Source organism: Euprymna scolopes, chromosome 41, assembly GCF_053919585.1.
Source record: "Euprymna scolopes isolate OS-2025 chromosome 41, ASM5391958v1, whole genome shotgun sequence".
In the NCBI taxonomy this organism is placed as follows: domain Eukaryota; kingdom Metazoa; phylum Mollusca; class Cephalopoda; order Sepiida; family Sepiolidae; genus Euprymna; species Euprymna scolopes.
Window position 1 is genome coordinate 45,163,979 of NC_136522.1, and position 144,179 is coordinate 45,308,157.

Genomic DNA, 144,179 nt, shown 5'->3' on the forward strand with positions numbered 1-144,179 from the left:
TCACCAGACCAATCACCACGCCATTCCGGGGAATTTCTGATGCCTTACACGGCCTGAAAATCTGGGATCAAAACCTCTCTGAATGTGTGAATGGAATTGAGTTGACACTGGCCTTGTACTCAGAAGCCAGGCGTACTTGAGTTGAGTTTCGCAAAGCCAAGAACGAGATATTTCGTTCTAGCTTTCAAAATGACATCACTTGTCATCTTTCCCAAACAATAAAATGTATGTTTTGTAAAACAATTCATAACTTAACTCTTCCTTTCAGTCAAGTTACTCACCGCTGCCCACTGTTTGGGGGGGGAGCCCTATCACATCCAGAGGCGGTCACGCCACACTTGAACTGTTTTGAACATGTTTTGTTTTTTTCATTTTATTTATTTACAACAAATAAATTGATTGCTTGTTGCTTAACCATGGGAGGACTCATTCCTGAAAAATGTAAAAAAAATTTATAACAACCACTAAAAGTAAATCTATGACTACCACTCTAAATTTAAGAATGCACCTCGTATTTATTTATTTATTTTTTTTATTACATTTTCACCCCAAACAAGGCACATTGCCACTTTGGTGTAGGGGGCTACTATCAGGGGAACCATCTACTGGGGTACTATGTAGGGATTTGGGCAGCGAGATGTTGGTTCGCGTTGCACTTGAACTTATGCATGTCAATACAGTTGGGGAAGCAGTGACCTGGAATGGAATTCCAAAGTCTAGCAGTTCTGGGGAAGAAACTACTGGAGTAGAAAGATCTTTTACATCTAGGGATCTCTACAGTGTGGGGGTGGGATTTTGCAGCTTGTCGGGTCTGTCGAGGGTGTTTACGTCGTGGGGGCACAAGTGCTTGCAGTTCATCAGAGCATTCACCATTATAATACTTGTAGAACAGGCAGAGGGATACAACGTTTCGACGATGGGACAGAGGCTGAAGCTTAGATGCCAGTTTAGGGCCTATCAGATTTGCGACTCTTTTGAACCCTGTCAAGGAGCGAGAGACTAGTAGCCGATGCACCAGCCCAAATATGACAGCAATACTCCATACATGGGCGAATAGTGGCCTTGTAGAGGTACAGGATACTTTCGGGTGTTAGAAGTTTTCTAGCACGGTAGAGAGAGCCCACCTTCCTCGCAGCGGCCCTGGCAATGCTCTCGATGTAATTGTTCCAGCTCATGTTTCCTGTGAACGTTAGGCCAAGGAGCTTGAGAGACGTACTCTCAGATAAAGAGTCGTTGGCCATTGCTATAGGTGGTAGAGAAGGTTTCTTGTAATTATTGAATGAAACCAGTTTTGTCTTGGCGGCATTGAACATGACCATCCATTTTTGTCCCCATTCCACTACTGATTGGAGGTCATCCTCTAGTGTTTCTGCCATTACTTTAGATATATGTTCATTTGTTTTCCTGTCGTGCCTGCTATAGAGTGTGGTGTCATCAACATATATACCCATCTTAGAGGCAATTTTGTCGGGGAGGTCATTTATGAATATCAGGAACAACAGAGGTCCAAGGATAGATCCCTGGGGCACTCCCGCATTTATATCATTGTTTAGATGTACGACCATCGAGGACAACCTGGATTTTTCTCTTATCTAAGAAGGATTTAATTATGTTAAGTATTCTACCAGTGATACCGTATGATCTAATCTTCCTGAGGAGACCCTCATGCCATACCCTGTCAAAAGCCTTGGATATATCTAGAGCTACCGTTCTGCCCTCTCCCGCTTTGTCCAGTGAATGGTATATGCGTTCAGAGATTACAGTGAGGATGTCTGCCGTGGAACGGGCTTGTCTAAATCCATATTGTTGGTTGGTCAGAAGTTTACCATCTGTAAGGTGCTGGACTAGAGCATGGTTAATTAAGGTCTCAAATATTTTGGCAAAAAGTGGGAGGAGGCTAATAGGGTGATAATTTAATGGGTCAGTTCTTTCGCCAGAATTCTTGAATACTGGTACCACAGAAGCAGTTATCCAACAGCCCGGAAAGCAAGTTAGTGGTAGAATAAGTTATCTTATTAACATCTTTTCATGAATTAGTCCCATCATCCCATTAAGCCATACGAGCTTATTTGTTTTTATTATTCAGTGTGTAACTTTGAACAATATTTCTGAAAAAAAAAAAAAAAAATTAAAAAAAAACAAAAAAAAAAAACACACTAATTGGCTTCACTGATGCAAATTTTCTAACAAATTTTAAATACAATACCTTATTCTTGTAATCCAACCGATGCATTTTTATGAACTTTTTAATACTTGTAAATGAAATAGGTTTAAGACAAATGGGATCAATGACAGTTAATGTTAATGTGAAAAAAAAAAATTGCCTCATTCTAGAAGGACTTCTGTTCTGGAACTCGCGGCAGTTATTCCTCAGAATCTTGCTTTCATGTACCTACAATACCGTCTAGCAGTCAAACTTCAGAAAGCGTGCGTTGGGCAGACAGATAAACTCAAATTAACATAAAAACAACTATTACGTTGAAAACGCTTTATTAATTATGTAAAAAAATCTGAAACAAAACAAATAGTTAAAGGAGAAAACATAATTAAACAAAGGGAAATAATACATGAAAATAATTATGTTTTGGACAGGTTTCCAAATTAACAAATTCTGGGATATATTATCTTTTTCACTCAACTGTTAGGTGAAAGTCCGTAACAGTTAGAAAAGTGTATTTTCTCCATTAAATCGTTAGGTGAAAGTATGGAGCGGTTAGAAAATGTCTTTTTTTTCTTTTTTACGAAGGTTGCTATTCTAGTACGGCGCATAAACTACACCAGCGCCCACGAAATAAAAATAGGAATAGAAGTCTGAGAAAAGATATAAGTTCTGTGCGAGCGAAGAAGGAAAGAATAAATTAGAATTTCTCCAATTGAATATAGAAGTCACACACTAGATTAATTAAACATAAATAGGGTTTCAAGTTCTTCATAGAAGGAATAGGCAGGTAAAGGAATAATGGGATGTTCTGAACGTACCTCATGATTTAGAACGGGGAAAGCCCAGTTCATGGAGTCGAGTAAGTCCGTGCGTATCGTTTCAAATTCCGGTGAAAAGGAGGAAGGACAGAATCGCAAAACGAGACTAAGACGAGATCGCATGGGAACTCAGAGTTCTCAAAAGATGGCGACATGGAATTTTTCCTTTTCTTTTTTTTTTGTTTGGAATGTCTAAACGGCTAAGTTTTTTCGATAAAGAAAGATCAGGAAGGGAAGAAATAAGAAAGAAAACTATAAGAAAAAACTCGCACAGAGATGAATGAGAACGAGGCATGAGACACCGGTGCTCTTAAAGCATGTGTCCCTTGTTAAAAAAGGGAACACGATCTGGAGACACAACAACTATTAACTGACTGAGGACAAAAATTAAATGCAGCGTCAGAACAGATACTACACTCCATTATTTTTTGCACAAAATATAAATTTATATTTTCAAAATCGTAAAAACCATTGTTTTCCGATTTGTTCAGATTCAAAGACTAACAAGTTAATCTCTAAATAGAAGTAGGTTCTAAGCGGGAGGAAAAATAAAACAGGGTTCAGTTTGGAGAAGGATGTCCTTTAATATATGAGGTGCATTCAATAAGTTTTCAGCCTTTTCGTACAGGCATTTAAAATTATTGCAGCCTCTTGAAAATTCAGTTATTGCTATACATACTTAAAAGATGACTGGCCAAGTTTGGATTTCAGGTTCAAATGAACAGCTACAGCAGGAATCGAAATACACCTGACTAAAGCCGGATTGTTACAGCTGGCGAATTTCAAAAATGCAATCTTGATGCAAAGGCACTTTAGAAGAAATATATGCAATAAAATTTTTTTAAATTTGGAAAAAATGCCACAGAAATGTATGGAATGCTTATACAGCTTTTGGACCATCTTGCATGAATCGAACATTAGTTTTTGAGTGGCATAAGCGATTCAAGGAAGGCAGAAGGATGATGCGGTTTGAGAGGAGTAAGGAAGTAAGAACAATAGAGTTGATTATCCATGAAATTCTTTATTTGGCTAAAGACCGTCATCTGTCTAGAGACAATAAATGCAGTTTGATGTGAGTGGGAATTGTACACGAAATTATTCATGAGGAACTGAAGATGCAGAAGATTTGTGCGAAGTTTGTCCCGAACGTACCCAGAAAAGATCAGAAAGAAAGACGTCATAACAAGGAGATAGTTCTTGATGCTCTGGCGACCTGTAATCAGTGGCATAGCATCAGTTTTTGCCACCCAAGGCAGTTGTAAAATTTGCCGTCCCCATATAATTATCCCCCACGCTGGCATATGACAACCTGTTAAAACCTTCAAAATTCCAAAATCCTTCAATATACTTATTTTCATTGAACTAATGTTTATACAATTCCTTCTGATTAATGTTTACACAATTCCCCTTTTTTTTAATTTAATGTTAAATTAATTGGCTACACAAATATAAATGAGAACATTTGGACACCTGAAAATGTTATGAAATGATAAAATCATTTTTATTTACTTTTTTGTTGTTAAAGTCCGAATTTTCACAAAAAACATAATTGTATCAAAGAGAGGATAGTCCGATGTAGTTTTATTTTTTTCATAAGGTTATAATTAAGTGGTCTAGCTTCTCAAGGAGAAAAAAAAACGTCTTGTATCTGCGCATTTTGAAATTCTTGTGTAATCACTCGGTATAGACGCCACATTTTAGAAAATGTTTTATAAATTTAAATGAGGATATTTGAAAACATGAAAAGGTTAAGAAATGATAAAAAAATTTACTTTTTGGTTATTTCAGAATTTTCACAAAAACAAAAATTTTTTAAATAAATAAAAAAACAAACACACATGGCTGTATCAAGGAGAGGTTCTCCGATGTAGTTTTCTTTTATGTTATTAAGTGGTCGAGTCTCCCGAAGAGAAAAATAGGTCTTGCATCCATGCTTTTTAAAATACGTGGGAAATTTAAATTTGTTATGGTTTCAATCCTTTTAAAAATAGTTTAAAAAATTTTTCTAAATAAATGTATTTATGAATTGAAAATAAGGCTATAAATTTGTTTTTGTGAGAACTATTGCAAGGCATCAAGTGGGTTGAAAATTTAGCAGTGTCAGAAACCAACATTAAAAATGCAATAAAAAAATTGAATTTGCCTTATCTTTCCAAGGTTATAACTACTTGAAAAATGGAATTCAAACTAATTTTTTCTTCAATTAAAAGAGCAAAAACCATATTTTTAAAAATAACAGGTTTAATAGCAAATTATGCAATATTTGTTTTTTTAAACCGGTTTTCTTTAAAAAAGATTTAAAGAAAATCAACAAATTTTAACTGGCTTCGATAAATATATGTATATAAATTCCAAAAAATCATTTACCTATATAAAAAAACATTGAATGTAATAGAAATAAGTGTTGTAATTAAAAGAAACTTTCTGTGCAGTATAAGAACATAAGGTTTCACTTTAAAACCTTCTTTAAAGAAAAATTTAATGTGGTTTTTAAACTTTGGACTTTACAGGTAAATTTGCAAATAACTTTTTTGTTTTAAATTAACACTTTAAAAAATAGAAATATTTTACTTTTTAAACGACTATTTTTTTTTATGGAATATACTTTGAAAAACTATTAAACAACCCACTTTAAAGAGAAATTACGAGTTTTTTTTATATTTTATTCGCAGTTTTTTGTCAGGGGTGTCAAAAATTTCAAAAATTCTGACACCTGTTGAAAATTTACAAACATGGCTTTTTTTTTTTTTTTTTTTTCCAAGCAAAGTTATCAATAACTATCAAAATTCACTATCGACAAGTTCCCTATCTATGGAGAGGATTGCCAAGTCTGTAAACCTTGTCTGGTTCATTTTTGATCAAAAGGAAGGTTTTTTTTATGAACTTCAGTGTCAAGAAGGTGCGCTCACAGATGGCAATGCTAATAGCTCGGGTAAGGAAAATGCACAGCAAAATCACAATATTATTGATGGAATCCCTAAAGTGATATCTGTATAACGTTCAAGAGGTCCATTGATTTTATCTTTTCCTGAAACTTTCACAAATACTGTAATCTCTTCATTTCAGCAAAGAATTTATCTTTATATCTTCGTCAACTTCAAGTTGACAATCAATTATCATCAAGCAGATTTGACAGTGTAAGAAAAGCGTGCTTATTTGCAAGATTGTGAACTTGTAATCTGCAAGATATTTCTTCAGTCAACCCGTCTCAACTTAGTATGAAACCCCAGTACTGCATCAGTCAATCGTTCACCACCCATTCGTTTCTTTTTGCGGATATGATGCTCCATGCTTATCCCCATTTCAGAGCAGTTTTTTTTGACTCGTCTATTGCAGTATCCACCATCTTTACTTTATTTTGGAGAAAGCAATCTTTTAATGCCGTCAGCCTGACAGAACTTTGTTGCAGATCCAGCCCCTTTTTTTAAAAATACTTCTGGGCATCATTGGTTTCTAGGAGAATAGTTTTTCAAGGGCTCAGAAATAAAAGAAACAGAAACGACAATACAGAGTTGAGAATTAAAGATGAATCTGATATTGTGGTTACATTTTCTCCTGTGAGCTGCTCCAGAACAATGACGATTCCCAATAATTCTTTTATCACAACATTTACAGCATCTGCTCGACTACTCCAAAGTTTCCACAGTCTGATTGATACTTAGACCGGTCAACTGAATAAAGACGTCCCAGCGATGTGTAGATTCAGAAAAGAACAAGAACAACCAGTCTAATATGAAAAAAAAATTAAAAAAAATTAACAGAGTTAACAACTACAGAAGCGGTATGTACACAAGGCAAAGTTAATGAATAGTCAGTGCATGGCACTAATAGAGCTTTTGGGTTGATTTCGGATATTCGTTTCTGCACACCCGATCGGATCTGATTGTAAAATTAAGCTTTCTTGGGTATAGAAGCAATAACATCGGGACTACTAGTAAATTCTTGAAACCTTTGGGTGGTTTGTTTCCACTGAAAGATATGGACATTTTGCCAACATTAAAATGTAATTGGATTTCTACAAATACTTTCTTAAAATATGGCGATTTAAAATGTTTATCGAAAGTTTTGAGTGCACTCAAAAGTGGAATGCGTTTTTTTTTTTTGTTTTTTTTTGTTTTACATATTGAAAAAGTGTAACATCTACTTGCATCACCAGGAGAACAATTAGGCATAAGTCCAGTTTTTCATGTGGGGAAAATTCACCTTCCTAAATGAGACACTATAACAGTGAGAAAATATTAGCATCAGCCATTAAAGCATGTATGCAAATTAGCAAAGAAAAATACAGCATGTAACCGAGCAAAGGATGAAATGGGATGTTTGGGGGGGGGGGCAAGAGGAAAAAATGCACCACGTGGCAAGGAGCAGAAAGAAAAACGCCTGCAGAGTGAGATGTTCATGTGCCCACCGTGGTGGCAGTGACAGACTTAAGCTGATGCCCAAGCGGCACGGTTTTGTTAATCTCATGGCAGACGAAATGAAGAGAAAAAAAAGAAATTTGTTTGGAAAGTAAAAGTAATAAATGCCTTTTGTTAAAAAAGAAGTCGGATTTCAGATTTTTTTTGTGCCAGACAGCATATAGTTCCAAGATGTTTGAAGTGTAACAGTTTAAAAAGTAACAACCACATTACACCAACCTGGATTGGAAAAAAATTAATTGACTCAGTCTAGAACGATTTTTCTTTCACCGACCGAAAACAAAGATAAATCATAATATCAGAACACAGGTTAATTCTATTTTAAAATTAAAAAAAAAAGTTGAAAAGAAATAAAAATATTGTAAATCAGCAAATATTTGATTTATGGCAGGCAGTGATGGAGGATAAAAAGAAAAAAAAGTGTTACTCAGTTTCAAATAATCCCATATTTCTAAGCCACTGTAACGTTTTAGGACTTAACCATTTTATTTTGATATGGGAAATAAATTCTGTACATTTATCTTAAAGGGATTTCGCTGGTTTTACAGATTTGGCAGTTTGATTTAAGATTTGCTCTTAGCAAAAGGGCCTTGTTAAGGTTTAAAATATTTATACTTAGCAAGAGATAATATGCATTGCCCCAAGCTAATAGCATGAAAACTGAAATTATAAGCATAGATACATACACATCAGGTCAGCGGCCATATGTACAGAATTCACTTCTGAACAAATCGATCAATCATTAGGAATTTTAAAATCGAGCTGTTAGGTGTAAGGGATCGTAATGTGGGTTATATTTGGTTTTATAGTGAGCAAAGAGGATGGAAGCCCTTCCTGAAAGGGCAGATTTCCACTTTTCGTTAATTTAACAATAAGTATACATAAATATTATCCAAATTTGTATTAAACAACTTTCTATTTGAAGATTCGAATATTTCAGATTTGCATTAATTTTAATCCATATTCATTAGATTAATTAAACAAAATCCCATAAATTTCAATTTTTTTAAGTTTAGGCCTTAAATTTAAAAGGTTTTCTAGAATGTGTAGTCGATTTAGCAATGTTAGAATAAGGATTCCATGCATTATATAGATTTTAAACTTACAGGGTGGTGCAAAATTGTTCAGTTTCAGGAAGTTAACAGTACCCGTTTTAGTTTATACTAGCAAGGAGATTCGGCGTTGCCCGGGATTGAATGATGATCAAATGCTTCACACTTTCATATTTTTATTGTTATTGAAATGGGCAATTTCACTGATTTTGATGACAAAAATATTGGAGTTTGAAACACTTGATCATTCAATCCCGAGCAACGTCGGGTTTCCAGACTAGTGTATGTTAGCAGGCTGCCCCGGCATTGCCCGGTCGTAAAATATGCTTAAATATGTTTATACTATGCGGGACCCAATATATAATAAGGATTTAAGTAAAGACTTTTGCACCACCACTAAGAATCAAAACCAAAACGTTCAGCTTATGATTTAATTTGATCGTAATGCCCGAGCTATGAAGACATGTTTGCTGCAAGTTAAAACATGAACTAAAAGCTATTACATTACGCATGCATATTCGTAATGCCGTCGTCCAACCATCACCTGGCAATTCCAGTTTTGTGTTTTATTGTATTGTAAAATTAAATACCTTAAAATAAAATTTTTGAATTAAAAAAAATAAGTACTTTGAGACTGGCTAACAAATGTAACTTGGAAAAAGAAATTAAATCTTTCTACAGAAATATATGAAGACTTGAAAGTTAGATTAAACTGTTTTTATTTTATCGCAATTAATAGATTTATTGACAAGTTTATAGTACAAATATGTGGAGAGTTTTTCTTAAAATAAATTAATGCACCAAATTATGCTTTGAATTGTCTATTAAAAAAAATTCTATTTCGTTTGAAAGAAAAATCCATAGTTTCATTTTCTTTTTAAAGATTTTTTATAGAGCTTGCAAATTCACAGCTTCAATATTTCTTAAATAGTGACATTTTAGTCAACCAATCTTTAATTAAACCCATACAAATCAAATTATGCAAACACAAAATTTCTTTAAATGTAATATTAAGGAATGGAAATAGAGCTCCTTACATTAAAAAAAAAAAATCTGTATCCTACCACCAATCAGAGGCCCTCAAAGAAATCAAGGAAACAGGACGATCAGAGAAAGACTTCAGAGACCTAGTCATCAATAGGACTCAGGATAATAAAAACCCATACCAGCCTCTTATGAACAGCCGCCTAGGGAATAATGCTTATGGTAGAACCTATTCTGGGGCTTATGGATGGACTGGTTACAAGTTTTTGCTCTAACGTCAACAGAAACACCTTGATATTTTGGCTTGCTCAGCCGACAAAATATATTGCCAGTTGCACCAAAGGGTCTACTAGGTAAAATAAATAACCCCAGAGACCACTCACTATATGTTGAGAATAAAATGGGCCAGATACAGGAGGAGTTGAGAGACCTTAAACTCAACTTATGAAAGAGGCAACAAAGTCATAAACAGATTCAAAGCTGTACCCACCGTTCTAGTCATGATTGTAAAACCAACTGATGTTGATTTCGTTAGCATTTTGGGGACCAGGCCTACAAGTGCCAACCTCTTTGCAGACACAAAGCCCAGTTGGTATTTGTTCAGCCTAATGTGTGGGACCATAATGGCCTTAATTCTTTGGCACAAGTGTAGTTATCAGCATGAACAGATTTACCTTGAATACCATGACATTTCAGCTTCAAGCAGTTCATGGTTCAATAAGACAGAGCTAATTCAATATTAATCAGACTGGATCTCAAATATTAAGTTGGTGCAAAAATGTTTGACTAGGTTGAACGTCAAAAAAACATGTTTGCACCAACCTAATAGTTCATAGTTATTAGAACCACCTTGCTTGATGCTATCCTCTTCGCCCACTAATCTGGCCGTCCACATGAAGACATCACAACCACTATCAAAGTCACAGGGACTTAGTGTCTAAATGGAACTGGGATTAGCGTTGCAACTTCATCTACACTATACGGAAAAACTGCATCAGCCTATAAAGGCTCATGCAAGCGAACAGACCCAAAACCACATTATGACCACTGGACAACCAGCATTTTCATAGCAATCTCTCCACAAAATTTGGCAAGAGTTCTTGTAAATCATTTGCAGTTTGTTATAAGCAAATTGATTGAGCCTACTAAAGGTTATAAAAAAAAAAAAAAATTAAAAAAAAAGCAGCATAAGGTGCACTGCAATTGCAGCCGGACCCAGGAAAAAAAAAAAAAAAAAAAAAATTAAAATTTGGTGTATTGGTAACAATGGATTAATTTACAAAAAAATTAGAGACTCTTAAGAAAGAAAAAAAAAAAAAAAAAAAAAAACCAGCGAATGGAGTTTATGGAGAGGGTTTCCCTAGTTATTTATTATGCCCCTTGCCATACTTCAATTGAAGTTGGGGGGGGGGGATTTCGCAACACCAAATTTTAAGACTTGCTCCCCTATAGTTCAATATTAAGTCCTATTGAAAAGGTTTGGTCAGTTATAAAAGCTGACATAAAAAGTATAGCAGACTCAATTGAATTTTAAGGGGTGATAGCCAGAGATCTTTAACTAAAAATTTCACCTCAGCAAGTTAGAAGCAACTATCTCCAAGGCTATTTCCGCTGAGTCTTGCACTTATTTCATATCTGGAATACAATTGCAATTAATTTAGATATTTAATTTTAAATTTCTAAGGAACGTTTATGTTATTTTGTATCCCTTTGAAGTAAAAAATTATGAATTTATTTGTATTATTATTAGTTGATCGATCCACAAAAAAAAAAAAAAAAAAATCCATTTTGAAGTTGATTATTATTTTGAACTTGAAATGATGGAGTCGTCGACATGGGGAGGGGGAACAAAAAAACAGCATGAACATTTTGTGGCTATTTTTTTTTTTTTTTTATAAATAGATATTTTATAGACAGTTCTGTGCTTTCTCACTCGTTATTATGGTTGATGTTATCGTTTTTTGCTGTCTATTGTGGATTTTGTTCTGGTGATGGAAGCTAAAGAACTAAGCATGACGAAGGGATCGGATGAATCTCCTCCACCCCCAAAATTGTAAAAAAAAAATAAAATAAATAAAATCATTGTCAAGGAATATTTAAAAAGAGCAGAATCATAACCGCTTCGTGATGGAGAAACAACTTGACTTTCCAAAACTGGAAGCATTCAAAATTTTATCATTGGCAAAAAAAAAAAAATAAATAAAAAATAAAAAATAATCACTGCATCAAGATGTTAAAGTTAATTCATACAACCGGAATAGAACCCCTTAGAATTGTTAAATACAAACAATTCCATACATGGAGCATACTTTTGCAAGCCAAGAGTGCATGAAGTTGTCTCAAAAAGAAATCACGGAAGAACACATGATATAAGCAGATTCCTGTTAGCATCACACGAAAGAGGCCATGTTGTCCTGTGGAATAGTGAGGCACCTGATCAGCGCATGCTCACCCAAAATTAAGATAGCAAATCTAATAGTGATCAAAAAATAAATAAAATAAAAAATTTTAAAATAAGACGGGCTGACTAGGGTATTAAGGTTGGGGTTCAAATATCACTTGCATCATCAACCATAAGCACCCCTAACATATTCCAACCTAACCAGAGGCAATGAACAATGAAAGACGGTGGTTGCTAGTTACTGAGGGGGACAAAATCATTTGGACGAGTTTCTCTTTCAGAAAATGAGGGAAGAGGAAAAAAAAATCAGCAAAATGAAAGACTAAGGAAAGAAATTCCTGGAGCTAAGAAACTTGAAAAGGATCCTCAAGAACCAGCACTCCCTCCTCTAAAAAGCCCAGGCCCAAGTTCCATGCCATCTCCCTGAAAAATTACAGACCCATTTAATTAAGTAATTGCTTTCAAAGTAATTAAAATTTGTCCATCTTGAGTAGTTATGTATTTGGAGATAAACCTTGGCAAATAAAACCTTCCACCTATTGCCATACCTAAATATAAAGTGGAAAAAAAATTCCATCTATTAGTGAATTTCTTTGATTAGACAAAAATCAATGCAATAAAAACTTGCTGTTATTTCTTCCTCCAAAATAAAATTTCATAGTACTTTTGAACTGACCCTAGGAGAAAAAAAATTGTATTAAGTACAGAAGTAATGGGTTGATAGGTTGTTCATTTCGCTTTTCACATCTACCGATTAATCATAACGACGACAGAAAAATAGAATAGGGTAGATCACAAGGACAATAATTCATGTCTGGAGAATTTTTTGGCTTTTCAATTTTATAGAAAAGCCTTTGTATATCATTAGCCAGTAAAATTCATACAAAATTATAACTTATTTTTGCTACCCTATATAAATTTAAGGTGGAATGATTACCCACTTACGGTCCATGGAGGTTACATTTTATTTAAAAAATTAATCAAATTGCCGTTTTTAATTCAATTGGTTATATGTGATTTATACTAGCCTTACCACACTGCATTAGTTATATTCTCTACCGTTCTCCCTTGAATCAACCACGTTTGACAGTATAGGTGTAGCATTTGTCTATCTGCAAACAAAATGAAGGGCTTACCTGTGTCGCTCCATGTGGAAGAAAAAAATGACCGACTCATTAATCACTTCGAGTGCATGGTGGGAAAAGCAGTGCATGATGGGAAAGACAGTAATAGGAATCTAATTCTGTTTTGTGTGTGTGGGGTGGGGGTGGGGAGATGTCCATACGAACTTCTGCCTACACGAAAGATGCTTTGTTAAATATGCAAACAATACAATTACTGGAGGTAGAGTTTCCACGGGATTTATATAATCCCAGGGTTAAAACAAAGAAATTTAAAATTTATCAAATGCAAGTCCCCACACAATTGTACTTCCATACATTCTCAAGGAGTACAATGCGAAAATGGATGTGCATTAATGAAAGTATTACTTTGTTTTGAGACAATTTTAGTTTACCAGTGCAGATGAGACTCAAGGCAGATAATTAAAATCGTCTTGCAAAATAAAATTTAAAGTGAATTAAAAAGTCTCATTGTACAAATCCTAATAATCATATTGTATGTTCAATTTTTAGGTGAGGGCTAAATATTTTGTACTGGCAAATTAAAAAAAAAGCTTTTGGTTGGTCTCTGTACAAAATTGTAATAAGATATCAGACCATGTAATTAAAATTATACATAAATGCATGACATTTTCACAGTGCAAAAAAAAAATGTTTAATTTTTAGGTGAGGGCTAAGTACTTGTAAACTAAAAAGAACACTTCAGTTTTTAACTACCCCATACAACTTGATTAGAAGGAATCACTACTTTTAGAAAATATAGAAATTCCATTTTTACTGGCAAACTAAGGAGCCTTTTATTTTTGTACCCAATTCTAATAGGAACCATATTTATGTTTAGTAAAGCTTGCACTAAAAATCTGAGGAAACCTACAGATGTATTAATATAAATGATCCAAGTGAACACCGGTTTTTTTTGTCTAAACCTCAGGAATTCTGAACAAAAACTGCAATCTTTGCAAGGTGTTTGACCAAACATGGTCAAGCAACATCCAGCTGAGTATGCAGCAAAAATTGTCCACGTGTCCATGCAGAATTGACACTGTCTCATTCCAAGATTTAAAAGGTCATTAAATCGTTGAGGTGTATGGAAAAGAGAAGTGAAAGTTATAGTAATAGAAAAAAAAAAAATAATAATTATGGGCAAAAAGGTTAGGATGTACAGTTTAAAAAGAAAAGATCATACGTACTGTATCTAAGTTTCCATGTAAGGTCCAGGAGGGGAGGGGCTCTGTTGCACTCAAAGAGAAGTTTAGGCATTGTTTGAGTCACATGGAGTTGACATACTGTTTCTGACCAAGAGGAACAAAGCTACACGTTAAACCCTCTCATGTGCTCAGCTTGCCGAGAGATGTCCTCTAACTGGGCAAGCCAGAATGGAAGTTAAATGTTTGCACCAATCAGCGCTGAGCTTATAAATCAAACTGATTCAAATACAAACTAGTCATTTGTAATGACTTCTGTTGATGAAAAGGAGCATTTTCAATTAAATTATTGTGAACAGTTTTATTAACTAGAATAAATTTGAGTTTCTTTGAAGGAAAAAAAGAAAAAAGTCGTTTTAACAAAATACTTAGAATTTATCATTTCTCCATTTATTTGCTAGTTCTCATGTATTGAATGTAACTCCAGAAAATGCTGGTCACGAATCAACTCTTGAAATTATGCAGTTCTTCCTTACAAAAATTGGTTTGGCTGGTTAAGTTGCCTAGGAAAGGCATACATAAAAAAAATGTTTAAGGCGACTTAAATATAGTCGTCAAGACCACGAAGCTACTTCAAACAAATGCATCCCTTTTGCTGTAGACACTAAATGAATAAATATAAAAGTTGAGCAGATTTCTTGCACAAACATTAATGTCAAAATGACTACTTAAAATTAATTAAACTTTGCATCGAAAGGTACACCAATTGAATATACAAAAATTTTAACCATTTCTTGCATTAAAGTCAAAATGACAATTCAACTTTTCATTAACGACTTTATGATTTTGCTAAAGTTAATATTAGCAATTAACTTATTGCATCTTAATTCAGTGATCATGTTATTTTGGAGAAATTTGTTTAAAAATGTTCTTTTCTTTAGAGGGTCCAACTTGATTTTTCTAAAAAATATGACCTAATTACTTTTCCTTTCGATACAATCACAATATTTATCTATGAATTCATGCTAAATATTTTGTTGCATCTTTACAAAGTTATGAAATGCTTACTGTAAAATATTGTTTATAAAATGGCATTCACATACAATGCAGTTAAATCTGACGATATATGAAACCGGAACCTAGTATGATCATGTTATGTTTTATTTCAGTCAAAGAACTGGAGGAAATATTTTCAGGTCAAGAGAGACTGTTGCCCTCCTCCTTGCTGGAGAAATGCAAGAGTCCAAATATTTTTTTGCCTATTGTGGCATTTCGTACTCTAACGAAGTAGAATATGATGACCATTGCCGACAAATGACCACTATAGGCATATCACCAATGATGAGGAGCAACAGTGGAACTGCAGGGAACCACCCTTATTACAAAAATCTAAAAAGCACCTCATATGCATGGAAAGTGGAATGAAAATTGAATTATGTGACGCATAAATTGTAAATTTTGTGCATTTTTTAGTGAAGATTGGATTATAAATGATATTTTTACTTTTAATTTTAGTGAATTTTATTTGAGGTTTAGTCTATTAATGCGATTGTTTAATATTCCTTGTTAGATGTTCCTTCGTGTTCTTTGTTTTTGTTTTTTATAAATTAGCTTGTTAGAGGTTGAGTTATTCTTTGTTTAATATAACAAGTCTTGGCAAAACAATACAAGTCAACCATGGACAATTTGTTACAGACTAACACAGCCAGAGATATAAAAAAACTTTCTTTGAATTCTAATTAAGTACTAACTATTCTTCTGGATCTTGCAATGTCTGAACTCTCATAACTTGAAAGAGTGGAAGCATAATTTAGGTTTAATTCACATATAACAAGCTTGCTAGTATATAAGATGTATAACATGATCATATAATGCTTTATTTCATTCAAAAACCTGGAGAAAATATTTTTATGTCAACAGACGGTTAACAGCGTCCAATGAATAAGTTGCCCGCCCCCCCTTGCCACTGAAGAAATGCAAGAGTCCAAATATTCTTGTGCCTAGTATATAAGATGTATAACATAATCATGTTATGCTTCGTTTCAGTCAAAGAACTGGAGGAAATATTTTTAGGTCAAGAGACGGATTTTCAGGTCAAGAGAAATGGTTGACCCCTCCCCTTGCTGCTGAAATGTCAGAGCCCAAATATTGTGTCTATTGTGGCATTTTGTACTGACAACGCAGAATATAATGACTATTGTCTGACAAATCACCACTATAGACATATCACCAATGAGGAGCAACAGTGGAACTGCAGGAAACCGCCCTTGCTACAAAAATCTAGAAATCACCTCATATTGGAAAGTGGAATGAAAATTGAATTATGTGACGCATAAGTTATAAATTTTGTGCAATTTTTAGTGCAGATTGGATTATAAATGGTTTTCTTTTAGTTTTAATCTCAGTAAATTTTTTTTAAGATGGCTTGAGGTTAACAGTCTATTAATGTGATTGTTTAATATTCCTTGTTAGATGTTCATTCGTGTTTGTGCGAGTTAGCTTGTTAGAGGTTGAGTTAAACCGAGTAACTTTCTTTGAATCCTAATTAAACTAGGATTCTGGATCTTTCAATGTCTAAACTCTCAACCTTAAAATGTGAAAGTCATTGTGAAAGGTTGAATTGCTGAGTTCTATGCCAAAGCAAAAATTAGGTTTAATTCACATAGCAAGCTTGCTAGTATATAAGTATAACATGCTTCATTTCAGTCAAAGAACTGAAAATATTTTTAGTCAAAGAACTGAAGAAAATACTTGTAAGACGGTTAACAGCGTCCAATGAAAAAGTTTCCCCCCTCCCATCCTTGCTGCTGAAATGCAAGAGTCCAAATTGTGGCATTTGGTACTCTGACAAAGTCGAATATAATGAACATTGCATTACAAACCATCACCACTATAGACGTGCGACTAATGATGAGGGGCAACAATGGAACTACAGAAAATCACCTTTTTTACAAGAATGTAAAAGCATTACAGAGTTGTGAAACTTGGCATAAGACATGATCATGTTACGCTTTATTTCAGTCAAAGAACTAGGAGTAATTTTAGGTAAAGCGAAACGGTTGAAAACAGTGTCCAATATTCAAGAGTTGCCCCCTCCCACTCCTTGCTGCTAAAGAAATGCCAGAGTTCTATTCCTATGCTTATTGTAGCATTTGGTATTCTGGTAAAATTCAATATGACGAGCATTGTGCTACAAATCATTGGTATAGATGCATCACCAACGATGAGGAACAATGGAATTACAAATCAGCCATGGACAAAGTTTGAGGAAATTGGTTAAGAAAAAGAAAAGCCGTTTCACATTTGGGCAAGTTATTAGTTAATAATACAAATTTAACTTGTTTTATAATTTGTTTCCATTTTATTTTTTAACCGCTATAAGACAATGGACTCCAGATATTAATGTGCCCGAATACTCATGTGCTTAATTGAAAGAATTAAGAAACGGTTCGAATTATACTTTTTAAAATTAAGTGTGGGCAAGACACTGCATATTCCATACATTGAGCTGCAAAAAATGTTTCTGGATTCTTTAGTACTTTTTAATATGGTAAGAAACTTAGAAAAACTTACACTACATCGTTGAACTAAAAATAATTCTAGATTTTTCTATATCTGAACTCTAAAGTTTGGCAGGGATTGTGAAAGGGTAAATTGTCAAGTTTCACGCCAAAGCAAAATGGCTGCAGCAATCTGTTCTTATATAGTCCTAAATGCAGATAACTTACCCATATAAGTACCTTCTGGCCGTTCTACATATTTGGGCATTTGAGTAGTTGATTACTACAAATTTAACTTACAATTTATTTTTATTAACTTCAGACATAAAACAAGATGCTGAAGACATTAACAATGTACCCGAATGCTCTTGGGCTTGGAAAAATGAGGAAAATATTTTATTCCTTAAAACTAAATATGAGCAAAATGGCACACATTATCGAACTGCAAAAAACTTTTCTGGATTCTAATACTTTTTAATGTGGCAAGAAACTTTTAGAAAAACTTTCTAGTACATCGTTCAAGTTTTAGGTTGAAATTCAGGTTAGAACGCTTTAAAAACTTTCCATGAAATTCATTTCACTCACCTATTAAAAGGGCAACCTCAATTCAACAGCAGCAACATTGCCCAACCAACATCATCGAAAGAAAATATGGATTATTCAAAGGAAGGAAATACCTGAAAAGTTTGCCCACGATCAAATAAAGAAAGAGGAGTAGAAACTGACAAATGATCCAGAGATAATAGAAACAGGTTGACATAATCATTAAGAATTTTGATCTGGACAAATCACACCATGCAAATATGACAAAAATTGTTAATTGCTCACAATACGGTCGAGCAGGTGCTGTGGAATGCTGATAAAGCAAAATTAGATTTGTCCAGATTCATATAAAGTGTTAGAACTGGGTTTAATTAATCAAACCCCATTTCCATCTTTTATAATATAAATCTCACCGGCTTGTTTAAATGTTTGTATCTATCTTTAGGTCTGCCAAAACTTCCAACAGGTGACGGATTTAAATATAGGAAGGAAGATTTGATCTGACAATTTCTGTGGAATGCTTATAAAGACTAAATTATCAAATCTTTATCCAATGTTGAATGCTGAGGACTAATTTGATAAAGATTTGATAATTTAATGTAAACATAAAAATTTCCAATTGTCAGAAAATATGGAATCATGTCACAGATCCTGTGTTTACTTCAAATCAAATCAATTTCTACATAAAATTACAGGTGCTAACATTTGTGAGCATTTAAAACTCGTTACAATTCTAACAAAACTCTTATGGTGCAAATAAAATGCTTATTAAAAAGCATTGAGCACTATTTCCTTTGATAGGGAAGATTTCAAGAATTGTAGACAAATCTGTTCACGGGGGCACAGGACTGTTAAATGAGAAGTGTAGATGTTATGAGGTTTCAAATTCACAATATACAGGTCTTTGAGAAATAGCATATGCCAATATGAGGGCCAATGCCGTTCTGCAGTCAAGAAATGTTAAAAATGGATGCGTTTTACAAAGTGAAAAATGTCAACTCTTCATATTTTACTAATCTAATTAGATATAAAAGCATGTAATTAAAAAGTACAAATGCACTTTTTCATAATCAAGCTGGAAAGTTTGGTTAAAATTTAAGAAAACGAAATATTTTGTACAAATAAATCTCTATCTGTATAATAGGTTTGCCAAATTAAGTCGCAGCACCATTTTTGCAAATAATCTTAAAGAAAAATGGTCAGCAATTCAGAGATAACATTTCATTAAAATCATTTTGTACAAATTCAATGACTAAAAGGTCATCTCTTAAAGATTTCAAATCTATTGCAAATAATCTGCATGCATGTATCAATTTTATATTAATTTGTGAATAAATTCCCCGAAAACAATTCACATGTTTTCAGAGGTGCTCTAGAGTGAAAAAGGTTTATCCAGAGAAGTTTACTTAGACCTCATTTAATCAGAATCCTTTAAATAATATTAAATATCCTGAAAATTATTTCAGTCAGTATAACCCCAGAAAAGAGTTATTCAAGTGACCAATCTAGCAAAGACACCCAATGATATCTGGGATTGAATGAAGATCAAATATTCTACCCTTTCATACTTTATCAAAGTTCATGAAATCGTCCATTTTTCAAAGGATTGCCGGCTCTAGTTGAGAATAACCCCTCTACGGAAGCTTCACATATCTTCCCATAGCGCGTTTACAATACATTGTAGTCTATATCGCACTGTTAAAAAAAAATGTTTAAAATTATTTTTGTATAAAAGGCTCAAATTAAATTCTTTAAAATATAAGTCAAATATCATGGTTCAATTATGCTATAAACAAATATTTCGAATGCACCCCTGTCTTTTCAAAGATCATACTGTTAATTCTATTCGTTTGGACTTTCTACTTGTGAGGTAATAAAAACTCAAATTCTTTTGTAATATTAAGTTGTGCAAAAGAGATGAACTTTGGTCAAAAGTGAATTTTTTTTTTTTAATCGGATTTTTAATTATCGATACTTATCAGGGGAATTCCAATACAAGATTTAGCTAAGAACACTCCCAGACATTAAGTGCATTAGTGTGAAATTTCCAAAAAGTTTCAAATCGGCCCAGCTTTTTTAGAGTTAGTATTGAACACAAAAATGATAAAGTAGTAACCCAAAACTGAATATCTCACAAATATGTCAAAAACCGCACAAGAAAGGTGAAGAGGGAAATCTAACAATGAACGAAAGAATTCATGACAACTTGTCTGATTAAGTTAAAAGATGCTGGAGAGAGACTGAACTAGAAAATATAGCTACTATTGCATGTGTGTGCATGCACACGTATTTATGTGTGTGCACGCACATGTTAAGTAGGATATTCTTATATGTAAACACTTTTGATTTATGGAGCGTAAATATTAAAGTATAAATAAAGGATTTTGGTGAATGTTTATGAATAAAACTAGTCATGCGAGATTAGAGTTAGTGATGACAGACTTGTCACCATCTCGCATTTAGGTCTGTGCCATTTTCTATTCCATTTTGAAGTATTTTTTATTGTTGAGAATTCATTTCATGATTGGTCCCATATTTTTATTTAGGTCTGTGCCATTTTCTATTCCATTTTGAAGTATTTTTTATTGTTGAGAATTCATTTCTGAACTCGAGATTCAAAGATCGGTCAAATTTTGACAAAGGTAACAAGTTTTTTATTTTGTTTTTTTAATTCAGTGAAATTCATGATTGGTCCCATTGAAGTCAAAGTGAAAACGCTTCCGATATTTTCCATTTGCTTTATTCTTCTAGATCTACAAAAATATAAAAGCACCTCATATTGGAAAGTGGAATGAAAATTGAATTATGTGAAGTGCAAGTTGTAAATTGTGCAAATTTTATAGAAGATTGGATTATAAATGGTATTCTTAGTTTTACTCCCAGTAAATTTTTTTTTTTTTCAATTTTGTTTTATTTCATTAAGATGTCTTGAGGGTTACAGTCTATTATGTGATTGTTTAATATTCCTTGTTAGATGTTCATTTGCGTTTTGTTTTTTGTAAATTAGCTTATTTGAGGTGGAGTTATTCTTTGTTCAATATAACATGTCTTGGCAAAACAATGCAAGTCAATTCGCTTTATTCTTCTAAATCTGTCAATATGTCTCAACTCTCATAACTTTAAAGTGTGGAAGTCATTGTGAAAGGTTGAATTGCTGAGTTCCACCCCAAAGCAAAAATTAGGTTTGATTTGATTTTATAGATATATGGATATACAAGTCACAAGTCTTTATTTTTTAATTTACATGTTATTGGAGAAATTTGTGTAAAATGTTGCTTTAGAGGGTCCAACTTGATTTTTCAAAAACAAATTATGACCTAATTACTTTTCCTTTCGGTAGAATCACAATTAAAATATTTATCTTATTTAATGATAAATGTTTTGTTTCATCTTTACTAAGTTATGAAATGTTTATTGTAAAATATTTCAAAGAAAATAGTATTCACATACAATGCAGTTGAATCCGACGATATATGAAACCGGGACCTGAGTGACTGGAGTCGACTATTACTGGGTTGTGAAAGCTTGCTAGTATATAAGATGTATAACATGATCATGTTATGCTTCGTCTCAGTCAAAGAACTGGAGGAAATATTTTCAGGTCAAGAGACGGTTGCTCCCCCCCCCCTCCTTGCTGCTGAAATGTCAGAGACAAATATTGTGTCTATTGTGTCATTTTGTACTCTAAAAAAGCAGAATATAATGACAATTGTCTGACGAATTACCACTATAGGCATGTAAAAGATAAGGAGCAACAGTGGAATGATAGAGAAGCACCCTTTCTACAAAAATATAAAAAGCACCTCATATTGGAAAGTGGAATGAAGATTGAACTATGTGAAGCATAAGTTGCAAATTTTGTGCAATTTTTAGTGCAGATTGGATTATAAATGGTAGTTTTTTAATTTTAATCTCGGTAAAGGTAAAGGCCCTGTTATGCAACTACACTTTTTGCACTGATCTTCTCAGCGAGTCACAAACATGGCTGTTTATGAGGAAACAGGAAAGTTTCATTTTTCAATTACAGGTGTTTTTTAAAACCATATTTAAATCCAGAACAATTCTATGGGAGGCCACCCTACACTTCGCTTTGTGGATCATACAGCTCTAACTGCAAGGTCTTTGATGCTCAGCACCTTTGTTTTTGCTGGATTTTACAGCATATCAGCCCGTTGGGTCATTTTGTGCCAATTGTCTACAAGTTTAGGAAGCCTTTACTCCCTGCTCTCAACATTTTAAGTTTTTAACTATTCAAGGCTTCTAGCCTCACCAATTTTAAGAGGACAGGTAATCCAACCTCGTCCTACAATCGAAACTGAAGCAAAGACAACTACCACAACTTTCTGAAGTCACTCAAGTTAAATAGTTAAAAACAGCAAAGTTATGTAAAAATGTTCACTTGGAAGCAAAGTTATCCCTTTTGGATCTTTCAGTAAGATCTTCAACTGAATTCCCAAAATGCCAATGCATTTTTGAAAGCTCAGTCTTTTAGAAATAGATATTTGGTTATGCATTAAAATATAAGTATGAAAGGCTATAATATTGACAAATGTCTAGATCAGAATCGTGGACACCTTACCAGTGTTATATATATTTTGTACAAGTAAATTGATATCTCCATAATAGGTTTGCCAAATTAAGTCGGCACCATTTTAGCAAGTAATCTTAAGGAAAGAAAGATTTATCTCTGCTTTAGTTCAGTCACCATATTCTACAGCCCTTGCTGTAAAAAGCATAAAACCTTATTTTAAATTCATGACATTCATTTAACTTCTGTCAAAATTGGACTTCTTTAATCGGATTTTTTATCGATACTTATCAGAGGCATTACGATACAAAACTTACCTAAGAATGCTCCCAGACATTAAGTGTGTGAAGTTTCAAAAAAAAAAAAAAAGTCAAATCGGCTCAAAATTTTTAGTTTGTATTGAACAAAGTAGTAACCCAAAACTGAATTTTAGAAAGCTCAGTCTTTAAAAGGAGACGTATTCAATTAGATCCCAAAGTAAAAGTTATACAAGGCCATAAATTTACAGAGTCATAGACACCTCACCATTATTATAATTAACCGAGTATTCCACAAGAGCATTCAGAAAGTTACTAATATTGACCTTTTCAACACCAGCAAGATTGGTTTGATAAACAGTAAAAAAAAAAAAAGTTAGTCTTAGTTATGCTGACTGGTCATGTTAGTGATGAGAGAAGAATATTAAAAACTCGTTTACAATAAGTTGGCTTGTGGTCATAGAAAGCAAGGTTGCTGCTAGTAAAGATACAAAGATCTTGAAAGATGCTCAAATAGCAATCGAAAGATCTCGCAAAGATGTCAAAAACTGCACAAGATGAAAAGTGAAATCTAACAATTAATGTGAATTAATTCATGACAACTTATCTGAGTAACTTAAGATACACTGGAGAGAAAATATTCCAACTTTATACATCAGATAATACACAGGATTTAAATTTTTACGAAAGTTCAATGTGAAATTGTGGGAGTCATGTCGAAACTGTACACTATATCCCCCTTCCATCACACACATTGTTCCTGTTCCAAGATGAAGAGTTGCCCAAATATGAATGAAACTTAATTGTATATCAGGAGTTAGGAGGTAAAGTCAAAGACTACATATATTCCTCAGCTGTCACAAATTCGATGGCTTCTTCAAAATGTCTGACCCAAATATCGAAAGAGGCTTCAGCCACCATTCCAACAGGTCTGACTGATAAAGAAATCAATGTAATCAAAGGTAAACACTTTCCAACCATCTCTTCACTCAAATAAGTTGGACGATTTGCTACCCTTTTCCTTTTGAAGCCATAAGGAAATCATCCTAACTTTTCAAACCTTCATACCATGAAGGATTCAAATCTCACAGCAAAAAAAAACAACTGACAATTATTCAGTAGTTGCTCAATCAAAAAGGGAGCCATCAGATTAATCTCTGATGTTGAATTTTGGCCATTCAATTAAGGACATGATTTTCGATTATTCTGTGACAAAAATCGTAAGCAAACATGTTCCTTGATGGTCAGCATTGTCGAAAGGGTTGATTTTGTTGCACGTGGTAAACAGGAAAAGTAAATGGAGATGAAAATTTGTTTTGTGGGGAGAAAAAAAAAAATGTTCATACAAACATTCGTCCATGTAAAAGAGGTTACATGAAATATTCAAACAAAACGCTGTACTTACTGAAGGAAATATAATTCTGGCATTTGAAATATAGTTCTGGCATTTATGTAACAATCCCAGGGCTAAAACGGGTTCATAGATTATCATCTACGAAACCAAAGAAAATAATCCCAGAAGTCAGCAGTAGGTCCTAATAAGCTGTACAAAGTTTTTCTAAAGCAATTACTAGAATAATCAATCGAGTCTAAGAATCCGTAATAGTATAATGGACAAATAACCTATTCCCAGAAACAGAAAAATGATATCTCAATGCCTAAAACAAGTTACCGACAAAACTAGAACCATTACTTTAACAATGAGGAAACAGGACAGTTTCATTTGTGAACTACAGGCGATTTTTTATAGCTATTTTTTAAATTCTGTCAACTGAATTTCCAAAATGCCAATGCATTTTTGAAAGCTTAGTCCTTTAGAAAAAGATACTTGGTTATACACTAAAGTAAAAGTATGAAAGGCTATAGTATTTATAAATGTCTATACATTAGATTCGTAAACTCCTTACCAGTATTACATCCATCAACTGGATGTATTCCACAAGGGTGGTTGTAGAGATATAAAGTCACTAATAATCATTTCAACACCAGCAAGATTGGTTGGATAGAAAACTTTCTGATACAGTCTTAATTATGCTGGCCTGGTCATACTAGAAGTGATGAAGAACAAAAACTCGTTTACAAAAAGTTGACTTGTGGTCATAGAAAGGTCGAAACCACTTGTCGAGATACCAAGACAAATTGAAAGATGCTCAATCAGAAAACGAAAATGTCAAAAACTGTTACAATGAATTGAAGAATTCATCAATACAAAAAGGGACTAACTTTATGCATCAGGTTATTCACTTGAATAATCTGGACTTTGCAAGTCTCACAGGATTTGGGTTTCATGAGGGAATTAAACAAAGGAGAAATTGTAAGAGCCTCATACGTCGAAACTGTATAGTACACCCATCTATAAGTACCTATATCTAGATATTTACCTGGCACAAATCATTTTTCCGGTGATAAGATAAGATCAACAAACATTTCACTATACTTTTATAGTCGAAACCCATGAAATCACCCAGGAGGAAGCTTCACATGCCTTGATGCATTAACTTAGTCCAAAATGTTATTCTACATTGCACTTTATAGAAAATACTCTTATATAAAGTACTTTCCAGTTAACAAGAAACTGGAAAAGAATTTACATGCGTAGTTGGAACCTACAGGCCACATGGAAAAAAAAAAAAATGAAAAACGCTATCGATTTACCCACAGTAGAATTTTCACAGCCCGTTCTATCATTGTTGCTAAGCGACAACATGAAAAAAATGGCTTTACCAATAGATAAATTCAAATAACGGCTTCGATTATCGCTAATTATTGGGGATATTCTGAGAATTCAACTAACATCACTCCCAGAATTATACACTAAAGTTCTATAAATTTAAAAAATCTGTTCAGCCATTTTAGAGTCCATAAGGAACGAACTCATATAAAGTTGCATTTATCTAATTGTAGAGATAAAGGGACAAAAATAGTAAAACATTCCCTGGCACACATTACTGTCAAAAAAGTAGATTTTGTTTCATGTGGCAAACAGAAAAAGTTAGATGAAAAGTGTTGCTTTGTGGAGAGATGTTCATATGAACTGTCTGTGGAAGGTGCTACGTGAAGTATCCAAGACTATTGGAGGAAAAGTTTAGGGATTTATGCAACAACCCTAGGACTAAAACGGGTTCGTAGATTAGAAATCTATGAATCCAAATAAATTTTGGAATTTATGAATAATTCCCCACAAAATTATGCTTTCCCATTCAAGAGTTTGAGCTGTGGAAATGGATGCACATTCATGAACATTAGTTTTGAAGCAAAGTTAGTTTACCAATGCAGATGTGACCCAACGCTGATAATTGAAGGATCGTATTTGGAAAATATTTAAAATAAAGTTTTAATCAACTGGTTCAAGTTTTAGGTAGAAATTTAAGTTGGCTTTAAAAGCTTATAAAATTTGCAAGATATTTGTATAAAAGTCTTCTCAAATTAAATCATATTTAAGCATAAATTATTAAAATTTGGTTTTTAAAAATCAAAATATAGAAATGAAATTTTACATCTTTAAGTCAGTCAAGAGAAGTCAGATGCATTTGATTGTAAATGCCTTAGATTCTGGAGATGAAATGATGGAGTCAGATGGCAATAGCAGGTAGTACCATTTAAAAAAAAACAAAAAACAAAGTTGAACTTTCATTCCATCAAGCATCATAAGTTAGTAAGTAAACTAAAAGTAACTTGTCATTTTCGTGGTTGCTACAGAGTGTGCATTAAGTGTTTTTTATCAGACATACGGGATGTTTCAAATCGGATTAGGTTTGTTTTCTTTATTTCACTTATGTTGATCTGACCAGTGCCTTTGGCAATGTAGGCAGAGAAGGCTTCTGGAGAATCATGGCAAAGTATTGGTGGCCTAGAAAATGTATCGCCATCATTTGCCAGTTTTATGAGTACAAGATGGTGGGGAGACCCTTTCAAAGTCATAAATGGAGTGAAACAGGGGTGTGTTTTGGCTCCCATCCTGTTCAGCCTCGTGTTCTAATAGACACTTTTGAGGGCATCGGCATGGGCATTGAAATAAGTAGCATTAAAACGCTTTGGATAATCACAGATTTCAAGGGGTTTCTGCTAAAATAGTCATATTTTAAAAACCAAACCACTTTAAGTCTTCAAAATATCACCGTTTTGTTCAGAAATGAATATACTTTCAAATTGATTAGTAAATAATAACATACATTATATATCTTTAGAGTTTTAAGCAAATAAGGTGATAAAAATATGAACATCATAAAATGGCATTTTCGGTAAGATTTTGTAACGCCCCCCCCCCTAATTTCTAAACATTCGTACCGTGTCTCTGCAAAGAATTTTTTATGAAATTTGGAAATTAGTCAAAAGAGATGTCATTCTTAATAATTTCGAGTGTCCGAAATTCATTTCACCACTCGTTTTTTTGTTGTGTTTAAAAAAAGATTTCAAAATGATGAGTATTTTGAAAAACTTTTCTTCAGACACTCACTATTAAATAAAACAATCTTTTTACTATGTTTATTCGTTAAAAAGATGATTGAACAGTGTTTTCTCTAGTGATACGTAGCAATTTAAAAACATAATATCCGAAAAAATCGTTATGAATTTGAATCAAGACTTCTGTAGTATTAGTGATAGCAGCAGCATGGCGTAAACAGACGTTTTGTTTTTTGTTATTTTTTATTCCAAATCGATTTTTTTTTTTAATTGAAAATCTGGTTATAAAAAAAATTCTTACATGTTTAGTTAGAGCTATTTTGTTATCAACCATACAAATATTTAAAAAAATTGGGTAGTAATAAATTTTAAAATATTTTAACAAGCGAAAATGTGAACTATGATTGTTTTGGTTTACGTGTACGAACGGTAACACACACTTCTAATTTTCATCCCTTAAAAAATGTTTTCAGTGAATTATTATCGAATGGAAACTAATCTACCCGATTATTAAAAAAAAATTAAATAAAAAAATAATCAATATTTAAATATTTATAGGAGGTGCTCAGTTAAAAAATAAAAACGGTAGGAAAAGACATGAAATGTAATTAAAAATCAAAATAACATTAATTCAAACTTTTTAACAATTTGTCAGCTTTAGTAAAAACTTGTTTCTTTTTTTATCTCTATATAAATAAAATGAACTCATTTGTTCACGTCTGATTTTGACCTTAATAGGATTAAAAATCAAGATATTTCATGCAAATATAATATGCACAAACGGCAGAACAATATCTGAGGTGTGTTATAGGCTTATTATTTCTCAAATTCCTCGATAATCTTAGATTTCTATACTTTTTCTGCTGAGAAGTCACGGCCAAAATCGGTTAAGATCAATGGAAGTGGTAAAATATTTTCTCTCTAATAAATTCCTCCTCCCCCTGCCACCACTTAACACCGTTTGGGGATCGTTCACAAGGAACAGTTGAGAAGAGAACACCGGTTTGGCTTCGTAGTTCTTTCATGTGAAGTTATTTAAAATCACTAAACTAAGCTGCAGTGCTCTGTGGCGTAGTGGTTAGCGTGCTGGACAATTCACATTATATTTTCACGTTCGCGCCGACCTACCGTAGCCGTTTTTTTTTTTTTTTTTCCTAAACAACTGGAATGGACTTTTCTTGGTGGCCGAACTGTTAACGTTGCAGATGTTTTTTTTTTTTTTTTTTTTTCACACTTTATTTTCCTACTTTTACTCATGACTCCGGGTTTGATCCTTCCTGCTTACCTACCATAACATTTTTTTAAACTCCCCCTCCCCCCGTCCCGGAAACAAACACTCGGGCAACGCCGGGTACCCCCGCTAGTATTTAAATAGAATTTAAATACTTGATATTTTTCCAAGCATCATGTTTTCTTTTAGAGGGACGTCACTTTTTTTAAATAACATTTATTTTTGTCTGTTTGTCATAATTCTTGTAAAGTTTCACAATGCGTATCAAACACCCTCTTAAAAAAAAACAAAAAAACTCACTTAATTCTATGTCTAATCCTAGGTATGAGGGGAAAGCCTCCTCCTAAAACCTTTAGCCTTAACAATAACGCTAAGTACAAGTAGCATAGCTCCCACTAAACAAACTTTCTCTGTGAGCTCATATAAGCATAAAAAAAAAAAAAAGCATAAAAAACGTTTAAAGAAAGTGCGCATGATTAATCTCCCATAAAAAAAGAAATTGGTCAACTATCCTAAAACGCTAGGGTCGTCTTGAAATGGTGAATTATTTTACATTCATGTGAAACCAACCCCCACTCTAAATTTTAAAATTGTTTTTGTTTTGTTTCTATCAAGTCTTCAGGATGTTCACACATAATTTTCCTTAGCCCTATCATTAACCCAAAGTCAGAGTGGCAACCTCCCCACCTTCTCATAATTGCACAAAGACTCTTAAAACCACACATAATCGCCTTTTAGAAAACAAACAAACAAACAAACAAACACCCAGGATTTATCTATCATAGGAAAGGGGGGGCGGATAACTGTTCTAAAACGCTCAAATGATTCAAAATGGGAAATCATTTTACATTAAATTCTAAAATAATTTTTGTTTATCTTTTATTAAAGTTTTTCAAGTTGTTCACATGCAATTGTCAATAAAGGTAGAATCACATATTTTGGAGAGGTGGTCAGATGGGGAGGGGTAGCAGAAGGTATTAATCTACAATAATACCAAAGAAATATTGCGATATATTCATTTTTAACCAATCCTAGATTTCGATTTCAGTTTTTGGCACATAAAATGCATTACAACTAAACTTTGAGTTATCTAACTTCTTTTCTTTTAATGAATTCATGGCATTTTAAGCAATCGCAGCATATTTATGTGCATTTACTGCAGATTATTTGGAAACCATTCATTTCTGGAGATTTTTAGTAGCATATTCAGATTCCTTGCACAAAAATACACTTATATGGCATATGGTCTTAAAGAGAGGCAAATATCCAAACACGCAGGGCATAAAAATAGTCATAACTTCCTTAATTTTAATTGAATTTTAAAAATTTAAAAAGATTCTTTCTTAGCTTATCAAACTCTTTTTATGTATACCAATATTGAAATATTTTAAGCCATTTAAATTTTTTCATGTGTATTGCTAAAATAAGATTTGACCGGTCAGTTTTCAATTTCAAAAAGCTGCAAGCAAAATCCCGGGTTATTCCGGACACTGTCAATGGTTTTCTGTTTGCTGATGACTGTGCCCATTGCAACAGAGTGCAGACATATTCTCGAACACCTGTGACAACTTTGGTCTCACAATCAATAAATAAGGAAGACTGAGGTGATGTACCAATCTGCTTTAGGAAAACAATATGCAGAACCCAACATTTCAATTAAAGGGCAAAGATTCAATATGGTTGACAAGCTCACCCACCTTGGCAGTACACTCCTCCTTCCCAATGAAATCAATTCCAGAATCATTAAAGCAAGTGCTACCTTGGTAATTTTTATAAAAAAACATGGTTGCCACAGGTCAGGAAATAGTCAGGGAAAAAAATATTCTTCAAGGTGAAAAGTCAGGGAATTTCATTTTGAGTCAGGGAAAAATGACATCTTTGAAAAAAAAGTCAGAGAAAAGTGAAATTTTAAGAGTACTAATTTATTTACTGCCATCTCAGTGGTGTTTTTCTATGGTGAATAATGCGAGCTGTCAATGTCAAGGTAACACAAGAATTTCATTCTCATATGTAGCCATTGTATTGCACTGTAGAACAACATTATTTTAACAGTGCACTTACCTTGAAGCCTAGCTGAACTGGATTTCCCATGGTTACTGCTCATGGTGTAGCCTGGCATAAGAGGCTAACTGGTGGTGTTGGTACTCTGATCACTTTGACAAAGAGTCCCCTTAGTCCCATGTTAGTAAATTTAACAGAAAAGTACTTAGATCTCCATTTCAATAATGCTTGTATTTATCTATTTCAGAAATGCTATGATTTGGAAAGATGAGTAAGAAGACAAGTTTTAACCTTCAGTGGCTTGCAGATCCTAGCTTTTCTCAATGGACAGTCACAAAACAAAATGTGTCCCTTGTGGAAAGAACATTGAACTGGGAAATATGGGCAGAAAGGCTCCGTCTTCCCATGCAGCTGGAGATAAGCATAGGCCCAATTGAAATCTTTGCTGAAAGGCAAACAAGAACAACAGTCACTTAAAATGCTTTCGAATAGCGATGCTTGTGTAGCTGCTTCATCCGCAGATGCAGAGGAAAAGGTTGCACCCCTTGCAGATCAGTTCACAATATCTGAACCACCACAAGGAAAACCACTGGGGCAGCGCTCAGAGGCCAAAAACGGGCAAAAAAACCTGGCTTCCTTTATGTTAAAAGATAGTGTTTTAGAAGCAGAAATTGATTGGGCAGTCAAGACAATCATGAAGCATTACTCAACAGCAACACAGACAAACTGTTTCAATGGATGTTCCCAGACTCTGAAATTGCTAAAAAGTTGGAAAAACATTGTGCATACTTGGTGACGTATGGATTAGCTCCCTATTTCTATGAGAAAATGCTCAGTGTCCTTTCTAAAGCAGAAACATTGTTTTCTGTGTCTTTTGATGAGTCCTTTAACAAAGTCATCCAGAAGAGCAGATGGATCTCCTTGTAAGGTATTGGGATGATGAGGTGAAAGAAGTATTTACTTGGTATTTTGGGTCAGAGTTCTTAGGTCACAATTGTGAAGTTGCATAATGAACAGGATTCAGATATTTTCTTGCTACTAAACCTGGGTTCCTGCAGTCTAGATGTCATACATGGAGCTTTCGAAACAGGAGCACAAAAAACAGGTTGGAACATTGATAGTCTTCTCAGATCTGTTTATAATCTGTTTCATGATGCTCCAGCTCACGCTGAAGATTTTGTTTTATTTTGAACACAATTTGACACTGCATCCTCTTCGGCAAAGTTGGTCAATATAGAACTTGAAAAAGAGGACAACTTGCTACCTCCAAAGGATGTTGATGTTGGATTTGTTGTTAAGGCCATCACAAAAAAGCTGCAAAAAGACCGGAAAGTTTCTCAATTGCAGATATTCTCCATTTTCTCTGAGTGCCAAACTTTCTTAATAGCAGCAACAGCAAAGATTCTGAAAAGATGTCCCTTGAAGTACGAACTAGTGAGAAGTTTGTCTTCCCTTGATCCAAGACACATGGCCCTTCAGCCTGATGATGCAACTCGAAAATTTGAGAGACTTAGCAAAATTGCTAGTGTGTCGCCAATTCAAGGCAGATGAGTGTGATGTAGCCAAACGACAGTTTGATGTTCTTCTGACTGAAGTTCAGAAGTATCACAAAGAAGAATTTGAGGCATTCACCACTTGTCAGAGGTTGGACAAATTCTTCTTCAAGTTCCTTGCTGAAAAGCCACACTACAATGTCCTGTGGAAGGTAGTGAAATTGGTTTTAGTGTTGCCGCATGGCCAAGCTAGTATTGAATGTGGTTTCTCGGAGAACAAAGATATCCTTTCCTGTAACATGGGAGAGGATACTGTGAAGGCATTTAAAACTGTCTATGATGGGGTGAAGCACATGAAATGTGAATTTCATGACATCCCAGTCAGCAAGGAATTGCTCAAATCCTACAAGCAGTCATAGCAGAGGTATTCTGCCTTTTCGGAGGACCAGAAAAAGCCAAAAAAATAGTGAGGCTGAAAGTAGTATGCAAAAATTGCTTTCTGAATTAAAGGAATGTCAGAAGAAGGAAAAGAGGCTACAGTCAGAGGCATCAGTATTGTTAGACAAGGCAGACAATCTTTGTGCAGAAGCTGAAAAAAGCTACAAGTGGAATCTGATCATAGAAGCAAATGCATTAAGAGCTAAAGGAAAACAGAAAGGAAGCAGATGAGGCTCCAAAAGTAGATGTAATTGTTTTGAGAGTATGTTTTGAGGACTAAAAGAAACTCTGGGATATAATTTTTTATTTAAATTAAGGAAACACTTTTAAAAGAGCAAATATTAGTTTATTACTGTTTCCATACCGAAAGCAAAGAGTTCCAAAAATGGGAGATAACTGAATACAATTACAGTTAAATTACTTTAATGCAAAGAGTATAATTGAATTTAATTGATTTAAGACCTAGACACTGTTTTTATTATTCTTCATCATCATCTATGGCAACACTTCAAAGGCCATAAATGACTAAGTCCTCTCTGATTCTCTCTCCTCTGATCTTGAACATGTGGTACAATGGGGAAAGAGGTGACTAGCTAATTTTCATGCATCTAAAAGTAAGCTTCTATTTTTACATCATCAACGCTCTGATCCCCATCTGGCATCAATTGAAATGAATGGCTCTCGTCTTGGAGAGGCTCCATGTTTTGACAAGCTTCTGGGTGTGACCTTTACTCCTGATCTGAAATGGAGCACATACATCAAATCCATTGCCAAGGTCACTGGAAAAATAGTGGAATCATTCTACCACTCCAGTAAATATCTCACTGCTGATGCAATTCTCTACCTGTGTAAGAACCAAGTACGTCCAAGGATGGAGTACTGTTGCCATTCATAGCTTTGTGGCAGACAACCTTTTCCCTTTCCTGCAACCTCTTTCCTGCAGAAGAGACATTGCAAGCCAGTCTCTGCTTTATCGTCTGAGATCCAATCTATATCCCCCTCCCCCACTCACCAAACTTTCATGAAAAACACTCGTCTAACTGAAAACACTATCAATAATTCCCCCCACTCTTTATCTGTGCCTAAACGTAAACATAGATTCTATGAACAAAGCTTCTTTCTTAGAATTGCACGCCTGTGCAACTCTTTCGTTTTCCTGCTGACTACAATATGCTTGTCTTCAAGTTCAACATAAACAAATTCTTGATGAGCCATTCTCATTAAGTAATCCAGTTTACCAAATTTCCACTTCTAACGATTACTACGATATTGTCCCATTGACTACTGTACACTTATTAACCCTTATCCTCGAGTGGGTTTCGGGCCTTGATAATTGGTGACTCTTTTGTAAAAAAAATCGTAACCATCGGTTTAATGTCCATTTTGTATGCTGACATGTGTTAGATATTTACTTCTCAGTGAACCTATCTCTGACCAGGTCTTTATTTATCCCTCTTTTTGTCAAGTTCATCCTTATCATTTCCTTTTATGTTTTACCTTACTCTTTCTTTATGTTCTATTCCTTTCAGTTAATAAATTATTATTTTTGTTGGTTTTTTTTATAGTACTTAAGTGTTAGCCATTAAAATTGGTTTGTAAAGGGAAGTAACTTATATATTACCTCCCTTGATGGGAAAAGTTTTATTTTGTTTTGTATTGTTTTGAATTCTTTTTGTTTTGTTTTTGTTGACAGGAATGTATTTTTGACAAAGTCAAAGGACAAGTCACAATCCAAAAGAAAAGTTTATTGCAAAAGTTTCTGCCACTAATGATGAAACAATCTGTGGGTAAGTTCTTTTTTTTTTCATAAAAAAATTTTTCCTTTGTGTCATTAACAGATTTTTCTTCTTGCTACAGGGTGACCCCCCCCCACCCCCCAAAAACGGGCCTCAACTCTAATTAGGCCCCGTTTCTTAGTGTTTTGTCCGAATGAAATGAAACTTTGGTCATAACTAGTTTATTATATTCAAAACATCACATCAATAGGTGTATCAGAATTTTTGTAGGAATTTTTGAGAGTCCTAACACGAAACTGCAAATAAAATATAAAAAAACTCGTAATTTCTCTTTTAAAAGTGAGTTGTTTATTTTCTTTATGGATTATACTTCCAAAATAAACTAATAAAGTTGTTTTAAAAGTAATAGAAATATTTTTTTTTATTTAAAAAAAAAACAGTAATGAAATTAAATGAATTTTACAAGCTCAGTATTTTTCAATTTTTAAACTTTAAAAATCTATCAACATTTTTCTATTGATTCAATTTTTATGACATTTTCAGGGTCAATGTGAAATTTTATGCTCTTTCCAATAAACCGAATATAATATTTTAGACAAACGTTTTTTTTTAATTCACGCCCCCCCCATTTTCAAGTGTTTATTAAAAAGTAAATAATTAATTTACTCACCAAAGTGTTATATATCACAAATTGAAGATGAAAGATCAATAAATAATATATTCAAATTTAAAACAAAAAAAAAGAAGTGTTTTTTAGAAATTTACCTGTAAAGTCCGAAGTTTAAAACCTTTTTTTTAAAAAAAACACACGTTGTTTGTTTGTTTGTTTGTTTGTTTTTTTAATAAAACCTTGGTCCTTGCTCCTTTAATTGAAAAAAAAAATTAGAGCCTGAATTACATTTTTCGAGGAGTTATAAGCTTGGAAAGACGTGGTGGAATTATTCAATATTTTCCACGAAATTTCTGACACGCCTATCACATCAAAACACTAGGGTCTTGGGCCTTTTTTTCTCCGTTGATTGTAAAATGCTGAGAAAAACAATTGAATGTCCTCTGTTTTTTTTTTTGGGGGGGGGTCACCCTGTACTTCAAAATTAGGTTACTATTTTCGGTGACAGGTGATTTATTTTTATTTATATGTTTTCAAATTTGATGTTGTATATCTCTATGCATTTATAATACTTTTACTACTACTACTACTACTACTACTACTACTAATAATAATAATAATAATAATGATGATGATGAAAAAATATATAATGGATCAAAATTAAAACATCTAAAACTGGTAAGTTTAAAAAAAAAACAAAGGGAAAACAAAACATAAATCAATAAAGAAGCAAAAAGAAAAAATGTCTCATTATGATAATAAATTAAAGTTGTCTTAAATCCATTCAATCCATAGTTGTAGTTTGAATACTCCAAATAATACTAATTTTTATTGGTAATTACATTTGACAAAAACAAAACCAATCCAGTGTTCAAATATAGTCAGAAATCTAAATCAGGTTTTTTTTTTTTTAACTTGAGAATCTTTGTCAAACTTAGAATTCCATATAGATGTCCAATTTCAACATAAGCTTTCTAAGTTTCAAAAGATGCACCCAAAGAAGGTCAGAGGTTGAATAAAAACTAACGAAAATAAATGTGCATATAACCATTTCTTTCATCTTTTTTAGTTGTGGCAAATCTTGATAATATCATAGATGTGAGAGTGGAAGAAAAAGAGTTGAAATATTTGGGTAAAGGGTGGCAGGTTGTCCTACACCTCCATACGGGTGCCATCCTTGGGATCACAGAATCTTTTACAATGGAAAATATATTGTAAGTATATTCTTACTTTTCTAATTAAAATTGAACAAGGATTTTTATTGCGTGCACATTTCATTGCAATGGGTTGTGGTTTTTATTGATTTCTTCTCATCGTTGTACTCCTTCTCTCTGACCTCTGTTCTCTCTGAAGTGCCTCAGGGGGTCTATCTATTGCGGGGCCAAATGTCAGCGACAATCGACTCTACAACTAAAAGATGACACAGGCAAGAAAAAGATGAAAAAAACGACAATGGCAAAGAAGAGATGACAAACGCAGCGGGTACCGTCGTGAACGAATATAAATCCGTTCAGGTTTATTTTTGTTAAAGAAACCGAATAGTGGTAGGAGGTCTCAGGCTGAGGATTGAAATCCAGTTGGTGTTGGAATGAGCACGGCTGCGAGGTCGTCACTAGTGGCTACAGGAAACATGTGCTGTCTTGAGAAGCTGGACTGCTGGGAATCAGATGTGTCGACGGTGAGTGGTCACTGCTGCTTCAGCCATTGTCGGGGAGGTAGTCAAAACAGTTCTGCGTGGACATGACTGCTGCTGAATTGGGTTGGGCCGCTGACGGAGGGATCCTTGTTGCCTGATGAGCCGGGCTGGTCTGCCTCTGGTTGGAATAACTCGATGTATTTATACTCGTCCAGCGGACGTAGTTGTAGACATCATGATTTTGCAGCATTGATCATCGTTTTTCGTTCTTGAATTGTGTTTGTTTTTGTTTCTTTAAAGTGCTGTAGGGAGTCATCTGTTTAAGGTTTATATTCGTATGTCATATCTAATTGAAGCTGGGAAAGTTGTGAGCATTATTCTAGCAGGAATCGTGCTATTCAGAGTTCCACGGAAAAATTATTCATATCAAAGTACTTGTCAAAAGGGCTGTTGACTGTGGTTTTTACATTTTGGATGGAGATCCTTTTTTGATGAGCGGTTTCTTTTGGTTAAAACCGCAACACATCTTTAGACCATTATTATACCTGATATTCATAAACGACCTCCCTGATAAACTGTGTTTGAGATGAGTATATTTGCTGATGATACAATGGGCTATAATAGGCAAGAGGGAAAAACGGGTATACATATATCGAAGTCAATGGCAGAATCCTTAGAAAATAACTTCTAATCCATAGTAGAATTTACTGCTACTAAGACTAAACTTCTTTCCTTTAACAATTACAAGAAAACCTTTTCAACCACCGCTAACCATAACACCCTATCTGAGAATGCTTTTTGGTTTAACATTCACAGGTAACAATGAACTGGAACAAATACATAGAGGACATTGCAAAGGCTGCTACAAAGAAGGTGGGCTCCCTCTGCTGTGCTAGAAAATTACTCACAGATGCATCTCTACTAAATCACAATTAACCCCTGCATGGAGTATTGTTGCCACAACTGTGCTAATGCATCTATCACTAGTCTCTCCCTCTTGGGCAGGGTCCAAAAAAGAGTCTCCAATCTAATAGGTTCCATACTGTCAACTAAGCTTCAATTTCTGTCCCATCGCTGCAGTGTTTCATCGTTGTGACTGTTTTACAAGTGTTGTAATAGAATGGGCTCTGATAAACTCATCGCACTTGTACCCCCTCGATGTATATATCCCCCGACAAACCCTTTTAGCAACCAAATCTCATTCCTTCAGTGTAGAGGTCTCTAGATGCCAGAAAGGCTTCTACTCTAATAGATTCTTCTTTTGAACTGCTAGACTTTGGAATTTCCTCCCTGTTTCCTGCTTCTTTGACTGTACTGACATGCAGACGTTTAAATATAATATAAACAACATCTTGTTCTTCTCTTTGCATCATCCCCAATAAACATGGTCCCAAATAATGAACCCTTACATCCAAGTGGTAATATGCCTTCTTTGGAGTGAACATGAGTAAAAAAACAAAAATCCATTGTTTTAGTATTTCAACATTTCAGAACTCACATACACTTATGATAAAGGGATTGAGAACATGAGCAGGTGCTTGTTTACTTTGGCAATCTTTTAAATCAACACATTTCAGGTGTAAACATTATTATATACTCACAAGGCATGGCAAAATTTGTATATTTTCCAATATTACAAATATGATCCAGTAAAAAAATAATTACAAGCAAAAATAGAATTTATTGAGTTTTATCGTATGTTTTAATGTGGAAGAGTTGTGCAACTAATTCATATGACAAACTGACTTATCTCCCTTGACTTAAATTGATTTTAAACCAAAAGTCTGCCATTTTTTTAACCAAACATAATTGGGATTATTTTTTTGTTATGACTAGTGGTGAGATGATTAATCCGATTCGGAATCATTAATTGTAAGAATCGTGTATTTTGAGGGGTATCGGAATTGCATCGTTAAAAAAAATAACTTAGATTTACGATTCTTTCATTACGATTCTCTTATATTTTTAAGTTGAACTGTTTGTTTGAAGTGAGATTTTTCCGTCACATACATAGGTGCTGTCTGTCTGTTTCAAAACTTCGAGGCCATGATTAGAGTGAAGCTGAGAAACATAGGTTCCGCTGACGAGCCTCGTTCTGACATTCGGAAAATTTAGGTTAACAACCGGTGAAGCTACCGAAAAGTAACCCTTTTGAATGAAGATGGATATAAACAATATTTTTAAAATCAATTTCTTAATTTTACTTAAAAACAAAATGTAAACATATATAAACAAAATATTTTAGAAAATAATTTCTTAATTTAAAATAAAAATTGATTGTAAAGAATTTTTTTTTGAATAATTATTGAAAAATATTGCAAAGTGTTTACATAGCTGGTTCTTTGGGATAATAGGGGCGCCTGAAACCTCCCTTCCAAAACAAAAAAAGCTTTAGTGTTTTTACTATTTTAAAACGTTTTTTTTTTTTAATTTTTTTTTAGTTTTAAACACAAGTAGTGGCTAGTTAGAATAAATGTATTGTAATGTTTTTATTGGGGTTGAAAAACTTTTTCAGCCGCCATATTACTGATAAGACACTTCACTATGCCCATTCACACAGGAATGTATCATGTTACCAAAGGCGGTGAAATGGCACAAAATAGTCCCAAGGTCTAGGGGTTCATACCATGCAAACGGTAAATTTGCGGCAGGTTTGATTATTAGATTCGTTGTCAGCGACCTCAAATACCCTTAAAAAACCAAATTAGATCAATGTTCTGTTGTAGCGTAAGGTAACATTTACCAAACCAATTTATTTCGATTTAAAAAATAAAATTATTGTTAAAATTATTTTTAAAAAGTCAAATAAATAAATAGGAATAATTTGAGACGATTGAATATAAAAGGCTAAAAATTTAATCAAAGATTTAGTTATTTTTAAATTTCATTTAGAAATAAGAATATTCTAGAAAGTGGAATAAAAATCAGTTAACGATTGAAGCTGCAAAAAAAAGAAGAAAATAAAGCAAAAAAATGAATATCAAAAGAAAAACAAAACATGTTATTCACCTTGAAATTTGATGTTATTGTATTTTTGTTGAATTAATCATGACTTTTTTTTTTCTTTTTCTTATATTTTTTAATATATAAAATAACTCCTGAAATTGATTGTTATTAATTTCATGGTGCATGTTTAATTCATGGTTAAAATATTTGTTTGGACTTTTATCTTCAATGAAAGAAATTTTATGAAAAAAAATCAAATCGTTTTTGAGATTCCCTTAGTGGTATTTCTACTTTTTTGCTGCACCAAATTTTTTTGCTACTTTCGATTATATAATGGTATATTTCAAAACAACATTTCCATGGGAATCGGAATCGTATTTGGTATCAGAATCATTAACCAACATTTTCCTGGAATCGGAATCAGAAAAAATTTAGGAATCGTCCCAACACTAATTATGATGGTTATATGCAAATACGGAATTGTGTGCGAAATGACATCACAGTAAGGAAAAAGATTATAAAAGAGAGAGAGAGAGAAAGCACGTTTATGATGTGGGTGACATCACAGTCATAAAGAGAAGTCACGCATGGCAGGAGAATGAGGAAATAAACGTTGTGGTTACAAAGAGTTAATTGATTACTTGTCCTATGTTTCTTGCGACGTACGCTGCATACAACGTGTGGTTCCCGATTGTCTATATGTTACAGATCTTCTACTGGAGCATTTTTCATAATTTTTGGAATTTATACTAATTTTGCCAGCACATGTAAGTACATAATAATGTTTTCACCTGAAATGTGTTGGTTTAAAAGATCACTAATGTAAACAAGCACCCAAAAGCGTTTTACTTATACTATTCTACATTCCAATTTCTTGTCTCTTTGGCTTCATTCTTTGTCTCTTTGAATTATCATTCAACAAATCCTTCATCATTCACTGATGACGGTTTCTGTTTTCTATATCTTCCAGTTACCACATTTAAAACCTGTGTGTCAAGTTAAACAAAATCTGATTTGAAACTGATTCAAGAGTTTCAGAACTGTTTTGAAATAATGATTTTTTTGGTCTGCCATGCATAAGTTTGAAATAGCATTTTGTTTAATCTAACACAGTGATTTTTTTTTTTTGGGGGGGGGGGTCTGACACATACAAAGTTGAAATTGCATTTTTCCCCAAAATCTGTCTTTCTTTTCTTTTTTCTTGGCCACTCAACCATTCTAAACTGTTCTAAAAATTCTTTGACCTCAACTTCGACTTTGTCACATCGTTATTTTTTTAATTTTTTTAATTTTTTTGTTTGATTGATTATTTCACCTTGTATGCAGAGAGTGATTATTTAACAGCTAGAAGCTGGCTTGGGATGAATGGATGAATACAAACAGTGTTGAATATTAAACTGCTAAGGCAAAGAATTTATTTTGGCTGGGACTGCAAAAGAATGAATTTGCTTTTACTGTGACTGCTAAGGGAACAAATTTTCTCTGGCTGGGACTGCTAAGACAACGAATTTGTTTTTATTGTGTGACAAAATACTCCTTTTTTGATGTCTCAGACTGGAATGGCTAAAGGAATGAATTTGCTTTTGCTGGAACTGTTATAATAAATTTGTTCTGGCCAGGAGTGTTGAAGCGATGAATTTAGTCTGGTTGGAACTGCAAAGGATATGAATTTGCTTTTGTTTTTTTTTTTTTACATAATGATCACCACTTATCAAGGCCCGGAAGCCACTCAGGGATAAGGGTTATTGCAAGTACATTACGTTAGTGTGGAGATTTGATGAAGTGTTTACTCAAGGGGGCGGTTCATTAGGAATTTGTTAACATTGGACTTGAACACATCCAAGTTGTAGTCCGGTGGGAAGCAGGCAGACGGAACAGTTCCACAGGCATGCAGTTCTAAGAAAGAAGCTTTGTTCATGGAATCCGCGTTTTGATTTAGGCACAGATAAAGAGTGGGGGAAACTTTTGACAGTGGATTCAGCTAGACGGGTGTTTTTCGCGAAAGATTGGCGAGGGGGGACCAGAGATTGGAGTTCAGACGAGCACCTGCCATGGAAATAACGATAAAACAAGGATAGGCTCGCAACGTCTCTTCTGTGGGAGAGAGGTTGCAGGGTAGAGAAAAGGGCATCCCCCACTAAGCCGCGAAGTCTATTTTGTACTCTGTCAAGGCAGAATAAGCTGTTTTTAGCAGCTCCTGCCCAGATATGGCAACAGTATTCCATCCTTGGACGTACTTGGCTTTTATATAGATAGAGAATTGCATCAGTAGTGAGATATCTTCTGGAGCGGTAGAAGGATCCCACCATCTTTCCAGCGACCTTGGCAACAGACTTGATGTACGTGTTCCATTTCAGATCAGGAGTAAAGGTCAAACCCAGAAGCTTGTCAAAACATGGGGCCTCACCCAGACGAGAGCCATCCATCACAATTGGTGCCAGCTGGGGATCAGAGCGTTGATGATGTATGGATAGGAGTTTGGTTTTGGATGCATTAAAGGTAACCAGCCACATCTTCCCCCACTGAACCACGCGCTTGAGATCAGAGGAGAGAGAATCAGAGAGAACTTTGTCATTTACAGCCTTTGATGTGTTGCCGTAGATGGTCGTGTCATCAGCATAGACATCAACGAATGATTTAAGTATGTGTTTAGGGAGGTCATTGATGTAGATCAGGAAGAGAGTTGGGCCCAGGATTGACTCCTGAGGGACTCCAGCATTTATATTGCAGGCCTCCGATTTTTTTCCATCTACCACTACTCTTATGAGCCTATCGGAGAGAAATGATTTAATGATTGAGAAAACATTTCCAGTTATACCGTAGCTGGAAATCTTGTGAAGTAGACCCTTATGCCATACCTTGTCGAAGGCCTTTGATATGTCAAGAGCAATTGCCCTAGAAAGGAAGCCTTTGTCAAGAGATTCACTAATCCTGTGGGATATAACCGTCAGCACATCTGCGGTAGATCTTGCAGAGCGGAAACCATATTGTGTGTCACTAAGAAGGTTATTCCTGCTGAGGTGGTTGACTATTTCTCTATTTAATATGGATTCCAGCAACTTACTCATAACACACAGGAGACTTATAGGTCTGTACTGAGAGGGAGATGATTTATTACCTGAATTCTTAAATACAGGGCAAACTGATGAGGTCTTCCAGGGAGTTGGAAAGCACTTCTCCTTAAGGCAGCGCTTAAATAGTTTCGTAAGTATGGGAGCAAGTTCTGGTTGAAGCTTTTTTAACACTATAATTGGGATGCCATCAGGGCCAGTTGCTTTACTGGAATCTAGGTTTTTGATTAGCTTGGGGACCTCATGCACGGATATTTGTATGTTACCTAGCTTGTTCTGTGTTATAGGAGGAAATATGGGGAGTTGATGGCCTTCGTCGCATAAGTTCTTTGTAAATAGTTTGGCCTTGTCTGACGCTGACGAGATGACCTCTGGTCCATTGATAATGGTTGGGATAGAACGCACACTTCTGTTCAGGATCCTATTTGTTATTTGCCAAAACTGGTGGGATCCAAGCCACTGATCAGCTACCTTGGATTTAACAGACTGGGCATATAGCTCTCTTGCATTTTTTATTACTCTTTTACAGTGGTTGCTGGTAGTCCTGAAAGCAGCTTTAGTCTCAGTGCATCTATTACGTTGGTAGCTATGGAAAAAGTGATTTCTGTGCGCGATAGCAGCAGCACATTTTGGGGAGAACCATGGCTGGCTGTTAGGTTTTTGTTGGAATTTTTTAGATGGTATGAATTGGTCTATGCCTACAATTAACCATTCGGTCAGATCTGATACTATAGAGGACTTTTTAAACATGGAGTGCAGAGGTAAATCAGATATGAATGTACGGAAGCTATCCCAGTCAGCCATAGAGTATCGGTATACAGTACGGTGGAGGGGTACGTCTGGGGGCTTCTTACATTTCGTTTTTATCTTAACTGATACGACGGAGTGGTCGGAGGATCCTAGAGGAGAATGAACGAAACATGAACATAGCTCAGGGGAAGTTGAGAGAAAAAGGTCTAAGAGGCTTGCATATTGACCGGGTGTATCGGGCACACGGGTGGGTTCGCAAGCAATCTGAGTGAGGTCATAAGCAATGGCAAAATCATGACAAAACCTCCCCTCATCATCTGTCTTATTTGAATGGGTCAGCCATTCCACATTATGGACGTTGAAGTCACCACAGATGTGGATGTTAGCCGAGGGATGTGAAGACAGTATGTGGTCTATTTTCTCAGATATGCTCTTAAAGATAGTAACTCCGCTGTTGTGGGGCCTATAAAGGGCAAATATAAATGCAGTGGTGTTAGTAAGTGCAACCCTGAAGCACATATAGGGTAAATTAGGATCTTCTCTAGAGATATCCCTGCCACACGGGAAGCCATCCTTAATGTAGGCACATATTCCATGCCCATGGCGATCTTGGGTGTCAGATTTAGCTGTTAAATTAGAGTATCCGTTAATTATGAACTCATCTAGGGAAGTGGTCGGCCCTATTCCAGTTTCACTTAGAAATAATATGTCCGGTTTCGTCTCCTGTAATTGGGTTTCAACCTCTGGAAGGTTGGAACGTAGACCCCTGATGTTGGAGAAGGAGACCTGGTAGTAGGGGTCTACGTTGGAAGATGGGGTTCTAGGTTTAATCGAGTTTTTATTCTGGAGATATTTCATGTTGAGGTTTTGGGATTTGTGTAATAGGTCGGCATACTTGGTTAGAGCAGTACAGAGGAGGAAAGTAAGAGAGAAAAAGACAGGAAAATTTTTTTTTTTTGTAGCACACGAAAAGGTAAAGCTGTAACAATTACCCACTAGTATGGCATCGAGAGGCCCCACCAGAGACTACTGCATGGTCCAGATCCACTCACCAAATGGCAATACAGCAGTCCCAGTACTTTGCGCCTGCTGATAGGACAGCCTCCTTAGTGGTTAATTCAAGGTTCGGGTCCCTGAATATCAGGCGGATAACGTCAGCCCAGACAAAACGTTTACCTCCAGCACCCTTACTAGTGACATGGCCACAAGGACAGACAGAGACAGAAAAATTTCCGACATCTAAGACTACTGGTCACCAAGTACTACCGACCTTTAAGCAGCTTTTTCTTTACCCTTTGTCAGAAAAATCACTCATTGAATGAGGACTGAATGACAAAATAGGAGAAGCGAGAGTTACTGGAGCTGCCGATAACACATCCACTGTATTATCTACTCTCCATTAGATTTTGCTGGGATTGCTAAAGCAACAAATTTGCTCTGCCTGGAATTGTTAAAGCCACAAATTTTCTCTGACTTGAATTGCTATGGCGACAAATTTTCTCTAGTTGGAACTGATGAGATGAATTTATTTTTGCTTTAGCTGGGGTTGCTAAGGCAATGAATTTGCTCTAGCTGGAAAAACAACAAATTTTCTCTGGCTGTGGCTGCTAAGGTGGCAAATTTTCTTTGACTTACCTTGATAATAACTATTTTATCAAAAATATTGCCCGTTTGTTATTTTCTTTCTGTTATAAACGTTTCATTTTTAATTTGAGTTTTGTTTATTCATTCATCTAGTCACCACTCCACAATTGCCAATGTAATCCAGAGATTTTTGGAGCCCTACATCTCACAGACATCTCAAGATAATGATGATGATGATTATCTTGGTGACAGCTCTTCCTCTGAGGAAGACAATTTTGAACAGATCTACCACTAAGATTTGCATTCCGACCCTCCATCTTACATGAAATCACCTCCTCTAAACAGTTTTTCTGATATTTGAAATGAAATCCTTTTAAAGTCTACACTGAAATATTTTTTTAAATCAATGCTGTTTACTTTTAGTTCAACACATATTTTTCTGGTTTATCATTGTTTTTATGAGTATTTTCATTAAACTGGTATTATTTTATTTTTTTTTTTTGTACGGAAGGGAATGTTGTAAAGTTACAATGGATTAGTGATGCCATGTGGTTGTTGGAGTGCTGTTTCAGAAAATGTTTATATTGTATCATTCAAACACGATAATGTTTGAATATATGGTTAAGTGGCAGTTTTAGTCATTTAGAACTGTTTAAAGCTTCACCGTTCACTAATTTTTCAACCAACTTTCAAACAATTATTACAGTTTATAGATCACCTGCTCAACTATATTGTGAAAAATTTTTTTTTAATTTTCGTTCTTTAAAACAAAAGTTATGATGAATTTACTGGTGTTCAAAATCGTAAAAAAAAACGTAAAGAGGTGAGCCACTTTTTTTATGACTGGTTTCCATAGCAACTACATCGCTTCAGCGACTAGTATTGCTATCAATTCACTGTTCTCGTGAAAAGAGAAGTAACAAGTGAAACAGAATGAAAGAATTAAAGGGAGATAATTTGGGGGGGGTATTGAAAGCAGATGAGTGCCGTACATTGTTATTACATATGTGTATGTTATGTTTATGAGGGCAAAAAAATAAGACTGAAATTAAAAAAGAACAAGTGAATTTACTGGAAGCCTGGAAAAATCATGGATTACAATAGAAAAATGTGAGCATGAAAAGTAATATAGTTAAGCTTAAACATGGAAAAGTAAAGGACTAGTTGTTAAAACTGGAAAAGGACAAGATATTCTAGTAAAAAATATAATAAATTTATAACTTAAAATATTGCAGCATTAAGAATTTTTTTTTAAATTCAATTTAACATTATATAATCAATTTTTAATGCTGCAATATTTTAAGTTATAAATTTATATTTTTTACTTGAATATCTTGTCCTTTTCTTTTCCAGTTTTAACAACTAGTCCTTTACTTTTCCATGTTTAAGCTTAACCATATTACTTTTCAAGTTCTGAGCTTGAATATATTCTACTGATGAGTACATATTAAAACCTACATTTTCTATTTAAAAATTAGGCACTTCTGCATGACAGTGACATATTAGCAACAGAAACGAGTTATCGACCCTTGTTCTTTGAAAGAGAAATGACATCTAGCAGCCATTATGTGAACCTCAAATATAAACAAATGTTTACGATAACACAAAAATATATAACGAAATAACCCAAAAATATATGAAAATCGAAACATTTATTGAATAAAAAATGTATCAAAATATAATTTTAATGTATTAATATAATTTCTTTTCAGTGAGTGATTTAATGTATCAAAATATAATTTTAGTTTGTCGATGTAGCAAAATAGAATTTTAAAAACATAAAACGTTTATAGGGTCAAGAATAATTCTTTTTTACAGAAAAATTGTTTTGTTTTTTTCACAATAAGATTGTACAAACATATTTAAAATTTAAAAACATGAAACATTTATAGAAGCTTAAGAATAATTTTTTTTTTGCACAAAGATAGTTTTTTTTTATTTTCACAGTAAGATTGTATGAACATGAAAATATAATTTTTGTTTGTTAATGTAGCAAAATATAATTTTAATATAGTTTTTATTTATAAAAATTTATAGAAAGTTTTTAATATTGTTTGTTTTTTTTCAATGAGTGATTTTCATTGAAACCTTTTTAGAATTAGTATTTTTGCACAGTTACAAGGGATAGAGTTTAAGAAAGGTACGAGTTATCGACCCTTGTTTGGCTGACACATGCCTTCTATCAGCCGTTCTTGAAACTAAAATACACACATTCGCCTCATGTTACTGTCATGCAGAAGTGTCAAAAATTATTACAATGAATTCTTAATATACCCAGTCATGCAAGAGATTTCATGAAGATTAACTAATTTGCATTTTTCTTTTGGAAAACGAGTATTCATTTATTAAGGTTTTTTATTAGATTGGTTTCATTTAACTATTACGTTTAATTCTTTTTATGCATAATTTTTACATTGTGCATAATTCTGTAGAAGTTAAAATGAAGACGTTCTAGCACATGGACACACACACACATATATATATATATATCATAAGTGGCCTTGTCTGTGTGTGAAACATCTCTTCTAAACTCCTCTCTGAATATTTGGTGTACAGACTTGAAACTTGATATGTAGGGTATTAGGACCTCAGGAACACTTGATTTTGTTTTTAGCCTGTAAAAATATTAAGAGGTCAAAATCAAAACAAAAACAGTTGACCTTGGCAAGAGTAAATCAACTAATCTTTAAATATGCTTAGACATTTTTATCTTGAAGTCACCTAATCTTTTAACCATTTTTATCCACCTGGTGATCGCTCAGACGATAACGACGAAGACTGAAACACCAAATCTGAAGTCTGGAGTGCTGAATGTTTTGGCTTTGATTCCAGCTGATGGCACTGAAGTAATTCTTTTTAACTTTTGAAATCATTTCTATATATAATGGGTACAATATAATAATCAATAGAGAATTCACTCTATAATAATAAATATGAAATCTGCATGAATTAAAATATTATATATAAGTGTATTTTATGACCAGGCAATGCCAGGCAGCTTGCTAGTATATATTTATTTTCATTTGCTATTAAGAAAAACACCATTATGTTTGCAGCAAGTTATTGTAACAAAATCTTGCAGCCAAAAAAAAAAACTACTTAAAATTCCCTCAATACATTATTCTCTTATTCATTGTAGCATGGTCATTCTTTTGACTTAAAACAAACTAAACTCATTAAATTCATCTATAAATATAAAAGCGAAAATGTATGTATGTACGCTTTTCCTCGATGTCCACAAAAGGCTTCTTTCAGAGAAGCGCTCGCTTCACAACTTCTTAAAACTTTTTATATCATCTATAAATGTAATATCTCGCAGTTAACCACGGAGCTCGCCTGTCTATTTAATTTTATTGACTTTCAAACGTTAATTATTGCACATTTCCTGCATCGGCACGCGTTACATTCGGTTTTCGGTATAAACAAAAAGCGAAACTCGACTCTAATCACAGGCCCAGAGCCAGTGGTCTCTACAGAGCTAAGTAACGTTTGGTCAATGTCGACTTCGTCATATCAGACGGTAGCTTTCATTTCGAGACGAGGGAGCGGGTTTTTAAAAACAAACAAACCGATTTGACCTCATTAAAAACTGTCCCGCACAAAATGCTAACTGCTGAATAGCTATCACCGTCATGTCAATCAAAAACGCGCACCTATTTTTTTTTTTTCACACTTTACTATTTTCCAACTGCGCGTCGTCAAGGCGTTTTTCTTTTCACACACACCTACAAACACCCGGGCAACGCCGGGTACCCCTCGCTAGTCTATATATATAAAAGCGAAAATGTATGTTCGCTTTTTGTGTATGTCCAAGAAAGGCTTTTTTCAGAGAAGCGGTCGGTCACCTAACAACTTTTTATATCACATGTAAATTGTAATATCTCAGAGTTAACAACGGAGCTCACCTGTCTATTTAATTTGGTTGACTACGGGAAGATAAATATTCAACAGCTTTCGCTCGCCGCATGTGGGTTAGGCCTTTTCCTATAATAAAAGCGACGCTAATTTTCTAGGTATTTTTCCGGTCTCGATCAGCGGAAATGTCCGAAAGCAATCAGCTTTGATCAATGTGAAAATATTATTTCCTTATATCAGAAGACTACTGCTATTAAATTTGGACAAGTGGAGCTGTTTCCCTCTACTCCCAACATCTTGGGGGGGAAAAAAAAAAAAAAAGCGTTCCCGCACTAAATGAAATGCTACCCCGCAGTCAAAAGTTGACCTCATTAAGTTATTAAAACGTGCACCTGCTAATTTAAGTAATTAAATAAATTCAAACCCATTGGTTAACGTCGCACTCTTTTTTTGTTCACACTTTAATTTCCAACTTTGAGGACCGAACCCTTGAGGCATACTTACCTACCAAAACATTATTTTTTATTTTAACCTCCCCCCCCCCCGGAGTTTTGATTTACCCAAAACCACACACACCTCCAAACACCCAGGCAACGCCAGGTACTCCTCACTAGTTTTAAATAAATCTCACCGAAGACTTTTTGAATTAATGCTCATTGCAAACTCAAACACGATCAAACAATGAATTGTACAATTTATCTCCTTTAATCAATAAACTTATTTTAAAAGAACACACAACTTAAATTTAGATACAGATTTACTTTCACCACAGAAAATAATGAAATAAAAAATTATAAAATGAAAGAAACACCCATTTCATATATACATCCAACATTTTGATTTCTAACAATTGTAATCATTTCTAACAAGAACAGAAATCGCATCATATCTTTTAAAATTTCTAACAGCTACATGTTAAAAAAAAAAAAAAAAAAAAAAAAAAATCGCACTCACTCCATGTTATAAATGCTATATACATTTTGAATGCTAATGGCTTTTTCTTCTTCGAAAATAGAACAAAAACATCCATTTTACATTACAAACACAAGTATATTTTCAAATATTGAACAGGTATTTTATTTCTTTACCTCAATCATCCCAAGGAAGTGTTGAAATAAAGACGAAATGTTGATAAACTTATAATTTTCGTTTGTTCCTTTTTCATTTCTCCATCACGTTGGAATATTATTGCCATATTTTCCATTACACATATCATTCATTTGGATTTTCTTGCAATACCTTTCAATTCATTCAAAAGAGCATTGTATATGTTTTTATTGCTGATTAGTGAAGAGAAAATCATTCCTAATGTGAACATATATGTGCATATTTTTTAATTTCATTATCCACTGACACATTTCAACATGTTTCATCATTATAGGACTCATCAGCTTGGTTGAATCTAGCAAGATTCAAAATCAAACTCCAAGTATGTGTATGTATATATATATATGTCAAATTTTAAACCACCCTTTATTGCTAACATGGGAAGTAGTCATTAGCATGTTTTATTTTTTTCATAAATCATTTTGACTGGCTTCTCATCATAAATAGACACCAAAATCTCTACCCTTGCCTACCAATTAGTTAACAGTACAATAAAGAAAAATGCAATTCTTTGGAGGTTTTTGCAAAAACAATTTTTTTTTTTTTTTTTTTTTTTTTTACAAGCCTTCTCAAACTTTTTCTTGAGAAAAAGTCTTAATAATATAGAATAATGAGACCTGTGGAAATTCCACAGATTCATTCCTATGTAATATATCAGTGCTGGCATTCTGTCGATGTTCAGTGTAAATGGAGACGTTTTGATATTTATTGTAGCTCTTTTGTTAAAACTGCAAAAGTATTTATCAAAGCTAGCAAGGACGCCCAGCATAACCTGGTTGTAAAGTATGCTTGAATAGGATATTTTAATTCTTGCAGATTTCATATATAGAGTTAATGTTCTATCAATTTTTATATATTAAAAGTTGCAATTTCAAAAATAAAGTTGTGATTTCAAAAATAAAAAAATATATCCATATGACTTGGATGCATCAGCTTGAATCGAAACCGAAACCAAAATTTATGAAGAATTCTTGGTAAAATTATAAAAAAATAAATGACTTGAGTGCTATCAGCTATAATTAAAGCCAAAACTTAAGAATTCTTGATAAAATTATTTATTACAAGAAATGGAAGTCCACAACAATTAAACAACAGTTAATCATGGAGGTGACAGTTATTTTTAAGATGATTGATCGCAGATTTGATATTTTTTTATTTTGTATTTTTAATTTTCCAAAAAAATTATTGATCACATTTATAAGTATTGTTACAGAGGAACATTTTCTTTTGTACAAAATATACAATCTGGAAACAGGCTTCTTAAGGTTTTTATAAAATTCCAATAATCTTTCATATCCCATTCTAAAAGGCAATGAAAGGGTAACATGATTTCAACAAATACATTGGTCCCAGCTTTTAATGGTTCTATTTTAGTGTGAGGCTAAACTGAAAATTCCAATGAAATATAAACAATGTTTTGAATATTTGGCACTTGTCCAAAATTTCCTTCGTAAAAAACAAAAATAAAAGAAAATCTTTTTGATGTTTGTAACCATGACGGACAGAAAATATTGTACACCTAAAATCACGTTAATTGATCAAATAGTTTTCTTTTTAATAAAGAAAGCCATTTTTAAGCAGATTTGAATTTTTTGAATACCCTCCTTCTCAGTGTTAAGAATGGCTTTCTAGAATCTCGATTTAGAGTTATCTCTCTTGTTCCTTCAGACTGTTTTCAAGATGGTGTCGCAAGATCGTCACTTATTTAGCCATAAAATTTGATTTTTTGATTTAAAAATAAAACTATTTGATCAATTTACATGATTTTTGGTGTACGATATTTCTTTGCATCACAGGTATGTACAACATACAGAGTTGCATTTATTTTTCATAGCAAAAACTTTAGATAAAAACATTTTAATACTTTCCTAAAAAGATCATCCTTATCAAAGGTTTACATGAAAATTCTTCATGAACTCCATTTAGTCCATGAATGGATAATTGAATAAAAAAGATGTTCAGAATATCATTTTTTATGCATTAGATGTTCAGATAGGTGAAGCAATATTCCTTAACTTAAGAGTTACCTACTTTGATCAACTCCCACCTCCACCCCTATTAATTCATTCTTATTTTGACATTCACCTTGCTCGTCCCCGTGGCGCCATGAGCAATGACCTTGTAGTTTTAAGATATTTTATTCATAAGAAAATAAAAGCAGTACAAGCCACTTTAATTTTTCCAGCAGTTTTTTTTTTTTTTATTTACTGAGGGTTCAATGCTTGTCTAGGATAAGGGTTAATGGGTGTTAGGTAGACGGTGACACAGTGACAATAGTAGAACTTAGGGTTTAATTATATAAGATGACAGCTCAGCAAGAAATTATTTACATTTGACTTGAAAATGACAGTATTATAGTCAATTAGAAAGCAGCTCCACAGTATTGTGTACCACAGATGGACAGTTCTAGGAAATAAACTTTGCTCATGGAATTTCCGTTTTCATAGAACTGAAATTTGTTTTTCCTTTACAAATTGAGATCTTAAATCAATTTCTTTTGCTTTCAGTTTTATTGTAATTCGAAGTTTCTTTGATGCATGGAAGAAAAATCCATTCAAGCAAGTCCCACCTTTCCACACACAAATTTGGAAAATTGATCTGTCAGTTCAATGAATTAAACTGATTGACTTATTTGTAAATTTACAGGGATATGAATTTGGCACTTTTTAGCAGATTTTTCTTGATCCAGCAAAAGCAGATTTCTACTTAAGATGTGCGTTAAGTAACTTTTTGGTTGAAATCCATTTTAAAAAAAAAAAAAAAAAAAAAGATTTTTGCTTAAAGTTTTTTATGGAGTCATTCTAGACAAGGCATGAAGCCACTTGATGTAAGTAGCTATAAAATAATAGCCAGTAGTAATAAATTCTTTCCCCTTTGTCAGTAACATTGCTCATGGAATGTAAGAACTAAACGACAAAACAAGGGAAGCATAACTTACGAGGAAGCCGAAAGTAAAGATCCATTTTCTTCTCTCCTTAAAGTTTTACCTTTATTTTTTCTTATGCTATCTGCCTAAAGGTTATTTCTTTTTCTCTTTATTTTTTTTCATGTTTAGAAAAACAAAGCTTCCTCTCCTTTCAAAAAAAAAAAAAAAAAAAAAAATCTGAATAATTGACCAATCAGTTCATTCCATCTGATGATTAATAAATTTGTTTTAACCAAGATTTTAATTTCCCTAAACATTTTTTTTTCAAATTATTTTCAATGTTTTTGCTACTTATCACAAGTTTTTAGTTCTTTTTTATGCTATTCATTTTTTTCACAAACGCATACAGGTGGGATCATTTTTTTTTTGGATCATTGGATCACTCACATTCAGGATTAAAAAAAAGGGTCTATTAAACATTTTTTTTTCAAATTATTTTCAAAAATAATTTTTAAATGAAATTCTTGTGATATTGAATTTTAGTTTAATATTTTATGATCATGATGTTACGATATGAAATCTGTATTATAATTGTCAAATGTGATGAAATATTTTCAATAAATCCATTAATGTAAATAATTCATAAAATTTATAAACTGAAACTTGACTCCTGATTTTCATTTTTTTAAACTCTTGTGCCGTAACTTATCGAAGCCAAAAGCTACTCAAGGATAAACTATAATGAGAATGTATATCTAGGCTGTGGAGAAGTTTTGTGACCAATGAAGCACAGGGAGGAGCAAGTGCTAATGTGATTGCAAGAGTTAAGATTGGATGAAGTTCATGGAATTATTGTCATTACTAACCAGCAGAGTGTTACCACTGTTGAGCAAGAGAAGAGTCTACCAAGTATGTGAATGCAGTGTGATGATGTATAGAAATGAAAACTGGTTATTGAGGGTAGAGGACGTGTTGCATGGATTCAGAGATAACAATAATAAAATCATTATGTACATTTACATACAAGAACTTGAATTACTTTGGAATAATTTATGAAAAAAAACAACAAAAAAATCTGCATAAAATCCAATGACTAACAAATGTTTTCTATTAATGATTATTATTTTTAAACTAAATTTCTTGTTGGTATTGGTCGTAATGAAAAGTAAAACAAACTTTGATTATTTTTATTTTATTATTGAAATCTTTGGAGATGAGTAATTTGTATATTTATTTGCGGACCATTATCCTCATTTCCATAGTTGTCGTCTCACCATGTTTTGGCCAACTAATCCTCTGGCTTGCATTGGGTAGGATTGAAACAGTTATCTTCAGACAATGCTCACCCATAGAGATTCAATGCCTTTATCCACTGGGTACTGGGTCACAAATGGAACAAGAGGTTACCGACACATAATCGGTAATATGGACACATCAAACTACTTTTCAATTAGGATAAAACTCTAGTGAATATGGGGACAGAAATTTCTGTAGTAAATAGTGTTTTAAATGCACTTATACAGGGACTTGAACTATAAGAGACAGTAATAAATTTAAGAACAGCTAATGGGTCTCCATAAATTGTGGAAAATCTCTCCCGGTTAAGGATAAGAATAGCTCTACTACATAATCAAGTTACTTGAATTGATTTTCACAATAAAAGTTTTAAAATAAAGCTGTAGTGTTGTTTTCTTAAGGACAACACTTTCATCGATCGTTCCATCCTGTACTTTGGAAGAATTTATTAAAAAATAAAGAAACTCTGCATAAAAATTATAAAGGTTTTCTCTTAATAATTGTAAATATTTACTTTTAAACTAAATTTCTTGTTGGTCATAATGAAAAGTATTACATTGAAAAATGTAAAAGCCCTCCCCACTCATCTTAAATAAACATTAGATCCTTTTTATTATAAACAGAAAAGCCCTGCCTCTAATCTTCCTAAATGAAGAAAAAGAAAAACAAACTTTGATTTTACTTATACATTTTATTGGAATTCTTTGAGATGAGTAATGTTTAAATATTTGCGGACTGTTATCCTCATTTTCATAGTTGTTTCACCACGTTTTGGCCAGCTATTGCTCTGGCCTGCTTTGGGTAGAATTGAAACTGCTATCTTCAGACTATGCTCACCCATAGATTCAGCGCCTCTATCCACTGGGCCACGAATGGAACAAGAGGTTACCGATACACATAATCAGCAATATGGACACATCAAATTCCCTTTAAATTAGGATAAAACTTAGAGCTTTAGTGGATACGGGATCAGAAGTTTCTGTGATAGTGTTTTAAACCTGAAATTCAAGAGACAATAAATTGGAGTCTGGTTTCCTCCTTCATTACTAATTTTATCTCAAGAAGAACTTGACTAGAGATTTGAACCTTTCCAAAGAATCTTGACTCAAGACTACTTCAGCCTGGAACTTTCATAACATTCAATAGAAAATGGTGCCTTTTTATAGACAGTCGAAAAGAAGTTTAAAATGTGTTCTTCACAATGGCAACTTATATGGATCGGTTCCTCTAAGTCATTCAACGACCCTCAAAGAAAAATATGATGAAATAAAACAATAAAAGTAATACGTTATGAGCATTACTGTCCCATGTATTTGGGTATTTGGTTGCCATACACTGATTATTTTTTCATTTCTCTTACTTACAAGTAATTTGCAGTTGTTTTTTTTATCATCATTTGCAGTAAGGATTGAACCTTCAACCTCTCTTTACAACTGAATTTTACCAAGTACTTTATGCACTACACGACAAGTTCTTGTGGGCAGGATACCCAAATAATACAAATTTATGTTTTCTGTTTATCTCTGTGACCAGACATCAGAAATCATAAATGGTTATTTCTTTCTCTCTCACTTTGTTTTTTTATGCTGCTAAAATAGTGCTCGCCATCTGTTCAACTTCATCCTTCTTCTCATTACATATCTCTCGAATTAGAATGAAATCATTTAGTTCCTGTCGTATAGCGTCAGAGGTGAGATGTGGTGGATGAATACTGCGCAGTTTGTTGCAGTGATGCATGAACAGCCGCCAAATTGTAGAACATTTTCCATAGCCAATGAGAGCAACGGGGTCGCCTACAACAATAATGGCATATTTAGCCCGTGTCATAGCTGTGTTAAGTAACTTCTTGTTGAAGAAAAATCCAAACTCATTTGTTTCATCGCAGTAGTTGGCAAGATTCTCCGAGCTTATATCAAAAAATCTCCGGGTACGCACAGTGCTAATGATAATCACATTGAATTCTTTTCCTGAAAAAGAAAGAAAATACAAATTAGTTAACTATCAAGTTTAATTCTTCAATATAATCATTAGTTAATCATTAACTTAAATTCAATAAAGTGAAAAATTGTTATTCTTTAACTCCTTGACACAAAATTTAACTAAATGATAAAAATTTAGTTTAAAATGTATACTTAATGTACTCAAAGAAAGAATTAGACTGGATTTAAGATTATTTTTCAATTGTGTAAGTTTTAACATTCCAAATAAACCTTTCAATTTGGTACTGGACTGCTGGCAGAGCACCCTATTTTTTGTTTATGTATATGAAATTATTAATGAAGCCTTTTAAGAATACCATTTTAGCTATATTTCAGATCCAGAGAATGCATTAATAATTCACAGCACATATGCATATATAAGAAACAGAAAAAAAAATGAAAGTAAAATTAAATTACAATATTTATTCACTCATCAAATTCAAACCAGATATTATGACAATGAAAGTTTTCCATTTTCATCAGAGTATAAAAAAAAATGCATCCCTTGAAAATATATTTTTAAAAATATTTTTTTTTGCAAAAAATAAAAGGCATTTTCAATAGAATAACAATTTTTTTTTTTTTAGTTATTTCAGACCTAAACATGATATTTGTACAAGATATTAAATACAACTAGCAAGACTACAGGGTGTTGCCCAAGGCAAAAGTGTAAAATATTTCTATTAAAACTTTATCACTCTAGTTGCCTCTTTATACGTCTCTTTCCATTTGACTATTTTACCTCTCTCTTTCTCCTCTGTTCAGCCCATTCCTCTCTAGTTGGACATCATATGCAGGCAACTGTGCTTCATATTATAGACAAAGTGAACTAAAAGTCTTGAAGATCCAAATCACAAAATGAGCCTAGGACTATAATCAAAGAATTCGTCCAAACACATTACTTGTGGTTCTATGATAGTACCAACACCCAGATCTCTAACACAATAATTCCACAATGATTTGTAATTATTTTGATTAGCCTCAAAACATTTTTAAAACATTAAAATAATTTATATTATAAACAAATCCCAACAAATGCATAATTTAGTTTTATGTAAAAATAGTAAAATCAGAAATGCTTTTTCTGAAATTTAAAATGAAGAAAAAAATTCATCTACATATGGGATTACTTACCTGGAAGATTTTCAACATGTTCAACAGCCACATTGGCTAGGTTTTCCGAGTGGTTACGCAAACAAATGCGGATCTGAGTTATCTGAAAAAAGTTTGAAAAAATAGATTTTGCGTGATAATCTTCAATTTCGGTGTTTGTCTGCAGGTGTAGATTTTTTGCTCTTGGTCAAAAAGAATAAACATGCAGGAAATTGAAATCGGATTTTTAAAAAATACAATTAAAACATTAGATTAAGCCTGATACTTAGTAAACGTGAGAAAAATTCATTTAAATTTCAGCAATAAAGCAAATATCTTCTGCGGGTTTTTGTTTTTTCACAAAAATGTTGCAAGTGCAAATACTTAAAAATTTCATGGAGACATTCATAACTGAGCCAATCTAGACTTATTTTTTACTAGCAGGGAGACCTGACGTTGCCTAGGATTGAAGGTTTCACACTTCCATAGTTTTATTTTCACCGATTCAACTTGACCATTTTTCAATCAAATCGAATCGTGGCCTGCACCAGGAGAAAACTTCACATGCCTCTCCACAGTGACAGTCCACTATACATAGTCTACATTGCACTGTAGAGAACCTACTGTTGATTCTATAAAATTATTTTTGTATAAAATGCCTTGCATTAAAGCTTAAAATGCAAAAGTCAAGTATCATGTTTCAATTGTGCTCTAAACAGAAACATTCATTTTGAATGCACCCCTATTATATCAAAGAACCTACTATTGATTTTTTATATCTGGCCTTTTGGATTGTGTGGTGATAAAACTTCTCAAATGCACTTGTGATGTTAGGCTGTGTAAGGTGTTAACTTTGCTCAAAATTGCCTGTTCCTTCTTTCATCAGATTATTTCGATTGGTAGTGTTCTTATATTTTGTATTGAAGCGTCTTTGATAAATATGAGACACAACGGACATTTATGTGAAATTCCATAAATATCGGTTCAGCCATTTTGGAGTCCATAGGGAACAAACTCCTTTTATATAATAGTATTATATTTAAATCATTATATAATAGTATTATATTTAAATCATTAAAATCAAGATTTCCAAATTTTAATTTTTCAGCATTTAAAGATATGTCATAAAATCTAATTCCAGTTTTGCACAACTTTTTTTGTCCTCTTACAAGACATGAAAATCAAAATATTAAACGAAACCTTTAGAATCCCCAATTTTGAACAAATTCCATTACATGATTTTGAACACATTTCAAATTTAAGATTTCAATAGGCAGGAAAAGTTAGAAGTCATTTCCGACATGTCTAACTTCAAACATGAGGCAAGATGAAAAAAAAAAAAATAAGGTCTTCCTAATCTAGTAAGCGATGTCGTTTTCTTCTCACAACTTTTTTCTTACAAAAGAGACATTGCTAGTCTATCATTTTTATAGCGAGTGTTCAATTGAGCTTTAATCTATGGACCCCCCCCCCCACCCTGCAAAATATTCACAAACACATCTAGCTAAAACAAATGTCAATTTCTTACTATCTATCTCCTGCAAATTACATGAACAAGTTTTTTTCCTAGAACTGCTCGCCTGTGGAATCCTATACTGCAGGGCTGCTTTCCAGCTAACAACAGGATCATTTTCAATTCCAATATAAACAAGTTCTTGTTGAGATGTCCTCTTAATCAAATTCTATCTTATTTCTACAGCTACTGACCTGATCATTAACCCTCGAGTGACCTTCACTCGTTGAAAAAAAAGATTCAACTTACTTGTTCTTTGTATGAACACACAACGCAAACAGATTTCGGTTCAAAAGGTCCAAGCATATCCGGCCAAGTTGATGCTACAGAAATCACACAATTGACAACTTGTTGAATTTCTTTTATATTGAAATAGGACGGGATGTTTGAGTGATAGTCCTCAATACCAGACACGGCATAAAACTGTAAAGGTTTTAGATTGGAAATGGCCGGTACGTTGTTTGACTCGATCGTAATGCCATAAAAACAGGTGGAAATGAAGCGAGTGATCTCGCTCACACTGCGATAGTTTTGCATCAAAAGTGTGTGCAGAGGTGAATTAGTTATCGCATTCGAAGGATAATGTTTCTCATAGTGGTCAAAAAGTCTTTGCATGATGGATATTCCAAGACCAAGTCGCCGGGCTTCAGGAGAATGGATCTGGATAAAAAATAAAGTAAAAAATAAATAAATAAAAGAGAAAAAAAATATAAAGAAATCTTCTTGAACTTTGGAATCTTTCTGTCAAACTCGTGAATCTGCACAGAATTTCAAATGTAACCTTTTATTTAATCCATGGAGGTAGCAATACTATCAGCCATGATTGGATTCAAAGTAATTCGCAATTATATTTTGAGTATCGCCCATAACTGAGAATTGAACTTTCAATCTCCAGAAGAGTGTAACTTGCGACCAAATTTTACCCTGTACTTTATCCACTGCACCAATAGACTATTAAAAAAAACAAACAAAAAAAAAACACACTGGTCTATTTTCTATTTCAAATCTGTCATTAATGGGGCTGTGACAACAGCATATTCTTTTCATTGTTTTGACTCTTGATTATATATCCGACACAGACAATCAACTGAGAACCACATCAGTCTATATAAAAACATAAGATATTAAATGCTCAAAAATCAAAACAATGAAAAGAATATTCTGGTGTCACAGCCCTAGTTATTAAATACTGTTTTACTACAAAAACTTGCAATTTTCCCAATTAATAAATGCAACCAACAAAGAGGACTTTATGCAGATTCATTAACTAAAGCACGATCTACATCTGTTTGCAGAGTAAAAATAAGTTTAAACCAAAAGCATTCCAATTATAAAAATGATTCTGACTAATTGTAATAAATAAAAATAAACAATTTCCAATTATACTGGGCAACGCTAAGTGGCCCTGCTTGCTGAGTTAGGAAATAGCATCTGGGTGGTCCTTTTGACATAAGTTGGGGGGGGGGGGATTTCACATTGTTGGATGTAACAGTGATGATGATGCCCAAAAGAATGTCTTCTTTAACAGATAATCAAAATGACCCCCCCCCTCCACAAGCTGGATAGCTGAAAGACCTAAGTTGGAATCATAAAATGTTTTTCAGTCAAGTAGATAAATTGTCAAGTGGATTTTAATTATTGGATTGACCGTGAAATCACTTTGGAAAGAAGGTCAACACTTATCCTACCTTATACAGATGGTCTTTGGAAAACTATCTCATAAGTGATAGAAAAAAGGTAAAGCCTTAACGGGAGTGAGGGTGAACGCACTGGGGCCTTCCCATTTTAGTGAGGATGAGAGGTATGGATTGAGAGAGAAGAAAGCGAAAAAGTTCCTTGAAGCTTAAGAACAATCCTTTTTGAGATGGTTTATGGAGAATACTGGAATAAAGTTCTGTTGATCATGGGCGGGGCTAAGACAACCTGGTTCTGAATATAAGGCAACAATAGCCTCGAGGACACCTCTGCCCGACTGTCAGAAGACCCAGACCTGAGAGAAAACACATTTCACTTGGATCTCACTCTGCTCCAAAACCACTGAGCCCACACTGTGAAGAGACAGGCCCCCTCAGACTTAGGGTTGGTCGCCCAGAGTATCTGGAGTCAGAAATGGTCAACAATTGTAACTAACACTGAATAATTATCTTGTTTTTATTATACAACAAGCCGAGTTGTCCTTCTTGTCCTTTGTTTTGAAATGACCTCTACTTACCAGTGAAAAAAATAACACAGGTTTACAAAATCAAAGTCTAGTGGAAGATGTCCGTTTCTCTTGCCAACAGACTCTTTCTCACAAGACAGAGGTTGCTAATCTCTATCACTATTTTCATGGTAGATGCTCGAAGTTCCAATCTATGGTTCTTCCCAGTAAAACATTAACAAAAATTTGTCTAGATACAACCGCTGTAAGGAATTTTGCTTCTCTGCCCCAAACTAAACATCCATGAACCAAATTTTCAAAAACTACCCATCTGTGGAACACAATACCAAATGGATGCTTCCCAGCACACTACCACAGATCTAAGAGAGACTCTGCATTCAGTTGTCTAGGCACAATATCAGGACCACTTGAATCCATTATGGTAACTTAGAGAAAGGCCAGATTGGAATTAATGCCTCAAAATACTTTTTTGTTCATGGTTTAAAGAAAGGTTAAAATAAATCAGCAATACTGTTTACATTATGCAAGAACATCAGATTACTGATATTTTAGCAACAAGTATTGTCCGTATAAAAAATACTAAAATGTAATATCAGATCAAAAAGAAGAAATACAAGAGTTGCAAATAATAAAAGTCTATTTTAAAGACTCACAGTAGTTAGAAATAAAAACAATATGGTGTATAGAAATGCAGATCGACAAAAAGAAAATGGCAAGATAAAGCAAGAGCAGGGAAGAAATAAAATCCAGTTAAACAGTAGCGATAAAATAATCAGGTAAGCCCTAGCAATTTGGCAGAAATCAACTTATATATAAGAGGATTTTGGCAAAAACTGTAGAACCCACAATAATGGTATATATCCGCAGATAAAAACAATACTGAAATATAAAAAAAGAAAATGTAATTGTAAAATAATGAAAACCCCTTTTTAAGGAGCACAGTAGTTATAAATAATGACAATATGAGGTCTACAAAATGCAGAGAGTTGTTCAGATTACTTGCCTTAATGCCCATTTGGTAACGATCACCCGAAAGGATAATACGGGTGCTGCTTGAGGACAAACATAGAGGAAGCAAAATCTTAGCTTCAAATTCTTGGGCGGCTTCATCAATAAAAATGTGGGTAAAGTGTTTGATATTAAGGTTTATCAACTCATAGCAGTTCTCAAGTGTGCAGATGACGACACGGTGATGTTTAATAATTTTGATAAACTCGTCTTGTCTGGGCGACCTTAATATATATTTCTGCACTTCTATTGGGATTGACGAGATCCGTCTTCCAGCATAATATATACGCAATAATATATTTGGTTCGCTTCGCTGCTGCACGTAATCATCCAAGTGTTTAAGAATAAAAAGATCTGCAGAACTAGAAGAAAAAAAAAGAAAAACAATATATATATACATATCTGGGATTAATCAATGTCATTTTATTTTAAAATTAAAAATAAAAACGCGGGAAAAAAAAATCTCTAAATGTAATGGAGACAAGTCGTTCTTAACTTAAAATATGAACTATCTCCCTTACATTTTTTTTTGGGGGGGGGGTAGGCCATTTAAAATTATCTTTATTGTAAAAATATTATTTGACAAAGAATTTATTTTCTAAGGGAAAAAAACTCCTGAGGCTATTACGTTTTTTTTATTGTAAATAACATGCTATAACCATAAAGTAAAATGATTGATAGTAGGAGAATGTGAGCCATGTCATAGATGAATAGTTCAATTCATTAACAATAAAAATGTACAAAGTTTCCAATCATTTCAAACGGATTTTTTTCAACTTACCTGTTACACTGGGTACATATTAGAATCTTGGCATCTGGTTGCTCGTCAAGCAACAACATTGTGGTTTGTGCAAGCGTTTCCGTTTTTCCAGTGCCGTAAGCACCATTTAGTATGAATGGAACAGGGTCATTCTTCTGTGGGTTAACACTGTAATTCACGGCATGCATTTGTTCTTTATTTAAAAAGTTAGAGCTGTGTAGAGAACAAAACAGTTTCTTTTAATGTTTCTTATTTTTTAAATATCAAGTTAAAGAAAAAATTATCAAACAAAAAGTGCATGAAAGACCAAAAATAGAATGGTATCAACACGTTAATTTTCTGAATATATTTAGGTAGAACTTATATAAGTTTGCTTGGCTTACATTTGCAATGTTAACCTTTGAACTTATTGATTCAGAGCTAATTCTGGAAATTAAACCCATTAAAGATTTATTAACAAGACCTAGTGGGAATTCCAGAGATGCTTAACTCCTTGTTGTTTGTCTTACTGTACAAATACTTATCATATATATATTTTTTTTAAATTACACCTTTTAATTTGTCTACATGTAACAATTTGGCATATATGCCACATAGCAGATTCAAGACACCAAAGACACCTTTATGGTGAGCTGTTCAAAAGGGGGGGAAAAAAAACCAGTTCAGTCTGCATTCTAACTCATGGGAATACCTAACCCAAGAAACATACTCCAGGAGTATCGCAAGCCACAAAGGAGCTACAGTTGTTGAATCTGCATTGAAGAACACAAAATGAAGCAGAGCAGTCAGTACCTCTGCTACTGAATAATCTCACATGTATCCCACATGCGGGTGATACTTCAAAGCTTGAATTGAATTGATGAGCTATCCTCGGACTAACAGAACAATTGCATGATCATGGTCAATTATCATGTAACAATTCATTTTAAGATAATTCACTTATTTAAAATTGTAACATTTAGATGGATTAGGATGCAAAAAGTTTTAAAACTGTTTAAGTTGAGACTGACAGAATTCTATTTATGACAATTTATTCGATTTAAGAATAATTCATTTTGAAATGGGTAAAATGTAATTTTTGCTAAACAACAACTTTTCATTTTACTCTTTTTCACCCCAAACAAAGTGTATTCTTACTTTAGTCATAAAGGGCTACTATTTGGGATTATCATAAACCAAGGATTGTAAGAAGTTGAGAAGCAGGATGTCTGTTCACATTACATTTAAACTTGAAATAGATCCAGTGCACCCAGTGAGTGAGATAATAGGGTCAAGAGTTAATTTGCAAAACACAACACGCTAGAAAAAGTAAAAAAAAATTTTTTTAAAAAGTCTTAACATTAAATAAGTCAAAAGAGGAAAAAAGCAGTTGAATGAACTCACCCGTATTTGATTGCTTTCCTTTCATACTTTAAGGGGTACATTATAGGATTAGGAAAGAGCATATTAATGTGGTCTATGTCTATGTTGTCAAGTGCAAAATGCATCTGACAGAATGGTCGCCGGTTGAGTTGAAACTGTGTTTCTATAGGGCAGTAGGAATTACAACTCAGTCCAAGATCTAACATGCAAGACCTTGTTAAGGTAAGGTAAATAAAATTTCGATTTTGACCTTTGAATTGTACTGAATCCTCTTTAAATATTTCCATTTCATAGACTTTGCTGTCAGCTGTGGGCAAAGCAATATAGACGGATGTGCAGTTGTTCAGTATCAGCCGGCCGAGGTCTGTGTCTTCGGATAGTTCTTCTGGTAAACAAATCTTAGCGAAACATTCACCAGGTCTCTGGATGTAAAATGGTCCTTCATGAATGACGTCCGTCACAAACATGGATCCACTCAAACTGTACCTAAAGAGGAAAATATCAGAAAAGAAATGAGGAAAGCAGGTACAAAGAGATATATAACAGATATTGAGGAGAGAGAGAGAAAAAGAGTAAAACAATAGTCATTTAAAGTCATTTAAAAAAGTACTTCTTATCCAGAATTCAACTAAAAAAAAAAAAATAAATAAAAATAACAAAAATGCAGAAAAATCTTTATGGTATATGTACTCATCACAGAACAAAAGTGTCATAGTCCAAAAACCACATGAATTGATTAATTTTTAAACTAAGCAAATTCAATTTTATGATTTTTAGCAATGTTTCATATTAAAAGGCTGATTAAAACAAGCAAAAAACCTAGGCAGTTGAATTGCATTGTCTGCCTTGATTTTTAAAACATGTGGAAGTCAGATTTTTTAAAGATCCGATTAAAAGTTGATTTTAGTTTAAAAAAATAAAAAAAAATAAAAATTTTTAAAAGTAGTCAAGTAATATTTGGATTACTACATTTTTAACCCATGACAGGTACATAAATCAAAATTGTTCCAGTCAGATTTGTTTCTAGCTTGCTACACACCTCCAATTATCATAAAATAAAATTACCTCGCCATCTTTTGCTGACGTGCAAACTCTTCCAAGTAAAGTAATTTGTGCATCTTCTGCACATAATTGTGCCTATTTAACTTGGTTGAAGTCACCTCATGGGTCAGAATATTTTCGATACTTGTTGGTGGTTTGTATTTTTTCATTAAATCTGATTCTTCTTCCAGAAGGATAACTTCACGGTTTTCTGGTGTCCACACTAAAAATTGTGTCTTCTCATATGTTGTCAATAGTTGCTGTATTTCATGATGCTTTCCCAATTCAACCTTAAGATCTTGAAAAAGTAATGGCTTGTCTCCAAAATCAAAAAGGACTCGTTGTCTAAATGACCCATGCATGTTGGCATTGAAACTGATTGTTACTTCCCAATGATTGATCGTTCCTTTCTGTTTGCAGAGATGGCCATCCAAAATCTGGTATTTACTTTTGTTGAAATCAGTCATCAGCATGAAATGCAACCGATCCTTGTCATCGAGAAGGGAAACTTTTTGCAATTCCTTTATCTGTTGGTGAGAAGAAGGTTAAGAATGTTAGTGATAGAATTTTAATATATCAAAACAAGTTGGAATGAGAAAGTATACATCTAATGTTATTGACCGTTCTTATTATGAAAGTTTAATTTAAAAACCAAAAATTGTTCTTAAACATTAAAATACGATTTTTAAACATTGCACCAAGTAGGTGTAGGGACTTCAACATCAACTTCAGGCTTACAAATGTCAACAAGATTGGACAGATCTCTTATGGAGGGGCTGACATTTCAGGGTTCATATCACCAGAAAATGAAGAGAACAAAGGAAAACTAAATAAGTCTTCTTTGAAGATGTATTATGCCAAAAGTCTTAGAAAAAAATAAAAATAAAAATAAGATGATTTTAATTTAATAAAATATTTCATAACCTTTTGTTTATCAAATATTTTCCACGAATCAAAATGTTTTCAAAGATGCGACAACTATGCATTATTTACTTTTTACATTTTTCATTAAAAATGGATAAAAATATTTTACAAATGTTCAATACTATATTTTATTAGTATTTTTTTTATGTTTCTTTATTTTAGTCATCATATTTGGTCTAATGTCCAATTTGACCTGCTTTAAGAAATTAACTTCCAAAATAGTTTTCATGCAAGGACGAGGTTGACAAGTATTACAAAAACTGTTTTAGATCTGTGCAGAGAGATCCCTACACCAGACTAAAATTTGAAAGAAACAAAAATATTTATTTTAAACGCACTTATAAAATGCATTTCAAATAAATATTTGTTTCTTTCACATTTTAACACAAATTAATTCCACAAACTATAATTCCAATCTTCAACATTATTTTCACCAGGTTTCGGTTGATGTAACCTCCAACCTTTTTCAGGTGCATCTTGTTCAACTCTAGAATCTGCAAGGAATTTTGAACTACAAACCCTTTATTTAACATGCTCTCATTCCATCCGTCATGATGTGGTAGAAATTCCAATTCACAATTGCATTATGGGTGTCACCCACACTGAGGATTGGATCTACAACCCCCCCCAAAAAAGGGGTTCCATTCGAAATTCCATGCAGATCTTTGAGTTCAACAAAAATATTCAGTTTAACAAAATCCAAGAACCTGAAGAAGGCTGAAGGTTACATCGACTGAAACATTAATATAGAACTCAAGATGAGAACAGTAGTCCAAAGAATCCTAACAATAATCAATCTTTGTCTGAAAAATCCATGACCATAAATTATTTCCATTGCAATGTAGAAGGAAAGCCAAGAAATGAGAATAGATGCACTTGAAAAATGTGCCCAAACACAGGAAACTTATTTACAACTGGAGCGTGGCAAATAAAAACGAAAATCTTCTTCAAACTTAAGCATGACAGATTGAAAGTGCCAAAAATTCAAAATTATTTGTGTTGCAATCAAACAAAGCTCCTTACCTCACTGGTCACCATGATTTTCCATATGTAGGAGAATTTTGATTCTACTGATAATATAGTCATGTCACCAATCACTTCAACTTGGACATCTGGAATATTATTTCTCATCTAATAACAAAAAATATTTAAATAACAGATGAAATTTTTGTGTTTTCCCCCATCTAATGCAGGCAATAAAATCCATAACAAATATAATAGAACTCAAAAAATTGTTTATAACAAGGAAAAAAAAAAAACTCCCAGTTGTAGCATTTAATATTTTTTAATATCCACATTAGGATTGAATCTGTGCAAAGCCTTATATATGACTATAATACTTTTAAATAAATATTAATTTTTATATCTACAGACACAAGTGCTTCATGCTTATGCAATCATCAGTGTAAGAAGTGCTAATTACTGCTGGTCAGGAGATTCGAACACTGTCAACAAAGACTGTTCTAGCAGTCTTACAGGTCTCCACCAGTAACTAACATAAAAAAAGAAAGAAAGAACTCTCATCCTGGTAGACCTACTCTTGCTGGGTGTCCACCCTACTGATAAAATGAATTCTTCCTTTTACTATACCGGCGGGGAGAACATGTCCCTTGGCATTAGCATACAAGTCATGTATACCTGCCAATCGAACTGACATACAACCACACTATTTGTGGTATTTGCTTTTCTGCTCAATATATTTCGTTTTCACCACAATAGAGTTGTGTCTTCTCGACCCTTACGGGACCACAACACCTTCCTAACACTATTTCTTGTAGCATCCAGAAAATTCATTACAATTATCATAAAATAAGTTTTCTTTAAACATCGCAAAAGAAAACGTTCATTCTTTCTGATGTGATAATCTTTATTATAGATAGAGGTATGCTTGCCAGCATTAGTCATTGAGGATAGTTCCTACTCCCTCTTCCCCCGCCTTCCTTTAGTTCTTTCCAGTTTCAACCTTGTAAAATGTACAACGAAAAAGTTATTTTAAAAGTTTCTTACCACATTGAAAGGTATCAGAGACTCCTGATAGGTTTTCTGCAGTTTGACAAGATAAGCCATATGTGGCATTTTGCCCATATTTAGCTTTAACAAATGCAGTTTATACCGTTTTCTCCATTCCTTGAATTCTTCATGCCCATGAGCATTTAGGCACATATTGCTAATGTCTGGGGTGTCTGAATATAGACATTCTTTTTTCTTATGTCTGTAAAAAAAAAAAAAATAAAACGGAAACAAATAAACAAATGTTAAATTTGTAGCAATAATCATTAACTAATCATATGCCCAAATATGTGGAACAGCCAGAAGTGAACGAGTTATCTGCTCCTTATATAGGGAGTACCGGTGAGTTGTCTGCCCTTATGACTATACAAGAACTGATGGAGGCAGTCATTTTGCTTGGAAGTGGAACTCAGCAATTCAACCTTTCACAATGACTTCCACACTTTAAAGTTATGAGAGTTCAGACATATTGAAAGATCTAGAAGAATAAAGCGAGCTTTTTTTTTTTTAATTAGAATTCAAAGAAAGTTTTGTGTCTCGGGCTGTGTTCGTCTGTGAGTGACTAATTGTCCATGGTTGACTTGTATTGTTTTGCCAAGATATTAAACCAAGAATAACTCAACCTCTAAGAAGCTAATTTATAAAATATAAAAAACTAATATAAACAAAAAACGAGTGAACATCCAACAAATTTACAACTTACGCTTCACATAATTCAATTTGGATTTCTTTTTCCCAATATAAAAGGTGTTTTTTACAGATTTCTAACAAAGGTGGTTGCCGACAATTCCACTGTTGTTCTTGATCGTTCGTCACACGCCTATAGTGGTGATGGTTTGTAGTGCAGTGTTCGTTATATTGTATTTTGCTAGCGTACCAAACACCACAATAGGCGCATGTATAGGAGGACTCCGACATTTTTTCAGCAGCAAGGAGGGGGGGCAACTCTTGTTCATTGGATGCTTGACATGAATGTATTTTCTCCAGGTTTTTGACTGAAATAAAGCATAACATGATCAAGTTATACATCTTATATACTAGCAAGCTTTCACAATAATAAAACCAATAGACTCCAGTTACTCGGGTCTCGGTTTCGTATATCTGTACTGATGAGCTGTAAATTGTATGTGAATATTAATTTAAAATAAACATTTTATAACTTTGTAAACATGAAACAAAACATCATTAATTCATAAATATTAATGTGATCGTACTGAAAGAAAAAGTAATTAGATTGTAATTTATGAAAATCAAGCTGGACCCTCTAAAGAAGGAACATTATAACAAATTGGTCCATGGAATAAAACGATCACCGAATTAAGAAATAACGAGTAATTATTAATATTAAATTTTTCAAAACCAACATGTAAATTAGTTAACTTGTGATTCGCATATCCAAAAGAAGTCTAAAGTCCATAGTGCAAAGTTGAATTAATTGTAAATAGTCATTTTGACTTTAATGTTTGTGCAAGAAATCGGCTCAACTTTTATCTATTCATTTAGTGTCCTATAACAATTTATTCATTTAGTGTCCTACAACAAAAGGGGTGTATTTGTTTGAAGTAGCTTCGTAATATTGGTTACTGTATTCAAGTCACCTTAATGAACAAGTATTCATTGTAGGAACTGGTATATCCTTAGTGTAAGGCTTTCACGTTACCTTTCAATACTTCTACTCAGCTTAACCAGTCAGACTTATTTTTCAAAGCAGGAATTCTATATTGTTGCATCATTTAGATAGTTTTTCTTGACCAGCATTTCCTGGAGTTGACTTAATTCTGTTACATTAATACATGAGGAACAGAAAATAAAGCTAGAAATGTGAAATTCTACAAAGTATTTTGTTAAAATGACTTTCTTTTTTTAAGAAACTTAAATGCATTCTAGTTAAGATGATGTGTTAACACAATAATTGAATTGACACTCCCTTTCACTAACAGCAGTAACTACAGATGACTACTGAAGCAGAGACAGTTTGCGGTTTACAAATTTTAATCTTTAGCCCTGGGTTCGACTTTTAATAAAGAAACAATCTTATCAAAGCTACCACTGACATCAACACCTGTGTACAGTACACATACATGAAGTCTTTTCTCTTCAAACAGGACTTCCTAACCATTTTTGTCTTCATCCATAATCATGGAATTATTTTTTTATCAACAGTTTTTTCTCATTTCTCTTTTTCATAAATTTTAACAAAGATAATAAAGTTGCTTTAAATGTTGGAATGAGACCATCTTTCAATTCTATAGATATGCGAGATTTTTGAAGCAATTTTTTGCTGCATGCTCTGTTGCATTTCTGGATGTTGCTTGACCATGCATTTGATCAAACACCTTGCACAAAGATTGCAGTTTTTGTTTAGAATATTATTGATATTAAAAAGATAAGAAAAATCTATATGTATGTACCTGTGATAAAATGAAAATATATTCCAAAATACAAATCAATCAGGTAGTTTTATTTTTATAAAGAAAAACCTCTCTAGGTAATTAATGTAAATTCGTAAGCATTACAACATAAATTAGTATGAATTATTGTTGAGTTATCTCCTTTTGTTTCTTGACATTTTTTCAAAGTGGCAAGCAAGAAAGTCACGTCTCAAATACTCATAAAATTTGATTTTCTTATTTAAAAATAAATATACTTGATCAATTTATGTGATTTTTGGAATATGTTTTCGTTCAGTCAGGAGGAGTATGTACATCAGACTTTTTTTGTTTTAAATATAGAAGGAATTTTGGACAAGAAGCAAAATCTCTGTAAAACTGGTGTTCACCCGGATTAATTATATTAATACAACATATTTGTAGACTTCCTCAGATTTTTAGTGTAAGTTTTTTTTTTGTTGAACAAATATAATTCGTCCTTCTAATCAAAAAGTGCTATATGTATGGGATAAGAGACAAAAACTAAAGCGTTCCTTTAGTTTACAAATTCTTAGCCCTCACCTAAAAATTGAACAAGCTGTACTGTGTAAAAGTCACGCATTTATAATGTGGACATTTTAATTACATGGTCTGATAGTAGAATTGGGCACAAAAAAGACAAAAAGCAAAGGCTCCTTTTTAGTTTGCCAGTACAAAATATTTAGCCCTCACCTAAAAATTGAACAAACAATATGATTCATGGGATTCGTATAATATTAGAATTTAACATTTTTCATTTTTATTACAAATTTTTTTTTGCAATACAATCATTCAATTATCAGCCTTGGGTCACATTTGCACTGACAAACTAAAATTGCCTCAAAACAAATACTTACTCTTATTAATGAGCATCCATTTCCACACATCGTACTCCTCTTGAGAATGTGCAGAAATACAATTGTTTTCAGATTTGCATTCGTGATCAATTTGAAATTTTTGGGGGTTCGTAGATGGTAAACTACGAACCCGTTTTAACCCTGGGATCGTTATATATATCTTGGAGTAACTCTTCCTCCAGTAATTGCATTCTTTGTCCGGTATGTTTGGATACTTTACGAAACATCTTTCGCATAATGGCAAAAGTTCATACGGACATCTCCCTTTTTTCCCCACAAAGCAACGCGAGTAATATTTCATTTCCTCAACGAACTTTTCTTCTGTGATGTTTGCCACAGTCAACAGAATCCACACTTCTCTTTCGACAGTGCTGTGTGCCAGAGAACACGTTCGCTTACAATTTTTATCGAAGCATTTTCTATAAAGACACAGCCTATGGACTTTATTAATTATTGTTTTCTCTGCAGCATAAAAAAGAGTCTTGTGGGAACTCCAGCAGTGGGCCTCTAAACCTTCACAGACGACTCCACTTTTATCTTGGTGTACGATCAGCCGTGAAGATTCAAAGCAAGCACCACAGATGAATGAAAAGGATGTCCCATATTTTGCGGTGAAATTAAGTAAACGATGTTTCTCACTAAACTCAGAATAAAAAAATTTTGTTAAATCAAATTTTTCTTCCTTGTCAGCATTCCATAAAAGAAGCTCAATGGTATTGTGAGCAAACGAACAATGTTTCTGGCCAGATGTGCACAGGCTGCGCTTTTCTGTTAGAGATCTACAGAGAGTGTAGTACCTATTAAAAGTAGCTAACTTTTTTCGTTCTCTGACTTCCAACCAATGAGAAGTCCCCTTTTCGGCAAAAGCTAAAATGTTTTTTAAGCAGTTTTCATGGGGTGAGGTTGTCATGAAAGTGTGAGGAAAACATTCGGCACAAAACATCCGAAAATCATGGGTCTTCTGAAGTGGGTTTTCATTTGTTATCGGCCAATATTCAACAGAGACGGGTTTTAGGGATAGATCCAATGATGCACATTCTTGTAAAGTAGCAGAATTACTGTTGCAGAGTTCAAGTTTGGAGGATTCACTTTTCATGGCTTCCATAACCAAGTCGGGAAGGCGTGGTAAATCATCCAACTTAGTTATAGCTGCAGAGTCAAGAGATGCTTGCACGATAGGTTTGCGTCCAATTACATCAATTGCTCTATCGGTCAGATGGGTGCTGCTCGAAGCTGAGTTTTCAACACATCTGTCTGGAAGACATTTCAAAGTGGTTGAATTTGTCAGACCAGGAATGTATGTTGTTTTCGACTTCACCTCCAGTAACTCCTGACTTGTCACTGAAATTAAAACCAAGAAAAAATAAATTAGATATTTTCATTTATATTATTTGTATTCAAGCAACAGTTTTCATCTTAAATGTTATTCTTGTTTTAGACAATGTAACCCGACTTAAGGTATGTCTTGTCAAACTCTGGAATCGTTTATTGAACTTGTAAATCTGTATGCAATTTTGAAGGCAACTTTTTAGTTAATCCACAGGGGTAACTTATTCTCATTCCATCAGCCATGACCAAGTAGAAATCTTAATTTGTAATTGTATTCTTAGTATCACGTGCATTGAGAATCGAACCTTCCACCTCTAGATAACTTGGAACTGGTTATGACTGAACACATTAGCAGACATTTCTACCATGAATTTTAGGGGTCTTAAACATTATGTTTATAGTTTACTAATTAATGGATATACATAAATACACACACACATCTAGGACAGTAAGAGAAGTAACACCTGCATATAAGATATGTACCTCTCTAAGTCAGCTGAGGATAATCTATCATTAAAAAACCATAAAAGAAAAACATTTAAAGTCCAACAAAATATCCTACATTTCAGGTGAGACTTTCATAGTTTATATTGAACCATAGTAATGGAAAAAAAAGTATTATAAATACTCGTCCGATTCTAAATGACAAAATTTCCTCTTTTCGCTATTTTCTTAATCGTTGTCTCAACTCGGCAAGCAAGTTTCCGGATGATAGTCTTCAGGGGTTTTTTTTTTTTCATTGTTTTAGTGTGCAATTTTGGTAGAAGCAAAAATATTGTGTAATTGAATGTTATGCATATTTGTTGCTTTTATCAATTTGTTCTTATTTATTATTTTTTTTTAATTGTGTCAAAATAAAGTTTATTTATATATAATGATGCTATTAAACCTGATGGTTGGAAGTTACATTGGCTGAAATATTGCAAGAACAACATCTGAGATGAAAGCACTAGCCCAAACAAAAAATTGCAAAACTTGTATTTGTTATACCATCTATGGTTATACCGATTGCTATTTTATTTAGTGATTTATTTTGGGATCCATGAATTGGATTTTTATGCCTACTTGGGAAATTTATGTTAAGATTTCCAGGATATAAGGAGAAAAAAAAATACACCCTTTTAATATCTAATAAGAAAATAGTTCTTATTCGATTTATGGAGGAAAAGACATAAAATATAAATTATAGATGTGAATTACTCAACATGTTTTTGAGGTTCAGAGTTAAAAATTTTTTAAATTGACATTTTTAACAAAGATACTTTTTCTTTAATGACTGTGCATATGGTAAGTTTATGGTAAAGAAACATTATGTACCAATATGGTCTGGGTTTATGATTGTTGACAGTCAATTAAGCTATTTTGACAAATACAGTATAAATCTTTGGTTATAACTTTATTACATTTCAAAAATTACAAAAATGATCCATTAAAAGATATGGTAGATGTATTTTAAAGGAAACATTAGCCACAATTGTGAAATGCATTAACAATGGCAGACCATTAAGTAAATTGAAGTCGAGAGTTATCTCTCTTGTTTGTCATACTGAATTAGCTGCACAACACTTTCACATTAAAACATGATAAAATTCGATAATTCAATAAATTCTAGTTTTACTTGTAATTATTTTTTGGCTTTTAGACAGACATTCGTCCTTTATATAATAGATTTATGCCACGTTTTAAAACAAGTAGAATTCATGGACCCTATGGAAGTAGAAAAGCACATTTACTTACCAACATTATTTTTCCGCAGTACTTTTATGAACGTATCCAATTTGAATTTTTTTTCGAGTTCGTATGTCCATAGCCGATGTTCTCCTTCCCCGTGAGCAAAAGTACATGGTTTTTGTTTACAGGGGACACAGCGTTTAAAGTCTGGGCACATTTCATAGATGCTGCAAAATAGTGGGCGATTGCGAACCGATAACCAGCTGTTTTTAGATTTCTTTTTAATCGCAAGCTTATCCCGTGCACAGGTTGGGCACGTCTTTTTGAGACAGAAAGCATTGACACCTTCTTTCTCTTTAACGAGGCACCGAGTGCATACGAGATGGAAATCATAATCCGCATCGAGTGGAAAACTTATGCAGCTCAACTCTTTCGCAAGTTTGAGGTCGTTGGAGTTAATCTTTGCCTGAGATTTATTTTTAACTGTGAAAAATAAAAACAAATTTTTAAAACATGAAGTGGGATGCAAGTAACATATGATAAAAACAAAATCGAGATTATTTTCCAACCTGGGGAGAGGGGGGGGGTAGTCTTATCTGTGAAGGGGGAGTGTCTCTCTTAAGGGGAGACAGTACAAAAAGAAAAAAATTCGATATGGTGCTTCTGATATGTAACGTTACATTTAAAATTTGAACATTTTGGATTAATCAAATTAATGTCATTTTGGCTGTTATTCTCACAATGTTTTGGCCAATGTAACTTTCAACCTTCTTCATCTTGTCGAACTCTGAAGGTTGGGAGTTACCATCCAATGTGAACATACGATTCAAGATGAGAACAGTAATCTGAATATTCATTATTAATTCAGATCTCAAAAATTCTGAAACAATTTTAAATCTGTATAATTAGTCCTTTACTCCCTTCATAAATCATTTGAAGACAAAATTTAGTTTTTCAAAACTGTCACAAAAGGGAAAAGGTGAGCCAAAACAACACAAAGGATTAGAGAAGAAATAGCAAGACAAAGAAAAAAAAGAAATTACAGACAAATAAGGAAAGTCATTTTGGCAGCAATCAGTCTTTCATAATTGATCTCAACCAAAAAGTAACAGATGAACCTGGAGTTAAACCTCACTTATTAAGCACATCTAAACAACATACATCTATACTGAACTTGAAAAGCATATCATTACCAAGTTATATACGCCAGATTTTTGGAGAGATTTACACTTGATTCTTTAAATGTCATCTATGACAACATACCTGCAGATTTCTTGTTTGGTTTCTTTTTCTGTTTGGAAGCATTTGAATCTCTGGCAATTTCTGGAAAGAATTATAAAATTCATTGGAAAGATTTTCAAAAAATAAAGCAACATAGCTTTTAAAATAAAAATCAAATACTCTCTCCCTAATTGGGAACAGAACTTCCACTCATGAGGGTTGTTGTTGTTCCATGTGTCAATGCACATGCAGGTTAGTAACTTTTCTAACAGAGAACGGGGTTAGTTTATCTAATGCACCCCCTGCTAGGAATACCACTGGAGCTCAGGCATTTTTTGTTTTAGGCATTAATTTCAGTATGCTGGCTTTTCACGCCCACATCTGACATTGTGTTTAATGTGACAAGGAGGTAAATCAAATACTAGATGTAAACATGAGCCATCGTGTCACAACTATTTTCTTTGATTTCTTTATAACATTAAAAAACTATCACATTTTTTTAAAGAGATCGTTTTCGCCATATTGTTTGAATAAAATTATATATAATTTAAACAAAAATAAAAAATGCTTTCCTTTTCTCCTTTACCATTTTCCCCAATATAAAGAAATATATTTAGTTTCTTTCCTCCACACCCTAAAAAAAAAAATTACATTATTTTTGGAATTTGTCATAATTTAAATCTTATTTTTTCATAAAAGTAAACAATTTAAAAATGGTGGAATTATAAACATACCTGAGGATTTGATTTCAATTAGTTTTTCCACTGTCTTGTTTGGCACTGTTGAGATCTCATCAGAATCACTCAAGTCCGATGAATCCGTGTCGGTTTCTAACAAATAAAATATAAAAACCTCAATTATGCTAACTCAGTCACATATTATTCTTCAGATTTCATGCGTAATATTAAACAAGTTTTAACTTGAAATGTTTCTTGCAACATGTAATAATCTTAAAAAGATTTTTCATTATACATAATTTTTCTCAAGATTGTCTTGGAGTCTTGTGAGAAGAAAACATGACAGACGCTTCTTTACTTAGTTTGAAGATTCAATGTTATGTTTTACAGGTGAAAAATGGAAAATTAAAAATATAACCAATAACTTTCATCAATCCAAAAATCTGTTTGGTGTTTTTTAAGGTTTGCATTTATTGCTAAGCCAAAGGCTAGAAATTATTTGTCATTAGGAGTTTCAAATCCATGTTTGTTGAGAGACTTGTGTAATAATATGCAGTTTGGTGGATTAATACGATTAGATATGCAACAACACTGGCATTAATTAACAATCTCCTAAAAGAATTTCCCTGCGCCATCAAATAAAAATATTCAACATTGGATGTGTAATATTTTTAAAAATTGTGTTACATTTCTATTTAATGCACAATTTTTTTTTTTTTTTTTATTTAAAAGAAATTGACCCCTCCCCCCAACAATCCAACCAATGGATAAGTTTTCTGGTTGCTTCTATAACGAAAAAATATTGAAATAAATTTGAAAACGTTAAATGGCTTACTTGTTATTTGTTTACTTGTGATTGGAGGTGGCCTTATTGACTTTTCATTTGCATATGTGTCAATTATTGATTCTTTCAGAAAGTTTTTGTTTTATGCCTGCTATCAGAAGGGAGTGATTTTTATGTGTGTCAATATTTAAGAGGACCCCCCCCCCCTCCACTGTCCTCAAATTATTTTATTTGTTAATAAATAATAAAGCTCTGGAGAATGTTATTTGGAGAATGTTACTTACACTACTTACATGTAATCGCCCTCCAAAAAAATAGAATCTGGGTTTATTTGGGAAATAAAGTACAATTATTATGTAAGAAATATATATATATATATATATACACTGTACTTTATTTAAGACTTTAGAATGTTCTCATGGTTTTGTTTTTTGTTTTTCTTTGTGTTGTGAAAGCAATTATATTTTGAAATAAATATTTTTATAAACATATTTTAATGTAAATCATTTTTATAAAAAGCTACTAAAAACTTTACAAACCGATTTTTCCATTTTATAATGTATTATTACTTCATAATACTATAATTATTTCATAATACTATAATTATTTCATAATGTTTTATTATTTCTAATGTTTTATTTCATAATACTATAACCAATAAATTCAGCAGAAATACTATTTTTGAGCTACTGCATATTTTAAAAAAAATCTCATCTCTCACCTAAACTTCAAGTTTATCAATTATTTTTATTTATTTTGCCCCCACCCTTAAAAGTTGAAATTTATTTTAAAAAATAAAATCAATTTTGCTTTCTAGCCCACCCAAAATAAAAAAAAAACATGTTTTATAAAAATATTTTTTCTTTTTCAAAAAGATTATATTTTTCACTAAATGAAAAAATTATTTTCAAAAATTGTTGTTTAGCTTAAAGACTAGAAATAAAATATTGTTTTCTTCCCTCCTCAAAGATAAAAATATTTATTTTTCTTTTTAAATAAATTAAATTTTTGCCTTTTTTTTTTTTAATTACATTGTTTGAATTGGTCATAATTGAAAAGATCACCAATCTACACAAGACCTTGTTTTGTTTAAAAGAAAGGAATTTAAAAATTATGTAATTGTAAAACGTACCTGAGGATTTGGATTTCTTTAGTTTTTTCTCTGCCTTGTTAGGCACTGCCACGGTTTTGCTGGAATCAGGGTCCGATGAATCTAAGTTTTTAAGAAATGAAAAGCAAAAAATTAATCAATTGCAAGCATTTGAAATTAAAGAAAAGTTGTCTGCTTTGAATAATTAAATAAAAACTGGTGTCTGAATATTTGCTAACTTTGCAATCAGTTTTTCTTACACTTCAAATAAAATTAATGTTAAAGTGTAGTACCTGTTTTGATACTATACTTTATCTTTAGTCCTGTCAATGATTAAGAAATCATTCTAGACTGTGGCAATTTTTATTTTTGTCCCAATCTGGAGTGCCTCTTTAATGACATCTAATTTACATATGTGTTTGTGGTGCATAATGTTTATACGTCACTCTTTCTCAAAATGCTCATTGAGTCATGCAAAAATGGTTGAACAAGCGTAAAATGCAAAGTAACTGGTGAGAGAGAAATACATAGACCACTAACAAAGGGAGATGGATATTTTCATTTAATTATAAATTATGGCTAATGAGACCAATTAAAATCGATTTTTAAAAAATATAACTCAATCTCAGAACTAAATATTTTCGCATGCAGTTTGTGTTAAAGTATATAGACTAATGGAAACAAATGCTGATGAATTTCACATTTAGTGTAATCATATGCAGTTATTTTGCAAGATTTTAAATGTTGGACTTAAGTAGCATTTAAGCTGACATATCAAACAGATATTCTGTTGAGCTAATTTTCATGTTTTATTGTTTTACCAGTTATTTACACTATAATAACACACTTCACTGCAATTTAATTAAAAATACATGCGAAAATAATATATACCCCCCAGAAACAAAACTCAAGAGAAATAACTTTTGAAAGTTGGACCTAAGTAGCATTTAAGTTGACATATCAAACTGATTCTGTCCAACTAATTTTCATATTTTCTCATTGTACCATGTTATTGGCTACAATTTAAAAATATAATTATACCACCCCTAAAACAAACAAAAAACTTGTCAATTAAAATTCTATTTCTTGTATAAGTTTAAAAGTACAAACAAAATTTAAAAACTAAGATGATTTCACTATATCCCGGGCAACATCGGGTAGGTACAATTGGTTTATTATAAAAAGATCAAAGATTGAGAGAGTGGGAGGAGAACTAAAATAAATTCAAAGAAAGTAAGAAAGAGTAAAAAAAAAAAAAAAAAAAAAAAAAATCAGAGAGAGAGAGACAGACAAATATATGACTGCACTTTCACTATTTCATAAGATAGCAGAAAGATTTTAAATTAACAATAAACTTTAATTTTTACAGACAATACAAAAAATTAAATTATAAATATTCCCGGGCAACACTAATAGGTAATAAAAAACATGAAAAATATGTAAATAACTTGGAATATGGAATTGGCTATGTTGGGTTAAAATCCAATTGGATTCTTTTCAGTGGAATACTGGGAAAAGAATGAACATTCCAGAAAATATATTTACCGTTTGATTGCTCTGACGTTTCAGTGGAAACCTACAAAGAGAGTGAAAAATGTGTTGTATTTATTAATGAGTCATCACTTATCAAGGCTGGAAGCCACTCATGGATAAAAGCTAATACGATGGTCAAATGAGTTAAATCATGAACATAAGTTTGGCAATAATGAATTAAAATTTGATGGCTTATGAGGACGAGTTATAGCAAGTATCTATTGACATTGGATTTGAACATGTGTTAGCAAGGAGGGAAGCAACCCTGCAGCAATGTGCTCCATAGATGAAAACTCTTGGGAAGAAAATTCTGTTCATGAAAATTCAATTTGATGTTAGGCACAAGTAAAAGGGAAAATTCTTTGCAGTGGTGGATGAAAAAAAGTTTTTGCTGTTAAGATTGAAGCTCAGCCTAGAACATTTCATGAACATAAAAAGAATAGAGTAAAACTAATAACATCTCTTCTGTGAGAATGCAGTTTGTACAGGGAGTTTGGAATAAATTGGACACTTTACTGCAAGTCAGGAAATTTAAACTGTCATAAAAACATCCTTGACGCTATAGGCTAGTATCTTTCCTCCAGGAAATAAAGTGTTTATGAATACAATGTAGGCAGCGAACAAAGTATATAGTTACGAAAGCATTTGACAACCGGAAGTGAAAATGTTGCACTTGTTCTAAAGTTAACTGCTTTTTCTTAATTCCCCAAACAGAGTACAATTTCAATTTCTTAAAAGGGGCTTTATTTTTTTTCAAATAAATATTAATTATTTTTTATACCTATAGACACTAATGTGTATATATATTCCCTGAAACAGCATTTCATGGTAAACAACTGATGATCCTTGAAAACTTATGACTATTGTTTGTTCGAGAAAGCAGGTTGGTTCTGTGATTGCAGATCAAATGGCATAATGATAAATTTTCCAAATAAGAACTAAAATGAAATTTTTATTAAAAAAATTTTTCAATATAATTTTCAAGGTTAAAAAGCTTTCACAATATATATATATATATTACTTACCTTTTGCTGTCTTGGGAGTTCAGGTGTTTCTTCATCAGAAGAACCATATACTCGCGCTAAACCAAGCTTCATAATAGCTGATGTAATTTCTTCTTTACAAAAAGAGTCTGAAGAAAAAAAGGAAAGGATTTTTTTGCAATTTAAAAAAAAAAAAAAAAAAAAAAATGTTAATTTGTTTTGAAAGAAAAATAAAAAAAAAACATGACGCTTATGGATTTTCTAGAGGGAGATAATTAGACTAAACAAAAATAAGCATATTTTGCATGAGATAATTTAAGACGCTATAATGCATCGAACAATGAAACAATTTTAAGTAAAAAAGACCTAATCTCTACAAAAGACAATATTACTCCCTGAAATTGCCAAATCAGTTTACAAAAAGGACATTTCTGGAAATCATTGTTCAGGTATAGGTGTATTCATTTTGGTTATTTAAATTCCTAATAATTAGGATCGCTAATTTATTTCAGTTTTTAGTGTTTTCTTTGTTTTTGTTTTTAATTTTTCCCTCTTTCATAAATTGCCTCAACAATTTCTGGGACTAGCTTCATGCAGCTCTTGTGGAGACAAGGCCTTATTTTTTTCCTAGAATTGTTTCCCTGTTTGAGGAATTCTTTTAATATTCTTAATTCTTTACAAAATGTTTATATTTTTACTTAATTGATGCTAGTTATTCCCACCCCCACCCCACATTTCCATGAGTGTCATTTCTCTTTCACTAAACAGTTATAATAGAAAGTTTAAAATTCACATAAAATTTTATTAATGCACAGTTGGGGATTAATTATTACAATATTATATTTATTCTAAAAGTTTTCTCAGAAACTATCGGGCAGATCTAAAGGCACCTCCAAAGCCGTATGTAAAAGGACAGCGTTTTACACACGGCTATTTTCTGGATCAATTTCTATGGATGGGCATTAGAAAAAGGAGAAAAAAAAAAAAAAAAATCACCCTCTTTCATTTTATATTAAAAAAATTTTTTTCGTAGATTTTGCATTTGCAATTTTAATTATATAAATTATAGTTTTTTTATTATTGAAAACTTGTTATATAAAAAAATCTTTGTTTAAACTTCATATCATGTAAATATTTGAATTAAATATCATTTAAAACTTTTTAAAAAAGAATTACTTTAGAATTATGTTGTTTTTTTTTGTTATTCAAATTATATTCTAGAAAAAAATAAAGAAAAGTGTTTATTTTTTTAACATAATATTGATTTTATGACCAATTTTATTTACAATTTAAAGGTAAATGAATAAAATAACGGGATTTATATATATATATATATATATATATATATATATATATATATGAAATCTTTATTATTTGATCTTTTCAGCTTTAAGAAAAATGTTGAAATTTTTATTGACCTACATTTTTTTGTTTAGTTTTCATGACATGAAATATGGGGGGGGGGGTAGAACACATAAAATAATATTTCCTCTAATATATTAGACAAAACCTACTTTTATCTAAGTTTATTTACAAATGAATAAATATGGAAAATTTCAGGAAAAATATGACTTGATTTTTGCTAGATTTTTAAAACATGGGTACGTCTACAGCTTCCAAAACGTTTTACAGTGTCAATAATGTAAACACATGTTCTCTCACATCTTCATTATTTTTGTATGCAGTAATTTTTTTTTTTTTTTGAAATATTAACAGTTTATTTGAAGTTTTTTTTAAATGGTAAAAAAATTAGATATTAAATTAAATTACAGTTACAGCGTGTTACATACAGGGGGTTAAAACTGTGGCATGTGTTGGAGATCTAGCTGGCATTTTGTAAGGACTTTTTTCTATGATACAATACAGCAAATTAACCCGTTTGATGCACAGTTAGGGATTAATAAAGCACACATTCTAAATCAACAGACTATAATTTTTGCATATTTTTAAAGGACAAAAAAAAAAAACTAGTATCACATATTGCTATATACTCAATTAAAATATATTTGGGGGCAAGTGTACATTTTTTTTTACGAAAGTCGACTTTTTCTGGCAGTGGAGTAGTTTTTCTTTTTTGGACAATCATAAACTAGAACCATAATTTTTTGAGAAATCATTTGTAGAGACTAATATTTTTAACCCTAACCTAACCTTTCACATGCTTAGTGTTGTCTGCCGTTTTACATATTTTTTACGGTTTTCAATTTCCAGTACTAAGCTATGGATTCTCCAATATTTGGAAGTGACTCAAGTGAAAATATGTCTTGCAAATACAAAAATGTTATCTATGCATTTTCTTAATAGCTGGTTTTATCACTTACAAATAAGTATAAAAATAAAATGTCATTACTTTAATTAAATATTGTTTTATCAGATTATAAAACTAGCATTTCTGGCAAAATAAAAAAAAATTAAATCTGCTTACAACTTTTTAAAAGTTTCCATTTTTATTTATCATAATACTTATTGTTCGATTGATTATCGCAACATCCTAAATTGAGTCTTATTTTCTTAGTCAATGCTAGTTATCTCCCTTACACTAACGACCCCCCCCCCCCCAAGCGCTAGTCTGGACCGTTGAGATTAAGGTTTTAATTGGACCTTTGTTGTACCTAAATGAATTTCATATCGTAGTTTCCCTTAGTTTAATATTTAATCAGAGTGTCTTAAATAACAAACAAACAAAAGTGCAAAAAATAAATGTAATTAAAGGCAAGTCGAGTCACTATTACCCCTGTCTATAATATTTGTTTGAAGGCGTTTTATTTCTTTGGTTTTGTTCAAAACAAACCTAGTGTTCACGCTTAAGTTAGAAAAAAATATGTATGTCCACTCCATAACCTACACGAGGACCACTAATAATCGCTCAAAAATCGAAAATTAAAAGTATTACAATAAATGTTACCAAACATGCAAAAATGTAATCTTTTGTCAGTATTTTGTTTAATTTTCGATTTTTAGCGATTAACTGTTTCTCGTTACAAACCTTATGGACAACAATTTTTTTTTTTTTTTTTTTTGCTCTAACTTAAGAGTGGACAATAGTTTTATTTTAAATTAAAAAAAAAATTAAATTAATAAAACCAAATAAATTTCTTTATCTGGATAAGTTTATTTTGTCTTTGGTAACATTTATTTGTTGCATTTTTCCACCTATTATTTGTTCTGTTACAGTAAAAGAAAAAAAATCCTTACATTCTAGCAGATATAGAGCATGCAGAACGGCCAAGAATTTGACCAGAACAAATATAAAATTGTGAAAAATCAACTGAAAAAAATAAAAATGTTTTTTAATTCATATCCACATCGTCAGAAATAAAATGGAAGGCAGGGTAGACCTTTATATAAAAATGGAAATCGATTATAGGTAAAACGAAATACAAAACAAGCACACTACTTAATTAAATGCTTCAAATAAGTCAGTTCCGTTCATACATAAAACTATTCGGCCTTCTATTTTTCTAACGACGGGACATGTCAAGATTACCACTTTCAGATATAAATTTTTCTTTTGGGGTACCTATTAAAACAGTTTGTTTAACAATTTCCAACCCAATTCTCCATAAAAATTACCATTATAAATAGCTTTCTCATATAGATTTTCAACAGAACAAAAAGGGGGTGAAAATCAAAGAAATATAAACACAAATCGGTTTGTTTTACAATACTCAGTGGTATGAAAAGTGGTTAAAGAAAAAAAAAATGGCTAACATTAGGCCGCCTCGTGGAACCTCATTAATCGCCCAAAAATTGAAAAATTAATAAGAAAAAATATTTTGTTTGGTTGAACAATAAATTTTCGCTCAATTGGTAATAATTATCAACTGCATTTTTGTTTCAGTTTTTATTTATGAGCAATTGTTGAAGTTCCACATGGCGGTCACATTTCTTTTTAATTTCGTTTCAAGCAAAAACAATAATCATGTCGAAAATAGTTACGAAAAAAAATTCATCGAGAAGAAGAACTACTCTTGGTGTTTTAGTATAAAAAAAAGTATTCGGGCGAGGGATATTTCTTGGTTAAATCACAAACAAGATTTTTTTTCCAAACACAAACATATTTGAAACCCAAAACATTTATTGCATAAAAATGTATAAAAATATAATTGTATTAATATTGAAAAGTTTGCGTAAGAAAATATAATTTTAATAAAACAATTTTCGGCACTTCTGCATGTCAACATGAGGCGAATATGTAGATTTTAGTTTCAAGATGTCGCTTGTTAGCCAAAGAAAATTCTTTTTCTAAATTATATTTTGATAATTTTTATACAATCTTTCTGTACTAAAAAAAAGATTATTAAACCTCTATAAATGCTTGATGATTTTTAAATTATATTTTTATACAACCTTACCGTTAAAAAAGTAATTCTAAAAACAATCTATGTTTTGTGTTTTTATCACATTTATTATTTTATTTTCAGTTATGAATCACTCATTGAAAAAAATTATATTAACACATTAAAATTATATTTTGATATATTTTTTTAATACAGTTGTTTTTTTACCACTTTTTCAGTTATTCTATAATAATAATTGCTCAAAAATTCTTTGAACTTTGTTTTGCGTGTGCGCACGTGCGTGTCTGCGAGAGAGAAAGAGATGCGGGGGGGGGGTAAAAAAAAATAGCGCCATTCTCATTTCTGGTTCATTTTTGAGCGATTCCCGAGAATCGTTCAAAAATGGATAAATAAAAAATACGGAAAAATAATAACAGGAAGAAGGGGGGGGCGGTTGAAAATCCGCACACACAGAGGAGGTTATGTTAGTTATGCGATCTAACTTTTCAGAAACTGAAAGGCTCGATTTTTAGACCCATCTCCGCTATTTGAATCTATGTGTACAGTAATACAAACCCCAGACAAAGTGTTTTTATCCAATAATTCTATAAATAAAAATTAAATCAATATTCATTAACAAAGTATTAATTCCAACAATTTCATTCAATTTATAATCTAATGAAAAAAAAGATAATTAAATTTCGTTTTCAAAAATTCATATTTAAAAAAGAATTGCAAAAAGGAAAAGAAGAGTTAAAATACCCCAAGCAATGCCGAGAACTTAAAGGTAACAAAACAGTATAAAACAAAAAGGGGGGGTTAAAAATATATACTCACATGAGAAGAATTAGACGAAAGAATAAAAAGACGAGTCTATCTTGGTTATTTCGCGGAAGGAAGTTTTACAACGAATGTGTGAAAGCGGTCAATGTGGTTTAATTTATGGGAAAAGTGTATCTCAAGGCGTGCCCTTCTTAACGAAGACCACGCCTGCTAGAGCGTGGTGGGGGGGGGGTTCATTGATAAATAGAGGACCTGTCCCTTCCCCCTTTTTTTTTTCTTTTTTTTTTAAGACCCCTTATAGCTGCTGCTGCTGCTGCTGCCTGTGACGCCTGCCAGCACCCTTTTTCCTGCTTGCGACGCCAACTACCCCCCCCCCCCCGCCACTTTCCCATTATCAATTCATTAAGAGAAATCGAAGCACAAGGGGAGGAGTAATTGAACACAATTACTCCTTCCGTCGTGCTTTGATTTCTCTTAATGAATTTTTTAAATTATAGTTCCTATTTAATTGCTTTCACAAAAGGCCAGTATTAAACACAAGGTTAGTTTTAATGTTAGGAAAAAACAAAAATAAAGAAAAATCTTGTGACGAAACAGAAATATGATATTCCAAAAATGACAATAAAAAAAATGATCGAGTAGTTTTTCGCGGGCTAAATCTACGTAAGGGAAAAATCACCGTAAACACCGTTTCACGCATAGACTCTAGAATGGCGCGCTTTTAGAAAACATCCTTGTGCGTGTGGGTCAACTTGAGGCATAAAAGAGATGAGGAAACGAAGAATTTCATTCAAATCATTTCTCAAATTTACTGGACATTGTTATTAGGTATTCTTCTCTACTCTTTGCATTTATTTTATTTCAGTTTTCACGTTGAAGAATTGTAAACTGCGAATGCGGTGCGCCGGTGCGACCACGTGGAAAAAAATTATAGTTTCTTCATCCGTTGTCCTCTAGTCCTCATTTTGGCCCCTGTGCTACCGTTACAGTGAAAACTCTTTTTGCAACAAGGTAAAATATTTGCGATTTTTTTTTTTTTTTTTTTTTTTTTTTTTAGTAACAAAAAAAAAAAAAAAAAAACGATACCACCTTGTTATATTTGCGAACGGCAGCCCTACGAAGTGCAAGGGCCAACTTTCAGTCAAATTGCTACGGCCTAAATTTTTTTTTTTTTTTTTTAAGAAAAAAAATATTTCTTCTTACGAACTCTTGTTTTAATATATATAACGAACTGTTTCAAAAACTTGCGTGCGAAAATATCCTCGCTAAAATAACAAATGTGACTTTATTTCGGGAACATATTTTCTACAAATTTTATGAACATTATTTACGTAGTCGTGCACGTTATCCAAGCTAGGAGGCAGTGTTGTACCGTGGCCTTCGTTATAAATACGTTCTTGGGGGTTGTATTACTGTACACATAGATTCGAAAAAGTTGTCAGAAAACAAATATAAACAAATAAATATTATCAAAGGCAAGATAAGTTACTTTTCTACCAAACTGGATAAATTTTCGTGTTTTTATTCAATGTAACATGTTTATTCAGCTCGAAAAACATGCAGTGTTTACCGATGTATTGGAAAATTCAAAATGGCGGCCGACTATCTCTTAAACACGGTAAGTTCGAGAAAAGGTGTTATAAATAATAAACTAGACAAAATACTGTTAGAAATTCGCTCAATATATATTACCGTGACATAAGGTGACAAATATTCGGTGTTTTTGTAATAATATTTTGTCTAGTTTATTATTTATAGCACTTTTTCTCGAACTTACCATGTTTAAGAGATAGTCGGCCGCCATTTTGAATTGTCGGTAAACACTGCATGTTTTTCGAGCTGAACAAATATGTTACATTGAATAAAAACACAAAAAATATATCCAGTTTGGTAGAAAAGTAATTTATCTTGCCTTTGATAACATTTATTTGTTATATATTTGTTTTTTGATAACTTTTTCGAATCTATGTGTACAGTAATACAAACCCCGTTCTTGGTTGTACTCTGTCCCGAAAATGTTCGATAACTCTTGGCGGTTCACAATTTACTATGACACCGTCTATATTAATTTGATTTTATGCAAACGAAATTGAATAAAATACACCGTCTAAAAGCACGCGGTCGCTTTTTCATTAAAGTTTCGATAACTTTGCACGTTTTTTTTTTTTTTTTAATACGCACGTTAAAGTTATTTAAAGTTATTACAAATACACAATTATTTAATTTATTTTTAATTTTCACGTTTTAATTTAAGTTCTTTCTAGTTATTACAAATTAATTAATTTAATTAATTTATCTTTATATTATTTTTTATTTATCTGTTCAATATGAGAATAGAAATTGTTAACCATGTGTTAACAATTGCCGAAATACATGAAACGAATTGGACATTTGCAAAGTTTACGGAAGTCATTGGAACTGATCTGTGGTAATTATTACTGACTGGAACTCTATGTGGAGGGGGGAGGCAGTCGTTCAAGCAAAAGGTGTAAAAAAAAAAAAAAAAGGTGCTTACTGCTTGGTCGACTGATTTTATAGTAGTAGTTTGTTGTCCACTACGTGGGTCGGACTGAACTTTGCATAGCATCATCTTGTGGGTTATAAAACACCCCTATCGGTGATGTGTTACTTGGACTTTTTTGTTTAGTCAAGTTACACGTTTCACAGTTACTATTACAATTTGTCGTTGTAAGCAACGAGGCAATACGTTGCAACTCCAGTTAGCCGAGAAAAGCCGAGAAGGATTCTCCACAAGTTAAGAGTTTCATTGTTTTTTCCTTCTACGTCGAGTTCAAGTTTAGCCGTTGAGTTGCAGAAACGCCTTCCCCCCCCTCTTCAGTCGGTTAAAATCCGACAGATCAGCTACACGCTGCAGCTTCTTTAGGCCTGATACGGAATACCAGCGTATGCCAAAGTTGCAACAATCGTAGGGTTCTGCATAAACGGTCAAAACCTTCTGATGGATATGTGTGGAATTGTCCCCCAGATTCTTGCAAATCCACAGCCACTGTCAGGAAAGGCTCCTTCGAAAGAAGCCGCTTGCCGATAAGTAAGTTGCTGACATAAATGATCCAGCGCAGAATAAAAGATGAAATCGGTGTATCGGAACACAATAGTTGACTGGATGTCTTTCATCCGAGAAGTCTGTGAAAAAGATATCATAGACAACCCAATGATACTGGGTGGAATACAAATAGAGACAAATGTACCAAAAGAAGTTGAGATCGACGAGTCTCTATTCTTCAGGAGGGAATATAATAGAGGGAGAGCAAAAAATGGAGTGTGGGTTTTTGGAGCCGTAGAAAGAGGAAGTAGTCGATGCAACCTTACAGTGGTAGAATGAAGGGATCGGGACACACTATTTCGAATTATAAGATCTTGGATTCTGCCAGGGACCAGGATCATCAGTGACGGATGGGCGGCCTACGGAAGTATGCCCAGTCACGATAAGGTGCTCCACGAACAAAATTTCGTAAATCCAGTAGACTCATCATCAGTCCACACACAAACTGTGGAGGGATTTTGGTCCCACATAAAAAGAAAACTTAGGAGAGTAGCGACAAATGAGAATTTGTTCCACTCATCTCATGGAAGAGTTATGGAGACGACGCGAGAAGGACTGAAGGAGCACGCATTTCCTCGCATCATTATTTAAATGCATTCGAGAGCAATATGCTTAAAACAAATGTTCTTAAATAATTATTTTATTCAATATTTTGTTTGTTCGTGTTAAATTTTATTCAATATTTTTCATTTTTTAATGTCTATGCGAAACTGCACAAGTACCATTTTATTCAATATTTTGTTTCGAGAGCAAGATGCTTAATAAAAATGTTCAGGTACTGGTCGCGATAAGAGTTCCCTGCCGAACACCCTAAAAAAACAATGACTTCTCCCCACGCATGCGCAAAGGAGTCAAGGAAGGACATGTTTTAGTTGCCATAGTAACTAAACGATCATGAATTTTTATCGACTTTGTTTTACTGTTTATGAATATTGAAATAAAAGACATTACTACACATTTATTAATATCTCACTTTTATCGACTTTTTTTTTCTTTTTTTTACTGTTTTACTGTCTGTGTCACTTTTATCAACTTTTTCTTTTCTTTTTTAAATATGTTTTTAGTTTTGTGTGTTGAATGAAACTTTTTTTTTTCATTACTACAATAGTTATCGACCCCGGTTAGCTAATTCCGTAAAATGAGATTCTACTTTTTTAGGCGAATTTGCACCCTCCCCATGTTAAGAATGGCTTTAAAAATAATAACGTTGTTTCAGCACGGATCAATAAGTGCACTAGTACCACAAAATGGTGATAGAATAATAAATTTACTTACGTTTAATCAATGTTATTTTCGCACCATTCATTCACTTTTATCGACTTTTTATTTTTTTAATAGCATTTTCTTTTTAAATGACTACGTTTTACTGTTTATGTCTCACTTTTATCGACTTTTTTCTTTTTTAATAGCATTTTCTTAAAATGAATATTAAAATAATTTCCCACTTGTACAAACATTTTACATGCGCATATAAACAACTATTTTTTTTCAATTTTTAACTTTTTTCATTTAATGAATAAAATAAATCATTTATTATTACTGTGTTTTTAGTTTTGTGTGTTGAATGAAACTTTTTTCATTACAACAATGATGAAACAAATATTCCGACCCATAAAATTTTTTTTCCAATTTTGTTTGTAAATAAATATTGTAGTTAAAGATTATCGAAAAATTGTTTAGTTACTTTTCTTTTTAGTTTATTTTAATTTTATAATTTATAAATTTTGAATGGTGCGAAAATAACATTGATTAAATAAACAAACGTATGTAAATTTATTATTCTATCACCATTTTGTGGTACTAGTGCACTTAATGATCCGTGCTGAAATAACGTTATTTAAAAAGCCATTCTTAACATGGGGAGGGAGTTTTATACCTATTCTCTACTTTAACCTTACAATTGAATAAAAAAAAAAAACATTAAACTTTAATTAAGCTTAGAAATACGATTTAAAATATAGCGCGGATCATAAGTGCACTAGCACCCATTTTTTTTATTAATAAATGTTTAGTAATTATTTTTCTTTTAATATTCATAAACAGTAAAAACGTCGTCATTTAAAAAGAAATTATTTAAAAAGCCATTCTTAACATGGGGAGAGTGTTTCTACTTTAACCTTACAATTGAATAAAAAAAACATTAAACTTTGGGTTTGTATTACTGTACACACAGATTCGAAAAAGTTGTCAAAAAACAAATATATAACAAATGTTATCAAAAGCAAGAGAAGTTACTTTTCTACCAAACTGGATATATTTTTCGTGTTTTTATTCAATGTAACATTTTTATTCAGCTCGAAAAACATGCAGTGTTTACCGATGTATGTATTGGAAAATTCAAGATGGCGTCTGATTCTCTGTTTAACACGGTAAGTTTGGGAAAAGGTGTTATAAATAAAAACCCAGATAAAATACTGTTAAAAACACGCTCAATATATGTTACCGTGACAAAGGTTGACATATATTCGGCGTGTTTTTAATAGTATTTTGTATAGTTTTTTATTTATAACACCTTTTACCAAACTTACCGTGTTAAAGAGAGAATCAGACGCCATCTTGAATTTTCCAATACATCGGTAAACACTGTTTTTCGAGCTGAATAAATGTTACATAAAAACACAAAAAATATATCCAGTTTGGTAGAAAAGTAACTTATCTTGCCTTTGATAACATTTATTTGTTATATATTTGTTTTTTGACAACTTTTTCGAATCTGTGTACAGTAATACAAACCCTAAACTTTAATTAAGCTTAGAAATACGATTTAAAATATAGCACGGATCATAAGTGCACTAGCACCCATTTTTTTATTAATAAATGTTTAGTAATTATTTTTCTTTTAATATTCATAAACAGTAAAAACGTCGTCATTTAAAAAGAAATTATTTAAAAAGCCATTCTTAACATGGGGAGGGTACAAATTCGCCTAAAAAAGTAGAATCTCATTTTACGGAATTAGCTAACCGGGGTTGATAACTATTGTTGTAATAAAAAAGTTTCATTCAACACACAAAACTAAAAACATATTTAAAAAAGAAAAGAAAAAGTTGATAAAAGTGACACAAACAGTAAAACAGTAAAAAAAAAAAAAAAAGTCGATAAAAGTGAGGTATTAATAAATGTGTAGTAATGTCTTTTATTTCAATATTCATAAACAGTAAAGCAAAGTCGATAAAAATTCATGATCGTTTAGTTACTATGGCAACTAAAACATGTCCTTTGCGCATGCGTGGGGAGAAGTCATTGTTTTTTTTTTTTTTTTTTTTAAGGGTGTTCGGCAGGGAACTCTTATCGCGACCAGTACCAATGTTCCTGTTAAATAATTTTCATGTTATTCAATATTTTTGTTCGTGTTAAATAATTTTTATTCAAAAACTTAAATACAATTATCATTTTATCCAATATTTTGTTTGTTCGAAATTAATTTATTTGTAATAACTTGAAATAACTTTAACGTGCGTATTAAAAAAAAACGTGCAAATTTATCGAAACTTTAATGAAAAAGCGTCGGGTTATTTATTCAAATTCGTCTGCGTAAAATCAAATTAATATGAACGCGCACCTGCTTAGACGGTGTCATAGTAAATTGTGAACCGCCAAGAGTTATCAAACATTTTCGGGACAGAGTACAATACTGCCATTTAGTGTTAACTTTATATCCTCTATACCATAGAATTTTATATAATTATTATTGTATTCGTGGATCCTCAACCCTATGCAGTCTTTAATGTTATGTTTGGTTTGTTTGGGACCTACTTCATTCCAAGCTATCAGTCACAATGTCGGACCAAAATTTTCCCACCGAGTTCGACTGTGTGTCTCGATGCTCCAGCAGAACTACTAGAACCCGCTCTAGGTATGTGAAAATGCCAAGGCTTTTGCGAGGGTGAAGTTGCACTGGTAACTTGAGTAAGCCGTAATTCTGTGCACTGGGGTATGTGTCATAGATTTGCGCTTAGCATCTGTATCGGGGGGGGGGGGTTAACTACACAGCACGGATACTGATGACATAGCACACATATTTCGCTACATGCTGGTATTTGAATTATTTTCATACGTTCAGTAGAAGTGAAAAAATTTTTGAAGTGAAGTTTTGTGTCATTTAAGTCATCGTTATTCGACCTGAAGGCAAGTTGTAATAGTTTTGAAACTATATATATTCGTTAATATAGATATTAAACCTTATTTGTGCAAAATATGAAGCCTATATGACTTTACCTTCTTTGGTTTTGAGTTTACCTAAAATGTGAAGCCGTTACAAAAATTTTCAAAATTTCATCAACGCCATCTTTAACCTACGCACTTTGTTTACAAATATTTTCCGACGGCAATAACACCAGACTACGGCTGGCTAAAAGTATAAAATTTCTTTTAGCATATAAATTATTAAAAATTTATTTCAGCATAATGAACTTTTAGGATTTAAACTATTTTAATTTCTTTAAACCAAAACATTTCTCCCCGGCAAAATCAATCGTCAATGTATTCTTTTTTCTATTTTATCATTTCGAGCTGCTTTTTTTTTTCTTCCATTTGTTACTTCGCTTTTTCTATAATAAACTAATAAACCAATTTACAATTAAAATACAAGAGTTAGTTTAATTTATTAATTTTAAAAATTTCATTAATATATTTTTTGTGATGCACATTTTGCAAACTTTAAATTCTAAAAGTTTTAATAATTTAAAAGAACTTTTAATTTATATGCATATAAGAATATAAGCAAGAACAACAGGAGAAATAAAAAAAACGGACTGGTTGTTGAGTTTTGAATTCTTAAAAAGGGTTTATGATATAACATTTATATTTCGATAAGGACTTGTCTGTAAAATTTCAGTGTGATTTTCATATTCAGCCTAGTTGAAAACACTCACCTTTAAAATTACTTTTATTGGGTTCAGGAGAAATGTAAAAAAAAAAATATATATTTATTGGTGTTTGTATGAGGAAAAAAAAAAAAAGGTGCTTCTGCAGTTTTCATGACATTAAAAAAATGGAAATATTAAAAAAAATATACATCGTACGTACTCGTCATGGGATAAAGTATTCATACAGAAAAAATCATTTAATTTGATCAGACTTCATATGCGGGTGTCGCGGGGGCAAGGAAAAAACGGTAAATTTTCAGATTAGGTCCACCTCCACAATTTTCTTTTAAATGACGACTTTTATAGGTTTTCGACTATGCTGAATACGAATATCGCATTGAAATTTTGCAGAAATAAGTAGTTCTCAAGATATAAAAAGTTGTATTATGCATTGTGTTCTTCAGCAGCCATTTTTGTTGCGCGCACGCCATAAACAAATCTACTGAGACAGCCGCCTACCGGAAACACATTTCTGGAATTGCCCCTCCCCCTACCACGTACCGGAAAAATCCACTGTTCTGAAAGTAATAATTCCCCCCCACCACCAGCACAAAAAAAAAAAAAAAATGGTGCCCGCAAAACTGAGGGAAAAAAAAACTAAAAAAAATTTTTTGAAAACAAATAAATTTAATGACTTTTAAGGGGGTTCTTTTTCTCGTTATGAAGTTCTACTTTTCTGAAACTAAGAATACCCCCCTCTCCCTGTTAAGTATGTGTTACTAAATAATATTTCAGTTTCGCAAGAAAATAAAAATTAAAAAAAGATAAATAAAAGGATTCAACTGGCAAATGAGTAACAAACAACAATTTTTGAGTTAAAACAACATTGAATTTTTATTAAAAAAAAATAACTTTTGTTTGTGTGTATTTTTTTTTTTTTTTTTTTTTCGAATAAATAATTTAATTGAAATTATAAATTCAATTAAAAAATGTTGGAATTAAAGCAACGGGTTTGTATTACTGTACACAGATTCGAAAAAGTTGTCAAAAAACAAATATATAACAAATAAATGTTATCAAAGGCAAGATAAGTTACTTTTCTACCAAACTGGATATATTTTTCATGTTTTTATTCAATGTAACATATTTATTCAGCTCAAAAAACATGCAGTGTTTACCGATGTATTCGACAATTCAAAATGGCGGCCGACTCTCTCTTAAACACGGTAAGTTCGAGAAAAGGTGTTATAAATAATAAACTAGACAAAATATTATTAAAAAAAAAACACCGAATATATGTCAACCTATGTCACGGTAATATATATTGAGCGAATTTCTAACAGTATTTTGTCTAGTTTATTATTTATAACACCTTTTCCCGAACTTACCGTGTTTAAGAGAGAGTCGGCCGCCATTTTGAATTTTCCAATACATCGGTAAACACTGCATGTTTTTCGAGCTGAATAAAAATGTTACATTGAATAAAAACACGAAAATTATATCCAGTTTGGTAGAAAAGTTTATCTTGCCTTTGATAACATTTATTTGTTATATATTTGTTTTTGGACAACTTTTTCGAATCTGTGTACAGTAATACAAACCCAAAGCAACATTGGATTTTTATGAAAAAGAACGGGTTTGTATTACTGTACACATAGATCCAAAAAAGATTGGAGATTTGATTGTCAAACAAGTGGGCGCCACGATAAAATTCTCTCTGTCGCTCTCCCACTCTGTCTCTCTCTCTCTATCTACCATAAGCAAGAACAACAGGAGAAATAAAAAAAACGGACTGGTTGTTGAGTTTTGAATTCTTAAAAAGGGTTTATGATATAACATTTATATTTCGATAAGGACTTGTGTCTGTAAAATTTCAGTGTGATTTTCATATTCAGCCTAGTTGAAAACACTCACCTTTAAAATTACTTTTATTGGTTTCGGGTATGCTGAAAACGAATATCACATGTAGATGATCGTTTCTCCATTCCTTGGGACCTGTCAGAGGGCTCACAAAATTCCGTTTGGAAATCCTCTCAGTGCTCGCTCCAAAAAAAATAAATATGCTTTGGCGCCACTGGGTACTAAAAAGCACTACAAACAAATGTATTTCTCCGCGACCAACAATCCACAAATTTCTCCTTGTCCTTCGGGTCAAGATCAAAGTGCTGCATTTCTATTTCTTTTCTGTCAGTGGAGGAGAAATCCTTCATGACTAAGACAATTTTAATTTTTGTGTCCCTTCTCCACGTTAAAAAACGACTGCCCCGTGGGGAGGCATTGTAAATAGAAACAATCCACAAATTTCTTTAAAATTGTGACTTAATTGGATTTTCGATTATGCTGAAGACGAAAATCTCATTTAAATTTTACAGAAAAAAGTAATTTGCGAGATAAAAAAGACCTGTATTATAGAATTTCACATGGCAATGTGCACAAGAATGTCTGACACGGCTTGTTTACGCACGCATGCGTGTGTAAACAAGCCCCAAAGATTTTTTGGCCCGAACAGTTACATCGCTTCATACAGAACACCATTAACACTTTTTCACATTTTCTTTTTATAAGAATTTCATTTTTGTTCACTTACAAAAAAAAAAAAAAAAAAAAAAAAATCGCAGGACATTTTTTGCACATAATTTATCATAAAAAGTTCATGTTTTTGCACATATTATCATAAGAATTTCATTGTTTTTTCTTTCATAAAAATAATAGCTGACAATGAGTTCTACCACAGAAACTTGTGACATGTGCTGTAACAAGTACTTTCTTACAATTTATGGGTTCATGTTACAAGAAGAAAAGAGTAGAAATTTCCTTAGAGAACATAGTGTGTTACCAAAAAGTGTAACATACCCTAAATGTAAGCAACCTTGTTCATACAGGGAGGATAAATGTTTATGGCGATGCACCAATTATTGTATAGAGCCATATAGAAAAAAAAGAAAATACTGTGACTTCAAGCGATGCGAAAGGAACTTTTCTGGACCAAACACGCATGGAGTGCTGGAAGATTATCCTATTTGTTAACCATTTCTTAAGTAACCTGTGGGATCACCAAACTATCATGGAAAATCTTGACATCTCTAGCTGTTCCGCTGTTGACTGGAGATCTTTCTGCTCTGAAGTTTGCGATATCTGGCTGCAAAATCAAGACCCAATAGGAGGCCAAGATATTGAAATTGACGAAACCTTAATCGTGAGAAGCAAATACAACCGAGGTAGAACGCTTAGTCAAATTTGGCTTTTTGGGGGCATCGAAAGAAAGTCTAAAAAGAGTTTTGTGGTCGCTTTGACAGGCCCCAATGAACGAAGAAATGAGGAGACGCTTGGTCGGTTAATAAGAAAATTTGTTCTGCCAGGTTCAATTATCTACAGCGACTTCTGGAAAGCTTACAATAACCTCAGCCAGAATTATACGCACCACATTGTTAATCATTCGAAAAATTTCGTTGATAAAGAAAACCCAAATATTCACACACAGAATATTGAAACGCCTGTGGCAAGACCTAAAAGAGTGGATGAAAAGGCCTGGCATTTGAGCACAATACATGAATCAGTACTTGGCTAGATACCTCTTTATCAGAAGTGAAAGTGATAAGTCGAAGTTACTACAGTCACGCTTCCAAAATGTATACACATGGTTCAGAGAACCATGAGCAGTAAAGTAACGCATGGTGCTTTTCAGTGTTGATTTTCGTTTAAATTATTTATTCGTTTGGAAAAAAAAAAAAAAAATTTCTATTTTATAAAAAATCCAATGTTGCTTTAATTCCAAAATTTTATTAAATTTATATTTTCAATATTTCATTAAAATTATTTGTTTGGGGGGGAAAAAACCCCACAAAACAGTTCAATTTCATGGTGGGGGAATTACTTTCAGAACAGTGGATTTTTCCGGTACGTGGTAGGGGGAGGGGCAATTCCAGAAATGTGTTTCCGGTAGGCGGCTGTCTCAGTAGATCTGTTTATGGTGCGCGCGCAACAAAAATGGCCGTCGAGGAACACAATGCATAATACAACTTTTTATATCTTGAGAACTACTTATTTCTGCAAAATTTCAATGTGATATTTGTATTCAGCATAGTCGGAAACCTATAAAAGTCTTCATTTAAAAGAAAATTGTGGAGGTGGACCTAATCTGAAAAAATACCGAAAAAAAACTGTTCTCTCGTCTTCTCCCCACTCCACGGTTTCACACAACAGAAGGACCGACCGACTTTCCAGCAGAGAGAAAGAAGGGACGCGGACGAATAAACTCCCAACAACAAAGCGAAAAAGCGAGGCTTTGTTTGACCTACTTAGGTTTCTCTTTCTACAACTTCCTTTTATTTACAACTTTCTTGTTTGTGTTTTTGACAAATAAACACAAACTAAATGAACGATGGTTTTTCTGTATCAGGCGAAATCCATGTAAATACAATCGTACCCAAAAACGTAATTCGATTGTAGGGATTTCGCCTAGAACTTAATGACCTTCGTCTATCTCATTTTCGGGAGCGACGTCACTGATAAGACACTTTCGCCATGAAGCCAGCGTCTTTTTGACCAAAAATCTCCAACTTCGGCAGAGGGCTAAGAGTCCCCCGAATCGGAGATCCACTTCACTTGCCGAAGGATCTCATGCAGCAGCAACTCAAAAAGCCCTTTTCAGGGCTAGGTACTTCGAAAGACCTTTCCCCTTTGATTTACTGCTTGCCGCCTCCTGCTCTCCCAGAGTTTCCTGCGGCCCGGCCTTTCCTGCTTGCGATGCCTGCCAGCACCTTTTCCTGCCTGTGACGCCTGCCAGCAGCCTGCGACACCTGTCAGCGGTCCTTTTTTTCTTGCATTTCCTGCTACAGTTTGCTGCGGCTCTGGTTCCTGACATCCAACCTTCCTGTTGGTCCATTTTGTTCCTGCATTGCGTTTCCGCCATCTAACCGGTCTGGTTCCTGACGTCCAGCAGTCCCGAGCACACCAACATCCAACTAATGAGAACACTTACCTTGCATACATAAAAACACTTTTTTTTAACGAATAAAAGGACGATTTTTGTCCTTTAAAAACGAGCATCCCTTGTCAGTCATTCTTTCTTTGCCTTGTTCACCGTTTTCTTTACCCGTGTCTATCTTCTAGTTGTTGGGTCGACTGTCTCCGGACGATCGGCCCTGCAACACGGGTATGTAATATTGCCTTAGAAATTGACTGTATCTTCCGCCCCAGCATCTCCCTTCACCTCTTAATCTTGTAAATAATTGATTAATAAACTTTCAAAATATATTTTTCTTGCTCTCCAGTGATATTTGTTTTTTTTTTTTTTAAATCGGACAAGAAATAAGAAAGTTATGACAAAATAACTGAGAAAAATCTTGATATCGGTCACAACTTTGTTAAGGAAATCCATTGATTCTATTGTCCAAAATTAGCCTCAAATTTCACCTTTAGAATTGTTGTAACTTTATTATTTGTCCTACAGAGATGGTTCAAGTATCATTAGAATGGTCTCTGCATACTCTTTCTGCTGAGCTGTTCCATTTTGAGATATGTTAACTCTGAATTTTTCTTTCACGTACCTACATGTTAAGCACTCTAAAAACTCATCCAGGTAGGGAAAACAGTAACTTATCTTGACTTTGGCATTTATTTTTAGATATTTGTTTTTTACCACTTTTTCAGTTTGTTGTCTATAATAATAATTGCTCGAAAATTCTTTGAACTTTGTTTTGCGTGTGCGCACGTGCGTGTGTGTGTGTGAGAGAGAAAGAGATGGGGAGGGGGTAAAAAAATAGCGCCATTCTCATTTCTGGTTCATTTTTGAGCGATTCCCGAAATCGTTCAAAAATGGATAAATAAATACGAAAAAAATAATAACAGGAAGAAAGGGGGGGGGGCTGAAAATCCACACACAGAGGAGGTTATGTTAGTTACTGTGATACCGTCAATGGTATGTGATCAAGGCTCGAATTTTAGACCCATCTTCGCTATTTGAATCTATGTGTAGTTTACAAACCGCAGACAGTGTTTTTATCCAATAATTTTATAAATAAACATTAAATCAATATTTATTAAAAAAAAAAAAGTATTAATTGCAACGATTTCATTCAATTTATAATTTAATAAAAAAAAAAAAAAAGATAATTAAATTTCGTTTTCAAAAATTCATATTTAAAAAAGAATTGCAAAAAGGAAAATAAGAGTTAAAATACCCCAAGCAATGCCGAGAATTTAAAGGTAACAAAACAGTATTAAAACAAAAAGGGGGTTTAAACAATATATACTCGCATAAGAATTAGACGAATAAATAAAAAGACGAGTCGATCTTGGTTATTCGCGGAAGGGAGCTTTACAACGAATGTGTGAAAGCGATCAATGTAGTTTAATTTATGCAGAGTACAGAGCGTGCTTTTTTAGACATGAATTTCAAGTTAAATTCAATTTTTACGGTAGCTTTTGTTTATTAAATTGTTAGGTAAAAGTTCAGAATAATTAACAAAAAAGCCCATCCTCCCACATTAAGAATAGGTTTCTAAATAATAAAGTTATTGTTCAATCAGTATTCTGCATAAGTACCATACATTTTTTCGTTTTTTTTCATAGGCATCACCATTTATCCAAGCCCAGGGGCCACTCGAGGATAAGGGTTAAATAGTGTACAGTAGTCAATTGGACAATATAGTAATTGTCAGTAATGGAAATTCAGTAAATTTAACTTTAGGTGAACGGCTTATCAAGAACTTGTTTACATTGGACTTGAAGACAACCATACTGTAGCCAGCAGGAAAACGGAAGACAGTTTCACAGGCGTGCAGTTCTAAGAAAGAAGATTTGTTCATGGAATCTACGTTTAGGTTTAGACACAGATAAAGAGTGGGGGGGGGATTATTGATAGTGTTTTCAGGTAGACGAGTGTTTCTTGTGAAAGTTTGACGGGGGGGGGCATAGATTGAAGTTCAAGGCAGGATAAATCCTTTCTAGCAGCTCCTGCTCAGATGTGGCAACAGTACTTGATCCTTGGACGAAGTTGGCTCTTATATAGATAGAGAATTGCATCAGCAGTGAGGTATTTACTGGGTCAATAGAAGGATCCCACCATTTTTCCAGAGGCCTTGGCAACAGATTTGATGTACATGTTCCATTTCAGATCAGGAGTAAAGGTCAAGCCCAGAAGCTTGTCAAAACATGAGACCCATTCATTTCAACTGATGCCTGATGGGGGATCAGAGCGTTGATGATGTAAAGATATAAGCTTGGTTTTAGATGCATTAAAAGTAACCAGCCACTCGTTTCCCCATTGTATCACGTGCTCAAGATCAGAGGAGAGAGAATTGGAGAGAACGTGGTCATTTACCGTCTTAGATGTGCTACCATAGATGGTAGTGTCATCAGTATAAATGTCTACGAATGATGTAAGGATGTGATTTGGAAGATTATTAATGTAAATCAGGAAGAGAGTTGGGCCCAAGATGGAACCCTGAATACTGTGAATTAGCTGCAAAGTTCTTGGCAAAGAGTTTGGCTTTGTATGATGCTGACGAGATTACCTCAGGTCCATTGATGATAGTTGTGATAGAGCACACGTTTCTGTTTAGGATTCTGTTTGCTATTTGCCAAAACTAGTGGGAACCAAGCCACTGCTCAGCTACTTTGGACTTGATGGACTGAGCATACAACTCTTTGCGTACTTTATTACTTTTTTTACAATGGTTGGTGGCAGTTCTGAAAGCAGCTTTAGTCTCAGTACATCTATTACGTTTGAAACAATGGAAAAAGTGATTTCTGTGCGCAATGGCAGCAGCACATTCTGGAGAGAAACACGGCTGGCTGTTAGGTTTTTTGCTGGAACTTTTGAGGGTATGAAACTGTCAATACCTACAATTAACCATTCTATCAGGACTGATACTATAGAGGACATCCTTTTTAAACATGGAATGCAGAGGTAGATCTGATATAAATGTACAGAAGCTATCCCAGTCTGGCATAGAGTATCGATATACTGTACGATGGAGAGGTACGTTTGAAGACTTTTTACATTTCATTTTTATCCTAATTGATACAACAGAGTGGTCGGAAGATCCAAGTGGAGACAGAATGGAAGCTCCCTTACACACACACACACACTCAATAAATTATAAGTTTCAAATTATATTCCTTGTTGAATAATAAATTGTAAATTCTAATTTACAGAGTTTAAGATTTAAAAAAAAAAAAAAGAAAAAAGAAACAAGTTTTAATTAGCTCCCAAAATGATTGTCAGATTTTACCAATAACTTTTTTCACAGCAGTAACAGGATAAAATATTAATTATGGAAATATGTGCAGATATGAATTTGTCTGTTTTATTTATCATTTTGTGAATATTAATGTGTCTACGGTATTATTACCATACATTAACATGGGTACTAATTAGAGGTCACCATTTCGGTAGGCTCCCACTTCGGGGCGCCTCCGATGACAGGGAGAACTGGAGCGCTGAAATAGAAAGAAATACTGGTAAAAGACGACATTTGTCATGAGGACGTGTAACGCGACTTTGTTATAAATTCCTATATATCCAATAATTGTTATGAATTGTTATGAATTCCTATATATCCGAAACTCGGATTACAAAGAAAGACAATGCATTTTGTAAAGTCTGTATTAATGTTCAATGCTCAATAAATTATAAGTTTCAAATTATATTCCTTGTTGAATAATAAACTCTGTAAATTAGAATTTACAATTTAAGATTAAAAAAGAAAAAAAAAAAAAATTTTTAATTAGCTCCCAAAATGATTGTCAGATTTTACCAATGACTTTTTTCGTAGCAGTAACAGGATAAAATATTAATTATGGAAATATGTGCAGATATGAATTTGTCTGTTTTATTTATCATTTTGCGAATATTAATGTATCTGACTTTTGCAAATAAATATTACTTTTTCACAAATATTAATGTGTTGCTATTTGGTTAGTGAGAGGTTTTGCTTGTGTAAGAAACAAATTATGAAATCACAACTTTTATAAAAAATTAAATTACAAATTTAAGATCATAATATCACCGGAGAAATTGCAAAATACAATTCAAATAAATATTTGCATAACAAAAAAAAAAAAAAAATCAAATAAAACTCAAAAATACATTTTAACTAAAAACATTACCTAATTACATGTCATGTCGAAATTAGTAAAAATGACAAAAAAAAGAAATGCTTAAAAAGATCTAAAACTTTTAGATCTTCTTTTTAAGCATTTTTTTTTTTTTTTTACTAAAAAAAAAAAAAAAAAAATCAGTCGGTATTGACTCCAATAAAAGAAACATAAAACTGCATTTTTCGACAGATTTTTTTTTCTTGTAATCGTAATGTTCTACTCTATTTTATATATATATATATATATATATATATATATATAACTCGCGGAAAAGGTAAAATAAGTGTAGAAAAATTAAGAAAAAGGGGGGTGTCAATAAAAAAAAAAAAGAAAAAACGTTGATTTTTTTTTTTTTTATTATTATAACAGCGTAAAAAATACTCGCGGAAAAACGGTTGTACCCATAAATATGTTTAAAAGAAAAATATAGCAAAAACATTTAGTTTATGCTTGCAAAAAAAAAAAAAAAAAAAAAAAAAGTTTAAAATTAAAATATAACAAAAACATTTATTTTTATTTCAAGGTTGCCATTATATACATTTTGTGCTTCCGTAACTGGGTGGATAGACAGTAACGCCACCTATAGTTAAAGGGAGGAAACAGGCTCTCTCTTTCTTCATGATTACCCCCCAAGGTAATTTAACTTTTAAAATCTTGTTTAAAAAAAAATAATAATTTAGCTAAAAATAAAAAATGCTAGTTAAAAAAATGATATAAGCCAATTTCAATTTCTTCAAAACGAAATCTCCAGATTTTAGAGGAAAAAACCACTAGCAGCTAGATCCAAAATTTACACGGTAGATTTCAAACGAACTCTCCAGATCTAGGGGGGGGGACGCTCTGAAGGCATGCCCTTCTTAAAGTGCTTTACGAAGACCACGCCAGCTGGAGCGGTGGGTGGGGGTTCATTGATATCAAAATAGAGGACCTGTCCCTTCCCTTTTTAACACACCTCTACTTCCGACTAAATCTCTACCTCGCCAACTACCCCCCTCCGCCCCACTTTCCCATTAAGAGAAATCGAAGCACAAAGGAAGAAGTAATTGAATGCAATTACTCCTTCCGTTGTGCTTTGATTTCTCTTAATGAATTTTTTAAATTATAGTTCCTATTTAATTGCTTTCACACACGGCCAGTATTTAAACACAAGGTTAGTTTTTAATGTTAGGAAAAAACTACAAGAAAAATCTTGTGACGAAACAAATATAATATTCCAAAAATTACAATAAAAAAAAATGATCGAGTAGTTTTATTTTTAAAAAATAGATGACAAATATTGAAAAAAACTGACTAAAAACATCAATTCCTTCACTCTCAACTGGGCATTTGTCTACAAGGAGGGGTCGTTTTTTTTTTTTTTCGCTGATAATTTCGAAAGTCATCCCCTCTTTTCGATTGACTAGCCTTAATTTAAACCTTCGCCACTTCTGCTTTGGCAATGGACGCAATGGCAAAGACGTCACATTTTTTTTTCTTCATCATACAGATTCAAGCCTGCCTGCCTGACTACTACCACTTTTTTTTTTTTTTTTGCTCAACACACCTCCAAACACCCGGGCAATGCCGGGCACCCATGATAGTCTCTCTTAGAGATAAGGTGCACTATCCCACATACATATTATCATCTATATAATATTATCTATGTAATAATCTGTGTTCCTTCTTTGATTAGTTCTTACGTTAAAAAAAGGCAAAATTCATGAAATTTGGCTTTAAAAAGCCAGTCTGGCAAATCTGGACAATAATATTAGCGTGACCTTCCTTTGATCTAGTCTTGTTTTCGATGATCATTATAATATAATAATGGGATATAACAAAATTGTTCATTTATATACTGTTATATTTAACGAACATAGAACTTCTGATTTAAAAAAGGGGGGATTGGTATCCAAAAAGAGTAAAAAATAATCACAAGAGTGTACGTTTTCACAAAACCTATACTAATATATATAGAGAGAGAGAAAGAGAGGGTTATGAAAATATATAGCAATTAAGCTACACAAAATCTTTCACATTTCATCCAAGTAAGGAATTGTGAGATAAAATGCATTTCAACTACCTATCACACACACACAAATTTAATACCTACAACACTATTGTTTCATACTTTCATAATCAGTGTAGGAAATGATAATTACTGCTAATCAAGAGATTCAAATCCAGTCATAAAGTCAACCTTTGACTCCATTGACTAGGACCTTTAAGCTATCAGCAATTTTCACAAGAATCAAGGGGAATTAGCACTTATAAATGCGGGCATGATATATTAAGCAGTTAGAGAGCATTTATTTCTTACAAAATAAATACTAAAATTGTACACAAGGACCAATGGCGTAACGGATAAAATTCAGTTAAAAATGACAATCTTCTCGAAGGTTCAATCCTCAGTACAGGCAATTGCGATTTTATGGCTGATGGAAGAAGCGCATGCTACACATTTGGATTAAAGACAATGAATGTTAGGTGGATCGTGGGGACTAAAAGAAATTACAGTGTTAGAGTAATGTTTGTTTCATTATTGAATAAACAAAACAAAAACAATGAATTAAAAATAAATCAATAATAAACAAAAAATACAGAAAATAATTATTCAATTTGTTGATAAACAAATTTATTTACTTTTAAATTCATGAATTTCATAAAAGCAAAATCACTTTTTTGTTTGTCAAAGTTCATCAGCTCTACATATTTATGTTCAGTTGATAAAAGTGATATATTGGAAATGCAGTGTGTGCCTGAGAGAGAGACAGACAGAATGTGTATGTGTGTGAGACACTAACCTTTTTTAAATTTATTTAATTAGTTATTAATCCCCTGGGACATTTATGGCCGGGGTGGGGTTATCTCCAGTTTATTTTTCATAAATGTAAGATAAATTGTTCTTAAAGTTAGGGTCAACAGGAGTCCTTGTTTCAGATGAAACTCTCTAGATGAGGTCAACACTTAACTGCTCACATGTGAATGACCACACTTTGATCAGTCTTGCCAACTGAGATTTTCAAAAATAATCTCCCCCCCCCACCACCACCACCACAAAAAAAAAAAAAAAAAACACTATTTTAACTTCATGCCTTACATAAAGATATGAAGATACAAAATATCCAGTGCTTTCTCTATATTTTTTTAGGATTATATTGAAGCGGCTAGCTCTCAATATGGCTGCCAAATTGTATCAGTTTTTGTAGAAGAGTATATTCTGTTTTGCAATAAACAAAAAAAAAATGTTTATTAAAAATTAATCAAAACATGTTACAAATTAAGCATTACAGTAATGGTGCATCTAAATATTGAATATTGTCGAAGGAATTCTCTGCAACAAACTTACATGTGAATTAATTGTTATTTCAGAACCGTTCTGAAAAAGGTATTGGGGAGGGTATGTAAAAATGGCACAAGTGTATGGATGAGGAAAAAAAAAAAAAAAAAAAAAAAAATCACAAAAGATGAAAATCTTCCGAGTTTATAAAAATCTTGGCAAAAATATATAAAGTTTGTCAAATTAAAAAAATAAATTCTATCTATATTTAAAAGTAGATGAGGATACTTAGCTATCCCCTCCAAAAATGCGATCATACTTTTTTAAGGCGAGTACGTGTGAACACCCCAAAAACATTTCAGAATTTAAAATGGAAGATCAGGATTTCATATAAATTATATTAAAATGATCCCTCATTGCTTGGCCAATTTAACATTTTGGACAGGTAACTAATCACTTTAGAAAGTACTCACAATTCATCCCCCATAACAAAATTGGTTAACAGTCTTCAGTCCTAAACCGTTAAAAAGGCCTGGAAATGGGAGTGTTATTTTGCCTCAAATTGGGCAGTACTTTTCATGCCCACCACCATTCACAATCGAATATATTTTTGTCTACTCTGAATATTTAAAAAAAAACAAAAAAAACAAAAACAAACTTTTACGATTTAAATATTTGCCAATTTTTACAATATCTTTTTATTTTCCGTTCATTTTAATTATTTCTTTTTTTTTTTTTCAAAATAGAATCAACGTTGAAGTATAGTTTTCATTATGATACTATACTTTATATTTTCTGTGCTTGGTCAATGAAGGAGAAATCCTTTTAAATTGAGGATTTAAAAACATTAAAAAATATATATTGCTTAATCCAGAGTGTCTCTTTTTGGAGGAAGGGGGGAAAAAAAAAAAAAAAAAAAAAAAAAAAATCACTTTTGTTTTTATACATGTGGAAAGCGTTAAATAAAATACCAATGTTTCAGTTAAGTAAAACTCCTGAAGCAGCAGTAACTGTAGCTTTGTGAGGTGTTGACATATGCTGTATCTTAGAAGGTGTCTTAAATAGGGCAACAAAGTCAGTTGTAAAAGTGTAGATTAATTAGTAGTCTAGAAATCGTAAATAACAAAAATCAACAAATATCTTATACTAAACGCAGTAAAATTCAATTCTTTTATAACTGCTTATGCGACCTCTGACCCCGTCAAAATCACAATAGTCGTAATCGTCTTCCCTCCGAGAATTCTCTACAGGATTCTTCCGCACCACAGGCCTGTTATCAGGTTGATATGCTGGTATCCTCTAAAAATAATTAGCTTCTCATGCAGGCCAAAAGAAGACAAACTCAGATGTTTCTAATCTACTCAAATTAATTCACCGAAATTTACAAAGTGTGTTACATATGTACAATTGTTCAGTTCGATCTCATTACAAAAAACATGCCTGAATCTTATTCTCCGCAGTCTACAGTGGCGGCCATCGAGAGGGGTGGGCATCTCTTTGGTTAGTGTTCACTTCGAGATCCAGCTCAATCTGAGATTTTTGGCATGGGCATTCGCTTATATTGTAAGGTGACAGGGTAAGTAGGGTTGCTCACCAGACCAATCACCACGCCATTCCGGGGAATTTCTGATGCCTTACACGGCCTGAAAATCTGGGATCAAAACCTCTCTGAATGTGTGAATGGAATCGAGTTGACACTTTGACCTCTGGTCTGGCCTTGTAGTCAGAAGCCAGGCGTACTTGAGTTGAGTTTCGCAAAGCCAAGAACGAGATTATATTTCGTTCTAGCTTTTAAAATGACATCACTTGAGCCCTATCACATCCAGAGGCGGTCACGCCACACTTGAACTGTTTTGAACTCGTTTTGTTTTTTTCATTTTATTTATTTACAACAAATAAATTGATTGCTTGTTGCTTAACCATGGGAGGACTCATTCCTGAAAAATGTAAAAAAAATTTATAACAACCACTAAAAGTAAATCTATGACTACCACTCTAAATTTAAGAATGCACCTCGTATTTAGTTTTTATTTTATTTTTTTTTAATTTTTTTTCTTACATTTTCACCCCAAACAAGGCACATTGCCACTTTGGTGTAGGGGGCTACTATCAGGGGAAACATCTACTGGGGTACTATGTAGGGATTTGGGCAGCGAGATGTTGGTTCACGTTGCACTTGAACTTATGCATGTCAGTACAGTTGGGGAAGCAGTGACCTGGAATGGAATTCCAAAGTCTAGCAGTTCTGGGGAAGAAACTACTGGAGTAGAAAGATCTTTTACATCTAGGGATCTCTACAGTGTGGGGGTGGGATTTTGCAGCTTGTCGGGTCTGTCGAGGGTGTTTACGTCGTGGGGGCACAAGTGCTTGCAGTTCATCAGAGCATTCACCATTATAATACTTGTAGAACAGGCAGAGGGATGCAACGTTTCGACGATAGGACAGAGGCTGAAGCTTAGATGCCAGTTTAGGGCCTATCAGATTTGCGACTCTTTTGAACCCTGTCAAGGAGCGAGAGACTAGTAGCCGATGCACCAGCCCAAATATGACAGCAATACTCCATACATGGGCGAATAGTGGCCTTGTAGAGGTACAGGATACTTTCGGGTGTTAGAAGTTTTCTAGCACGGTAGAGAGAGCCCACCTTCCTCGCAGCAGCCCTGGCAATGCTCTCGATGTAATTGTTCCAGCTCATGTTTCCTGTGAACGTTAGGCCAAGGAGCTTGAGAGACGTACTCTCAGATAAAGAGTCGTTGGCCATTGCTATAGAGAAGGTTTCTTGTAATTATTGAATGAAACCAGTTTTGTCTTGGCGGCATTGAACGTGACCATCCATTTTTGTCCCCATTCCACTACTGATTGGAGGTCATCCTCTAGTGTTTCTGCCATTACTTTAGATATATGTTCATTTGTTTTCCTGTCGTGCCTGTTATAGAGTGTGGTGTCATCAGCATATATACCCATCTTAGAGGCAATTTTGTCGGGGAGGTCATTTATGAATATCAGGAACAACAGAGGTCCAAGGATAGATCCCTGGGGCACTCCCGCATTTATATCATATTGTTTAGATGTACGACCGTCGAGGACAACCTGGATTTTTCTCTTATCTAAGAAGGATTTAATTATGTTAAGTATTCTACCAGTGATACCGTATGATCTAATCTTCCTGAGGAGACCCTCATGCCATACCCTGTCTAAAGCCTTGGATATATCTAGAGCTACCGCTCTGCCCTCTCCCGCTTTGTCCAGTGTCAGAGATTACAGTGAGGATGTCTGCCGTGGAACGGGCTTGTCTAAATCCATATTGGTGGTCGGTCAGAAGTTTAGCATCTGTAAGGTGCTGGACTAGAGCATGGTTAATTAGGGTCTCAAATATTTTGGCAAAAACTGGGAAGAGCTAATAGGGCGATTATTTAATGGGTCAGTTCTTTCGCCAGAATTCTTGAATACTGGTACCACAGAAGCAGTTATCCAACAGCCCGGAAAGCAAGTTAGTGGTAGAATAAGTTATCTTATTAACATCTTTTCATGAATTAGTCCCATCATCCCATTAAGCCATACGAGCTTATTTGTTTTTATTATTCAGTGTGTAACTTTGAACAATATTTCTGAAAAAAACAAACAAAAAAAAAAAAAAAAACACTAATTGGCTTCACTGATGCAAATTTTCTAACAAATTTTAAATACAATACCTTATTCTTGTGATCCAACCGATGCATTTTTATGAACTTTTTAATACTTGTAAATGAAATAGGTTTAAGACAAATGGGATCAATGACAGTTAATGTGAAAAAAAAAAAATTGCCTCATTCTAGAAGGACTTCTGTTCTGGAACTCGCGGCAGTTATTCCTCAGAATCTTGCTTTAATGTACCTACAATACCGTCTAGCAGTCAAACTTCAGAAAGCGTGCGTTCGGCAGACAGATAAACTCAAATTAACATAACAAAAACAACTATTTCGTTGAAAACGCTTTATTAATTAGGTAAAAAAAAAATCTGAAAGAAGAACAAAACAAATAGTTAAAAAGAGAAAACATAATTAAACAAAGGGAAATAATACATGAAAATAATTATGTTTTGGACAGGCTTCCAAATTAACAAATTCTGGGATAAATTATCTTTTTCACTCAACTGTTAGGTGAAAGTCCATAACAGTTAGAAAAGTGTCTTTTCTCCATTAAATCGTTAGGTGAAAGTATGGAGCGGTTAGAAAATTTTTTTTTTTTTTTTTTTTTTTTTACACGAAGGTTGCTATTCTAATACGGCGCATAAACTACACCAGTGCCCACGAAATAAAAATCGGAATAGAAGTCTGAGAAAAGATAAGTTCTGTGCGAGCGAAGAAGGAAAGAATAAATTAGAATTTCTCCAATTGAATATAGAAGTCACACACTAGATTAATTAAACATAAATAGGGTTTCAAGTTCTTCATAGAAGGAATAGGCAGGTAAAGGAATAATGGGATGTTCTGAACGTACCTCATGGTTTAGAACAGGGAAAGCCCAGTTCATGGAGTCGAGTAAGTCCGTGCGTATCGTTTCAAATTCCGCGGTGAAAAGGAGGAAGGACAGAATCGCAAAACGAGACTAAGACGAGATCGCGTGGGAACTCGGAGTTCTCGAAAGATGGCGACATGGAATTTTTCCTTTTCTTTTTTTTGTTTGGAATGTCTAAACGGCTAAGTTTTTTCGATAAAGAAAGATCAGGAAGGGAAGAAATAAGAAAACTATATAAGAAAAAACTCGCACAGAGATGAATGAGAACGAGGCATGAGACACCGGTGCTCTTAAAGCATGTGTCCCTTGTTAAAAAAGGGAACACGATCTGGAGACACAACAACTATTAACTGACTGAGGACAAAAATTAAATGCAGCGTCAGAACAGATACTACACTCCATTATTTTTTGCACAAAATATAAATTTATATTTTCAAAATCATAAAAACCATTGTTTTCCGATTTGTTCAGATTCAAAGACTAACAAGTTAATCTCTAAATAGAAGTAGGTTCTAAGCGGGAGGAAAAATAAAACAGGGTTCAGTTTGGAGAAGGATGTCCTTTAATATATGAGGTACATTCAATAAGTTTTCAGCCTTTTCGTACAGGCATTTAAAATTATTGCTGCCTCTTGAAAATTCAGTTATTGCTATACATAAAAGATGACTGGCCAAGTTTGGATTTCAGGTTCAAATGAACAGCTACAGCAGGAATTGGAATACACCTGACTAAAGCCGGATTGTCACAGCTCGCAATCTTGATGCAAAGGCACTTTAGAAGAAATATATGCAATAAAATTTTTTAAATTTGGAAAAAATGGCACAGAAATGTATGGAATGCTTATACAGCTTTTGGACCATCTTGCATGAATCGAACATTAGTTTTTGAGTGGCATAAGCGATTCAAGGAAGGCAGAAGGATGATGCGGTTTGAGAGGAGTAAGGAAGTAAGAACAATAGAGTTGATTATCCATGAAATTCTTTATTTGGCTAAAGACCGTCATCTGTCTAGAGACAATAAATGCAGTTTGATGTGAGTGGGAATTGTACACGAAATTATTCATGAGGAACTGAAGATGCAGAAGATTTGTGCGAAGTTTGTCCCGAAGGTATCCAGAAAAAATCAGAAAGAAAGACGTTGTCATAACAAGGAGATAGTTCTTGATGCTCTGGCGACCTGTAATCAGTGGCGTAGCATCAGTTTTTGCCGCCCAAGGCAGTCGTAAAATTTACCGTCCCCATATAATTATCCCCCACGCTGGCATATGACAAACTGTTAAAACCTTCAAAATTCCAAAATCCTTCAATATACTTATTTTCATTGAACTAATGTTTACACAATTCCCCTTTTTTAAAATTTAATGTTAAATTAATTGGCTACACAAATATAAATGAGAACATTTGGACACCTGAAAATGTTATGAAATGATAAAATCATTTTTATTTACTTTTTTGTTGTTAAAGTCCGAATTTTCACAAAAAACATAATTGTATCAAAGAGAGGATAGTCCGATGTAGTTTTTTTTTTTTCATAAGGTTATGATTAAGTGGTCTAACTTCTCAAAGAGAAAAAAAAACGTCTTGTATCTGCGCATTTTGAAATTCTTGTGTAATCGCTTGGTTTAAGCGCCACATTTTAGAAAATGTTTTATAAATTGAAATGAGGATATTTGAAAACATGAAAAGGTTAAGAAATGATAAAAAAAAAAAAAAAAAAAAAAAATTGTTATTTACTTTTTGGTTATTTCAGAATTTTCACAAAAAAAAAAAATTCAAATAAAAAAACAAACACATGGCTGTATCAAGGAGAGGTTCTCCGATGTAGTTTTCTTTTATGTTATTAAGTGGTCGAGCCTCCCGAAGAGAAAAATAGGTCTTGCATCCATGCTTTTTAAAATACGTGGGAAATTTAAATTTGTTATGGTTTCAATCCTTTTAAAAAATTTTCTAAATAAATGTATTTATGAATTGAAAATAAGGCTATAAATTTGTTTTTGTGAGAACTATTGCAAGGCATCAAGTGGGTTGAAAATTTAGCAGTGTCAGAAACCAACATTAAAAATGCAATAAAAAAATTGAATTTGCCTTATCTTTCCAAGGTTATAACTACTTGAAAAATGGAATTCAAACTAATTTTTTCTTCAATTAAAAGAGCAAAAACCATATTTTTAAAAATAACAGGTTTAATAGCAAATTATGCAATATTTGTTTTTTTAAACCGGTTTTCTTTAAAAAAGATTTAAAGAAAATCAACAAATTTTAACTGGCTTCGATAAATATATGTATATAAATTCCAAAAAATCTGGTCTGGCCTTGTACTCAGAAGCCAGGCGTACTTGAGTTGAGTTTCGCAAAGCCAAGAACGAGATATTTCGTTCTAGCTTTCAAAATGACATCACTTGTCATCTTTCCCAAACAATAAAATGTATGTTTTGTAAAACAATTCATCACATCCAGAGGCGGTCACGCCACACTTGAACCGTTTTGAACTTTTTTTGTTTTTTTCATTTTATTTATTTACAACAAATAAATTGATTGCTTGTTGCTTAACCATGGGAGGACTCATTCCTGAAAAATGTAAAAAAAATTTATAACAACCACTAAAATTAAATCTATGACTACCACTCTAAATTTAAGAATGCACCTCGAATTTAGAGTTAGTGGTAGAATAAGTTGTCTTATTAACATCTTTTCATTAATTAGTCCCATCATCCCATTAAGCCATAAGAGCTTATTTGTTTTTATTATTCTGTGTGTAATTTTGAACAATATTTCTGAAAAAAAAAAACACTGGCTTCACTGATGCAAATTTTCTAACAAATTTTAAATACAATACCTTATTCTTGTAATCCAACCGATGCATTTTTATTAACTTTTTAATACTTGTAAATGAAATAGGTTTAAGACAAATGGGATCAATGACAGTTAATGTTAATGTGAAAAAAAAAAAATTGCCCTATTCTAGAAGGACTTCTGTTCTGGAACTCGCGGCAGTTATTCCTCAGAATCTTGCTTTCAGGTACCTACAATACCGTCTAGCAGTTAAACTTCAGAAAGCGTGCGTTGGGCAGACAGATAAACTCAAATTAACATAACGAAAACAACTATTACGTTGAAAACGCTTTATTAATTATGTAAAAAAATCTGAAATAAAAACAAAACAAATAGTTAAAAGGAGAAAACATAATTAAACAAAGGGAAATAATACATGAAAATAATTATGTTTTGGACAGGCTTCCAAATTAACAAATTCTGGGATATATTATCTTTTTCACTCAACTGTTAGGTGAAAGTCCGTAACAGTTAGAAAAGTGTCTTTTCTCCATTAAATCGTTAGGTGAAAGTATGGAGCAGTTAGAAATTTTTTTTTTTTTTTTTTTACGAAGGTTGCTATTCTAGTATGGCGCATAAACTACACCGGCGCCTACGAAATAAAAATAGGAATAGAAGTCTGAGAAAAGATATAAGTTCTGTGCGAGCGAAGAAGGAAAGAATAAATTAGAATTTCTCCAATTGAATATAGAAGTCACACACTAGATTAATTAAACATAAACAGGGTTTCAAGTCCTTCATAGAAGGAATAGGCAGGTAAAGGAATAATGGGATGTTCTGAACGTACCTCATGGTTTAGAACGGGGAAAGCCCAGTTCATGGAGTCGAGTAAGTCTGTGCGTATCATTTCAAATTCCGCGGTGAAAATGAGGAAGGACAGAATCGCAAAACGAGACTAAGACGAGATCGCGTGTGAACTCGGAGTTCTCGAAAGATGGCGACATGGAATTTTTCCTTTTCTTTTTTTTCTTTGGAATGTCTAAACGGCTAAGTTTTTTCGATAAAGAAAGATCAGGAAGGGAAGAAATAAGAAAACTATATAAGAAAAAACTCGCACAGAGATGAATGAGAACGAGGCACGAGACACCGGTGCTCTTAAAGCATGTGTCCCTTGTTAAAAAAGGGAACACGATCTGGAGACACAACAACTATTAACTGACTGAGGACAAAAATTAAATGCAGCGTCAGAACAGATACTACACTCTCCATTATTTTTTGCACAAAATATAAATTTATATTCTCAAAATCGTAAAAACCATTGTGTTCCGATTTGTTCAGATTCAAAGACTAACAAGTTAATCTCTAAATAGAAGTAGGTTCTAAGCGGGAGGAAAAATAAAACAGGGTTCAGTTTGGAGAAGGATGTCCTTTAATATATGAGGTACATTCAATAAGTTTTCAGCCTTTTCGTACAGGCATTTAAAATTATTGCAGCCTCTTGAAAATTCAGTTATTGCTATACATAAAAGATGACTGGCCAAGTTTGGATTTCAGGTTCAAATGAACAGCTACAACAGGAATTGGAATACACCTGACTAAAGCCGGTTGTCACAGCTGGCGAATTTCAAAACTGCAATCTTGATGCAAAGGCACTTTAAAAAAATTTTATTGCATATATTTCTAAACTTGGAAAAAATGCCACAGAAATGTATGGAATGCTTATACAGCTTTTGGACCATCTTGCATGAATCGAACATTAGTTTTTGAGTGGCATAAGCGATTCAAGGAAGGCAGAAGGATGATGCGGTTTGAGAGGAGTAAGGAAGTAAGAACAATAGAGTTGATTATCCATGAAATTATTTGGCTAAAGACCGTCATCTGTCTAGAGACAATAAATGCAGTTTGATGTGAGTGGGAATTGTACACGAAATTATTCATGAGGAACTGAAGATGCAGAAGATTTGTGCGAAGTTTGTCCCGAAGGTACCCAGAAAAGATCAGAAAGAAAGACGTTGTCATAACAAGGAGATAGTTCTTGATGCTCTGGCGACCTGTAATCAGTGGCATAGCATCAGTTTTTGCCGCCCAAGGCAGTTGTAAAATTTGCCGTCCCCATATAATTATCCCCCACGCTGGCATATGACAACCTGTTAAAACCTTCAAAATTCCAAAATCCTTCATATACTTATTTTCATTGAACTAATGTTTACACAATTCCTTCTGAGTAATGTTTACACAATTCCCCTTTTTTTAAATTTAATGTTAAATTAATTGGCTACACAAATATAAATTTAAATGAGAACATTTGGATACCTGAAAATTTTATGAAATAATAAAATCATTTTTATTTACTTTTTTGTTGTTAAAGTCGGAATTTTCACAAAAAACATTGTATCAAAGAGAGGATAGTCCGATGTAGTTTTATTTTTTTCATAAGGTTATGATTAAGTGGTCTAGCTTCTCAAAGAGAAAATAAAAACGTCTTGTATCTGCGCATTTTGAAATTCTTGTGTAATCGCTCGGTTTAAGCGCCACATTAGAAAATGTTTTATAAATTTAAATGAGGATATTTGAAAACATGAAAAGGTTAAGAAATGATAAAAAAAATTGTTATTTACTTTTTGGTTATTTCAGAATTTTCACAAAAAAAAAAATTGAATTTGCATTATCTTTCCAAGGTTATAACTACTTGAAAAATGTAATTCAAACTAATTTTTTCTTCAATTAAAAGAGCAAAAACCATATTTTTAAAAATAACAGGTTTAATAGCAAATTATGCAATATTTGTTTTTTTAAACCGGTTTTCTTTAAAGATTTAAAGAAAATCAACAAATTTTAACTGGCTTCGATAAATATATAAATTACAAAATAATCATTTACCTATATAAAAAACATTGAATGAAATAGAAATAAGTGTTGTAATTAAAAGAAACTTTCTGTGCTGTATAAGAACATAAGGTTTCACTTTAAAAACCACATTAAATTTTTCTTTAAAGAAGGTTTTAAACTTTGGACTTTACAGGTAAATTTGCAAATAACTTTTGTTTTAAATTAGCTTATTTTATTTGATCTTTTATCTTCAATTTTTGATATATAAATTTGAGGTGAGAAAATTTTCATTTTAATAAACATTTCAACTTGTCTAGAATATTATATTCGGTTTATTGGAAGGCGCATAAAATTTCACATTGAACCTGAAAATATTGTAAAAATTGAACCAATAGAAAAATTGATAATTTTTTTCAATTTTTTCACTTTAAAAATCTAACTCATAAAATTCAATTGGATTTCATTATGTAAACAAAATGGTTGCATGAAGGCTCGCAGGCACTTTGTAAACACTTTAAAAAGTAAAATATTTCTATTTTTTTTTAAACGACTTTATTTTTTTTATGGAATATACTTCGAAAAACTATTAAACAACCCACTTTAAAGAGAAATTACGAGTTTTTTTATATTTTATTCGCAGTTTTTTGTCAGGGGTGTCAAAAATTTCAAAAATTCTGACACCTATTGAAAATTTACAAACATGCTTTTGGCTTTTTTTTTTAAATTTTTTTTAGCAAAGTTATCAATAACTATCAAAATTCACTATCGGCAAGTTCCCTATCTATGGAGAGGATTGCCAAGTCTGTAAACCTTGTCTGGTTCATTTTTGATCAAAAGGAAGGGTTTTTTTTTTTTATGAACTTCAATGTCGAGAAGGTGCGCTCACAGATGGCAATGCTAATAGGTCGGGTAAGGAAAATGCGCAGCAAAATCACAATATTATTGATGGAATCCCTAAAGTGGTATAACGTTCAAGAGGTCCATTGATTTTATCTTTTCCTGAAACTTTCACAAATACTGTAATCTCTTCACTTTAGCAAAGAATTTATCTTTATATCTTCGTCAACTTCAAGCTGACAATCATAATTATCATCTCGCAGATTTGACAGTGTAAGAAAAGCGTGCTTATTTGCAAGATTGTGAACTTGTAATCTGCAAGATATTTCTTCAGTCAACCCGTCTCAACTCAGTATGAAACCCCAGTACTGCATCAGTCAATCGTTCACCACCCATTCGTTTCTTTTTGCGGATATGATGCTCCATGCTTATCCCCATTTCAGAGCAGTTTTTTTTGACTCGTCTTTTGCAGTATCCACCATCTTTACTTTATTTTGGAGAAAGCAATCTTTTAATGCCGTCAGCCTGACAGAACTTTGTTGCAGATCCAGCCCCTTTTTTTAAAAATACTTCTGGGCATCATTGATTTCTAGGAGAATAGTTTTTCAAGGGCTCAGAAATAAAACGGAAACGACAATAGAGTTGAGAATTAAAGATGAATCTGATATTGTGGTTACATTTTCTCCTGTGAGCTGCTCCAGAACAATGACGATTCCCAATAATTCTTTTATCACAACATTTACAGCATCTGCTCGACTACTCCAAAGTTTCCACAGTCTGATTGATACTTAGACCGGTCAACTGAATAAAGACGTCCCAGCGATGTGTAGATTCAGAAAAGAACAAGAACAACCAGTCTAATATGAAAAAAAAATTTAAAAAAATTAACAGAGTGAACAACTACAGAAGCGGTATGTACACAAGGCAAAGTTAATGAATAGTCAGTGCATGGCACTAATAGAGCTTTTGGGTTGATTTCGGATATTCGTTTCTGCACACCCGATCGGATCTGATTGTAAAATTAAGCTTTCTTGGGTATAGAAGCAATAACATCGGGACTACTAGTAAATTCTTGAAACCTTTGGGTGGTTTGTTTCCACTGAAAGATATGGACATTTTGCCAACATTAAAATGTAATTGGATTTCTACAAATACATTCTAAATACATTTAAACTGTTTTATAGATTAGAAGAATTACTATTTTTATAATTTTATTCTTTTCTCATATTTAAACTTATAATATATAAGAACTTACAAGTAGTAGTATATCGAGTCTCTCGGTTAGATTACTCTTAAAATCAAACAAGATTCTATTTTTTAGGCGATTACGTGTTAACGCCTTAAAACTTGGTGGAAAAATAAACAAAACAATTATTTAAGATTTAGGATGGAGATCTGCTTCAATATTGGACGTAAAATGATTTTTCATTTCAGAGACATTGTAGCATTTTAGAACACTAACCAAAAATTATTTTCCTCATGGAAATAAATTCTGTAAGCTTATTCATCATTAAGATTATTCATCATTTTAGGTTAAATTAATGTACGAAAGTTTAAACTTGAAAATAACTGCTTTTTTTCGGGAAGATTATCAAGGTGTCCATATGCAATCGCATAAAACAAAATGAAAGTCAAATAAAACAAAAAAATATATATAATTTTTAGCCAAGTGTGAGTCTAAAATTCTCACAATACTATTAAAAAGTGTTTCTATTATAATTCTGTATCCTGTTTCATTTTTTTTTTTTTTTTGCATTTTATCAATCTACTACATATATATAAAATTGTCAGTCTTAATCACAGGTCAAATATTTATGATTAGGGTAAACACATGAACCTTGTTTGGTAGAGAGAAGATATAGACTAGTTAATACGTTCATATCAGTTCTTAAATTAAGAATTGTTTTTCTGTATAGTAACTGTTATTTAGAAACTCATGTTTAAAAATGGAGAGGGGACTTTGTTAACTATTCTGTCCCTATACCGTTTTATTTTGCATAACAATCGTTAATCATTTTCAATTGTTTATGAAATATTCAAATAGCATTTTGCCAACTAATGACAAATCGGCTTTGTTTTAAAAGAAATGCATCTTTAGTTTCATTATTTTCAATCAATTAAAAGGAAAACATTTGAGAAAAGTATTTACACTCCCCTGTATATTTATGTCTGCCCCCCCACACACACACACACTAAGTGCATATTTTGTAAAAAAAATTGTTTTACAAATAAAATAAATTTACATCGTATATTTATCATTTTAGATTTAGTGACAATTTAAAAACAAATATTTATCTTTAGTACCAATAATGAAAAAATTAAATTAAAAATTTAAAACGATCGGTTTTGGAATCATAAATATTAGGGACACATTTTTGCAATCCGATACATCAAAAAGTTCCGATTTTTTTTACAAACTTTTCGGTATAAAATTAAAATTTTTTGGTAGGTTTTATTTACTTTTTCTATTTTTAACCCCTTAAAATGCCATCGGCAACCCCCTTACTAATATCTTGTAGAATTTTTAGTCACGTGCAAGCGATTATAAGTCAGTCCGTCGGTAACACTTTTGTGCTTGGCCTTTTTAGTTAAGATCAAAGGTCTGTTAATAGATGCTGTTCTTAGCTTTTTAAGCTTTTCTTGGCCTTTTGGCCAAGATCAAAGTGGTCATATGTTGGCGAGGTGATGGCTCGCATCAACCCCGAGCATCCTCGCCTGATTACTGTATCCAACATAGTTGACAATGTGAGGCCGCTGTGGGACCGGGAGAGACAATGGCCTACATCGCAATCCTGGCCGTGGTGAGAATGGTGATTTGGACGTTGATACTGCAAGATGGCCGGGGGGGTGGGGGTGGGGGGATTGCTGCCTTTTTCTGATCAGGATCCGATCGCTTTCTTTAAACACCAACTACAAGTAAAGATCAGATGCGACAGAAGAAGGCTGTATCGCGTGGCTTTTGAAAGAAAATGGATACAGTTAGCAAGATGTGTGTACGAAGAGGGGGCCAAATTTGAATACGTGTTCCCCGCCTAGGTGTGGAGCGCACGGTTCTGGGTGTTTCTGTCGGACACCCGCCCATTTCCAATTCTACTTCCTTCAGCCTCTCAGCCAGCTGAATAAATCGTTTCCCTTATTAGAAAGCCTCCAAGACCCCCAACCTCCAAAAACAATTCCCCCCCCACTTCCTCTCAAAAGTCAAATCAAACACTAACACCCCCCCACCCACCCTCACCAATTTTTTCTTTTCTCCCCAATTTAGGACAACCCCTCCCCCTCCATTTAGAGGCTGCCTGCGAAACTCTGGTTCCTTTACAAACCAGAGTGAAACGGGTGGTCTAGCATTTCAGATAGGGTTGGGAAGGCCTTACTAGACGTTTTTTTGTTTCCCCCCCCCAAATCCCTCGACACAAATGAAATTTTATTAATATTGTTATTTTCTGTATTTTTTGATATAAATGAAAAATGTTTTAAAATTGGGTTTAAGTAGGAACACACACACAAAAATTTAAAGGGGTAACCATGATAAAAGACGCTGGCCGAGAGAAAAATCATTTAAAATAGAGACGAGATGATCAACCAACCTCACCATCTCCCTTTCTTTGAGTTGGCCTTGTGCCTAAGTTTTTGGTTCATTTCCCCAATTGTATTTTACTTCCTGTGAATAAAAAATTTAATCTCAAAGTGTAGTATCTGTTCCGGCAGATACTGCAAGCAAAGACCATATGTGGTGGGCAACCCCCATATATAAGACTTTGGTCAATGTAGGGGCAACCCTTCATACCAATTGTCACTATCCAGCTTCCCTACTCCCCGGGGAGCTGCTCCCCATTTCCCCTTCACTCCACACTTTAAAAAAATCGGCCTTGTGCTTAATTTGCTCGGTGGGGAGTAAATAAATACCACTTTTCTTGGCCTTTTGGCCAAGATCAAAGTGTAGTACCTGTTCTTACTACATGCTGTACTTATTGTGATATAAAGTGGGGGGATCACTTTTCTTTAATGTAAAATGATCACCCACTTTACAACCAGTCAGTCTCAAAGCCATTCAAGTCATTTTCCAGATCATTCAAGTTATTTTTTAAGCATTCAAGTCATTCTTATGGTCATTCAATTCATCCTTAAGTTCATTAAAGGCATTCTACTTTTTATTTATTTAATTTCAGCCCATTTTTCGGTCATTTTAGTTTATCTTTGGGAATTTCATGTCAATTCTATATTCACGCATTTATTCATTACACAAGAGCATGTGACTAATGGCTATCGGCCTTGTTTTTCTACAAGATGGAGTAAGGTCACCTGGCTAAAACTGGGCGTAGTTGAACACTGAATAACATTGTTAGCTAATAGGTACGGGCAAAATGGGCGGGCAAAAATAGGGGGACCTAGTTTTGAAAGCCAATTTATAATTTTTTGTAGGTTTTCGACTACTTTTGGATTGTATTTGAAAGATTAGAGACTAAAGTTAATTTCCTAAAGGAAAAAAATACAGTAAAACTCCTTTAATTTGAACTTCCTCTAAAGTTGGACTTCCTCTCATTTGGACTTCTAAATCTGAACTTTCTCTAAGCTTTAACCTTCTCGTCATTGAAATTGTATTAACATAATTGATGTGGAGTTGCAGTAAAACTGTTTACATGGTTTAGTCAGATAATCCACAGAAATGTTAATATTGGTACTATGTAATTAATGTAGATTAGCTATTGATAATTTACACTAACTGTATTTTAAATATAGCAATCTGAAAAAAAAAAAAAAAAAAATTTAGTGTAAAACAACCCATCACAATGGCTTGCAACTCTAAAAGAAAACAAGTGACTAACTTTACTCGAAAAACGTTGAATTATAGAAAAATTAGATGTTGGAGTTGAAAGTAGCGTTATATTGAGAGATTATAAGAATGGAAGAAGTATACGGTTTTACATCAAAAAGAAAAAGGAGGAAATATTGAAGGCCGCTCCTATCTCTTCAAATAAAAGACATATCAAAAGAAGGACTCTCCGCAGACCAAAGCAAGTTGAATTCGATCAAATATTGCACAAGTGATTTGTAGCAAAACGGAATGAAGGTGTAGCAATATCTGGGCCCATGTTAATTGCTAAAGGAAAATCTCTTAAGGAAGAGTAGAATATCAGACGTGTATCCATACACTCCTATTCTGAACGTTTGTATCAATTTTTATTTTAAGTTTGTTTGTGTTCCTGTTTTTAAATGAATTTAATTATTGTTTGAGATTATATAAAAATTATGTTTCGCCGAAGGTTTCACATTCGTGTGAGCAAGGAAATTAAAATTTTGCATATAAAAATTATGCGAAATCTGTAATTGACAAAAATAAAAATTTTTGCTATTATAATTTTTTTGTGTGAAAATATTAAATAAACAATGCTTAATTCAATAGTAATATCGGTAGTTCAAGCAATTCATTTTTCTTCGAGTTATATCGAATTCATTAATACGAACTTCAGAGGCTTTTTTCGTAATGTTCCTGTAAAAAGGATGTTTTTGTTACAAATTACGATGCTTTATATATAAAAAGCAAAAATAAATTCTTGCGTTTTTATTTACTACTGAAAATCATAACTTTAGTAAAAGGTATTGTTTGTTTAAACCAAATACATTTTTACTGAGATTTAAATAAAAATAATGAGTTCATTATATTCCGCGATCATTTGATAAATACTGAAAATTTCATTAAAATTTGTTACTTAAAATTCACCAAAAATCAGGAAAGTAAGTGGGGGGGGAGGGTCAAAATGTTTATACATTTTGAGCATCGGCATTCATTTTGCCCGTACCTCTTAGCTAAAGATCCATGCTGACCATATATATACACTATTCTAATATACAAAACGGCAAAATGGGCACGAGCGTTTATGTCCACGAAAGACTTTTTGCATCAGGATTCTCATGTCAGATTCCACAAGAAGTTTTTGCATACTTCCCAGATCATAATATCTCATTTGCAAATGGACATCCTTTCTTTCCTCTTTTTGAAAAAAAGAAACAAAATTCCCGAGCCGTGCGTCTCCAGTGTTTGTTTTTTTCGGATAAATAAAGCGAAACTCTTGGAACGCAACTGCCTGGCCTTTGGGCGAGGTAGTATCTGTTCTGTAAATTGACGAAACCCTTCATACCGAGACAATTACTATTTATTTGGATACTGCCAGAGCGCCCCTTTCTGGAGGAGCTGGTGATCCCTCCCCGATTATAAACGACTTTGCATTTAATTTGTTTTTGTGGGAAGTTTAAAAGCAATGTTATTTCCGCAATTACATTAAATATTAACGCTTTGGACTCGCGGTCGTGTAATAGAATAGCGGTAAGATGTCAGATTTTCTTTCACTTTCTCCTTTGCATCACAGGTTTGAGCCTGCCTACCACCACTTTTTTTTGCTTAACACATCCACAAACACTTGGGCAACGCCGGCCACCCAGGCTAGTTAAAACTAAGTTTACACTGCTGCAGGAGATGAATTAAAATATGGCGATTTAAAATGTTTATCGAAAGTTTTGAGTGTACTCAAAAGTGGAATGCGTTTTTTTTTTTTTTTTTTTTTTTTTTTTTTACATATTGAAAAAAGTGTAACATCTACTTGCATCACCAGAAGAACAATTAGGCATAAGTCCAGTTTTTCATGTGGGGAAAATTCACCTTCCTATAAATGAGACACTAAAACAGAGGGAGAAAATATTAGCAGCAGCCATTAAAGCATGTATGCAAATTAGCAAAGAAAAATACAGCATGTAACCGAGCAAAGGATGAAATTGGATGTTGGGGGGGGGGGGCAAGAGAAAAAAATGCACCACGTGGCAAGGAGCAGAAAGAAAAACGCCTGCAGAGTGAGATGTTCATGTGCCCACCGTGGTGGCAGTGACAGACTTAAGCTGATGCCCAAGCGGCACGGTTTTGTTAATCTCATGGCAGACGAAATGAAGAGAAAAAAGGAAATTTGTTTGGAAAGTAAAAGTAATAAATGCCTTTTGTTAAAAAAGAAGTCGGATTTCAGATTTTTTTTGTGCCAGACAGCATATAGTTCAAAGAAGTTTGAAGTGTAACAGTTTAAAAAGTAACAACCACATTACACCAACCTGGATTGGAAAAAAATTAATTGACTCAGTCTAGAACGATTTTTCTTTCACCGACCGAAAACAAAGATAAAGCATAATATCAGAACAGGTTAATTCTATTTTAAAATTAAAAAAAATAAATAAAAATATTGTAAATCAGCAAATATTTGATTTATGGCAGGCAGTGATGGAGGATAAAAAAAAAAAAAAAAAGTGTTACTCAATTTCAAATAATCCCATATTTCTAAGCCACTGTAACGTTTTAGGACTTAACCATTTTATTTTGATATGGGAAATAAATTCTGTACATTTATCTTAAAGGGATTTTGCTGGTTTTACGGATTTGGCAGTTTGATTTAAGATTTGCTCCTAGCAAAAGGGCCTTGTTAAGGTTTAAAATATTTATACTTAGCAAGAGATAATATGCATTGCCAAGCTAATAGCATGAAAACTGAAATTATAAGCATAGATACATACACATCAGGTCAGTGGCCATATACATCTAATGGCTAATACTTGCATAGCAGTCGGATTTGCATTAATTTTAATCCATATTCATTAGATTAATTAAACAAAATCCCATAAATTTCAATTTTTTGTAAGTTTAGGCCTTAAATTTTAAAGGCATTGCCCGGTCGTAAAATATGCTTAAATATTTTTATACTATGCTGGACCCAATATATAATAAGGATTTAAGTAAAGACTTCTGCGCCACCACTAAGAATCAAAACCAAAACGTTCAGCTTATGATTTAATTTGATCGTAATGCCCGAGCTATGAAGACATGTTTGGTGCAAGTTAAAACATGAACTAAAAGCTATTACATTACGCATGCATATTCGTAATGCCGTCGTCCAACCATCACCTGGCAATTCCAGTTTTGTTTTTTTATTGTAAACGCACTTGTACAGTTTTTCCCCTGGCTAAAACCCAAATATAAAAATTTGCATGGGTTCAAATGCCCTATATTTGAAGTTTCAAGACCTAAAATTTACAGGAGTTTGCTAGACAAATTTTTTTGAATAAATAAAATATATAAAGCAGACAAATATATAGAAAAAGGTTTGCGTTTACTATAACCTTTTATGCAAATAAAAATCATGTAGAATATCTGCATTAATATAATTACATGCAATTCCTAACTAAATGATCCCATAAAAAATGTAGGGAATTAAAATGAATGTTTAAAAGAATATGCAAATTAGCTAGATCTTTTCCACGGCTCATAACAAAAGCTGTATTTTCTTATCAATAGCCCTTTTTCCATTTCATTCAATATGAATACGAAAGAAAAAAAAATCAGTAATATATATATATATATATATATATATATATATATATATATATATATATATATATATATATATATATATATATATATTAGGACCATTGCCTTGACGTTGCCAGTTTGGCTGTTGGAATATAAAAGTGATTTACTTAAAATATCAAAACAAGGGAATTTCCTAAAATGTAAAGTGTTCTTTCTACAAGAAAAATACTATGCTAAGTTTATTATTCCAACTTTAAGAAAATAAAGACCCACTCTAGTAAAAAAAAAAAAAAAAAAAAAATGGGAGTGGTCGAACATAGACTAAGATGGAAGGAGAAAGAAATCTGTAGTGGACTGGTGGACATATACATCCACCAGTCGTACAAAATATGAAAAATTAATTGAATTGAGAAAGAGGCGAACTGCATGTTAAATTGAATTAAACGAACTAGGAATCTGGGAGCCTTTCCTAGTCTCACAAATCAATGGATTAAGTTACAAAGTAAAAAAAAGGAAAAAGAATTTGAACAAGCTATTAAGCTCTACAAAGTTAAAGGTCATAAATCAAAATTAAATTGCCCAGAAGAACTATCTTTTTCATAATTTATTTGTATTGTGACTTGCAAAGACCAAGCTTTTTTACAAGGAATAAAGTGTAGTTCCTGCTTATACAGAATGGTGAAGCATATTTATTTGCTATAAAATAAAGTTTTTATAAAAATAAGAACCAGGCTAATAAATATTGGGGTGACATGTTGGTCTATAATCTCTTAAATTAGACATGCTAATTAGTTTTTCTGAAATGAATTCTAAAATTGCTATGTGAAATAAAATAAAGGGGCTTATCTCCCTTACATCCTTAGTATAATATTCAGTTGCAACCATTTCTGACCTTATATTGCTGTATCCTTGGGGGAGGGGAGATAAAATAAATTCTTATATTGATAATACTTATTCACTAAAAAAGTTACAAAAAAGTTTTTATAAAGAAATAAGCATAAGGTCAATGAATTCCGGCGTTGTCCTGTTTTATACTCTTAATCCAAACTTTCACCATTTTTGCTCTTCAAGCTTGACTCATCTAGAAAATTCCCAGCATTTGATAAATTTTATTAAAAGTGTACAGATATATAAATAAGGAGTAGGAATAAAAAAAACTATTCAGCATCTATCAATCCATAGTGATTGACAATTCATTTTGTAAATGGATTTCTAAGCTGTATTGCCAACCAACAATACTGGTACAAATAAACAGCATGCAGCTGAGCCTCAGGTTGTCTGCTGTCGCCTGTACTTTATGTTCTTGCATTGGATCCTTTCATAAACTAAGGGAAAGCATGACTTGTTTTGTTGCACCTTTTTAACAATGTAACTAATTGGCTCAAAATTAAATACCTTAAAATAAAATTTTTTAATTAAAAAAAAAAAAGAAAAAAAAAGTACTTTGAGACTGGCTAACAAATGTAACTTGGAAAAAGAAATGAAATCTTTCTACAGAAATATATGAAGACTTGAAAGCTAGATTAAACTTTTTATTTTATCGCAATTAATAGATTTATTGACAAGTTTATAGTACAAATATGTGGAGAGTTTTTCTTAAAATAAATTAATGCACCAAATTATGCTTTGAATTGTCTATTAAAAAAAATTCTATTTCATTTGAAAGAAAAATCCATAGTTTCATTTTCTTTTTAAAGATTTTTTATAGAGCTTGCAAATTCACGGCTTCAATATTTCTTAAATAGTGACATTTTAGTCAACCAATCTTTAATCAAACCCATACAAATCAAATTATGCAAACACAATTTCTTTAAATGTAATATTAAGGAATGGAAATAGAGCTCCTTACATTAAAAAAAAATCTGTATCCTACCACCAATCAGAGGCCCTCAAAGAAATCAAGGAAACAGGACGATCAGAGAAAGACTTCAGAGACCTAGTCATCAATAGGACTCAGGATAATAAAAACCCATACCAGCCTCTAATGAACAGCCGCCTAGGGAATAATGCTATGGTTGAACCTATTCTGGGGCTTATGGATGGACTGGTTACAAGTTTTTGCTCTAACGTCAACAGAAACACCTTGATATTTTCGCTTGCTCAGCCGACAAAATATATTGCCAGTTGCACCAAAGGGTCTACTAGGTAAAAAAAATAACCCCGGAGACCACTCACTATGTTAAGAATGAAATGGGCCAGATACAGGAGGAGTTGAGAGACCTTAAACTCAACTTATGAAAGAGGCAACAAAGTCATAAACAGATTCAAAGCTGTACCCACAGTTCTAGTCATGATTGTAAAACCAACTGATGTTGATTTCGTTAGCATTTTGGGGACCAGGTCTACAAGTGCCAACCTCTTTGCAGACACAAAGCCCAGTTGGTATTTGTTCAGCCTAATGTGTGGGACCATAATGGCCTTAATTCTTTGACACAAGTGTAGTTATCAGCATGAACAGATTTACCTTGAATACCATGGCATTTCAACTTCAAGCAGTTCATGGTTCAATAAGACAGAGCTAATTCAATATTAATCAGACTGGATCTCAAATATTAAGTTGGTGCAAAAATGTTTGACTAGGTTGAACGTCAAAAAAACATGTTTGCACCAACCTAATAGTTCATAGTTATTAGAACCACCTTGCTTGATGCTATCCTCTTCGCCCACTAATCTGGCCGTCCACATGAAGACATCACAACCACTATCAAAGTCACAGGGACTTAGTGTCTAAATGGAACTGGGATTAGCGTTGCAACCTCATCTACACTATACGGAAAAACTCATAAAGGCTCATGCAAGCGGACAGACCCAAAACCACATTATGACCACTGGACAACCAGCATTTTCATAGCAATCTCTCCACAAAATTTGGCAAGAGTTCTTGTAAATCATTTGCAGTTTGTTATAAGCAAATTGATTGAGCCTACTAAAGGTTATAAAAAAAAAAAAATTTAAAAAAAGCAGCATAAGGTGCACTGCAATTGCAGCCGGACCCAGGAAAAAAAAAAAATTAAAAAATTAAAATTTGGTGTATTGGTAACAATGGATTAATTCATAAAATTAGATGAGACTCTTAAAAAAAAAAAAACAGCGAATGGAGTTTATGGAGAGGGTTTCCCTAGTTATTTATTATGCCCCTTGCCATACTTCAATTGAAGTTGGGGGGGGGGGATTTTGCAACACCAAATTTTGAGACTTGCTCCCCTATAGTTCAATATTAAGTCCTATTGAAAAGGTTTGGTCAGTTATAAAAGCTGACATAAAAAGTATAGCAGACTCAATTGAATTTTAAGGGGTGATAGCCAGAGATCTTTAACTAAAAAATTTCACCTCAGCAAGTTAGAAGCAACTATCTCCAAGGCTATTTCTGCTGAGTCTTGCACTTATTTCATATCTGGAATACAATTGCAATTAATTTAGATATTTAATTTTAAATTTCTAAGGAACGTTTATATTATTTTGTATCCCTTTGAAGTAAAAAATTATGAATTTATTTGTATTATTAGTTGTTGATCGATCCACAAAAAAAAAAAAAAAAAAATCCATTTTGAAGTTGATTATTATTTTGAACTTGAAATGATGGAGTCGTCGACATGGGGGGGGGAAACAAAAAAAAACAGCATGAACATTTTGTGGCTATTTTTTTTTTTTTATAAATAGATATTTTATAGACAGTTCTGTGCTTTCTCACTCGTTATTATGGTTGATGTTATCGTTTTTTGCTGTCTATTGTGGATTTTGTTCTGGTGATGGAAGCTAAAGAACTAAGCATGACGAAGGGATCGGATGAATCTCCCCCACCCCCAAAATTGCAAAAAAAAAATAAAATCATTGTCAAGGAATATTTAAAAAGAGCAGAATCATAACCGCTTCGTGATGGAGAAACAACTTTTGACTTTCCAAACTGGAAGCATTCAAAATTTTATCATTGGCAAAAAAAAAAAAAAAAAAAAAAAAAAATCACTGCATCAAGATGTTAAAGTTAATTCATACAACCGGAATAGAACCCCTTAGAATTGTTAAATACAAACAATTCCATACATGGAGCATACTTTTGCAAGCCAAGAGTGCATGAAGTTGTCTCAAAAAGAAATCACGGAAGAACACATGATATAAGCAGATTCCTGTTAACATCACACGAAAGAGGCCATATTGTCCTGTGGAATAGTGAGGCACCTGATCAGCGCATGCCAACCCAAAATTAAGATAGCAAATCTAATAGTGATCAAAAAAAAAAATAAATAAATAAAATAAATAAAAATAAAAAATTTAAAAAATAAGACGGGCTGACTAGGGTATTAAGGTTGGGGTTCAAATATCACTTGCATCATCAACCATAAGCACCCCTAACATATTCCAACCTAACCAGAGGCAATGAACAATGAAAGACAGTGGTTGCTAGTTACTAAGGGGGGCAAAATCATTTGGACGAGTTTCTCTTTCAGAAAATGAGGGAAGAGGAAAAAAAATCAGCAAAATGAAAGACTAAGGAAAGAAATTCCTGGAGCTAAGAAACTTGAAAAGGATCCTCAAGAACCAGCACTCCCTCCTCTAAAAAGCCCAGGCCCAAGTTCCATGCCATCTCCCTGAAAAATTACAGACCCATTTAATTAAGTAATTGCTTTCAAAGTAATTAAAATTTGTCCATCTTGAGTAGTTATGTATTTGGAGATAAACCTTGGCAAATAAAACCTTCCACCTATTGCTATACCTAAATATAAAGTGGAAAAAAATTCCATCTATTAGTGAATTTCTTTGATTAGACAAAAATCAATGCAATAAAAACTTGCTGTTATTTCTTCCTCCAAAATAAAATTTCATAGTACTTTTGAACTGACCCTAGAGGAGAAAAAAAATTGTATTAAGTACAGAAGTAATGGGTTGATAGGTTGTTCATTTCGCTTTTCACATCTACCGATTAATCATAACGACCACAGAAAAATAGAATAGGGTAGATCACAAGGACAATAATTCATGTCTGAAGAATTTGGCTTTTCAATTTTATAGAAAAGCCTTTGTATATCATTAGCCAGTAAAATTCATACAAAATTATAACTTATTTTTGCTACCCTATATAAATTTAAGGTGGAATGATTACCCACTTACGGTCCATGGAGGTTACATTTTATTTCAAAAATTAATCAAATTGCCGTTTTTAATTCAATTGGTTATATGTGATTTATACTAGCCTTACCACACTGCATTAATTATATTCTCTACCGTTCTCCCTTGAATCAACCACGTTTGACAGTATAGGTGTAGCATTTGTCTATCTGCAAACAAAATGAAGGGCTTACCTGTGTCGCTCCATGTGGAAGAAAAAAATGACCGACTCATTAATCACTTCGAGTGCATGGTGGGAAAAGCAGTGCATGATGGGAAAGACAGTAATAGTAATCTACAAACCCAAAGAAATTTAAAATCTAGCATTAATGCAATTTCCCGGCAGAATTGCACACAAAAAGGTTAGAAAATTAAAATGTAATTCTTTTTTGTGTGCGGGGGGTGGGGAGATGTCCATACGAACTTCTGCCTACATGAAAGATGCTTTGTTAAATATGCAAGCAATACAATTACTGGAGGTAGAGTTTCCACGGGATTTATATAATCCCAGGGTTAAAACAAAGAAATTTAAAATTTATCAAATGCAAGTCCCCACACAATTGTACTTTCATACATTCTCAAGGAGTACAATGCGAAAATAGATGTGCATTAATGAAAGTATTACTTTGTTTTGAGACAATTTTAGTTTACCAGTGCAGATGAGACTCAAGGCAGATAATTAAAATCGTCTTGCAAAATAAAATAATTTAATTAAAGTGAATTAAAAAGTCTCATTGTACAAATCCTAATAATCATATTGTATGTTCAATTTTTAGGTGAGGGCTAAATATTTTGTACTGGCAAATTAAAATAAGCTTTTGGTTGGTCTCTTTGTACACAATTGTAATAAGATATCAGACCATGTAATTAAAATTATACATAAATGCATGACATTTTCACAGTGCAAAAAAAAATGTTTAATTTTTAGGTGAGGGCTAAGTACTTGTAAACTAAAAAGAACACTTTAGTTTTTAACTACCCCATACAACTTGATTAGAAGAAGGAATCACTACTTTTAGAAAATATAGAAATTCCATTTTTACTGGCAAACTAAGGAGCCTTTTGTTTTTTGTACCCAATTCTAATAGGAACCATATTTATGTTTAGTAAAACTTGCACTAAAAATCTGAGGAAAGCTACAGATGTATTAATATAAATGATCCAAGTGAACACCGGTTTTTTTTTGTCTAAACATCAGGAATTCTGAACAAAAACTGCAATCATTTATTTGCTAGTTCTCATGTATTGAATGTAACTCCCAGAAAATGCTGGTCACGAAAAACTCTTGAAATGATGCAGTTCTTCCTTACAAAAATTGGTTTGGCTGGTTAAGTTGCCTAGGAGAGGCATAAATAAAAAAAAATGTTTAAGGCGACTTAAATATAGTCGTCAAGACCACGAAGCTACTTCAAACAAATGCATCCCTTTTGCTGTAGACACTAAATGAATAAATATAAAAGTTGAGCAGATTTCTTGCACAAACATTAAAGTCAAAATGACTACTTAAAATTAATTAAACTTTGCATCGAAAGGTACACCAATTGAATATACAAAAATGTTAACCATTTTTTGCATTAAAGTCAAAATGACAATTCAACTTTTCACTAACGACTTCATGATTTTGCTAAAGTTAATATTAGCAATGAACTTATTGCATCTTAATTCAGTGATCATGTTATTTTGGAGAAATTTGTTTAAAAATGTTCTTTTCTTTAGAGGGTCCAACTTGATTTTTCTAAAAAATATGACCTAATTACTTTTCCTTTCGATACAATCACAATTACAATATTTATCTATGAATTCATGCTAAATATTTTGTTGCATCTTTACAAAGTTATGAAATGTTTACTGTAAAATATTGTTTATAAAATGGCATTCACATACAATGCAGTTAAATCTGACGATATATGAAACCGGAACCTGAGTGACTGAAGTCAACTATTACTGGGTTGTGAAAGCTTGCTAGTATATAAGATGTATAACATGATCATATAATGCTTTATTTCAGTCAAAAACCTGGAGAAAATACTTTCATGTCAACAGACGGTTAACAGCGTCCAATGAATAAGTTGCCCCCCCCCTTGCCACTGAAGAAATGCAAGAGTCCAAATATTCTTGTGCCTAATATATAAGATGTATAACATAATGTTATGCTTCGTTTCAGTCAAAGAACTGGAGGAAATATTTTTAGGTCAAGAGACGGTTGCCCCCCCCCCCAATTCTTGCTGCTGAAATGTCAGAGTCCAAATATTGTGTCTATTGTGGCATTTTGTACTCTGAAAAAGAAGAATATAATGGCCATTGTCTGACGAATTACCGCTATAGACATGTCACCTTTCTACAAAAATATAAAAAGCACCTAATATTGGAAAGTGGAATGAAAATTGAACTATGAAGCACAAGTTGTAAGTTTTGTGCACTTTTTAGTGGAGACTTGATTATAAATGGTATTCTTTTAGTTTTAATCTCAGTAAATGTTCTTGCCAGTATATAAGATGTATAACATGATCATGTAATGCTTTATTTCAGTTAAAGAACTGGAGAAGATACTTGCCCATTTTTGAAGCCAGAATGAAAGTTGAATGTTTGCACCAATCAGCGCTGAGCTTACAAACTAAACAGATTCAAATTTGTAAACCACAAACTATGGTCATCTGTAGTTATTGCTGTTGATGAAAAGGAGCGTTTTCAATTAAATTATCGTGAATAGATTGTCTTAACTAGAATGCATTTAAGTTTTTGAAGAAAATGTTTTAACGAAATACTTAGAATTTAACATTTCTAGCTTTATTTGCTATTCCTCATGTATTAAATGTAACAGAATTAAGTCAACTCCCAGAAAATGCTGGTCATGAAAGATTCCTGAAATGATGCAATTCCTCCTTACAAAAATAGGTTTGGCTGGTTAAGTTGCGTAGGAGAGGCATCTAAAAAACACTTGTTCATTAAGGCGACTAATACAGACCATGCAGAAAACTTCAAATATATTCCTTTTGTATGACACTAAAGACAAAAGTTGAGCCCATTTCTTGTACTAACATAAAGCAAAACTACTATTTACAATTGATTCAACTTTTCACTATCGATTCTATGGATACATGGATATGCAAGTCACAAGTTTTCATTTTTTTTAATTTATATGTTTAATTTAGGTTTGATTTACATGGTCTTGCTAAAGTTTATATTTTATTCACATACAATGCAGTTAAATCTGACGATACATGAAACCGGAACCCGAGTGACTGAAGTCACTTTATTACTGGGTTGTGAAAGCTTGCTAGTATATAAGATGTATAACATGATCATGTTATGTTTTATTTCAGTCAAAGAACTGGAGGAAATATTTTCAGGTCAAGAGAGACGGTTGCTCCACCTCCTTACTGCTGAAATGTCAGAGTCCAAATATTGTCTGTCACCTTTTGTACTCTGACAAAGCAGAATATAATGACCATTGTCTGACGAATTACCAATATAGACATGTCACCAAAGATAAGGAGCAGCAGTGGAATTATAGAGAAGCACCCTTTCTACGGAAATATAAAAAGCACCTCATTGGAAAATGGCATGAAGATTGAACTATGTAAAGCATAAGTTGTAAATTTTGTGCAATTTTTAGTGCAGATTGGATTATAAATGGTTTTCTTTTAGTTTTAATCTCAGTAAATTTTTTTTAATATGGCTTGAGGTTTAGTCTAATAATGTGATTGTTTAATATTCCTTGTTAGATGTTCATTCGTTTTTGTTGTGTATTTTATATTACCTTGTTAAAGGTTGAGTTATTCACATACAATGCAGTTAAATCTGACGATATATGAAGATGTATAACATGATCTGGAGCAAATATTTTCAGGTCAAGAGAAATGGTTGACCCCTCCCCTTGCTGCTGAAATGTCAGAGCCCAAATATTGTCTATTGTGGCATTTTGTACTGACAACGTAGAATATAATGACTATTGTCTGACAAATCACCACTATAGACATATCACCAACGATGAGGAGCAACAGTGGAACTGCAGGAAACCGCCCTTGCTACAAAAATCTAGAAATCACCTCATATTGGAAAGTGGAATGAAAATTGAATTATGTGACACATAAGTTATAAATTTTGTGCAATTTTTAGTGCAGATTGGATTATAAATGGTTTTCTTTTAGTTTTAATCTCAGTAAATCTTTTTAAGATGGCTTGAGGTTAACAGTCTATTAATGTGATTGTTTAATATTCCTTGTTAGATGTTCATTCGTGTTTGTGCGAATTAGCTTGTTAGAGGTTGAGTTAAAACGAGTAACTTTCTTTGAATCCTAATTAAACTAGGATTCTGGATCTTTCAATGTCTGAACTCTCAACCTTAAAATGTGAAAGTCATTGTGAAAGGTTGAATTGCTGAGTTCTATGCCAAAGCAAAAATTAGGTTTAATTCACATAGCAAGCTTGCTAGTATATAAGATGTATAACATGCTTCATTTCAGTCAAAGAACTGAAGAAAATACTTGTAGGTCAGACGGTTAACAGCGTCCAATGAAAAAGTTTCCCCCCTCCCATCCTTGCTGCTGAAATGCAAGAGTCCAAATTGTGGCATTTGGTACTCTGGCAAAGTCGAATATGATGAACATTGTATTACAAACCATCACCACTATAGACGTGCGACTAATGATGAGGGGCAACAATGGAACTACAGAAAATCACCTTTTTTACAAGAATGTAAAAGCATTACGGAGTTGTGAAACTTGGCATAAGACATGATCATGTTACGCTTTATTTCAGTCAAAGAACTAGGAGTAATTGTAGGTAAAGCGAAACGGTTGAAAACAGTGTCCAATATTCAAGAGTTGCCCCCTCCCACTCCTTGCTGCTAAAGAAATGCCAGAGTTCTATTCCTATGCTTATTGTAGCATTTGGTATTCTGGTAAAATTCAATATGACGAGCATTGTGCTACAAATCATTGGTATAGATGCATCACCAACGATGAGGAACAATGGAATTACAAGTCAGCCATGGACAAAGTTTGAGGAAATTGGTTAAGAAAAAGAAAAGCCGTTTCACATTTGGGCAATTTATTAGTTAACTAGCAGGGGTACCCGGCGTTGCTCGGATGTTTCGAGGTGTGTGCGGTTTTGAGTAAATCAAAACAAAAGAATAAAAAAAATCGTTGCCCGGGTGTTTGTTTCCGGGGTGGGGATTGTTTAAAAAAAAAAAAAGTGATGTTAGGTAAGTAGGAAGGATCAAACCCGGAGTATTGGGGCGAAGTTGGAAAATTAAGTGTGAAAAAAAAAAACATGCGATGTTAACAACTCGGCCACCAAGAAAATCCATTTTAGGTGTTTATGAAAAAAAAAAAAAGACTACGGTAGGTCAGCGCGAATGTGAAAATATAATGTGAATTGTCCGGCATGCTAACCACTATGCCACGGAGCACTGCAACTGAGTTTAGTGATTTTAAGTAACTTAACATGAAAGAAGTGAACGGTTGTATTAAATTAAATTTTGAATAGAAAAAGGTACACATTCTATAATGAAAAAGATTAGAAACTTCCCATAAGAATTTCCTATCAGAGTTTTAAAACATTGACCTGACAGGAATATGGGTGGAGTGTGGACAATACTTATGAGACTGCCATGCTGATAATTCACAGCAAAAAATAACTATAAATAATAATAGAAGGGAGAATTGGCTTTCCTATTTGTATAAAGCTCTTGGATACACAATGTTTGATGTTCTACCCTCTGGTGCTAATATATATAGATTGTGTGGGGAACCTACCCGTGAACATCCTACATAAAACTGTCCGTGACTAAAGCAAGAAGAAGCTAAGTTCAGACCAACCACTGCCAAGGTTTGTCCTTGCGACTTATTTATTGTCATGGCAAAACATAATTTTATTGGGAAGTGAAGCCTTTTAAATTGAATTGTTGAATCTGATGGAATAATTGGTATTCTAGGAAGAAATGTCAATTCGCCTGTAGCTACACCCGTCAATATGACTGCTTCTATCACATGAGGTTGCATTCGTGTTACACATAATCTTGTTCCATTGCATAGTCGTGGAGCATCAAGGTTTCTGAGTAACACAATTGGACATCCAGATTTCAGTTTTAATTTGTGTGGTGGCATACCAGGTAATTGCAAGGAATTTAAAAATTCTGTAGGGTACTGTACAGCATGGTCATTATCTACAGTAGAATCTAGAGAAGTGTAAATTTGTTCCTCACCTGGAATTTCATCAAGCAGTTGGTCATTGATGATGTGTACCATATCATTTTTTGGAGCTAAAATTGCTCTTTCTGTTAGCCATTGAGGATTAGTATAATTTGCAGCTATATTTGGGTAAACTTTTGCTATGAGGTCATGCCGATCATGTGGTTGTTGATATGGAAGGAGTTCATTCACAATCTCTGGCCATTTGGGATTGCAGGTAAAAGTTATAAATAAATCAGCAGTTCCATGTTTTCTCACATAGACCAATGCATCTTGTGTGTGTTCATGCATATATCGTGGTCCCCCAGTAAATGTTGCTGGTAGTATGGTCAAACGGCCCACATTTTCAATGTTGCCATCAATATTTAATTACAGAATCTCTTAAGTGAATGTAATCAGCAACTCTTAGCTCCCTCTGATGAGTTTTAATGTAGATAAGCCTCTCATGCTCTATTTTAGCATACATGTCAACTATGTATTGTTGGAATAGGTTCCTACATTTAATCAGAATATTAAAACTGTTGTCACGGACCATAATTCGGAATGCGTAGAAAGCATTAGCTGATATTTTTTTTCCTATTACTAACTCTTTATTTTGAGGATTTGTCTGCCATACAAAGAAATTATAACCTTCTTGACCTGTCCAATGAATGATTGGGTACTGTAAAGCATCATATGCCCAATGTGTTACAGCAATACGCTGTAGTTAATGGTTTCTGCGATGCAAGATGATATCTCGCTGATGAAATTCTTGACCGACTATTACAACAGCAACCTCAGGTGCATCTGGAACATTGAAACAACGTTTATGTTCTTGTCTTGGAGTTTTATCAGCATGTATAACTACTTTGAAATCATCACATGGAGCATGCTCCATAGCCATCTTGAAGTTTTTGATAAAGTTATTTTCTCGGTGAAGCATATTTTGCAAATCAAGAACAATGTCAAACTTTGTTTTGGGAGCATAATTACATCTTGTCGTAGCTTCTTGCTGATCATCATCCATGAAATATATTTGAAGATACTGTGGATTTCCAGTATCGATGGGAAGCAAAGAACCAAGTCTATGAGAAATCAATTGAATTGTTATCAATAAGTGAGCGTAATGGTTCAGGAGGTATACCTAAATCTGGAAGAATAGCTTTTCGACCAGAACAACAGATACCTGGTGATTCCCGATTCCATTTCTTTGCTTTGCATTGTCTGCAAGGTGACCCATTACTCAATGTGCCAATTTGAACATCTGAGCGTAATTGATAAGTACGTGTAGCCTCATATGTACATCCTTCGTGCAACCAGAAAGATGATTTAGGAGCAGTTGTGCGTAATGTGTGTCTCTGCATTGCTTCTAATATAGCCTGTCTGTTTTGCGCAACCCTAAGTTCCACATATGTGTTTATATCCGTAGGTTGCGACTGGTCCGCCTCATATAAGTCTGGGTCAAAAGTAACTTGATGTGACCCATAGTCCTGATTTGCATTTTCGTTCAAGGAAGTACGAGAAGTGTCTTCCTGAGACTGTTCATAATGTTCCCATTGTCGACTTCTTTTTCTGGTTGCAACTGCTGTTGTATTACGACTAAGGGAAGTCTTTTTTGGTGGTATATTTTATAAAAGATTGTATTGTGTAAAAAGTGAAAAATTGTTATATACTCAACTAATGAGCTCTATGGTCTTGATGTTTGACTTTTGATATTTGATTGCCTTTTCAACTGAAAAAAAAAAAACTGACAGAATTAAGTTTATGTTTTTATTGCCCCCCCTCTTCTACTGACGAAAGAAATAAATAAATTCAACGTTTCCATTAATAAACGAAATGTATGAGTCTACCACATTATGAATCGATGTAGATAATATATGAGGGGAGTAAAGTTTATGTAAATGCAAACATCGGACTGTATTTTGCAAACGAAATAAACCGGTAATGATCTATATTTATTTGTTATTTATTGCGGACAAAAATGGAAATAATCATAGTTCTTGTAGTGGCCAATTTTTGTTGAAAAAAAAAAAACATTGCTTTGGATGTTTCCAATACCCCGGTTTTGGGGAAGTTATAATTGCCCCCCCCCCGGCAAACAGAAGGACCCAAATATGTAAACTGTGCAAAACTGGGCGGGCAAAAATGAGGGACTTAGTTGTGCAAGCCGATTTATCCTAAATTTTTTGTAGGTTTCCTATGAGTTTTCTATTGTATTCGAAAGAGTAAGGAGTAAACTTAATGTGCCAAAAGGGAAAAAAGTATTTGTACACGTGAGAAATAGAGTTTTCTGGGTCTATTTCCGAGTGAATTAGTAAAGTGAAGTATTTGTACAGGTGAAAAATAAAGTTTTCTGTGTCTATTTCCGAGTTAATTAGTAAAGTGAAGTGCTAAGACATTGTAAAAAAAAACACCTTGTTAGTACAAAACATGAATTAATTAGAGCCAAACCGAATGATATTGGCGTTCGCAAAAAACAACAAAGTAAAATTTCGTACATGACGCAACGGAAAATGTGTGTTACAATCATTGGTAGATGTTCCCCCCCCCCCAAAAAAGGAAGTAAATAAAGAACGAAAGAAAAAGTGGAGAAGGAGAGGTTCTACTGCAAACCGGAAAGAATAAAAATGCAACAATATTGAATAACCCCAATAATCGTACGCTGAAAAATGTAAGTATGTGTATTTGATGTTAGTATTATAAATTTATAGTTTTTATTTATGTAGTTTGGTAGGGTAAAGTAATTACCCAGATATAGTTTTTGTATTATCTCCTGGTGTTATTGTTATCATTATTATTATTATTATTATTATGAGTATTATCATTATTTTTTTTTTCTTAAGTAATTGTGTATTTGTTTTGGTTTATTGGTTGTTGTTGTTTTATTATTTTGGTATATTTTATTTTGTGTAAGCGATCCGTTGCAGACGATGTGTATGGAAAAAAAGTAATAAATTGCAAAAAATAATAAATAAATAACCACTGATGTAATAAGTCACCCATCCCCTGAGTATGAATTCCGAAATGAGTGGAAACATAGCATAATATAAAAGTAAAAAAGTAAAAAAAAGAAGTCGTATTATCGTCTGACAGCGAGGAATGAAAATGAAAATGTAACGATGTTAAACATGCCGTCCCGTAAATCGCAGTTCTGATTTTTAGAAAACCCTACCAACGCGAGTCTAAAGTTAATGGAAGTCGAGTAAGCGAAGTAATGTGTTCGGTAATGCAATTCAAGATAACGTATAGCGTTTAGTTTGTGTTTATGTTTAAGGAAAGAAAGAGAAACATAGGGAAGTACCCCCACCACCATCACCAAAAAAGCGAAAAAGACAACGAAAGGTAAGAAAGAAAGAAAGAAAGAAAAAAAGAACGAAAGGAAAGAGCAAAACGGAAGTTGTGTTTATGAAAGTAAGTTTGGTGCGTTTCACGTAAATGTCAATCCAGGTTTGCATAAAACTCTAACCACGCGAGTTATAACGAAATCGAAGTAATGTAATTGTGAATTCAATTCCAGGTAATTGTGTTCTGTTTTAATCTAATTTTCTTATAATAAATGCTGTATAAATTGTGTTTATGTTTTATGCTAACCAATGGCAAAGTAAGCGTGGTTCGTTTCAGCGTAAGTCCAGTCCAGTTTTTAGATAAATTCTAACCGGTGGTCGGTTTTAAATGTCTCCTGTGAACGGTCTGGAACGGTGTAAGTGAGTGGCGGTGGAAGGATGAATTTTATAGAGAGAGTATATTTTACTACTTCCATTAAATGTAACCGATTTTTACAGTGGACTCTCACCAGACAGAATATAGGAAACTCTGATCAGCGAGATACTGGATACGTAATAAGCCTATAACATACGGCAGATGTCGTGATTCAGTTTGTGAATGATACGGCTGCACCAAATGTATACAGGTGCATTCCTATAAAGGTCAAAGCCGGAGGGGAAAAAATGAGTTCATTTTATTTATATAGATAGATAGAATAGATAGATAGAAGAAGATATAGAAGAAGAAAGAAGATAGATAGAAGAAGAAGAAGATAGATAGAATAGAAGAAGATAGAAGATAGATAGAAAGAAGATAGAAGAAGAGAAGAGAAGATAGAGAAGATAATACAAATTTAACTTGTTTTATAATTTGTTTCCATTTTATTTTTTAACCGCTATAAGACAATGGACTCAAGATATTAATGTGCCCGAATACTCATGTGCTTAATTGAAAGAATTAAGAAACGGTTCGAATTATACTTTTTAAAATTAAGTGTGGGCAAGACACTGCATATTCCATACATTGAGCTGCAAAAAATGTTTCTGGATTCTTTAGTACTTTTTAATATGGTAAGAAACTTAGAAAAACTTACACTACATCGTTGAACTAAAAATAATTCTAGATTTTTCTATATCTGAACTCTAAAGTTTGGCAGGGATTGTGAAAAGGTGAATTGTCAAGTTTCACGCCAAAGCAAAATGGCTGCATCAATCTGTTCTTATATAGTCCTAAACGCAGATAACTTACCCATATAAGTACCTTCTGGCCGTTCTACATATTTGGGCATTTGAGTAGTTGATTACTACAAATTTAACTTACAATTTATTTTTATTAACTTCAGACATAAAACAAGATGCTGAAGACATTAACAATGTACCCGAATGCTCTTGGGCTTGGAAAAATGAGGAAAATATTTTATTCCTTAAAACTAAATATGAGCAAAATGGCACACATTATCGAACTGCAAAAAACTTTTCTGGATTCTAATACTTTTTAATGTGGCAAGAAACTTTTAGAAAAACTTTCAAGTACATCGTTCAAGTTCTAGGTGGAAATTCAGGTTAAAATGCTTTAAAAACTTTCCATGAAATGATCCCATGAAATTCATTTCACTCACCTATTAAAAGGGCAACCTCAATTCAACAGCAGCAACATTACCCAACCAACATCATCGAAAGAAAATATGGATTATTCAAAGGAAGGAAATACCTGAAAAGTTTGCCCAGGATCAAATAAAGAAAGAGGAGTAGAAACTGACAAATGATCCAGAGATAATAGAAACAGGTTGACATAATTAAGAATTTTGATCTGGACAAATCACACCATGCAAATATGACAAATTGTTAATTGCTCACAATACGGTCGAGCAGGTGCTGTGGAATGCTGATAAAGCAAAATTAGATTTGTCCAGATTCATATAAAGTGTTAAAACTGGGTTTAATTAATCAAACCCCATTTCCATCTTTTATAATATAAATCTCACCGGCCTGTTTAAATGTTTGTATCTATCTTTAGGTCTGCCAAAACTTCCAACAGGTGACAGATTTAAATATAGGAAGGAAGATTTGATCTGACAATTTCTGTGGAATGCTTATAAAGACTAAATTATCAAATCTTTATCCAATGTGGAATGCTGAGGACTAATTTGATAAAGATTTGATAATTTAATGTAAACATAAAAATTTCCAATTGTCAGAAAATATGGAATCATGTCACAGATCCTGTGTTTACTTCAAATCAAATCAATTTCTACATAAAATTACAGGTGCTAACATTTGTGAGCATTTAAAACTCGTTACAATTCTAACAAAACTCTTATGGTGCAAATAAAATGCTTATTAAAAAGCATTGAGCACTATTTCCTTTGATAGGGAAGATTTCAAGAATTGTAGACAAATCTGTTCACGGGGGCACAGGACTGTTAAATGAGAAGTGTAGATATTATGAGGTTTCAAATTCACAATATACAGGTCTTTGAGAAATAGCATATGCCAACATGAGGGCCAATGCAGTTCTGCACAGTCAAATGTTAAAATGGACGAGTTTTAAAAAAAAAAAAGTGAAAAATGTCAACTCTTCATATTTTACTAATCTAATTAGATATAAAAGCATGTAATTAAAAAGTACAAATGCACTTTTTCACAATCAAGCTGGAAAGTTTGGTTAAAATTTAAGAAAACGAAATATTTTGTACAAATAAACCTCTATCTGTATAATAGGTTTGCCAAATTAAGTCGCAGCACCATTTTTGCAAATAATCTTAAAGAAAAATGGTCAGCAATTCAGAGATAACATTTCATTAAAATCATTTTGTACAAATTCAATGACTAAAAGGTCATCTCTTAAAGATTTCAAATCTATTGCAAATAATCTGCATGCATGTATCAATTTTATATTAATTTGTGAATAAATTCCCCGAAAACAATTCACATGTTTTCAGAGGTGCTCTAGAGTGAAAAAGGTTTATCCAGAGAAGTTTACTTAGACCTCATTTAATCAGAATCCTTTAAATAATATTAAATATCCTGAAAATTATTTCAGTCAGTATAACCCCAGAAAAGAGTTATTCAAGTGATCAATCTAGCAAAGACACCCAATGATATCCGGGATTGAATGAAGATCAAATATTCTACCCTTTAATACTTTATCAAAGTTCATGAAATCGTCCATTTTTCAAAGGATTGCCGGCTCTAGTTGAGAATAACCCCTCTATGGAAGCTTCACATATCTTCCCATAGCGCGTTTACAATACATTGTAGTCTATATCGCACTGTTAAAAAAAAAATGTTTAAAATTATTTTTGTATAAAAGGCTCAAATTAAATTCTTTAAAATATAAGTCAAATATCATGGTTCAATTATGCTATAAACAAATATTTCGAATGCACCCCTGTCTTTTCAAAGATCATACTGTTAATTCTATTCGTTTGGACTTTCTACTTGTGAGGTAATAAAAACTCAAATTTTTTTGTAATATTAAGTTGTACAAAAGAGATGAACTTCCATTTTGAAGTATTTTTTATTGTTGAGAATTCATTTCTGAACTCGAGATTCAAAGATCGGTCAAATTTTGACAAAGGTAACAAGTTTTTTATTTTGTTTTTTTAATTCAGTGAAATTCATGATTGGTCGCATTGAAGTCAAAGTGAAAACGCTTCCGATATTTTCCATTCGCTTTATTCTTCTAGATCTACAAAAATATAAAAGCACCTCATATTGGAAAGTGGAATGAAAATTGAATTATGTGAAGTGCAAGTTGTAAATTGTGCAAATTTTATAGAAGATTGGATTATAAATGGTATTCTTAGTTTTACTCCCAGTAAATTTTTTTTTTTTCAATTTTGTTTTATTTCATTAAGATGTCTTGAGGGTTACAGTCTATTATGTGATTGTTTAATATTCCTTGTTAGATGTTCATTTGCGTTTTGTTTTTTGTAAATTAGCTTATTTGAGGTGGAGTTATTCTTTGTTCAATATAACATGTCTTGGCAAAACAATGCAAGTCAATTCGCTTTATTCTTCTAAATCTGTCAATATGTCTCAACTCTCATAACTTTAAAGTGTGGAAGTCATTGTGAAAGGTTGAATTGCTGAGTTCCACCCCAAAGCAAAAATTAGGTTTGATTTGATTTTATAGATATATGGATATGCAAGTCACAAGTCTTTATTTTTTAATTTACATGTTATTGGAGAAATTTGTGTAAAATGTTGCTTTAGAGGGTCCAACTTGATTTTTCAAAAACAAATTATGACCTAATTACTTTTCCTTTCGGTAGAATCACAATTAAAATATTTATCTTATTTAATGATAAATGTTTTGTTTCATCTTTACTAAGTTATGAAATGTTTATTGTAAAATATTTCAAAGAAAATAGTATTCACATACAATGCAGTTGAATCCAACGATATATGAAACCGGGACCTGAGTGACTGGAGTCGACTATTACTGGGTTGTGAAAGCTTGCTAGTATATAAGATGTATAACATGATCATGTTATGCTTCGTCTCAGTCAAAGAACTGGAGGAAATATTTTCAGGTCAAGAGACGGTTGCTCCCCCCCCCCTCCTTGCTGCTGAAATGTCAGAGACAAATATTGTGTCTATTGTGTCATTTTGTACTCTAAAAAAGCAGAATATAATGACCATTGTCTGACGAATTACCACTATAGACATGTAAAAGATAAGGAGCAACAGTGGAATGATAGAGAAGCAC

General features: G+C 33.1%; 3 protein-coding genes and 1 pseudogene across 3 annotated transcripts; 2 read left to right on the forward strand and 2 right to left on the reverse strand.

Moving 5' to 3' along the window:
• Positions 1–34,187: 34,187 nt before the first annotated feature.
• LOC145266491 (cytochrome b-245 chaperone 1 homolog) lies at positions 34,188–53,318 on the forward strand. The gene is made up of 3 exons (XM_080122214.1): positions 34,188–34,282; positions 35,911–36,055; positions 44,982–53,318. Exons 1-3 carry the CDS (start codon positions 34,264–34,266, stop codon positions 45,121–45,123), a joined length of 306 nt encoding a protein of 101 aa, XP_079978340.1. The 5' UTR covers positions 34,188–34,263; the 3' UTR covers positions 45,124–53,318.
• A 1,333-nt stretch (positions 53,319–54,651) lies between these two features.
• LOC145266493 (ATP-dependent RNA helicase with zinc finger domain-like) lies at positions 54,652–67,993 on the reverse strand. Its single transcript, XM_080122220.1, has 9 exons — positions 67,800–67,993; positions 66,816–66,923; positions 64,893–65,395; positions 63,849–64,313; positions 62,487–62,678; positions 61,701–62,067; positions 58,786–59,196; positions 57,066–57,147; positions 54,652–55,919 (listed from the first exon to the last, which is right to left on the reverse strand). Exons 1-9 carry the CDS (start codon positions 67,953–67,955, stop codon positions 55,534–55,536), a joined length of 2,670 nt encoding a protein of 889 aa, XP_079978346.1. The 5' UTR covers positions 67,956–67,993; the 3' UTR covers positions 54,652–55,533.
• Positions 67,994–68,478: 485 nt separating this feature from the next.
• LOC145266495 (zinc finger CCCH domain-containing protein 7A-like) lies at positions 68,479–85,657 on the reverse strand. The gene is made up of 9 exons (XM_080122222.1): positions 85,473–85,657; positions 80,398–80,504; positions 79,385–79,415; positions 77,882–77,962; positions 76,023–76,118; positions 75,331–75,390; positions 74,134–74,550; positions 71,068–72,408; positions 68,479–68,797 (listed from the first exon to the last, which is right to left on the reverse strand). The coding sequence occupies exons 2-9, from the start codon at positions 80,467–80,469 to the stop codon at positions 68,502–68,504; spliced, it is 2,394 nt and encodes a 797-aa protein (XP_079978348.1). The 5' UTR covers positions 80,470–80,504; positions 85,473–85,657; the 3' UTR covers positions 68,479–68,501.
• Positions 85,658–120,488: 34,831 nt separating this feature from the next.
• On the forward strand, positions 120,489–120,607 carry LOC145266794 (U2 spliceosomal RNA; annotated as a pseudogene).
• Positions 120,608–144,179: the final 23,572 nt, after the last annotated feature.

What these genes read in the sequence shown, in the direction of transcription:
- LOC145266495 (XM_080122222.1), bottom strand. Translation starts at nt 80,469, where the DNA reads ATGAAGCTTGGTTTAGCGCGAGTATATGGTTCTTCTGATGAAGAAACA. An exon ending in ACCAAACAAGAAATCTGCAG is followed by an intron (nt 74,551 to 75,330) that starts GTATGTTGTCAT and finishes TATTTTTCACAG; the next exon opens with TTAAAAATAAATCTCAGGCA. An exon ending in ATGGATGCTCATTAATAAGA is followed by an intron (nt 68,798 to 71,067) that starts GTAAGTATTTGT and finishes GCTTTATTTCAG; the next exon opens with TCAAAAACCTGGAGAAAATA.
- LOC145266493 (XM_080122220.1), bottom strand. Translation starts at nt 67,955, where the DNA reads ATGTGCCTAAATGCTCATGGGCATGAAGAATTCAAGGAATGGAGAAAA. An exon ending in TGTGTTCATACAAAGAACAA is followed by an intron (nt 57,148 to 58,785) that starts GTAAGTTGAATC and finishes AACTTTTTTCAG; the next exon opens with ATAACTCAGATCCGCATTTG. An exon ending in ACATGTTGAAAATCTTCCAG is followed by an intron (nt 55,920 to 57,065) that starts GTAAGTAATCCC and finishes TTTCTTTTTCAG; the next exon opens with GAAAAGAATTCAATGTGATT.
- LOC145266491 (XM_080122214.1), top strand. An exon ending in TTTACAATGGAAAATATATT is followed by an intron (nt 36,056 to 44,981) that starts GTAAGTATATTC and finishes TCATTCATCTAG; the next exon opens with TCACCACTCCACAATTGCCA.